This window comes from Oncorhynchus mykiss, chromosome 3, assembly GCF_013265735.2.
Source record: "Oncorhynchus mykiss isolate Arlee chromosome 3, USDA_OmykA_1.1, whole genome shotgun sequence".
Taxonomy (NCBI): domain Eukaryota; kingdom Metazoa; phylum Chordata; class Actinopteri; order Salmoniformes; family Salmonidae; genus Oncorhynchus; species Oncorhynchus mykiss.
In genome coordinates this window covers 43,004,595-43,148,773 of record NC_048567.1, presented here as the reverse complement: position 1 = coordinate 43,148,773, position 144,179 = coordinate 43,004,595, and the positions used below count along the sequence as shown (strand labels likewise).

Sequence of the window (144,179 nt, the reverse complement as noted above, 5' to 3'; positions counted from 1 at the left end):
GCAGAGAATTGTGAACAGGCGCACACTTTATTTCGGCAGGAGAGATATACAGACGGACGCAGCTGCGTCAAAAACCTCCAGCCAACAAGTCAAAGTGTAAAGCTCGCAAAACAGTCACAAAACATGAATGTTTAACAATTCAAGCAAGCTTCGTGAAAATACACGGAAATAACGCCAGCCTGGTGCGTTACAAAACACGTAACACACAAACGATATCACACAAAGACATGAGGGGGGACAGAGGAATAAATACATGCAGTGTGATTGGGGAATGTAAACCAGTTGTGCAAAACAAGACGATACAAATTGGTAAATGAACAATGGAGTGGCGATGGCTAGAAAGCCGGTGACGTCGACCGCCGAACGCCGCCCGAACAAGGAGAGGAGCCCACTTCGGCGGAAGTCGTGACACTGATGGCTGAAGATAGAAGTTGTTTTTCAGTCTCTCAGTCCCAGATTTGATACAGAGAGTTCTAATAAGACTTGAAGTGTGTAAATAAATAGTTTAAAGATGGCAACTGGGAAACTCTATCATACCATGTAGGCCTACTTATTGTTAATATTGTATGTGCTTGAATAGCTGTCATTGATTCACGACAACTGACAGGACAGCACTGCCCATTTTGAGGCTTCAGTGCACATCCCTATTACTACAGCATACCCGCCAGAACCATGTGAATTGGACTCCTGTTAGCGAAATGTTGTCCATTCTCTGTTTTAGATTAAATCGGTTGTGTAATGCCAGTCCCCATTGGATGTGAATGTGTGAAAGCCAGGTATAGCGAATGCTTTTCTGCAGTTACATACGATGGCTATTTCAAAGGTAGTGCTTAGAGGTCAGAGCACCAATTTCATACTCAATGACTGAGCTGCCTTTGTGTACTTCCCCTGCAGTTTTGACACATCTTCACTGAACATCTCATATCACAGTCATACAGAAGAGGCAGACTCTCCTCCTCAGCCGTGGTGAGCGGTGGGGTTGTGTGGCTTGATTGTGATTGCTCCGAATTGGTAGTCCTAAATTGAATTTTTTGATGAAAACAACTTATCTCCTAAGACACAGATGGAAGCGCTTACATACCCTGAAGTGTATCCATGTTCTCCTTTATCTTGTGTGTGGTTTTACACAGATCCGTTGGGTCCTAGTACAAATGCATGATTGTGGCTAGAAATCTCACATGAAAAAAATAAGTCACCTCGAATATTGTAAAGGCTGCTGTAGTCACCTGATTCGTGGAGGTGTGTACTCCCAATGTTGTTGACTTGTTGTGTCTGCAAGTTATTTAGCAGTTCTCCCCAGTTACACGTTTCATACTGGCAATAAAAACATTGAGTCATTGTTGAAATATTTAAATATTTAATGCATCAAATCAAACATTAAAATACCATTATAGAAGGTAAACGTAAAAATGTGTCATTATTAGTTCAGTTGGTATAGCCCAGATATATATATTACAGATGCGATCTATGAAAGCTATTCAAATGTAGTGTGCGCCTTCTACTTGGCATAAGAATGACCCACACGTGCAAGTCATCTTAAGAGGGTTTTCTGTTTTTGGTAACGTAAAAGTAATGCAACGAGTTACTTTCCACAGTACAAGTTACAGTACTTTTACAGTTTTTTCCAACTGCTTACACACGTTTTTAAAACTGTCTCCTTTTTTCAAATCTCTACACACAATTCCAAAAACTGCACCCACAAAATGCGAAATGCCTCCCATCTCCTTCAAAATGTAACACTGCATTCAAAATGGCATAAACACATGTCAGAATGAAGCATTTGCATCAAATGGCAAACACTGCTTTCATAATAGTACATTTTTGGATATACCATGTAAACACTGTTGTTCTAAATCTAACGCTCTTTGGTCTTTCATAGGCTATTATCTACATTTCAATACAATGTTCTACAGTAAAAGTAATCTGCTGAGAGGGGTAACAAGTATACTGTGAACACCAATGCAATGTAGAAACAGAAAATATTTATTAGGCCAAAATGGTTGTATACAGTAGCACACAACAAAACCATAACCATATGTAAACCAAAAGTATATTCTTAAGAATACAGTAAAGAACACAATTGTGTGTGTGGGGTCCCGGGGGGGGGGGGGGGCAGTCCAGGAATTTAACCAGGTAGGCTAGTTGAGAATAAGTCGAGAACAAGTTCTCATTTACAACTGCGACCTGGCCAAGATAAAGCATATCAGTGTGAACAGACAACAACACAGAGTTAAACATGGAGTAAACAATAAACAAGTCAATAACACAGTAGAAAAAAAAGAAAAAAAGTCTATATACATTGTGTCCAAAAGGCATGAGGAGGTAGGCGAATAATTACAATTTAGCAGATTAACACTGGAGTGATAAATGATCAGATGGTCATGTGCAGGTAGAGATACTGGTGTGCAGAAGAGCAGAAAGGTAAATAAATAAAAACAGTATGGGGATGAGGTAGGTAAATTGGGGGGGCTATTTACCGATGGACTATGTACAGCTGCAGCGATCAGTTAGCTGCTCAGATAGCAGATGTTTAAAGTTGGTGAGGAAGATAAGTCTCCAACTTCAGCGATTTTTGCAATTTGTTCCAGTCACAGGCAGCAGAGAACTGGAAGGAAAGGCGGCCAAATGAGGTGTTGGCTTTAGGGATGATCAGTGAGATACACCTGCTGGAGCGCGTGCTACGGGTGGGTGTTGCCATCGTGACCAGTGAACTGAGATAAGGCGGAGCTTTACCTAGCATGGACTTGTAGATGACCTGGAGCCAGTGGGTCTGGCGACGAATATGTAGCGAGGGCCAGCCGACTAGAGCATACAGGTCGCAGTGGTGGATGGTATAAGGTGCTTTAGTAACAAAACAGATGGCACAGTGATAAACTGCATCCAGTTTGCTGAGTAGAGTATTGGAGGCCCGAGAATTGAACCTTGTGGCACCCCCATAGAGACTGCCAGAGGACCGGACAACATGCCCTCCGATTTGACACACTGAACTCTGTCTGCAAAGTAGTTGGTGAACCAGGCAAGGCAGTCATTAGAAAAAACCGAGGCTACTGAGTCTGCCGATAAGAATATGGTGATTGACAGAGTCGAACGCCTTGGCCAGGTCGATGAAGACGGCTGCACAGTATTGTCTCTTAACGATGGCGGTTATGATATCATTTAGTACCTTGAGCGTGTCTGAGGTGGACCCGTGACCGGCTCGGAAACCAGATTGCACAGCGGAGAAGGTACGGTGGGATTCGAGATGGTCAGTGATCTGTTTGTTGACTTGGCTTTTGAAGACCTTAGGCAGGGCAGGATGGATATACTGTAGGTCTGTAACAGTTTGGGTCCAGTCTGTCTCCCCCTTTTAAGAGGGGGATGACTGCGGCGTCTTTCCAATCCTTGGGGATCTCAGACTATACGAAAGAGAGGTTGAACAGGCTGGTAATAGGGGTTACGACAATGGCGACGGATTGTTTCAGAAATAGAGGGTTCAGATTGTCAAGCCCAGCTGATTTGTACAGGTTTTGCAGCTCTTTCGGAACATCTGCTATCTGGATTTGAGTAAAGGAGAAGCTGGGGAGGCTTGAGCGAGTAGCTTGGGGGGGGGGGGGGGGGGCAAAGCTGTTGGCCAAGGTTGGAGTAGCCAGGAGGAAGGCATGGCCAGCCGTTGAGAAATGCTTGTTGAAGTTTTCGATTATCATGGATTTATCGGTGGTGACCCTGTAACCTAGACTCAGTGCAGTGGGCAGCGGTGCTCTTGTTCTCCATGGACTTTACAGTGTCCCAGAACTTTTTGGGGTTAGGATTTTTTTTTGTACCTTTATTTAACTAGGCAAGTCAGTTAAGAACAAATTCTTATTTTCAATGACGGCCTAGGAACAGTGGGTTAACTGCCTGTTCAGGGGCAGAACGACAGATTTGTACCTTGTCAGCTCGGGGGATTGAACTTGCAACCTTCCAGTTGCTAGTCCACCGCTCTAACCACTAGGCTATCCTGCCGCAAATTTCTGCTTGAAAAAGCTGGAATTTGACTGCGTGTATTGGTTCCTGACTTCCCTGAACAGTTGCATATCGCTGGGACTATTTGATGCTATTGCAGTCCGCCACAGGATGTTTTTGAGCTGGTCGAGGGCAGTCAGGTCTGGAGTGAACCAAGGGCTATATCTGTTCTTAGTTCTGCATTTTTTGAACGGAGCATGCTTATCTACGATGGTGAGGAAGTTACTTTTAAAGAATGACCAGGCTTCCTCAACTGACGGGATGAGGTCAATATCCTTCCAGGATACTCGGGTCAGGTTGATTAGAAAGGCCTGCTCGCAGAAGTGTTTTAGGGAGCCTTTGACAGTGATGAGGGGTGGTCGTTTGACTGCGGACCCGTAGCGGATACAGGCAATGAGGCAGTGATCGCTGAGATCCTTATTGAAGACAGCAGAGGTGTATTTGGAGGGCCAGTTGGTCAGGATAACGTCTATGAGGGTGCCCTTGTTTACAGATTTAAGGTTGTACCTGGTGGGTTCCTTGATGATTTGTGTGATATTGAGGGCATCTTGCTTAGATTGTAGGTCTGCTGGGGTGTTAAGCATATCCAAGTTTAGGTCACCTAACAGAACAAACTCTGAAGCTAGATGGGGGGCGATCAATTCACAAATGGTGTCCAGGGCACAGCTGGGAGCTGAGGGGGGTCGGTAGCAGGCGGCAACAGTGAGAGACTTATTTCTGGAGAGGTTAATTTTTAAAATTAGAAGTTTGAAATGTTTGGGTATGGACCGGGAAAGTATGACATTACTTTGCAGGCTATCTCTGCAGTAGACTGCAACTCCTCCCCCTTTGGCAGTTCTATCTTGACGGAAAATGTTATAGTTGGGTATGGAAATCTCAGAATTTTTGGTGACCTTCCTAAGCCAGGATTCAGACACGACAAAGACATCAGGGTTGGCAGAGTGTGCTAAAGCAGTGAGTAAAACAAACTTAGGGAGGAGGCTTCTGATGGTGACATGCATGAAACCAAGGCTCTTTCGATCACAGAAGTCAACAAATGAGGGTGCCTGGGGACATGCAGGGCCTGGGTTTACCTCCACATCACTCGCGGAACAGAGGAGGAGTAGGATGAGGGTGCAGCTAAAGGCTATCAAAACTAGTCGCCTAGAGCGTTGGGGATAAAGAATAAAAGGAGCAGATTTCTGGGCGTGGTAGAATATATTCAGGGCATAATGCGCAGACAGGGGTATGGTGGGGTGTGGGTACAGCGGAGGTAAGCCCAGGCACTGGGTGATGATAAGAGAGGTAGTGTCTCTGGACATGCTGGTTGTAATGGGTGAGGTCACCGCATGTGTGGGAGGTGGGACAAAGGAGGTATCATAGGTATGAAGAGTGGAACTAGGGGCTCCATTGTAAACTAAAACAATGATAACTAACCTGAACAACAGTATACAAGGCATATTGACATTTGAGAGAGACATACAGCGAGGCATAAAGTAATCACAGGTGTTGATTGGGAGAGCTAGCTAAAAGAGAGTCAGTCCGATGCTGGTAGACTAGCGAGTATTATCCAGGCTAAAAACAGGGCTGGTATCTGTGCGGAAGGTAAAAGCCGCTAGCAGTGGCTAACAATGACTAAATAGCTTGTAGCTAATTAGCTGGTAAGCTTCTGAAGGTTCTTGAATGTGTTCTAGAGTTTAAAATAATAGCGATTCCGTATCACATTGGGTGAGGCAGGTTACCGGAAGGTATAATCGAATTAAAATCGAAAAGAGATTGAAAAGAAATTGAAATATATATACAAAAAATACGAGAAAATATGAAAGTACACGAGAGGACAAACAAACGTCTTCACTGCTACGCCATCTTGGAATACAACCATCAGGGTTGGCGATCATACACTTTCCAGCGCCAGGCTGAGAAGAATTCCTCTAATGGATTTAGAAAAGGTGAATATGGGGGTAGGTGCAAAACTACAAATTGTGGATGTGTGGCAAACCAGTTTTGGACCAGAACAGCCCGGTGAAAACTAACATTGTCCCATAAAACCACAAATCTAGCATGCTCCTGATCTGGATCAGGGACAAGAATTGTAAAAATTGCATCCAGAAAAGTGAGCATATGGCCGGTGTTGTACGGACCCGGTGTGGCATTGTGATGGATAAGAGAACCCCATTTTGAGTGATGGCAGCACACATAGTTATATTACCCCCACGCTGTCCAGGGACATTGGTAATTGCCCTCTGTCCTATTACATTTCTTCCGCGGTGCCTGGTTTTGGTGAGGTTGAAGCCAACCTCATCCACATAAATAAATTCATGGCGAATTACATGGGCATCCAGCTCCAATACTCTCTGCAACAGACAAAAGGATATACAGATGAGTAAATATGGTATGTCTGAAGTACTGGAAGTAGTGTTGCATACATACCTCTACAAAGTCATGTCGCATATTCTTGACTCTGTCAGAGTTTCTCTCAAATGGTACCTTGTAAAGTTGTTTCATCGTCACTCGGTGCCGTTGGAGGATGCGTTGTATGGTCGACAGGCTTACAGCATTGATGTTGTTAAATATGGTGTCATTATTCAAGATATGCTCTCTTATCTCTCGAATCCTAATTGCATTGTTGACCAAAACCATATTTATAATTGCAGTCTCTTGTACATCTGTAAACAAGCGTCCTCGTCCTCCATGATGTCTTTGCCTTTCCACTCTGTACAGAATTCAAATACAGTATGGGTTCAGCATAGGAACTGTAAACAATGTACAAAAAAATGTAGTACAGCATGTTAACCAACTGTCACACCCTGACCATAGTTTGCTTTGTATGTTCTATGTTTTGTTTGGTCAGGGTGTGATCTGAGTGGGCATTCTATGTTGGATGTCTTGTTTGTCTGTTTCTGTGTTTGGGCATGATATGGTTCTCAATCAGAGGCAGGTGTTAGTCATTGTCTCTGATTGGGAACCATATTTAGGTAGCCTGTTTGGTGTTGGGTTTTGTGGGTGATTGTTCCTGTCTTTGTGTTTGTTGCACCAGATAGGGCTGTTTCGGTTTTCCACGTTTTCTTATTTTGTATTATACATTGTTCAAGTTATCATCTTTATTAAAGATGTTTATAGATAACCACGCTGCGTTTTGGTCCGCCTCTCCTTCCCAGGAAGAAGACCGTAACAGAAATCTCATTCATTCAATGCAGTGCAGTACAGTTTTTTTTTTGATTGCTTAAGCACGATTTTCAAAACAGGGCCTGTGTTTTCAAAACTCTACACACAATTAGCACAACCACACACCCAATTAGCAAAACACTACAGACCATTTGCTAAATTAAACACTCTTGTAAAAACTATACACTTCTTTTTAAAAACCACACTTTGTTACCATATGAAACACACGTTTCACATTACTATACTCTGTTTACACGAGTTACACTCTGCTGTGATAAACCTAAAACACTTTTAGCACTTCTACTTCCCTATGATTAGAGTAGGCTACTATCAACAAAGTACAAATATAATGTAAATTCACCAAACACTACACAAGACCAATGTTGCAGACTGAAGAAACGTATTTACTTCTCAACACGCCCAAAATGTTGACAAGGAGATTCATAATACTGTAACCAAACGTCACTTTACGTATTGTAAGTTCAAAAAAATAATAATAACTAGACATTGTCTCTTCGCCTAGCTGGATCTGGCCAGGGAATTTCATCAACATCGCAGGCAATGTTGTCATTAGCAAGACACCTTGGAAAGAAACGTCTTCAATGACGAATCCATCCTTGCATTGCTGCTACCTCCATCTGGTCACAGGCCACCTCCATGGCTTGGATGAGGGGTACCTCAGCCTGGAGACGGAGATCATATACCTTCCACCGCCATGCCGAGAAAAACTATTCTATAGGGTTGAGGAATGGAGAGTATGGTGGAAGATATAGGACGGTGAAATGTGGATGTTGCTGAAACCAGTTCTGAACCAGAGCAGAGCGGTGGAAAGACACATTGTCCCAGACAACAATGTATTGCATATGATCGATTTGATTTGCTGCTGTTATGTTGTGCAATTGGTCCAAGAATGTAAATATGAGTGCTGTGTTGTAAGGGCCCATGTGGGCATGGCGGTGGAGGACCCCATTCTGTATAATGGCTGCACAGACTGTTATATTATGCCCACGTTGACCTGGGACATTGACTATAGCCCTGTGGCCAATGATGTTTCTTCCCCTCCTTCGTGTTCTCCTCAGGTTGAACCCAGCCTCATTTACGTAAATGAACTCATGCTCGATCTCCTCTCCAGCCATTCGTAAAACTCTCTGAAAAACAGTGTCAGGCAAAATTGTGTAGTTCAGTGTAGATCTAGTATACATATTATAGTACAGTAAAAGATTATGAGACCGTATGCAAGATCACACTGCTAAAGTGAATACATAGCTCTGCATAATCATGCCGCAGTCGTTTCACCCTTTCGGAATTGCGCTCGAAAGGCACTCGATACAATTGCTTCATTTGAATATGTTTTGTTTTAGGATGCGTGCCAGTGTTGATGTTGAGACCTGATGGATATTGTTGAAAATGGCGTGGTTATTGACAATGTTAGCTTGGAGCTGCTTGAGTGTTATAGCATTGTTGGCAAAAACCATGTTTACCATCTCCCTCTCTTGCTGTTCTGTGAACATAGGAGGCCTTCCCCCTTGTCGTCCCTGACCCTCAATCCTATGTAGAAAAATAAAACAGTATACATTACTACAGTAATTTCACAGGAAAAGGTAACAGAAGTGCTGATAGTGCATAGAACACAGTACTGTAAGCAGTTACTGAAACCGTGCAGATGTTTTTGATATGATGATATTTTTACAATACCTATTTTCCAGTAGAAATGTTCTCATCACACTTGCCACTGTATATCGGCTTAGATTTGGCTGTACTCGCAGTCCAGCCTCCCTCAGCGTCAGGCCATGGTTGACAACGTGGTCAACCAGTGTTGCGCGGATCTCATTTGTCAGATTCGGTCCTCTTTGAGCACCTTCTTGTCTTCCTCTTCCTCCTCATCCTCCTCCTCGTTCTCCTCCTCGTCCTCCTCGTTCTCCTCGTCCTTCTCCTCGTTCCCCTCGTTCTCCTCGTCCTCCTCGTCGTCCTACTCCTCGTCCGCCTCCTCGTCTTACTCTTTCTCTGACTCTTTCCATTGTGCTTGAAGACCGATGAACTCACCTGCTGCTTTTTATAGTGCTTATACACCTGATTGGTGTGTCTACAATTGAGCAAACAAGTGTTTGCACACCTGATTACTGTTTTGAACCAATAGGTTGGACGGTGTGGTAATTTGACAGTCAGTGCTTTGGTATTGCAAGGACGTGACTTCATGATAGATTTTTGCGTGTAATGTATGTTAAGTGTGTTTAGTGTTTTGCAAATCACTGTGCGTAGAGTTTTGCAACAAGTCTAAGGTTGACAATGTGCTCATAGTTGTGCAAATATGGGCTAATGTTTTGCTTCTTGATTGTAAGGTTCTGCTAATAGTGTACTACTTTTAATTTTAGTGTGTAAGCAATCCAAAAAAACTGTAAATGGATGGCTTAGAGTTACAAATGTTTATGCAATACTATGCAGTCATACGTATTTTACAGTACATTACTGTAATGCTAAAATAGTCATTAGATAGTTGCATACCTGTTCTCATTTCTGAAGGTTCGAATTATGGATGCCACTATAAATCGACTCAAGTTGGGCTGGACTCTCAGTCCAGCCTCTCTCATGGTCAAACCGTGGTTGATCACATGATCAACAAGTGTTGCCCTAATCTCATCAGAGATGGCTCTCCTTCCTTCTCTTCTTTGCCCTCGTCCTCTTCTTCCTCTTCCTCCCACTCCTCTTGCTCTCTGTCCACTGTTGGCATGCATTGTTCAAAACAGGTAATCTGACCTTTGACCTATTTATAGGCCTATACTACAGTAAAGCAGTGATTGGTTAGTGATCAGTTAAGGTATTAGTGTTTGCACATGTGAGGAGTGTGTGTGACCTGGTGAATAAGTGTAGCATTTTGATTGGTTGTGTTTGGAAAAGGAAAGCAAGTCGCTTCCTGTTAGATTTTTGTGTTTTAGGTAGAGAATTGTGTGTAGTGTTTTGAAAAAGGTGTTTTATGCAATTGACAACTGAGTCAAAGGCTGAGAAATAGCTTATGGTTTTGGATATTTGGTGTGTAGTTTTGCACTTTGAGTGAGAGGTTTCAAAAATCGTATGACATGAAAAGATTTTGTGTGTAAGCAGTTGGAAAAAACTGTAATAGTAACATACCTCAACACTGCCTACCAGTCACAGCGAATTAGACCCATATCATATAAATTCTGGCGCTAATAAAAATATTATTCCTTTTTAGGGTTGTTTTTGTTACTTTGTTAGCTTCCATCCTGTGTGTGTGTGTGTGTGTGTGTGTGTGTATGTATAACTCACGTGCAGCCCTGGACATGATGGTGAACGCTGGGTGAGTCAGAGCCGTCAGCTCTTTGTGGGACTCCGAAGATAAACCGCTACTGTGTATTTTCTTTGTTGTATTTACTCTTTCCTCCTTTCCATGTCCTACCTCAATGGCTCATATATGATGTCCTGTTATATTTGTGCACTTCTGATCTCAAATGTTCCCACTCATCAGAGTTTATTTGGGGGAAACTCCAAACACCGAAGTGTACAAATGTTATCCTGGGTGGATAAAGACATCTTACAGCTTGTCTATGAGTGGACTGGCGTTCCAAGTGTGGGGTCTGGCATTCCAAATGACACCCTATTCCCTTTTTAGCGCACCACTTTTCACCAGAGCCCATAGGGATCTGGTCAAAAGTAGTGCACTATATATGGTATAAGGTGGCATTTCGGATGCAGACAAGCTACTAATTTCCTAGGTCGTAGACAGCAATCACAAAGGTCAGATGGTTCTCCAATAATTCCTATCACTTGACCACATGTAAACAGTAAGGGAATACAGGTATGAGAAATACTATATGAAAGTGATCATAATTTTTTTGTATTGGTCATTTGGTTACTGTTTGAGTTCATCTGTCAAAGATACTTTTTTTGCATACAAATTCACACTAAGAATTTGCCTATTGCACACAGTACCATAGGCTCCAGTTCAGAGCGCATAGCTCTCCACGGATTTCACTGGCGGCTGGTGTAACTGACAATTTTAGTTTAGTGAAGGTCACTGACGTCACATCCTCCCTATTGACACCGGGCGGGGTAATGATCATTGAGATTGATATTGCGCTATTTGTTCAGCATGACTGATCAGTTGCAGCAGAGTTGGATCAATGCCTGACACCGCTAGATGGCCATCGATAAATCCTCACCTTAATTAAAGTGAAGTCACTGCATGAATTATAACTAATCATAAGGGAACAATGAAGCTGACTGGTTAAAGGCCTGTGATATTATTCACAAAAGCAACTCACAGTAGTTGTGCTGATCTAGGATCAGTTTTGCCTACATCATAACGAATAAAAGGGGAACATGACCTTAGATCACTACTGGGGACACTGAATACATGCTCCTACTGTTTCTGACAATTTCGTTCATCCACTGGGAAAATGTTTGCATTTATCAATCACACCTAAACAAAGGTATAGACTACTCTGTGAAACAAAATAACAAAAACATAACTGGAGTGTCAAATAAGATTCTATAATGGTCAGTTGAAATGGAATTAACAGCATTTTAATAACATGAAATCTTATACAAATATGTTTATATACACTACCGTTCAAAAGTTTGGGGTCACTTAAAAATATCCTTGTTTTTGAAAAGAATGCACATTTATCAAATTGATCATAAATACAGTGTAGACATTGTTAATGTTGTAAATGACTATTGTAGTTGGAAACCGCAGATTTTTTATGGAATATCTACATTGTCGAACAGAGGCCCATTATCAGCAACCATCACGCCTGTCTTCCAATGGCATGTTGTGTTAGCTAATCCAAGTTTATCATTTTAAAAGGCTAATTGATCATTAGTAAACCCTTTTGCAATTAGGTTAGCACAGCTGAAAACTGTTGTCCTGATTAAAAAAGCAATACAACTGGCTTTCTTTAGACTAGTTGAGTATATGGAGCATCAGCATTTGTGGGTTCAATTACAGTCTCAAAATGGCCAGAATCAAAAACCTTTCTTCTGAAACTCGTCAGTCTATTCTTGTTCTGAGAAATGAAGGCTGTTCCATGTGAGACATTGCCAAGATCTCGTACAACGCTGTGTACTACTCCCTTCACAGAACAGCACAAACTGGCTCTAACCAGAATAGAAAGAGTGGGAGGCCCCGGTGAACAACTGAGTAAGAGGACAAGTACATTAGAATGTTTGAGAAACAGATGCCTCACAAGTCATCAACTGGCAGCTTCATTAAATGCGTAGTACCCGCAAAGCACTAGTCTCAACGTCAACAGTGAAGAGGCAACTCCGGGATGCTGGCTTTCTAGGCAGAGTTGCAAAGAAAAAGCCATATCTCAGACTGGCCAATAAAAAGTAAAGATTAAGATGGGCAAAAGAACACAGACATTGGACAGAGGAACTCTCAGGACTAAGATTGAATCCTACTACACCGGCTCTAACACTCGTTTGATGTGGCAGAGCTCGCAAACTATTACGTACTACAAAGAGAAACCCAGCCGCGAGCTGCGAAGTGACGCGAGCCTATCAGACAGGTTAAATGCCTTTTATGCTCGCTTCAAGGCAAGCAACACTGAAGCATGCATGAGAGCACCAGCTGTTCTGGATTACTGTGTGATCACTCTCTCCATAGCCAATGTGAGCAAGACCTTTAAACAGGTCAACATTTACAAGGCCCTGGAGCAAGATGGATTACCAGAATGTGTACTCAAAGCATGTGCGGACCAACTGGCAAGTGTCTTCACTGACATTTTCAACCTTTCCCTGACCGAGTCTGTAATACCTACATGTTTCAAGGAGACCACCATAGTCCCTGTGCCCAAGAAAGCAAGAGGTAACCTACCTAAATGACTACCGCACAGTAGCACACACGTTGGTAGCCATGAAAGTATGAAACCACACTGCCCTTTCCCACCTGGACAAAAGGAACACATATGTGGGAATACTGTTAATTAACTACAGCTCAGCGTTCAACACCATGGTGCCCACGAAGCTCATCACTAAGCTAAGGACCCTGGGACTAAACACCTCCCTCAGCAACTGGATACTGGACTTCCTGACGGGTCATCCCCAGGTGGTAAGGGTAGGCAACAACACATCTACCATGCTGATCCTCAACACTGGGGCCCCTCAGGGCAACGAAGAGACAGCCAATAGGGAGGAAGTCAGAGACCTGGCAGTGTGGTGCCAAGACAACAACCTCTCCCTCAATGTGAGCAAGACAAAGGAGCTGATCGTGGACTACAGGAAAAGGTGGGCCGAACAGGCCCCCATTAACATCGACAGGGCTGTAGTGGAACAGGTCAAGAGTTTCAAGAACCTTAGTGTCCACATCACCGATGAACTAGCATGGTCCAAACACACCAAGACAGTCGTGAAGAGGGCACAACACATTTTCCCCCTCAGGAGACTAAAAAGATTTGGCATGGGTCCCCAGATCCTCATCCTTCTACAGCTGCAGCATCAAGAGCATCCTGACCGGTTGCATCGCCGCCTGGTATGGCAACTGCTCGGCATCTGACCGTAAGGCACTACAGAGGGTAGTGCGTACAGCCCAGTACACCACTGGGACAAAGCTTCTTGCCATCCAGGACCTATATAATAGGTGGTGTCAGACAAAAGCTCAAAACATTTTCAGAGACTCCAGTCACCCAAGTCATAGACTGTTCTCTCTGCTACCGCACGGCAAGCAGTGCCGGAGCACCAAGTCTAGGCCCAAAAGGCTCCTTAACAGCTTCTACCCCCAAGCCATAAGACTGCTGAAAAATTTATCAAATGGCCACTGAACTACTTACATTGACACCCCCCCATTTGTTTTGTACACTGCTGCTACTCGCTGTTTATTATCTATGCATAGTCACTTCGCCCCTACCTAAATGTACAAATTACCTCAACTAACCTGTACCCCCGTACACTGACTCGGGTACCGGTACCCCCTGTATATAGCCTCGTTATTTTATTGTGTAACTTTTATTATTGTTTACCTTAATTTATTTGGTAAATATTTTCTTGAGTCTTCTTGAACTGCGCTGTTGGTTAAGGGCTTGTATGTAAGCACTTCACGGTAAGGTGTACAACACTTGTTGTATTCGGCACATGACAAATAAAGTTTGATTTGATTTGAAGTGCTTTGAAAGGCTGGTCATGGCTTTCATCAATACCATCATCCCAGAAATGCTAGACCCACTCCAATTCGCATACCGCCCCAACAAATCCACAGATCATGCATTCTCAATCGCACTCCACACTGCCCTTTCCCACCTTGACAAAAGGAACACCTATGTGAGAATTCTGTTCATTGACTACAGCTCATCTTTCAACAGCATAGTTCCCACAAAGCTCATCACTAAGCTAAGGACCATGGGACTAAACATCTTCCTCTGCAACAGCATACTAGACTTCCTGATGGGCCTCCCCCTGGTGGTAAGCGTAAGGCAATAACACATCTCCCACGCTGATTCTCAATACAGGGGCCTGTGAGGGGTGCGTATTTAGTCCCCTCCTGTACTTCCTGTTCACCCACGACTGTGTGGCCAAGCACAACTCCAACACCATCATTAAGTTTGCTGACGACACAACAGTGGTAGGCCTGATCACAGACAACGATGAGACAGCCTATAGCGAGGAGGTTTAGGGAGGAGGTTTTGTAGCTTAAACTGGGAATTTTATATTTTTGACTGATATTATGATTGTCTGTTTGTTTCATATATGCAAAGTAATTAAAACGCTGTCAGTTCCACTTTAAAGCAATAATAAATCCAACACTGCTAATAGAAAAACAAGGGAGGGCGAAAGTCATGTAAAGAATGATGTTTAAATCTAAATATTTCAGCCGCAAGGGATGAAATGAGATCAGTTATTATTCTACAGGTGTAATAATCCAAAGGGAAGTAGTGTCCAGAAGAAGAACCCAAAATGTATAAGTAGGCATTCGACATTGTCTTCCAAATGTTGGTCCTTAGAGGAAATTAAGTCCACAGAGGAAACTCCTTAACAATCAATAAAATGTCTCTGAATTGTTTTATTTTTTTTTATTTCACCTTTATTTAACCAGGTAGGCTAGTCGAGAACAAGTTCTCATTTACAACTGCAACCTGGCCAAGATAAAGCATAGCAGTGTGAACAGACAACACAGAGTTACACATGGAGTAAACAATAAACAGGTCAATAACACAGTAGAAAAAAAAGAAAAAGAAAGAGTCTATATACATTGTGTGCAAAAGGCATGAGGAGGTAGGCAAATAATTACAATTTAGCAGATTAACACTGGAGTGATAAATGATCAGATGGTCATGTGCAGGAAGATATACTGGTGTGCAAAAGAGCAGAAAGGTAAATAAATAAAAACAGTATGGGGATGAGGTAGATAAATTGGGTGGGCTATTTACCGATAGACTATGTACAGCTGCAGCGATCGGTTAGCTGCTCAGATAGCAGATGTTTAAAGTTGGTGAGGGAGATAAAAGTCTCCAACTTCAGCGATTTTTGCAATTCGTTCCAGTCACAGGCAGCAGAGAACTGGAAGGAAAGGCGGCCAAATGAGGTTTTGGCTTTAGGGATGATGAACCCTTTATAAAGCATGATATACTGTTATAGATACATTTATTTAGTGCTTATGAAGGCATTATGAAGGCATTATGAAGGCATCAGTAAACAAGTTGAGTGAGAAAACTATGCTTTTAACAGTATCCTACTTACCAAACATTTCTGACTACAACATGCAATCAGTCAAAATGGCTTCCCTCTTCCTGAAACACCCACTTGGTATGTAACTCAAACCAGGGCTGCGTTCAGTACGAAAAAAACGTACTGGTAATGTTCAATTAAACAGAAACGCTGCTGTACTGAATGACCAGATGAAAAACCGGGAGGGGTTGGGTTGTGGTTTTGGGAACGCTGTCAGCATTGCTTCAAGCCACACCCACCAAACAGAGCAGACATACCTCAAAGTCTGTTTTTGAACGTACAATAACTTTTTGGGAAAAGTGTTGTTCCTTACAAACCATTCCGCAAAGTAGCAAACGTTCAATCGAACTGAGAGCACACAAGGAAGTGACTATTGGTGTGGCTATGGAGTGACTGGGGCAGAGCCCACAGTCTATACAAAGCTCAAGGACAAATGGAACATTTCAATCACACAGTATGGGAGGAATATTCACATTTTTGCCATTAAACTTTTGAAAATCTGAATTCTAAATAGGGCTGCTATTCATTCACTCCAGGATAAAATTGAGATGGCAAACTTCATTCATGAAGTTTGCCATTTAATAATTTACATGTACTATTTACTAATGTGTAAATAGCATTCACTGTAGTGTTTTTGCAGACTTTACTGTCGTAGTCACTGTGGAATTTACTGTAGTATACAGTAGGATACAGTAGTATACTAAAGTATTTACAGTTAACTATGGTATAAATACTGTAGTAAAATAACTGTAATATATACTAAAGTAATTATTACATTTTTTGTGGAGTATACTGTAGAATTTACTGTAGTATTTTTGTTTTATTATCCTTGACATAGAAGGCGAGGCTTTCTCCATCAGGAAACCTAATAGATAAATACTAAAAGAGTACATTTTCAGCTCTTCTTCAAATTTCGTTGAGCTTATAAAGGCTTCATAATACCTTCAAATAAATGTATCTATAACAGTATATCATGCTTTATAAATGGTTCATAAACATGGTGTAACCGTGTGACATAACCCACTATGTCGAATATTATATAAACATGTGCTCTACACAGGGTGACATGTTGGGTTGAAGGTTTGGAATATGCTCTAAAGTGAAGTCATGTTAGTCACATTACACCTATTCTCATTCCCAGACACTTCCGCCCAAATTTGTGGAAGGTCTGTGGACCAACGCAGCAAACTTGGCCTTCATTAGTTAGGGTTGGGTTTATAATCAAATTTTGAGAAGATAAATTGTGTAAATGGCCAGGGTTTAGCCATAATTTATTTTCTTTATTGAGTTAATTAGTGATGATGACAAACACTATACTCAGTAAGGTCAGGCATTAATTATGCGAATCAAAGTATATGGCATTCATAATCACCACACGTGCGATTACTGCACTACAGAAAAACCCTCTAACCAAACAACAGTGCAGGGCATGTGCACTGAATTAAAGGTCAACTGCACTCAAAAAAGGTTCTCACATTTTTCACAAACCTCAAAAGTCATCCCCTGATGTGGTTTAAGCATGGTTGTGAACACCGGAAATAAATTTGTGAAAAAAAATGGAGGAAAACCTGAAAAAAATGGGGGAAATCCGAAAAGTCCGAAAAGTAGGCAAAAAAATAAAAACGGATTTTAAAAGGCCTCACCAATGATTGTTTTTTTGCTGTGCATTACTGCACTTTAGAGTGTGTATCATCCTGCAGCACAGCGTTTTGGGGAAAGTTAAGGTCAGGTCCAATATTGACTATGCATCCAAGAGAGAAAGAAGTTTGGCCATCCTAGAATGTAATATAATACATAAGATGTAGCAGATGCTTTTACTTACAGTCATGCATGAATACATTTTTAAGTGTTGGTGATCCCGGGAATCGAACCCACTATCCTGGCATTACAATGCTCTACCAAGATGCATGACAGGGTGAGAAATACTTTGTGAAGAATCCATTTAATATGATCTATAAGGCCTTTAATAAGCGATGCTTATGCCACCCTTTATAAAGCACAGGTTTATGTCATATTTGACATAGTGGGTTATGTCACATTTGACATTGGTGATTATTGTTACACCGTTATGCCACATTTATTAACCCTTTATAAAGCTTGACATTCAGTTATAGATGATCTGTAACACATGTATGCAGTGTTCATGAAGGCTTTATAAGCTGCATGTCATTTAAAGTTGGACCAAATTAGGTAGGTTGGTAGGACTGGGGTCTGAACAGGTAGTTCATCTCTTCTGCTCTCTTCTATAACCTGTAACAAAACACAACATATGTTATATACTTAACATGTAGGTTTCACACTTAGCTGGGACTGTCTGGGAGTGATCTGAGTGAGGGCCTAATTGGCCAAGCCTAATTAGGGGAATATGTACACTGAAAACTAGCTGTTATTGCCAGAGAGGTTAGAAACTATCATGGTTATTGGCAGGGTTGGGGAGAAGCGGATTACATGTAATCTGTTACATGTAAAGGATTGCAAAAAAACAGTAATCCGTTACATTACCAGCAAAAATATTGTAATCAGATTACAGATACTTTTGAAAAACTAGATGATTAGTTTGAGTATTATTTTTTAATTCAGAAAGGATGTTTGCGAAAGAAAATCTTTGACACTTCTGTTTGTTTTCTCAATGACATTCAAATCAGCATTGAACAAAGGCTTTTGTAGGCTACAGTCCAAGCTATGTCTTCCAATGGTGCGACTGCTGTCGGCATCCAAAGATCATCCAACTTGAATAAACGCTTGGAGGTAAGGATGACAACAGTGGTGTAGTCTATGGCGATACAGGATTCACTTATTATTGATATCTACATAGGACACATATGTGAATCACACTGCTGCTCTCTCATTTAACTATTTGCACCTTACGGATTGTGGTTGTTGTGGATGGCTGTTCACAAATCTAAATGTGTATTTGAACCCAATAATGGTTGAATTCAAAAAGTTTAAGCTGCCGGTCAATCATTGTTTTTGAAACCAGTGGACAGCCAGTGAAAAATGCGCTCTGCAACAGCTGCATAGTGCGGATCCCAGCCTATGGAATAAAAGTGGGGCTTTTATTGCTCAATCTAATTCATGCTGATAAAAAAAAAAAATCCGTAGGCCTAATGGACACATGCTCAAAATCATAGTTTTGATTGACTTACAAGGGCAATCGTTAGTTGCTGCATCCATTTTTGGACTTATAATTATATAAATCTACTGATTGTTGAAGAACATAATTAAGAAATGCCTCTTGAGTTTAGTTAAACTGTCAAACTCCATGATAAGCCAAATTATAAGCTTGTTTTTCTCCAATGTTTGTAAACATTGTAAAGGTAAACAAACGCTGTATAGCCTCAACATGGTTAAAACAATCATTTTGATATCATGGATGGTCAATCCTTGCAATCCTTACATAGCTCTGTCTATTCATCTGAGAGTGGTTACATTTCTCCAGGCCCATCCCTCAGCTTTTTACCAAAACAGCCTATAGTAAATGCAGCATGTGGCATTCATTTTTCACATGTAAATAGCACTTTTCAGTAGTGCCCAAAGCATGCCATTCCATGAGCGCAGCATTTACTTTTCAATTTGAATCAATGAGCCCAATCAGTCCTCCATGACAACAAAATCATAAACAACAGAGTAGGGCTGGCTAGTAAGTTCTCAGTTTTGGGGTTATGCTCAGGTAAAACAAGTTGGCTAATCTATACATGCATATTTCCAAATCCTAGTCTTGAAGATCAAGGGGTATAAGATTTATTGGAATGACTGGAATTCTGATACATTTTGGTTTTTAATGTAAAGATATAATTTAATTGCATGTGTAGTAGAAAGCAATGGGTTAGAAGAACCAACCCATAAAGTAAAATTTAACATCCATATATGGCCAGCTGTGTAAACTTTAACATTGATTTGTCCTGCAATAGATGTTGTTGAATTGGTATTATACATGTTTGTCTTCTTCTAATGCCTCTTAAGGGGAAAGTAATCTAAAAGTAACTGAATGTAATCAGATTACGTTACTGAGTTTGGGCAATCCAAAAATTACGTTACTGACTACAATTTTGGACAGGTATCTAGTAACTGTAACACATTACATTTAGAAAGTAACCTACCCAAACCTGGTTATTGGGCTATTAACTTATTTTAGGCAGGCCAAAACACTATCCTATCAAAACAGGCATAAATTTGTCCCCATAGGAGAACGCTTTTTAGTTCCAGGTAGAACCCTTTTTGGTTCCAGGTAGAATTATTTTGGGTTCCATGTAGAACCCTCTAAAGGGTTCTACATGGAACCCAATAGGGTTCTACCTGGAACCAAAAAGAGTTATTCAAAGGGTTCTCCTATGGAGACAGCCAAAGAACCCTTTTAGGTTCTACACTTTTTTTCCAAGAGAGTTTAGGCCTAAGGTAAGGGTAGCCTACAGACTTGGTTTTGAATTATATGAAATAGAAAACAAGCAATTGTTACAGGAAAATAACTTCTAAATAGGAGGATCACCAGCATAATATCATCTCTCATTTCATGATGTGTTACGTCTCTCGTCAGAATGAGAATCGGACCCAAGCGCAGCGTGGAAAGTGTTCATGATTTTTATTGACCAAAAAACACTCGAACAAAATAACAAAGTGAAAAAACGAACAGTTCTGTAAGGCAAATAAACTATACAGAAAACAACTACCCACAAAACACAGGTGGGAAAACGGCTGCCTAAGTATGATTCCCAATCAGAGACAACAATAGACAGCTGCCTCTGATTGAGAACCACACTCGGCCAAAAACAAAGAAATAGAAAACATAGAAATAAACAAACTATAATGCCCACCCTAGTCACACCCTGGCCTAGTGAAAAATAGAGAATAAAAGCCTCTCTATGGCCAGGGCGTGACATGGGCATATGTACGCTTGTAGCCTACATGGAGGGGTGTTAATGCTCAGCCAAAACAGGAGCTGGCTAAAATAATGTAGGCCTACAATACATAGATAAAAAAAGAGGATGTCCACTCACTATTTTGCTTCTCCCAAACTTGATCTTTTTATAAAGCTTCAGTGATTAAGATTTATTTCAAAGAAGTCATGAGCCAAATCCTTAATTGGTAGTTTTGGCTACACAAGTGAAAAAGGTGTGTGTGTGTGTGCTTGCACTTGCGCTTGAGTGTTTTTCTTGCAGCCAAGAAAGATAATGTTCTCTAACTTTGCTCCCTTGCAGTGATGTGTACAACACAGGCCTGGATGACAGCAGGACATGATGTAACCTTAGAAAGTGACAATGGTAGACATTGAGGCCTTTACTTTTCCATGATTCCATGGGTATTGCTGGAAAGGACAGTGACATGTGACACTACACAACAAATCACATGGTAATACGCCTTGACCCTTCTGTGCAGGAAATGGGGATATGGTTCAGTTTCCTGGACTTTAATTCAGTACTGCTTTGTTGAATATGTTGCTAAAGTTCCACGATAAAGACATGCAATATAGTAACAGATTGTAGTTTACTCTCTTCCAAATTCTTAAATTCTTTATTTGGGGCACACCAGGTGTTGCACATTCCAAAGCTTATTATTGCATAAGGTGATTGATTTAGAGGGAATTAGAACCTGAACCCTTTAGAATGTAATAGATGGTAATTTGATTGTGCAGGTATTCAGGATGTACAACAATACATCTCTCAATAGGTCCAGAGATATAATGTAAAGGGTATGTAAAAATCAATATTATGAAGAAAAATGCCATTTCAGTTCTCACTTCATGGGCCGTCTCTACAGTGAGTTTGGAAAAATGAGAAGCTTGAACAATGTCTCACGGTCTTTGCCTCCGATCCTGGACTGTTTTCCTCTGAGCAATGAGTGTTCTGATCACAGAAATGAAAAAAAGTGTGCTTCGTTCAAGGCCAACTGAAGTGGTTGTGACACTTGATTGCCATGTCGCAGGATTGCTTTTTAACAGAAAAACACATTGAATGTCAAGAGAAATAGAGGTCAGGGGGTTTTCAAATTTGCCACTTCTGCTGAGTGAAATGAAATTTGAACAAAGGACAAAAAACACAACAGAGTTCAATGCTGCACTGAGAAAGAACAATAGAACATGGCACCTCTCCTATAGGACCCTTTCATCCCTTTGTAGGTATTTGTGAACACACAAAACAAATTGTTATTAGTCATTTGAATCAGTAGTTTCTATGAAAGTATGTGATTCTTTGATCTGTATGCCATGTGAAGGTGTTTCTAAGTAATTCCTTACCATGTCACAAGAGAGCTTAAATATTAGCTAAGGAGAGGATTAATTTGTGTAAGGATGTATGCATTTACAGTATGGTATGAAAGGGGGTCAATATCCCGTGCAACTTCATCACTGAAAAAGACAAAGTCCACCGGTTAAAAAGTGCTTGAGTCAAAGTTGTTTCCAAGTCAAAAAAAAAATATAAAAAACATGGAAAACTGATTGGATTTGCATTTAACCTAAATTAAATGACATATGGGGGGGGGTCAATGCGTAAATGTTACAAGTACAATTATTTTATTTGCCTAACTGAAATGTTTTTTCAAAGGATCATGTTGACTTTTCTGTTGTTTTTATATAATAATTTATGCCAGTTAGGTTGAACCAGCATCACCTTGACAATTCAAATCCACGTGGAATTTTACACAATACCGTTCCAAGGGATCAGACACATACCAACAGAGCCAAAACAAATGTGATCTATTATCATTACAAATACGTATTTCATTAAACTCATATTTATTCAGATCTCAAGCATGGAAAAATAGTTACTGTTATTTTGATTTTTGTCAACTAATTGTGTGTGTAAATTATTGAAATATACCAATGTAGAGAGGGCTGGGTCTGTGAACTAGAATTCGGAGGCCAGCTCCACTTTGGCTGTATGAGGCGAGATGATGAATTGCCAATCAGCCAAATGCATCCGAATGTCAAACAAGCTTGTCTTTGATCCTCTGTAGACTATCAACAAAAGCAAATCAAATTGCTATTAAGTATGCCCCCCAGGTAGCGTCACATCTGTCAGTGTGTCAATAACAAACCCTTATACGAAGCAGGCTTGTGATTTCTCAAGGGACCACTACTATCTGGAAGCCATTTTGTTGCCTTTCTCTTGTATTGATGAGGATATCTAAATAGGAGGCTCTGTCATCAGGGATGGTTCAAACAATCTCTAGCAATAGTTGATGATCTTTATGTTACATTTTACTCTCCGTCTACTTTTTTTAAATTGAAAATTGTAAAAAATGTTGCACACTTTTTTCTGTTGCTGCATCATCATAAAGAACATCTATTTACGAAACCCATGCAGGAATGGAACACACCGCTGTGGTGATGCCAACTAATTTCTCCAACCAACTGAGCCATCTAGTTCACCAATCAACTCATACAGCAGAGGCCTGGTGTCTTTCGGCCTCCTTTCCTCCTGATTCTAGTACATGCATTGATATCAAAACTGGTCATGAGGAGAGGGGAACCCAGGGGGTTTGCGTGGACGCAAACCCATGTCAGCCACAAGATATTCTGCCGTTTTCCTATCCCTTCCCCAGTCACGTCCTACATTTTACATTCAGAGCTCATTATTTCATGAGCCATGTACAGTACCACTAAGTTTGAGATGCATCCCTAAACTTTCCACCTCTCCTGTCTACTTATTGTGTAAATGTCTTTAGCAAGTGTGTGTTGCGGAGCTGTTTTGTGAGACCATTGTTTAGTAGCCTACAATTCTAAGAGACAGGTGAAAAAGACAAAACATCTAAAATTAGATGAAGTGGTCAACAAAGCAACACAGCATATTATTTAATGCTGAGAAGTTCATGTGCCCTAGTATAACATTACGCAAATGCATAAACGCCCATAAGGAACATCAAGTAGACGCACATTTAAACACGTAGGCCTACACTTCTACTTCTACTACTCCTATGTAACTCAAGCTCGTCTAACAGCATTTCGTATTATTCTGTACGTAAATCCGATAAACTTCATTTAGTATAGTACATTACATTATGCATTGGTATGTATTCATTTGTGGATGTCCATCACCCATTTCCTCTAATACGTTACGAATTACAATTCATATTACATGTTACAGATTTTCAAAACGTACAATATGTTACAAATTCGCAAAATGTACTGTACGATACGAATTTGCAAAATGGGCATTAGAACTTAATGAGTTCTAGCTGGATGACTAATGCTAGCTAGCTTGCTAGCGTTAGCTAGGCTGGGGGTTAGGGTTAGGAATTAGGATTAAGTTTAGTAATTAGGTTAAAGCGTTAAGGTTGGAGTTAGGGGAAGAGTTATCTAAAAGGGTTAAGGTTAGGGTTATGGGAAGGGTTAGCTAACATGCTAAGTAGTTGCAAAGTAGATTAAAAAAGTAGCATCTAGTTGAAAAGTAGCTAATTAGCGAAAAGTTCTCCGTGATGAGATTCCAGCTCGCAACCTTTGGGTTGCTAGGCGTTCGCGTTATACACCCACCCATGCACCCTGGCCAACCACCCTACTTTCGTTATTGTCTTAAGTAACCATCAACCATCTCCAATCTCATAAAACATTTTAGAAAAAGGCTCAGTGTCGTTATCCTCACAAGGGGACGATGCCAGAGTGTTGATAACAGGCGTGCCAATAATTTTGGCGTGCCAATAACAGGCGAGCCAATAACTTTTTTAATCTAAATCCTTTCGCTGAGCAATGGAATCGTTTAATGGGGGTAGGGCCTATGAGGCTAGTGTGATGGGAAGGGTGCATGGGGAGGAACTTAATCAGATTTTTCTGCTTGCGTAAGTTACTTGATGTGGAATAGAGTTCCATGTAGCCATGGCTCTGTGTAATACTGTGCACCTCCCATATTTGTATTAAATTATTATTTAACCTTTATTTAACTAGGCAAGTCAGTTAAGAACAAATTCTTATTTACAATGGCGGCCTACCAAAAGACCTCCTGCGGGGACGGGGGCCTGGGATTATACAGTATAAATATAGAACAAAACACACATCACAACAAGAGAGACAAAACAATGCTACATAAGAGAGACCTAAGACAACGACATAGCAGCAACACATGACAACATAGCATGGTAGCAATACAACATAACAACAACATGGTAGCAGCACAACATGGTAGCAGGCCAAAACATGGTACAAACATTATTTGGCACAGACAGCAGCACAACGGGCAAGAAGGTAGAGACAGCAATACATCATGCAAAGCAGCCACAGCTGTCAGTAAGAGTGTCCATGATTGAGTCTTTGAATTTGGATTGGGATGAAACTTTCCAGTTTGAGTGTTTGTTGCAGCTCGTTCCAGTCGCTAGCGGCAGCAAAATGAAAAGAGGAGCGACCCAGGGCTGTGTGTGCTTTGGGGACCTTTAACAGAATGTTACTGGTAGAACTGGTGTTGTATGTGGAGGATGAGGGCTGCAGTAGATATCTCAGATAAGGGGGAGTGAGGCCTAAGAGGGTTTTATAAATAAGCATCAACCAGTGGGTCTTGCGACAGGTATACAGAGATGACCAACTTACAGAGGAGTACAGAGTGCAGTGATGTGTCCTGTAAGGAGCATTGGTGGAAAATCTGATGACCGAATAGTAAAGAACATCTAGCCGCTCAAGAGCACCCTTACCTGCCAATCTATAAATTATGTATCTGTAATCTAGCACGGTTAGAATGGTCATCTGAATCAGAGTTTGTTTGGCAGCTGAGGTGAAAGAGGAGCGATTGTGATAGACCAAGTCTAGATTTAACTTTAGCCTGCAGCTTTGATATGTGCTGAGAGAAGGAGAGTGCACCGTCTAGCCATACTCCCAAGTACTTGTATGAGGTGACTACCTCAAACTCTAAAACCTCAGAGGTAGTAATAACAAGAAGAGGGGCATTCTTCTTACCAAACCACATTACCTTTGTTTTGGAGGTGTTCAGAACAAGGTTAAGGGTAGAGAAAGCTTGTTGGACACAAAGAAAGCTTTGTTGTAGGGCATTTAACACAACATCCGGGGAGGGGCCAGCTGAGTATTAGACTGTATCATCTGCATATAAATGAATGAGAAAGCTTCCTACTGCCTGAACTGTTGATGTAAATTGAGAAGAGCGTGGGGCCTAGGATCAAGCCTTGGGGTACTCCCTTGGTGACAGGCAGTGGCTGAGACAGCAGATTTTCTGACTTTATACACTGCATTCTTTGAGAGAGGTAGTTAGCAAATCAGGCCAAAGACCCTTCCGAGACACCAATACTCCTTAGCCGGCCCACCAGAATTGAATGGTCTACCGTATCAAAAGCTTTGGCCAAGTCAATAAAAATAGCTGCACAATATTGCTTGTTGACATCATTGAGGACCTTTAAAGATGCAGTGACATATCCATAACCTGAGCGGAAACCAGATTGCATACCCGAGAAAATACTATAGACATCAAGAAAGCCAGTCAGTTGATATTGACAAGTTTTTCCAACACTTTTGATAAACAGGGCAAAATAGAAATAGGCCTATAACAGTTAGAGTCAGCTTGATCTCCCCCGTTAAATAAAGGAAAACTGTGGCTGCCTTCCAAGCAATGGGAACTTCCCCCAAAAGGAGAGAGAGGTTAAAAAGGTTGGAGAAAGTATAGGCGATGATAGGGGCAGCAACCTTAAAGATGAAAGGGTCTAAACCATCTGACCCACATGTTTTTTTCGGGTCAAGTTTAAGGAGCTCCTTTAGCACCTCGTACTCAGTGTCTGTCTGCTGGGAGAAACCTTGTAGCAGGGCAGTGGAAAAAGAGGGAGAAGTATCTGGGATAGTCCCATTAGAAAGGGTGGGAGATGAGGAAATGTTGGACGGGCAAGGAGGCATGGCTGAGTCAAATAGGAATCCCGACTTAATGAAGTGGTGAATAAAGAGCTCAGCCATGTGCTTCTTGTCAGTAACAACCACATCATCAACAATAAGGGACATGGGAAGCTGTGAGGAGGAGGGTTTATTCTCCAGGTCTTTAACCGTTTCCCAGAACTTCTTAGGGTTAGACTCACAGAGAGATAGAACTGCTCTTTAAAGTAACTAACTTTGGCTTTCCGGATAGCCTGAGTGGACTTATTTCTCATTTGCCTGAGTGATAGCCAGTCAGCCTGAGTATGCGTGTGCCGAGCCTTCCGCCAAATGCAATTCTTGAGGTGGAGTAACTCTGCAAAATAACAGTCGAACCAGGGCTGAACCTGTTTTTCATTATAATTTTCCTTATGGGGGCATGTTTGTTAACAATACCACTGAAAATATCAAAAAAGATGGTCCAAGCATCTTCGACAGAATGGAGCTGATTCTAGCTGATTCTATACCATTTTACAGAGGCCAGTTCATGAAGGAAGGCTTGCTCATTAAAGGTTCTTATCAAGCGTCTACGACAAATCAGGTCAGGTCGTTTCACTAAGCAGCCATTACAAACACAAGCTGTAAAACTGTGATCACTAACGTCATTACACAAACACCAGACTGATACCTATCAGGATTATTTGTGAGGATAACATCGAGGAGAGTAGCCTTTTCTGCGTGTTTAGAGTAATACGTTGTGGGATTGGTAATAATCTGAGAAAGATTTAGGGAGTCCTATTGTTTTGGGACTTGATCAGGTGGTTTAAGCATGTCCCCATTTAGGTCACCTAGCAGGACAAATTCAGAATTTGTGTAAGGGGCCCGGAGAGAGCTTAGAGCAGGTAGGGTACAGGCCGGTGCTGATGGAGGATGATAGCACCCAGCAACAGTCAACAAAAGCTATTTTAAAGTTGAAGGCTTAAAACCAGCATATCAAATTGTTTGAGGACAGATTTGGTGGAGACAACCGAGCAATGAAGGTGATCCTTGGTAAAGATTGCCACTCCCCCACCTTTGGAAGATCTGTCTTGCCAAAAAAGGTTATAACCAGAAAGATTAACATCAGCATTCAAAATACTCATCCTTAACCACGTCTCAGTAATGACCAACACATCTGGATTGGAGCTGTGTACTCACATTTTAAATGGATCCATTTTAGGTAATAAGCTTTGAGTGTCAACATGCAGAAAACCCAGGCTTTTACGAGAGCATAAATCAGTGAAGCAGATATCAGAACACAAGTCAGAATTGGGGCTAGCAACAGTAGATGGGCCAGGGTGTACATGTACATTTCCAGATATCATCAACAGTAATACAATCATGGCACAGCAGGACAGGGAGGACTCTGCATTGCTGATTTATAACATCTGAATGTGCATCAGACGTCAACAAGATCATATTGTACAGTAATTTCAGGTAAGATGAATACAAAGCCGGCGAGAGGTTGTTAGAATAGGATGGGAGGCCAAAAGTCCATGTAACCAATAGAGAGTCCTGAGTGAACAAACAGTCTGTCCAACGGTTGGGTAAAGACAGTTTGTAGTCAACAAAGTATGCAGGGGTCATGAGGCAAATGGCAAAATAGCAAAATGCGCAAGAAAAAAATCTAATATATAACAACTTGGGGCTAGCCATTGTAAATTCAGAGTCATTCGCGGCAACAGTGCATTTGTATAGTCTAGTCTGTTCTGGACTTGGGGACTGTGAAGAGACCACTGGTGGCATGTCTTGTGGAGTAGGCATGGGTTTCCGAGCTCGGTGCATTTAACATATCCATAATTCTTACAAAAACAAGTAGTGATGAAGTCAGTCTTTCCTTTACTTTGATCCATGAGAGATTGATATGCAGATTATTAATTTTAGCTCTATGTGTATACTTAAGTGCCAAGTCCCTCTTTGTGGCACCTGACCACACGACTGCAGAGATGGTTATCCTTCTGGAAGGTTCTCCCCTCTCCACAGAGGAACTCTGGAGCTCTGTCAGAGTGACCATCAGGTTCTTGATCATCTCCCTGACCTTCTCCCCCGATTGCTCAATTTGGACGGTTGGCCAGCTATAGGAAGAGTCTTGGTGGTTCTAAACTTCTTCCATTTAGGAATTATGGAGGCCACTGTGTTCTTGGGGACCTTCAATCCTGCAGAAATGTCTCTGCCTCAACACAATCATGTCTCTGAGCTCTATGGACAAATCCTTTGACCTCATGGCATGGTTTTTGCTCTGACATGCACTGTCAACTGTGGGACCTTATAGAGACAGCTGTATGCCTTTCCAAATCAATGGAATTTACAACCGGTAGAAACAACTCAAATTTGATCAATGGAAACAAGATGCACCTGAGCTCAATTGTCGAGTGTCACAGCAAAGGGTCTGAATACTTATGTAAATAAGGTATTTTTTATATATATATTATTTTATTCATGCTTAAAAAAATATACTAAAACCCATTCTCGCTTTGTCTTTATGGGGTATTGTGTGAAGATTGATGGGGAAAACATTTATTTAATCCATTTTCGAATAAAGCAGTCATGTAACATTGTGGAAAAAGTGAAGGGGTCTGAATACTTTCCGAATGCAATGTATTATCCAGATACTGACTGCAGTTGGTGGTCTATAGAAACTTCTCACAGAATGGGCTTTAGGTGAGGCAGTTGAACGTGTAGCCATATTACTTCAACAGTATTTAACATGAGATCCCTTCTAAAGCTTTCCTGGAATGTGGCTCTGAACATAAACATCTACACCTCCCCATTGGCATTTCTGTCTGTTCTGTAGATGTTATATGTATTGCTTCCACTATATCAAAGGTATTGTCTAAGTTAGTTTCAGAGATAATCAGAATATGAATGTCATCTGTTACTAGCAAGTTATCGATTTCATGAACGTTGTCTCTACAAATGAATGAATATATGACATTATTTTTGTGTCAAATCCCCAGATGGCAACCCATCCCTTATGGGAATAATTGACACACAAACAATAAATAAATAAATAAATAAACTTCAAATGACAATAACTCACTGTGATAATTCAGTGATAATTATTCTTCCGGTGTTTTCTGCAGTGTGCATCACATAAAGACAGAAAAAAATGTAAGATACAAATCTGTATATAATAGTAAATAAGGTTATGCAAACAATAATTATATCCATGGAGCAGTAAAGAATATACAAACAGTTGAAGTCGGAAATTTACATACACCTTAGCCAAGTACATTTAAACTCAGTTTTATAACAATTCCTGACATTTAATCCTAGTAAAAAATTCCCTGTCTTAGGTCAGTTAGGATCACCACTTTATTTTAAGAATGTGAAATGTCAGAATAATAGTAAAGAGAATGATTTATTTCAGCTTTTATCACTTGCATCACATTAAAAGTGGGTCAGAAGTTTACATACACTCAATTCGAATTTTGTAGCATTGCCTTCAAATTGTTTAACTTGGGTCAAACGTTTCGGGTAGCCTTCCACAAGCTTCCCACAATAAGTTGGGTGAATTTTGTCCCATTCCTCCTGACAGAGCTGATGTAACTGAGTCAGGTTTGTAGGCCTCCTTGCTCGCACACACTTTTTCAGTTCTGCCCACACATTTTCTATAGGGTTGAAGCCAGGGCTTTGTGATGGCCACTCCAAATCCTTGACTTTGTTGTCCTTAATACATTTTGCCACAACTTTGGAAGTATGCTTGGGGTCATTGTCCATTTGGAAGACCCAGCAAAGCACCCCCACAACATGATGCTGCCACCCTCATGCTTCACGGTTGGGATGGTGTTCTTCGGCTTGCAACCCTCCCCCTTTTTCCTCCAAACATAACAATGGTCATTGTGGCCAAATAGTTCTACTTTTGTTTCATCAGACCAGAGGACATTTCACCAAAAAGTGAGATCTTTGTCCCCATGTGCAGTTGCAAACCATAGTCTGGCTTTTTATGGTGGTTTTGGAGCAGTGGCTTCTTCCTTGCTGAGCAACCTTTCAGGTTATGTCGATATATGACTCGTTTTACTGTGGATATAGATACTTTTGTACCTGTTTCCTCCAGTATCTTCACAGGGTCCTATGCTGTTGTTCTGGGATTGTTTAGCACTTTTTGCACCAAAGTACGTTCATTTTTAGGAGATAGAATGCATCTCCTTCCTGAGCGGTATGACGGCTGCGTGGTCCCATGGTGTTTATACTTGCGTACTATTGTTTGTACAGAGGAACGTGGTAACTTTAGGCGTTTGGAAATTGCTCCCAAGGATGAACCAGACCTGTGGAGATCTACAATTTTGTTTCTGAGGTCTTGGCTGATTTCTTTAGATTTATCCCAATGATGTCAAGCAAAGAGGCACTGAGTTTGAACGTAGGCCTTGAAATACATCCAAAGGTACACCTCCAATTGACTCAAATGATGTCAATTAGCCCATCTGAAGCTTCTAAAGCCATGACATGAAAAATTCTTAAAATAAAGTGGTGATCCTAACTGACCTAAGAATTTTTGCTGGGATTAAATGTCAGGAATTGTGAAAAACTGAGTTGAAATGTATTTTGCTAAGGTGTATGTAATCTTCTGACTTCAATTGTACATTTGCTGCAGCACTACTGCAACTCAGTGACACAATGATAAGGATTATCTGAGCAGGGCTTGGGTCATTGATAAGTCATTGTCTCAATGCAGCCTTGAAATGCGTGGACAGAGATCAGGAGACAAGATTATTTGGATGGACTCCATCATTCCTGTGGAGCATCTTCTGCTTCCAGAAGGTATCAAAGTTATCTCTAAAAGTTATGCCAACAGAGCTACAGTAGTCTTTTAGCCAGGTGTTTAATGCCAGTAGCCTGCTGAATCTTTCACAGCTGCTGCCCAATGATGGTACTTCGCCTGAAATAATTGGCCACCTTTTTTAAAATTTTAGAGCTATAATCAGTTCTTTTAAAATCTATTTTCTGCAGTTCTGAGCAAGCCTTCCTGATGTCGTTTGACCCCCACATGGAGTATGACAGCATTAGCCCCCGGCATCTGTCGTAGAATGGTAGGAAGCAGCCTTGTAATGTCCTGTACTCGTGTCCAAGGTAGCACATGGTTTTTGCCCAAGAACCGAGACATTTCTCACCATAGAGCTGCCCATGACGACAGCTGGTGGAAAAGGCTGAAGAGGTGCGGCCTCTCTTTCACTTCGAGTGGCCTCGCAGACCCCCCGAGGATTGATGGGGTGTGAGGCCTGAATGACCCGAGCCAGCTGTTGAATCCATCGTGGCTGATGGAGGGGGCCAGGAGTCTCAGACACCCTCACGGTCCGATGAGGGGGGGGGGGGGGGGGGGGGTCTGAAACCGAGTTAAAAACCACAGAAGAGGGAGACAAAACAGAGGACAAAGGCACAGGTGCATCCGGATCCGATCCCCCAGGGATGAAGTCGCCGAAACCTTTGGAGGAAGGCACCGGAACCTACTGCATTTGCTACATCTTTATGTACATTGGCTTTTCACATCACCACAGATGATATTTATCTTTACCTACTGTACCTAATCATCAGAATGTAATTTGTACCTTTATATCTTTCCATCATCACCGTACCCTCCACAGCCACCAGCAGTGTTACTGAACACTGATGCTCACTCATACACCGTGACATAACCCTGCAGAGCTTTCTGCCTCTCTGTTTCACTACAGAGACGGGTGGACAGTGAGGGAGCACACTGGGATGACCAGGTGAGATATGAACACAAGGTCTCATGCCTTTGAGGCTGTGTCTGATTGAGGCCGCTTTGATGTGCTAGGCCATGACGGGTGGAGAGATAGACACCTCGGCGGCTGAGAAATTAGTGCCATCAGTGTCTCCGCAGCTGGATTAATGAGGGCCTGTGGTGCTGAGCCAAGCAAAGGCTGCTTATTTGTTTGAATTCCCATCTCCATTAAATAATAATAAGGGGAATTCATGGGCTCCAGCAGCGCACTCCGCCAGCAGCAGCGCCGGCGATGCCCGCCGTGGTGTCGAGGGGTTTTGTATTACGACAACAGAGCTCATCACACTTTGTAATCTCTGATGAAATTAAAATGGCCTGGACAGCAGCTGCAGCATTTTCTTACAATCACTACTCCCTGTCAGCCTACCCACCACAACATCTCCTTACTTGAAGGTCTCCTCTTCCAGATATTGTGTAAGATATTGTATAAGGCACAGTTTCTTAGTTCTGCATCTCTCCATGTGCCACAGATAATATAAAAGAAATTAAGCGGGTTAGTTTTTTCCCATTTGGACAAACACATAGGCTTACAGGTCTTGCGCCAACTATTCCCCCCATATCAGCCAGGTGATTCAGGTCAGCTGACACAGCGATTGTATTTGTCCTTATTGATTTGTACCTCTGACCAATCTCCATGAATTTTCACTTTGCCTCGCTCCACCGCACATAATAGAATTGAAGGGGGCAGAACGCACAGACACCGAAAAGCCATTTAAAAACAATTAGCATGTATCATTAGGCAGGAGGGAAAGAAAACACCTGAAGGAGAGATAGGGAGAGGGAGAGAGGGAAAAAAAGAGTAATGGTGGGGTGGTCCAAGGACATTAGTGTCACTTAGAGAGGGGAAGAGGTACAATGTAGGTGTCATGAAAAGAGTCCATTGCTGATGATCTCTGCAGTATGATAAGGAGCACCATTGTAACTGTAGTCCAGACATTATAATGAATCCGTCATAATGACTCCAGTAGATTTAATCAAATGTGAGAACAGGTGAATCTCTCAAAAGCACATTTCCGTAATTACAATTCAGCAACATCATTAACCCCCTGTGTACTTGGATAGCGATTGAAGCATAAGGGAAACATCCAGTGAACTAACAAATAGATGAAGCTGATTATAATTTTAGTGGTTCTCACCCAGTATTAATTCAAATGAGTTTTGATGCTTTCTCCTGCTTTGGAGCATCTTTAATAATTCTCGCCTTCGTTACATCAGTTATATTACAGGCCAGAGTATTGTTGTCACAATAAGTACATAAAAATAGTATGTGACATTTTGTGAGATTTATGTTAGTTTACCAGACATTAGTCAAACAATAATTAAGAAACTGTGAGTCCACTCAACCCCATTCAGACACAAATGCTTTACAGGTGGAAATATGAGTTTGTGCCCAGATTCTGTCTACTTCTAAACTGTTACGTCCTTATCTGCCACACTCAAAACAGTACAGATTAAAGGCACAGGTCATTTCCATGTAAAAGGACCCATGAGCGCCAACTTGTGAAGTACATAGGAGCATGTCAAATTGGGTGTCAAATGAAAGCTAAGAGTCCATTTTTGTATTAACTTCTTATGGCTGCAGGGGCAGTATTGAGGAGATTGGATGAAAGGTGCCCAGAGGTGCCCAAAGTAAATGACCTGTTCCTCAGTCCCAGTTGCTAATATATGCATATTATTATTAGTATTGGATAGAAAACACACTGTAGTTCTAAAACTGTTTGAATGATGTCTGTGAGTATAACAGAACTCATACGGCAGGCAAAAACCTGAGAATAAGTCCAAACAGGAAGTGAGAAATCTGAGGTTGGACGATTTTCAACCCAGCCCCTATTGAATACACAGTGGGACATTGGTTATGTTGCACTTCCTAAGGCTTCCACTAGATGTCAACCATCTTTAGAAACTTGTTTGAGGATTCTGCTGTGAAGTGGGGGCTCATAAGGGCTGTTTGAGCCAGGTGTCTGGTAGAGTGCCAGGTCACAAGAGAGTTAGCTCTCTATCCATTGCTTTTCTACAGACATAGGAATTCTCCAGTTGGAACGTTATTGACGTTTTATGTTAAACATCCTAAAGATTGATTCTATACTTAGTTTGACAAGTTTCTACACAGTAACGAAACTTTTTGACATTTCGTTTGCAACTAGGGAACGCGCTTCATGACTTTGGATTTGTTTACCAAACGTGCTAACAAAAGTAGCTCTTTGGACATAAATGATGGACATTATCGAACTAAATCAAACATTTAATGTGGAACTGGGATTCCTGGGAGTGCATTCTGATGAAGATCATCAAAGGTAAGTGAATATTTATAATGCTATTTCTGACTTCTGTTGACTACCCAATATGGCAGATATCTTTTTGGCTGCTTTGTTATCTGAAAGCTGTACTCAGATTATTGCACAGTTTGCTTTTTCTGTAAAGATTTTTTGAAATTTGACACAGTGGTTGCATTAAGGAGAAGTGTATCTATATTTCCATGTCTAACAATTGAATTTTCATCGACATTTATAATGAGTATTTCTGTAAAATGATGTGGCTCTCTGCAATATCACCGGATGTTTTTGGAACTGGTGAACGTAATGCGCCAATGTATACTGAGATTTGTTTATATAAATATACACTTTGTATTGTGTAACATGAAAGGTTAGTGATTCATTTTATCTCTATTTGTGCTTTTTTTGACTCCTCTGGCTGGAAAAAACAATCGTTTGTGGTGCTTTCGCTGTAAAGTCTATTTGAAATCAGACACTTTGGTGGGATTAACAACAAGATTACCTTTAAAATTGTATAAAATACATGTATGTTTGAGGAATTTTAATTATGAGATTTCTGTTTTTCTGAATTTGGCGCTCTGCACTTTCACTGGCTATTGTCATATCAATCCCGTCAAGCCCTAAGAAGTTTTAAGGCGCATATACATTTTTCAACTATTTTCCATCCTAAAAATGAGGAATAAGTGAAGGCTTTGATTTCTGGTCAAACATAAAAAATTGTATTAGAAATATATTAAAACATAATATGTTGAAGTAAAGTCCTCTGCCAACTAATATTAACAATTACTGTTTATTGAGTTGGAGAAAAAAATTCTGCCTTCTGAAAGTTTAAGAAACCTCTTAAATGTAACTAAATTAATCTAACATGTAATTTATGTAATCCCCAAAAGTGATGATGTATCACGAGAGGGCCATAAACAATAACAAGTAATGCTGCATACTCCAATTAGTGTTAAAATCAATTTCCGGCATTGTTTTAAATAAATTGCTGAGGTGTAGTCAAGTACACAGTGCAAATATGACAAGTATTTCCTGTTCAACAAAACTGTATGATCAAGGCTTGAAATTAATTATATGCTTTCTAAATATAGTATAATAAAATGATAATTAGAGTAACTATAAGATTTCACGTTACTTATGAAATACATATTTGTATGTTTAGTGGCTTCCTGAACTCGCATTTCATCTCATATTAATATTGTCCGTCTATGACAAATAGAACGTTGTTTTGCTTTAAAATCTATTAATTATTTTAGATTACTTTAATAAAGTTAGCTATAAAATCGACCTCTGAATGTGCTAGAGCGACAAAACAACTCCCTCCTGTCAGTGCATGTGATGTAGGGTTCAGCCAAGAGTTGATGGACAGTATGAAGAGTATATTAAATGGTAGGAGGGACATCCCATCTTCAAGTGGTGTCAGATTTCACATCCTACGTCAAACAGGTGGAAGAGATACACTCATGAGTCCTTGAGAGCCAGAGCGACCGCTTAATGCAAGCCATTTTGATCTACGCTGTCCACAGATCCATTTATAAGAAGAAATGTCAGTCGGAACCGATACCAGAACCATGCAGAACCACACTTTACATCTAAGAGGTTTTAAGAAACATTGCCATGTGCCTTGAAATTCCATTACCAAAAATCCACATATTTTTAAGATATTTTCTAATTTGTCTCTCATGAGGAGGTAGAATAATGAAAGTTCACAGAAGTAACAAGTAAAGGCAGACCTATCAATTAGTTATGGTGTTTTTACTGATATTAATTTTGTTTATTAAATATTAAGTGAATAAAACTCTAAATGTATGTGTAGTAGAGATCAGGGGCCTGTGATGAAATTCCGTTACCACAATTCCGTTACTGTATTTCAATAACCAAAATAGATTTTTTTTCAAAGTCAATGTGTCATGTCATGGCTAACAACCCATTTTTTTCTGCAGATATCGATGATTATTAATTCGGAGCAGATATTGGAAAACGTGAACACATAAAAAACTGAGGGAGTTTTACAGAAATTCTGTTAACAAACTTTCCATCTGCACAGCTCTTCCAGTAAATGTGTTTTTGTCAAATATTCTGTGTAAATTGTTAAAAGTAGTACTTGTGCATAGATGGTTTTGTTCGGCATACATTTTAAGTGAAAAATCGCAGTCTAAGCGCAATTCCATTAACGTGGAATTGCCACCCACACACGTAGGTGCGAACACACACACCTGTAGACATGTATTTAGCTCCTCTAACCTGAAGTCGGTCTTTCAAAGCTGTGGTCAAAGGGTATCAAGTTCAAGCGTTTTATTACTGGAAGTGCTTCTATGCTGTCTTTTCTTTCAATGGAGAGCAAAGTATAAGTCAGACAGGAACAGAATTGATCCTGTTGGATAGGTCAAAAGTGACCTGCAGGTTTGTCCTGTATCTTGAATGGTTTATACAAAATAAGTAAATGTTTTGATTGCACTTTTTTAAAACTTTTTTGTGATAAGAGCAGCATAGTCAATGATGATTTGAAGAGAATAACCGGATGGTCCTACTTAAATTAAATTTCTTAGATACAGTTGAGTAGCTGTTCTAAGTACTGTAAGAGGCTATTTCATCGTCTTCAACGCATGTTGATTTTCAAGGTCCTGACCAATGTAGACCTAGCTGCAGCTTGTGGTCCTTCTAGTCTGATATGTTCATTCTTAACTCAGTCTTTTATACACTTGGGTAAAAATTGGGGTTTTCGTTATACTGACAAGCTCTCTGAACTCCCTCAGGCGTGGCTACTTAGGGGCACTGCATCATCAAAAACGATGATCTCGTTAGAAAACTAAAATCACATTCCTATCTTAATAAAAATATTATCTTCAACCTTGATATTTCCAAAGTAAAGGATGCAAACCTGATATACACAGTGTGAAAGCTCTTCAAGTTATAATATCTTCATTATATCACTTTTATAAAAAAATTTATGACATCACAAAATAGACATTCATTTCCCATATTCCATCTCTCATCATTCCGCACATTTGGATGTTGAAATATATTGTCCCAGTGTTCACTGTTGGGTGTTAGGGTTTTTGGGTAGCAAAACCTTCTGTAACAAAGAGATTCCCTTCACAAATACTAGAGAGCAAAAGGAGTTGTCTGCTGCCAACAATTTACGATTGACGTGAGGTGTCATAAAAACCCCACACCAAACCCTCCTCCGTTCTGCGGGTGAAAGGGCTCTGTAGATGCTGATCCATTGCAACCTGATCTTTGGATCTCTCACAGGTGTCAAGACACTACATGTTTAAAGACAAAGTTTATGGGGGTGTGGTGAGATACCCAATAAGCTGGATAATTATCTTCTCATCACTCATCTTGAGAAAACATGTCCTAAAGACTTGGAAAACAATCAATTCGCCATCATTAACACAATGGAAAAATGTAATTATTTATTATTTAAATATTTGCAGTAGCATTGGCGACTGAAAAAAACAAATGTATACAATTTGGCAAACGATAATGCAGACACTAGGGACGTGGTGTGAGCATGCGGATCTGGGCAGATGAGATGTAGTCGTTGTTTGTGTGCGTCTGTAAGTTGTTGTTCGTATGTACTGTATAAGTTTGTATATGGAGTGAAAAATATCCATTAAAACCATTAAAAAATAATAATCATTTTAGAACACAACTTTTTTTTTTTTATAGTATCCCATTTCTACCTTAGCTTTATGTATGTACAGTACTTAGTATTTGTTGGACATCAAATGCTAGCTGAAACATTGTAACAGACCTAACAGCTTGCCTGCTTCTAGCATCCCAACATAAGACAGTATCGAGTTGTGTTGCACATAAGCAATGACTCATATCCCCATCTAAAGATTAACTGATGATACTGTGGGATACTTAACCTTTTTGTATCAGACGGGAGTCATATCGGAGTCATATCGGAGTCAGACGGGAGTCATATCAGACGGGAGTCATCCAAGGCTTGGGGAACATGTCAAACAATAAATCATATAGAACAATGAACAGTTTAGTGAATACTTGCAGACATGTGGTTACTGTATACCACACAGTGCAGTGTTTGAATAAAATAAGTATGTGTGGTATCCTTGACTTGCATTTCAGTTTGTTGAGGTTAATTATTCAGTACTTTCCAGGAACAATCCAACTTGTAGGTAGGCGGACCTGTACATTGCATTCGGAAAGTATTCCCTTTTTCCACCTTTTGTTACATTACAGCCTTATTCTAAAATGGATTAAGTAAAAAAAATTGTCCCAATCTACACACAATACACCATAATGCCAAAGAAAAAACAGTTTTTTTGCAAATGTATTAAAAATTAAAAACAGAAATACCTTCTTTACATAAGTATTCAGAACCTTTGCTATGAGACTCAAAATTGAGTTTCAATTGATCATCCTTGAGCTGTTTCTACAACTTCATTGAAGTCCACCTGTGGTAAACTCTATTGATTGGACTCATTTTGAAAGACACACGCCTGTCTATATAAGGTCCCACAGTTGACAGTGCATGTCAGAGCAAAAACCAAGCCATGAAGTCAAAGGAACTGTCCGTAGAGTTCAGAGACAGGATTGTGCCGAGGCACAGTTCTGGGGAAGTGTACCAAAAAATGTGTGCAGCACTGAAGGTCCCCAAGAACACAGTGGCCATCATTCCTAAACGGAAGAAATTTGGAACCACATAACAAAGGGGAATCCCTATTGCCTATTGAAAACCACAACCAGGGGAAGAACATCTTGGTTTCATGATATCAATTTGCATTTAATCTATTCAACCTGTTACTTTCCAACAGAACGTAAACCGTTTTCAATGTAAATCCTGCACATATACGATGACAGGGAAACGAAGTGTCCTTTAAATCATGAGTGCATTAACAGTCTAGGTCTTCTAACCCCTGATCGAGGGTGGGGGTGTTTTGACACAAAATGTATTTCTATCTTCCCGGCACTAACTGCATTCTCCCAGATGATTGTTGGGAGATAACAGAGGCGGGTCAGTCCAGCCTCCAGTCATGAGGAGCATCTGCTCATGAGATAGACTTGTTCCTAATGAACATTTAGTAGGAGAGGCAGAATTTGCTACCGCAACTACAGGGAACGTGTGCTTGGTCTGAAATTATTATGGGAGAGGGAATTCTCAGCAGACTTCTCATAGCTATGCAAATGAAACCAGATATATTGTTCTTATACTGACATTTGTTGTTTTACAGGGTCAGTTATAGTAGCTAAGTGCCTTCTTTTAGGGCACATCCACAGATTTTTCACCTTGTGGCTCGGGTATTCTAACCAGCAACCTTTCGGTCACTGGCCCAACGCACTAACCGTCTACCTGCCGCCCTACCTGGGGCTGAAAAACCTATAAAACAAAAAGGTGGAATGGTTTTGCACTCAAAAAGATAAAGCTTGCATAAAGCTTCTTTAATTATTATTACTTTTTAAAAATTATTTTCACTGCATCAGGGATAGCGTAATCAGACGTTTTGGTGCCTTCTTCAATGTGTAGGTACAATTTTCTTTTAATTCAAAAGCATTTGTCAAGAACAGTGCCTTCAGAATGTATTCACACCCCTTGACTTTTTCCCCCAAAAATGTGTTACTGCCTGACTTTAAAATTGATTAAATTGAGATTTTCTGTCATTTGCCCTGAGGTGCGTATTTTCAGAGCGGTGCCACCTGTACCGACCGGTCCCACGCACCAGTCCTCCACAGTCCTGTATGTCCTGTGCTCCCTGCACTCGCCCTGAGATGTGTCTTCAGCCCGGTACCACCAGTTTCGGCACCACGCATCAGGTCTCCAGTGCGCCTCCACAGTCCAGAGCTTCCGGCGACAATTCCCAGTCCAAAGCTTCCGGCGACAGTTCCCAGTCCAGAGCTTCTGGAAACAGTTCCCAGTCCAGGCCACAGTCCAGAACCTCCAAAGACGGCCCACAGTCCGGAACTTCCAACGACCGTCCACAGTCCGGAACCTCCAGCGAAGGTCCCCAAGCCCGGGGTCTCCGGCGACGGTCCCCAGTCCGGGATCTCCAGCCATGATCAGCAGTGACACAGCGTGACTAAGTCAGGGCGTGACTAGGGTGGGTACGCTAGTTTTTGTATTGTCTAGGGTTTTTTGTATGTCTAGGGTTTTTGTAGGTCTAGGTGATATGTATGTCTATGGTGGCCTGATATGGTTCCCAATCAGAGGCAGCTGTTTATCATTGTCTCTGATTGGGGATCAAATGTAGGTAGCCATTTCCCTTTGGTGTTTGTGGGATCTTGTCAATATGTAGTTGCCTGTCAGCACTGGTTTGTATAGCTTCACGTTTCGTTTTGTTATTTTGTTAGTTTGTTCAGTGTTCATTCTTTAAATAAATAAGAATGCACGCATACCACACTGCGCCTTGGTCCGATCCTTATAACGAACGTGATACCTACACACATTTTTTACTAATTAAATATAAAAAGCTGAAATTTCATTAAGTATTCAATCCCTTTGAAATGGCAAGCCTAAATAAGTTCAGAAGTAAAATGTGCTTAACAAGTCACATAATAAGTTGCATGGACTCACTGTGTGCAATAGTGGTGTTTAACAGGATTTGTGTACACCCCTTCATATTAGTGGATTTGCCAATTTCAGCCACACCCGTTGCTGATAGGTGTATTTTTATTTATTTTTTTAACTAGGCAAGTCAGTTAAGAACAAATTCTTATTTTCAATGACGGCCTAGGAACAGTGGGTTAACTGCCTGTTCAGGGGCAGAATGACAGATTTGTACCTTGTCAGCGCAGGGATTTGAACTTGCAATCTTCTGGTTACTAGTCCAACACTCTAACCACTAGGCTACCCTACCGCCCCAAAATCGAACACACAGCCATGCAATCTCCATAGACAAACATTGGAAATAGAATGGACCGTACTGAAGAACTCAGTGACAAATGTATGCCCTGCTAGAGCTTCCCTGGTCAACTGTAAGCAGTGTTATTGTGAAGTGGAAATGTTTAGGAGCAACAACGTCTCAGCCGTGAAGTGGTAGGCCACACAAGCTCACAGAATCGGTCCGCCGAGGGCTGTCCTTGGTTGTGACACTCACTACTGAGTTTCAAACAGGCCCTCGGCCTGTACCACTAGAGGGTGGAGTTAGCCATTTGAGAGAGTGGTTAATGTTCTATAAATCCAGAGGACGCAGGTGAACATAACAAACAAACCACTATTCATGATTCAACTCATTCGCAAAGAGGCAGGTGCGATTAAAACTCAGTCAGATCAAGAATATAAGTGTTCTGAGCTTTGATAAATGCTGGGTCAATATTTAGATGTTGAACCATAATAGACTTTCTTTATTGTGCACAAAATATATTGTTATTATAAAAAATTATAAATGTAGTTATTAATACAGAGATCCGGACCTTAGGTAGTTACTAGTGTATTATAGATGATTAGGAGCTTGTTTGTTGATACCGATATTGAAACTGTTTCTTTCATTAATTTAATCGTGATTCATTATTTATTCATCAACTAGAACATATTTAAAACACCGATTTATTCGATCTGGATAAATCAATTCTAAATTATTCAACTGTAATAGAGAGATCAGAAGTGAAAAAAATGGAAATGAACCTAATAGAGGTATTTCAGAAATGTTAATCCTTCTTGCGTACAATGTTTGAGAGAAGGTAAAATCCTGAAAAATATTCAGGGTCACGACCTTGCAAGTTGGCCATTTCAAGGGGCCCTGAATAGGGAAAGGTGGGTAAAACCTGATTACCTCAGAGGGATAAGAGTGTTTTGTATCTCCTCAGACTTATTTTATTTCCCTTCTCCAAGAATAAACAGCCTATATCTCTGGCAACTCGCCGCAATTGATTTTCCCTTCTTTCTCAAATCACTCCACCTTAGGCTTTGCCTCCAGCCTCGAGATGGGATTCAATCCATCCCTACGGCCCAAAATAGTTAATTCAGATTGAGCCGATAGGAATCTGGCTCGGGTAAAGGGGCGTGAGGAGGAGATTCAATGCCGAGCATAAGAAATGAGTCCCGCTTGGACATATGAATTGTGACCTGTGACTTATTATAATTGTGTCATCCGTTGTAGTTTGTTAGACCCGCTCAGAATTGTTCAACTCACAGTAGGCCAGTTGTTCAGTGTGATTTAAGTTGCTTTTATCTTTTATATTACAATGTCCATCAGAATGCAAATTGAAAGTGTGTTTGGATTCAGTATTTTCTTGTCTGAAACAGTCATTTGCAAATATAGTAGGATAAAAAATATTCTAGATACAAATAGCTAGCTGTTTTTCAGCGCATACAAGCCATCTGACAAAATTTTACTTTTACACCAATATCAGGGGTGTAGGAGCAACTTTTGGAAAATTTCTAGTTTTAAAGGTAGACCTGAAAGGTCAAAGTGAAATTAATCCATTTCCACTCTACGCAATTATCAAAAATAAAATATCATGACTTCCCTCTCTCCTGCATGAAATTAACACATGCAATACACCCTCTAGATTGAAGCTGCTATCATTTAACCAAAGATCATAATATCATATAGTATATGATAATTCAAATTGATTCACACTATGACAGAACGTTAGTCTATGACCTCTATCAGCAAAGAGTGGCACGTCTCACTATCTTACCTGTTGGTTTGTGGCCTGTCGTTCTCTCTGCCTGTTTTCCCGTCCATCTGTGGGTATCATCATGGCTGTATCTCTCCTGCATGAAGTTAGCACATGCAATACACACTGTAAAAAGTAACTGCCCAACTCATTAAAGAATTTGAGTAGTGGCTACTCAAACATATCTAACAGTCAGTAGAACTCAAATCATAAAAGTAGGACTAACTCATATGTCAATAAGATTTCTTATCACTTAATGTTTTAGAGTACTGTTAACAAATATGATGATATTGAGTAAATATAACCTCTGGTAGAGACACAGAAAACAACTACCCACAAAACACAGGTGGGAAAAGGCTACCTAAGTATGGTTCTCAATCAGAGAACGCCTTGACCAAACTGAAACAGAGACATAAAAAAGGAACTAAGGTCAGGACAGGACACAGTCAGACCAACGCCTCCTCTAGCCTTTTGGGGCCCCACCCTTGGCAGGGCATTGGGGCCCCACCCACTGTCATAGTGTCAGCCTGTCTGTTTGTTCATGGCTGTCACTCTCCTACCATGATCATGAGAGCTCCAAACAATGTCTTAACACCTTCATGACCCATAATCATTGTGATGAAGTTAAAGACAGCTAAGCTGAAAGCACTCAAAATTGCCAGCTAGTTTTCCAGGAGTGGTGTGTTGGCAGTTGCCAAGAACCTTACTTAGTCCTTTGCACTTTTTTTTACAGTGCCTATAGAAACTATACACCCCCCTTAGATTTCTTCACATTTTATTGTGTTACAAAGTGGGATTAAAAAGTATATAATGTGTCATTTTTTTGTCAACAATCTACACAAAACACTCTGTAATTGTCACAACTTCCACCGAAGGTAGTTCCTTTCCCTGTTTGGACTGAGCTCGGCGTTGCCGACCTACTAGCCATCACCGATCCTTTTTTTCCTTTTCTGTTTGTTTTGTCTTTGGTTCTTTCACAAATGGTTTCATTTGCCTTCATTTCTGTGTGTATAATTACCCCTGTTGCCTGCCTAGGTTTGTGCGGGATTATTCGTGTGATGTTGCTCGTTAAGGTTGTGCCTATTTTGTTTTCACGTATTTATACTGAGTGTGTATAAATTTAGGAGCGTTGTTTTTTCCTCCTTTCGTGAGTAACGGGTTTCTCTGTTGTCGAGGGCGTTTTATTTTGGTATTGTACCTTACCTGTACGTTTGTGGACTTGCCCATTAAAATACGCATCTTGGACATCTCTGCTCTCCTGCGCCTGACCCCTTCACATACCTCTAAACGCAATCTTGTCACAGTAATGTCAAGTGTAAGAAAAAAATGTGAACATTCTTTAAAGACTAATGAAATGTAAACACTAATATATCTTGATTAGATAAGTATTCACGCCCCAGAGTCAATACATGTTAGTAACACATTTGGTAGCGATTACAGCCGTGACACTTCTTGGGTAAGTCTCATAAGACCTATAAACACAAGTATTGTGCAATATTTGCCCATTATACTTTTCAAAATTCTTCAAGCTCTGTCAAGGTGTTGGGGATGGATCATGGCTAGACAGCAATTTTCAAGTCTTGCCATAGTTTTTCAAGCAGATTCAAGTTAAAATGTAACTTGGCCAGGAACATTCACTGTCTTCTTGGTAAACTACTCCAGTGTAGATATGATTGTGTTGTAGTTTATTGTTCTGCTGAAAGTTAAATTATTTTCTGTAAAGCAGGTTTTCCTCTAGGATTTTGCTTGAAAAACTCCCCAGTCTTTGCCGATGTCAAGCATACCCATTACATGATGCCACCACCACCATGCTTGAAAATAAAGAGGGAGTTACTCTGTGATGTTTTGGATTTGCCCCAAACATAAGGCTTTGCATTTATGTCAAAAAGTGTATTCCTTTGCCATGTTCTTTTGCAGCAACTTTAGTGCTTTGTTGCATACATATGCATGTTTTGGTATATTTTGATTCTTCTTTTCACTCTGTCATTTAGGTCATTATTGTGGAGTCACTACGATTTTGTTGATCCATCTTCAGTTTTTTCCTATCATAGCCATTGAACTCTTTAGCTGTTTTAAAATATACAGATGACCTCATGGTGACATCTCCACAGTTTCCTTGTTACACGGAGTGGAACAGGGGAACCCAAGAGCAGACTCAGACGAGGAGACTGGGATGAGGTAACCAAGGTATTTATTGAAGCACTGGGGGGAGATGGAGTGCAGGTCAGGGGAAGTTCGGGCGGGTTGCTGGAAACCAGGTGCGGAGGCTGAGGCCTCTTCACGACTGTCTTGGTATGTTTGGACCATGATAGTTAGTTGGTGATGTGGACACCAAGGAACTTGAAACTCTCGACCCGCTACACTACAGCCCCGTTGATGTTAATGGGGGCCTGTTCGGCCCGCCTTTTCCTGTAGTCCACAATCATCTCCTTTGTCTTGCTCACATTGAGGGAGAGGTTGTTGTCCTGGCACCACACTGCCAGTTCTATGACCTCCTCCCTATAGGCCATCTCATCGTTGTTGGTGATCTGGCCTACCACTGTTGTGTCGTCAGCAAACTTAATGATTGTGTTGGAGTTGTGTTTGGCCACGCAGTCGTGGGTGAACAGGGAATACAGGAGGGGACTAAGTACACACCCCTGAGGGGCCCCAGTGTTTTCAGGATCAGCATGGCAGACGTGTTGTTGCCTACTCTTACCACCTGGGGAGTTTAGGTTTTTGTTCAACCCCTTATCTAGCACACCTAACTAACTGGTTGGTCAGCCCTGCAATAGTGATTTGTAAAAAAAATTTAGACCAATAAATCATCAAATAATTAAATAATCTGTAGCTATTATGCTCATCTGTTATGTTAACTATTCAAGCGTTTGGATTCAAAAGAAATGTACACCTGTTTAGGCGAGGTGTTTGACAGCAGAGTAGATCACTTGAAAAAGAAAAGGGGAGCCGCACACTCCAGGAGCTCAGATGCAATAATTTAATAACCTAATAACCAACAAGCTGTCTTCATCAGCGTATAATTTTTTATTTTATTTTTTTATTTCACCTTTATTTAACCAGGTAGGCTAGTTGAGAACAAGTTCTCATTTGCAACTGCGACCTGGCCAAGATAAGGCATAGCAGTGTGAACAGACAACACAGAGTTACACATGGAGTAAACAATTAACAAGTCAATAACACAGTAGAAAAAAGGGGAGTCTATATATACATTGTGTGCAAAAGGCATGAGAAGGTAGGCAAATAATTACAATTATGCAGATTAACACTGGAGTGATAAAAGATCAGATGGTTATGTAAAGGTAGAGATAGAGATATTGGTGTGCAAAAGAGCAGAAAAATAAATAAATAAAAACAGTATGGGGATGAGGTAGGTGAAAATGGGTGGGCTATTTACCAATAGACTATGTACAGCTGCAGCGATCGGTTAGCTGCTCAGATAGCAGATGTTTGAAGTTGGTGAGGGAGATAAAAGTCTCCAATGTCAGCGATTTTTGCAATTCGTTCCAATCACAGGCAGCAGAGAACTGGAACGAAAGGCGGCCAAATGAGGTGTTGGCTTTAGGGATGATCAGTGAGATACACCTGCTGGAGCGCGTGCTACGGATGGGTGTTGCCATCGTAACCAGTGAACTGAGATAAGGCGGAGCTTTACCTAGCATGGACTTGTAGATGACCTGGAGCCAGTGGGTCTGGCGACGAATATGTAGCGAGGGCCAGCCGACTAGAGCATACAAGTCGCAGTGGTGGGTGGTATAAGGTGCTTTAGTGACAAAACGGATGGCACTGTGATAAACTGCATCCAGTTTGCTGAGTAGAGTGTTGGAAGCAATTTTGTAGATGACATCGCCGAAGTCGAGGATCGGTAGGATAGTCAGTTTTACTAGGGTAAGTTTGGCGGCGTGAGTGAAGGAGGCTTTGTTGCGGAATAGAAAGCCGACTCTTGATTTGATTTTCGATTGGAGATGTTTGATATGGGTCTGGAAGGAGAGTTTAGAGTCTAGCCAGACACCTAGGTACTTATAGATGTCCACATATTCAAGGTCGGAACCATCCAGGGTGGTGATGCTGGTCAGGCGTGCGGGTGCAGGCAGCGAACGGTTGAAAAGCATGCATTTGGTTTTACTAGCGTTTAAGAGCAGTTGGAGGCCACGGAAGGAGTGCTGTATGGCATTGAAGCTCGTTTGGAGGTTAGATAGCACAGTGTCCAAGGACGGGCCGGAAGTATATAGAATGGTGTCGTCTGCGTAGAGGTGGATCAGGGAATCGCCCGCAGCATGAGAAACATCATTGATATATACAGAGAAAAGAGTCGGCCCGAGAATTGAACCCTGTGGCACCCCCATAGAGACTGCCAGAGAACCGGACAGCATGCCCTCCGATTTGACACACTGAACTCTGTCTGCAAAGTAATTGGTGAACCAGGCAAGGCAGTCATCCGAAAAACCGAGGCTACTGAGTCTGCCGATAAGAATACGGTGATTGACAGAGTCGAAAGCCTTGGCAAGGTCTATGAAGACGGCTGCACAGTACTGTCTTTTATCGATGGCGGTTATGATATCGTTTAGTACCTTGAGCGTGGCTGAGGTACACCCGTGACCGGCTCGGAAACCAGATTGACAACCACTGCGGGTCACTAGTTTATATAGTGTCAAAGTGGGTCTTCAGTGGGTCATATGATTGAGTGTAGTCTGGCCCAGGTGTGGGAAGGTGAACGGAAAGGCTCTGGAGCAATGAACCGCCCTTGCTGTCTCTGCCTGGCCGGTTCCCCTCTTTCCACTGGGATTCTCTGCCTCTAACCCTATTACGGGGGCTGAGTCACTGGCTTACTGGGGCTCTCTCATACCGTCCCTGGAGGGGGTGCGTCACCTGAGTGGGTTGATTCACTGATGTGGTCATCCTGTCTGGGTTGGCGCCCCCCCTTGGGTTGTGCCATGGTGGAGATCTTTGTGGGCTATACTCAGCCTTGTCTCAGGATGGTAAGTTGGTGGTTGAAGATATCCCTCTAGTGGTGTGGGGGCTGTGCTTTGGCAAAGTGGGTGGGGTTATGTCCTTCCTGTTTTGTCCTGTCCTGGGGTGTCCTTCGATGGGGCCACAGTGTCTCCTGACCCCTCCTGTCTCAGCCTCCAGTATTTATGCTGCAGTAGTTTATGTGTCGGGGGGCTAGGGTCAGTTTGTTATATCTGGAGTACTTCTCCTGTCCTATTCGGTGTCCTGTGTGAATTTAAGTGTGCTTTCTCTAATTCTCTCTTTCTCTCTTTGTTTCTCTCTCTCGGAGGACCTGAGCCCTAGGATCATGCCCCAGGACTACCTGACATGAGGACTACTTGCTGTCCCCAGTCCACCTGGCCATGCTGCTGCTCCAGTTTCAACTGACCTGAGCCCTGAGACCATGCCCCAGGACTACCTAACATGATGACTCCTTGCTGTCCCCAGTCCACCTGGCCGTGCTGCTGCTCCAGTTTCAAATGTTCTGCCTTATTATTATTCGACCATACTGGTCATTTATGAACATTTGAACATCTTGGCCATGTTCTGTTATAATCTCCACCTGGCACAGCCAGAAGAGGACTGGCCACCCCACATAGCATGGTTCCTCTCTAGGTTTCTTCCTAGGTTTTGGCCTTTCTAGGGAGTTTTTCCTAGCCACCGTGCTTCTACACCTGCATTGCTTGCTGTTTGGGGTTTTAGGCTGGGTTTCTGTACTGCACTTTGAGATATCAGCTGATGTACGAAGGGCTATATAAATACATTTGATTTGATTTGATTTGACACACACAGGTGTCTGTAATCATGTCCGGGTGTGGCTTGATATTACTGGTTAATTTTCAGATATAAATAGAACATACAAAAAACATGAATGGATAGCATGTGATCATAGATACAATTTGGCTACATAGGCTTACAAACATTTACCATAAATAGCAAAATCACAATAATCACAAGAACGGCTTCAGATCAAAGTCTACGTTGAGACCGATGGGAGCAAGGGTCTTTAAATTAAAGATCCAGGCAGCCTCTCATTTTAACAAATTGTTGAGGTCACCCCCTTCCCTAGGGAGGGTGACATGTTCGATGCCGCACAAGTAATATAATAATATAACTTAAGGGACAAAATCGAATGGTTCGCTTCCAAAAAGTTGGCGGCAACTGTGTACGTCGAGTTTTTGCACCTAATGGTGCTACGATGCGCCAAGATTCGTACTTTTAATTTGCGCTTAGTTTTACCCACATAATTTTTACCACAAGGAAAAGTTATAAAATAAATAACTGCCTTAGTGGAGCACGTGATAACACTTTTGATTGGGATCTGTTTCCCTGTTTGGGGGTGTTTGAAGGATCTACATTGTAAGTGCCATTGCATTGAGCGCAGCAGTTACACTTGTAGTTTCCATCATGTAGAGGTGCAAATAGACGTTGTGCAGGGCTATTTTGGGGTGGTAAATCTGAATTTCCCAATTGATCTCTGAGATTTCTGCACCGCGAGAATACGACCAAGGGAGGGTCGTATTCATATTACCGATACAGTCATCGGATCTTAGAATGTGCCAATAATTGTGAACGATTGCCTTAATTTGTTCAGAGCACTTTGAATAGTGGTTGGCGAGGATGCAAGAATGCTTCTATTTGTGAGACTGTCCATGAAAGAGGTCATGTCCTGATTTGTTTTGGATTTTCTCAATGGCAGTATTAATCTGACCATTTTTGTACCCCCTCTCCTTGAATTTTCTTTGCGTCACAGCCATATTTCTGTCAATCTGATTTTTTTTTTAAATTATTTTGATAAAACAGAATTAGCTGTAGGGCAAACTCTTTTTCAAAGAAAGTGGGTGACAGCTATCCGCCCTCATCAAACTGTTACGATCATAAGGATTCCTGTGAAGATCATTGTACAGCACATTATCCTCAAACAAAATCAGAAGATCAAGGAAACTGATTTGACTATCCAAGCATTATAACACAGCCATAATAGAAGCAGACACAATGAAGTCCACCTGGAACGCACCCGTGTTGAATCTGCAACTTCCAACACGACCGCGGGCTAGCAATGTCAGTCAAACTAGCCAGTTGGGCCACGAGTTGAAAGGAGCTTGTTCAGAGGTGACGTTTAAATCTATGTTTTAAATTATTGTATTAATTTATGAGCTGCAAATGTTTTGCTCACTTATTATTTCTTAATGACCATTTTGCTTCCTATGGCAGGCAACAGAGGTCTGGTTGTCGGCCATGCTGGAAATATGATCTTGCATTATTGTGTCATTGTCAATACAGCACATCTACATCATGATATGAAATGTTGATTTTAACCTTCCGACCAACTAGTGGGACAGGTGGCGCCCCACTGTCTGATTCATATCACGTGATTTCTGATGATAGTTCTCGATTATATTGACTGATTGCTATTGTCTGGGGTGAAAGAGACCAGTACTCAGTAGTCAATGTGGGCAGAGAAGTGACACAGAGAAGTGACCTGTTCAAAATAAGTGTCCCTCAAAGAAAATGCCAACTTTTTTTATTGGGGGGTTATCTGCTTCTATCATTGGGGAGGACATGTCCCCCCCCCAGCTCCTACGCCCTTGGCTAATATACCTATACATTATAGGATTCATAAGATATCGTTAGCTTCCTATTGAGACACATGTTGGTTAAGGCATACGTCTCAATTATCTTGATGACTACCAGTGCCTCTTCCTCAGTCAGACCCCAGCTCAAACATGTGTGGCTAAACTGCCCGAAAACCAACTTTTTAAAAACAAGCCTCAATCATGTTGTTGCAACAATAACAACATTATTTGTTTACTTCTGTAACGAGTGGAGTGTCTCTTTAAAATGTAGAAGTAGAGTATAAGTGATTGGATACAAAGTATTTCCCTTGACAGTCATTTCCAGTTATTGTATACAGGCTAGAAATGGCAGTGCCATGAACTATAAAGGTTTTATAAATGCATAGTCTGATTTATGGTTCAGGGGTGAGTGTGCAACAGAGGTGTTAATGAGTTTACACGGCACTATGTGCAACCTAAACAGCAAGGCATCTGACAAATAAATGCTTTTAGATGCTCCGGAAATTACGACATCAATCTGAATGTGTTGAAGGTGAGAGAGACACTGCAAGGACACCGTTCTTTAACAACCTTTTCAACATAAAACACGAGTGTACTTCTACATGAAAAAAAACCTTGGCAGCTCCAGAATTTATAGCAAACCCAATTGAATTTCAGTTTACTCACAAGAATGCCTGGTGTTAGCCCACGATGTACTCTTAATGAGCCTACCGTCCAAGGATCTTATGTTATGTTCAGAAGTAAACTGGCTCTGGCAGCCAAAACAGCCAAATACTCCATCTAAAAGTAAATTGTTTAAAAATTACGATATGGTTCTAGAAAACATAAAGCCCTTTACTTTCATATCACATCAAAATAATTTCACAAAGCAAAAAATACACTTACATTGTTTTAACCGGCTTTATCACAGTTTCAGCCTACAGTATATTTTTTCAGTGACAACGCGTTTCTGGCGGCCTTCTTCCATTACACACAGGCGTTCGGAGCATGCTACATGCAGTGCCTTCAGAAAGTATTCACACCCCTTGACTCTTTCAAAATGTTGTTGTGTTACAGCCTGAATGTAAAATGAATTAAATGTAGATTGTTTTGTCAATGGTCTACAAACAATACTCCATTATGTTTTGTTTTTAAATGTAAATGTCTTAAGTCAATAAGTATTCAACTCCTGTATTATGGCAAGCCTCAATAAGTTAATGAGTAAAAGTGTGCTTAACAAGTCACAGAATAAGTTGCATGGACTCACTCTGTGCAATAATAGTGTTTAACGTGGTTTTTTAATGACTACCTCAACTCTGTACCCCACACATACAATTATCTGTAAGGTCCCTCAGTCGAGCAGTGAAGGGCACCTATTGGTACAGTTGATACATTTAAAAAATTGTGAAGTTGTTAATAAACTTTGGATGTTGTATCAATACACCCAGTACTATAAAGCTACGGAAGTCCTTCCTAACTCAGTTGACAAAGAGGAAGGAAACCGCTCAGGGATTTCATCAAGAGGCCAATGGTGACTTTAAAACAGTTACAAAGTTTAATGGCTGTGATAGGAGAAAACTGAGGATGGATCAACAACGTTGTAGTCACTCCACAATACTAACCTAATTCACTAACCTAAAGGGAAATAATCTCCAAAATATTGCTATTTGAAAAGAAAACTTGTTGGAATTTCAGTTTAATCAACCAGAAAAGACAGAACAAATATTACAACAAATGTTACGGTTAGACGCAAATATACTAATTGATCATCATTATTTTTGGAAATAAAAAAAACTGTATAATCTTTGTAAATTATATCATAAATAGGACTGGTGGAGTTATGTCACACATGCAGCTAACAAAAATATATGGAAATGTCTGCTCTATCCAAAATTACAACCAACTAATTGAAGCATTTCCGCCAATATCAAAGAGGCAAGTGGAAGGGGGAGAAAGAAAGGAACTTGTCTGTCGGCCCTGCATTAAAGACCAAAACTGAATTAAGGAAAATATGATAAATAATAAAGTATAGCAGTTTCATTTAAGGACCAAAAAATGTGCATCTGTGCCTTAAAGGTTGCAAGGTTCGATGTACCTATACTATGGCACATGGTTTCTGAACTGAAACACAAAACTACGCTGGATTCAAAACTTGGCATTTTTCAATTTAAATTATTATACAACATTTTTGCAACCAATAGAATGTTATGGGGGATACAACCATCCCAGCTCTGCAGATTTTGCTGGGAAGAGACAGAATCATAAGATCACTTGTTTCGGTACTGCCCATATGTAGCTCGTTTTTGTCGTAGGTTCAGGAATAATTGAATAATATCAACATTTACCTGGAGCTAACTCTGCAAATAGCACTGCTGGGTGATTTAAAAAGTTATAGTCAATCGAACAATAATATAATAATACTCTTTAATATACAATCTGTAGAAACTATGAGAATAGAAAGGTTCAGAACTTTTGTGAAACATTACAGCACAATTAAAAAATACAGTGCCTTGCGAAAGTATTCGGCCCCCTTGAACTTTGCGACCTTTTGCCACATTTCAGGCTTCAAACATAAAGATATAAAACTGCATTTTTTTGTGAAGAATCAACAACAAGTGGGACACAGTCATGAAGTGGAACGACATTTATTGGATATTTCAAACTTTTTTAACAAATCAAAAACTGAAAAATTGGGCGTGCAAAATTATTCAGCCCCCTTAAGTTAATACTTTGTAGCGCCACCTTTTGCTGCGATTACAGCTGTAAGTCGCTTGGGGTATGTCTCTATCAGTTTTGCACATCGAGAGACTGACATTTTTTCCCATTCCTCCTTGCAAAACACTTCGAGCTCAGTGAGGTTGGATGGAGAGCAATTCTCGATTGGATTCAGGTCTGGACTTTGACTTGGCCATTCTAACACCTGGATATGTTTATTTTTGAACCATTCCATTGTAGATTTTGCTTTATGTTTTGGATCATTGTCTTGTTGGAAGACAAATCTCCGTCCCAGTCTCAGGTCTTTTGCAGACTCCATCAGGTTTTCCTCCATAATGGTCCTGTATTTGGCTCCATCCATCTTCCCATCAATTTTAACCATCTTCCCTGTCCCTGCTGAAGAAAAGCAGGCCCAAACCATGATGCTGCCACCACCATGTTTGACAGTGGGGATGGTGTGTTCAGCTATGTTGCTTTTACGCCAAACATAACGTTTTGCATTGTTGCCAAAAAGTTCAATTTTATTTTCATCTGACCAGAGCACATTCTTCCACATGTTTGGTGTGTCTCCCAGGTGGCTTGTGGCAAACTTTAAACAACACTTTTTATGGATATCTTTAAGAAATGGCTTTCTTCTTGCCACTCTTCCATAAAGGCCAGATTTGTGCAATATACGACTGATTGTTGTCCTATGGACAGAGTCTCCCACCTCAGCTGTAGATCTCTGCAGTTCATCCAGAGTGATCATGGGCCTCTTGGCTGCATCTCTGATCAGTCTTCTCCTTGTATGAGCTGAAAGTTTAGAGGGACGGCCAGGTCTTGGTAGATTTGCAGTGGTCTGATACTCCTTCCATTTCAATATTATCGCTTGCACAGTGCTCCTTGGGATGTTTAAAGCTTGGGAAATCTTTTTGTATCCAAATCCGGCTTTAAACTTCTTCACAACAGTATCTCGGACCTGCCTGGTGTGTTCCTTGTTCTTCATGATGCTCTCTGCGCTTTTTACGGACCTATCACAGTGCAGGTGCATTTATACGGAGACTTGATTACACACAGGTGGATTGTATTTATCATCATTAGTCATTTAGGTCAACATTGGATCATTCAGAGATCCTCACTGAACTTCTGGAGAGAGTTTGCTGCACTGAAAGTAAAGGGGCTGAATAATTTTGCACGCCCAATTTTTCAGTTTTTGATTTGTTAAAAAAGTTTGAAATATCCAATAAATGTCGTTCCACTTCATGATTGTGTCCCACTTGTTGTTGATTCTTCACAAAAAAATACAGTTTTATATCTTTATGTTTGAAGCCTGAAATGTGGCAAAAGGTCGCAAAGTTCAAGGGGGCTGAATACTTTCGCAAGGCACTGTATATGACAGGTAGAAATCAAAACTGGATGGTGTTCAGAGATACGTAGACATACAGTGCCTTTGGAAAGTATTCAGACAACATGGTTTTTCCACATTTTGTTACGGTACAGCCTTATTCTAAAATGTATTAAATCATTTTTTTTCACTCATCAATCAACACACAATACCCAATAATGACAAAGCAAAAACAGGTTTGTAAGAACGTTTTGCAAATTGAAATATTTCATTTACATAAGTATCCAGACCCTTTACTCAGTAATTTGTTGAAGCACCTTTGGCAGCGATTACAGCCATGAGTATTTTTGGGTATGATTCTACAAGCTTGGCACACCTGTATTTGGTATCGTTAAGGACTGTGGAGTTTTTCACAGTAAAAAAAGTATGGAATGGAGCTAAGCACAGGCAAAATCCTAAAGGAAAACAGGTTCAATCTGCTTTCCACCAGACACTGGGAGAGGAATGCACCTTTCTGCAGGACAATATCCTAAAACACAATGCAACTGGAGTTGCTTACAAGGAAGACAGTGAATGTTTCTGACTTAAATCTGTTTGAAAATCTATGGCAAGATATGAAAATGGCTGTCAAGCAATGATCCACAACCAAGAATAATGGAAAAATGTTACACAATCCAGGTGTGGAAAGCTCTTGAAGACTTACTCAGAAATACTCACAGCTGCAATCACTGACAAAGTTGATTCTACCAAGTATTGACTCAGGGGTGTTGAATACTTACAGTTTGTAAATTAGGTATTTCTGTATTTCATTTTCAGTACATTTGCAAAAATGTCAAAAAACATGTTTTCACTTTGTCATTCTGGGGTATTGTGTGTTGATCGGTGAGAGAGAAAAAATCTCTTTAATCAATTTTGAATTCAACACACCAAAATGTGGAATAGGTCATGAAGTATGAATGGATATGAAGACACTGTATATTTTGCATTCTGATGGGGTACGACAGTTGAACTAAGCTCATTAGGAATTTATAAGTTATATTCTTCAATAATCAATGGGTATATTTAATTCATTTCTATGTCCAAAAATGTATACAGCAACTGCTGTTTGCCCCTTTAACTGTTAGTGGGGGGAAATGCTAAACTGACCCAAGATCAGCGTTTAGGGGAAACTTCACCCTACACCCCTGAAAGTAGACAGTATAATCATCACCACACACTCCACACTAAAGACCAAGGTCCAGGATGTATCCTTGAGAAAGCTTCACCCAAACTTTCTTGAAGGTCTTCAGTCTGATAAAGTGCATCCAGGCTTTTAAAAGGCTATCTGATGCCGACAGACCAGCCAACGTGCAGAGCTAATGCTATTTTCTCAGAGATGCACTCAGCCACTGCAGATCACAGTTGTGTTCCTTTCACAATGATGTGGGATAAAAACAGCGAAGCGTGGATGGGCAACATAATATAAAGTTTGCGGTTTCTTTCACAAACTTTAATTCTAATACTTTCCCATTGCCACACTGAAAGTTAAAAAGTATTTCAGACTGGTTGAAAAAAAGATCTGAGAGAATTCCTCAAAAACCTTTCCAGTACTTCACATCCCCCATAATCGTCAGTCGGAGAGCCAATGAACAGTGCTGTGAAGGATATTGGCACCCAGAGAATTATGGCAAAAAATAGCCATTGACTAATGTTAAGCTGTGCTTTCTCTATTCTTTCTATATTGATATACTGGCTAATGGTTGGTGCAACTTGGGAATGTTACCGTTTTAGTGCAATGCATTTAAAAAGCGTTTAAATTCACTCAATATAGAATGGACTAAAGCCTTACGGTGTTGTGAGGCTAACATGACATCTGAGCCATTTGGATGCCAATCTGTCAACCGAGCTATGACTGTAGCTACACTCAAATTGACATTATAGACTGCAATTCTAGCCTACAGGTGGGTTAAAAATAGACCTAAATGCATATTTCAACAAAACAAAAAATGTTAAAAGCTTGCCACCGCTGCATAAGTAAATACAGGTGCCTCCGGTCCAAATACAAACATGTTTTCACTCCGAGCAGACTTTCGCAACCACCCCAACCCACCATCTGTAGTGTCTTTGTTGAATTATACATACGGTGGGGTTTTGTACATGGAAAGACGGAAGTATGTGATGCTTTCTGCATCCCTCGTCCACACCCCTAACAGTAAGCTTCAAAGCTCAGTACTCTATGCTCCTGTCCTCCTGTGTCTCGTCACGTGGCTTCTCTGAACCGGTGACACATCTTTAACAATACCTACAAGACCTGCACCTTGACACTGCCATCCACAGAACCCTGTATAGCCACCTCCAAACCTGTCTCTGCTCCCGCGGTCTCTCTGACAGCACCAACAGCCCACGAATCACACCCTATTATCCAGGAGTCATCCTCAAAGGAGCGTTGGAGGTCAGATACGGGACTATTTACCACATCTGCCATACCTGCCATCTGGCTCAAAGGGTTTCCTTGTTGTTGTGACACATTGATCTGGCAGACAGTAGCCTTGAATAACAAATCATTTTGACAGGTATCTGGTGTTTGGTCTGCACAGACAGTACAGTGATTGGACTTTCACTCAAACTTTTGGGCCGTGACATTTACTCGAAGCTATCGATTTGTTTGCCAGGTGTGTCCTGTAGAAATAATTATTTTACAGAATCATCAAAAAAAATAGTCCCTGAAGTATTGTGTGTCTTTATTCACAAAGAAGATTTGATGTCATGAGATTTCTGTGAAATACAGAAGTGTCTTTGTGTACCAGATGTATACTTGTTCTTTGGTGACAGTGGGACACTGTGCCTAGAATATTTTTGCTTGCGATGCCAGAACAATACCTAGATTTAATAGGAATGGATTTACATGCAATCCTTTAAAAAAAAAACAATAAGACTGGATTCATTAATTAAACCTTGAGCTAACATAGGCAACTGTGATTTAACATTATGGCCTTTCTCTTGCATTTCAAAGATGATGGTACAAGAAAACACAAAAAAAAAAAGTTTTTTTTATTTTCTATTATCTTTTACCAGATCTAATGTGTTATATTCTGCTACATTAATTTAATATTTCCACAAACTTCAAAGTATTTCCTTTCAAATTGTATGAAGAATATGCATATCCTTGCTTCAGGTCCTGAGCTACAGACAGTTAGATTTGGGTATGTCATTTTCGGCTAATTTTTCTTTTAAAGGGCCGGATACGTATTAAGAGGTTTTTAAGCATTTACAATGGAAGGTAGTTTGGCACGGAGAAGATAAGAGTCAGCCTAATCTAAATGACCCTGTCATCGGATAATGCCCACAGCTTAGAAGATATGTGCATTTGGAATGGCACACTGAGGTCAACACGGCCATCTGTTTCTCGCACGTCTCAATTAAAGTATGTTTACCAACTGCAAGGAGCAGTACCGTAGCTCCTGCAGTTATTCAAAAATGACTTCTCTCCCACCCCCGATCCTCAGCTAAATCTATGAATGTCCTCATACAGATCTCCACCAAGGGTTAGCTTAGGTATTCAGCCCATAAGGTGTATGATGCAAAACATGTCTGAAATTATCAACATTATTTGAATATACACTTCATGAATTATGGTTGAATTTACATGATATCTTCCTTCCTGAAGCATCTTCAAGTCAGTGCATAAGACATTAGAGAGGCTGTAGAAAATGCAACGTAGTTCTCATGTAGGTATTTCTCATCGTGAAACGCCTCATAGTTATAACCCATATGACCTAATACGTCTTAAGTGGAAATAGTGAGCCCTGAAAACATGAAAGCAACATAAAAACAAGGAGGTAAATAAGAAGCTGTGCTTGGAGCGCTCCCTCGTTCCATCCCCCTGTCTTTCCCGTTAGCTCTTATCCAGAGGATGGGACAATCACTTTCTCCTCTGTCCTTCTCTTCCTCCTCTCCTCAGACTCCTATCACCCCCGACATCTCTCCTGTCTCCCTGATATCTCCTTCTGGATGCGATCCCAGCCACTTCTATTCAACCCTCAGACTTCAGCCTCTTTTTATCTCTCCTCTTTCTCCCCAGGCTCTTCGATCTATCCTGACTCTGCAGGGTCCAGCCTCTGTCCGTCCGATAAAAACCCACCCGACAACATTGACATCCCGCTTCCTTCATCCTTCCTCCTCCCTTTCTCCTTCAATCGTTGTTATGACATGTTTATTTCACCTGGGGAGAATGAAAATATAGACTTAGATCAGGCTAGAGAAAAGCACAGTGGAGTTCTCATTTCTGAGCTAATATCTGGTTTGAAGTTTAGTTTCTCAAGTAGAGCATTTCTGCACGTTGTGGGGATAGTTGCTGTCAATATCCAAATGAGCCTTCTGTTCCAATACTTCACATATCTATTGAGGTTATTTTGAATTCCACACATTGCAGCTAAACTTTGAATTGCAGCATACGTAAGATTGGTTAACTGAGTATACAGTAAGTGTATTGGTTAAAATTTCAACTTGAGTATAACTTAATATTTTATTGGTTGATCATGTAGTCCTACCATTTACATCCAAAGGTACATACATTTTATTGATTGAAATGTGGATTGTTATAGCACAATATTGCATATCGCAATATAACAATATAAACATGAACATGATAACTTTTTATTCTTAAATGGTACAAATACATTTAAAGAACCTTTAAAGAACATTATGCAGAGAGCAGGATTTACGGTGTTTGTTCTCTGAAGGGACCCATTTGTTTTCCTTTGTGTTATGTGTTGGTGCTGTGCCCTTTGGGCTCAGGGAAATTGGAAAATAGTTCAATTAGCACTAAGGTGCTGAAAAATAACCCTCTCTGCTTTTCTGCGTTTGACTTTTTTCCTGCATTAAATTAGAGATGAAAACTCCCTTTGGTGAAACCAGCCAAGAGTAGGTGTGGACTCCAAATGTATAGCTTTCTGGTGAATGGACAACCCACAGACGCACGCACGCACATGAACACACACACACACACAGAGTCTTGTACAGCTAACCTTGTGGGGACACACAATTCAGTCCCATTCAAAATCCTATTTTCCCTACCCCTAATCCTAAACCTAACCCGTACTCTTACCCTTCACCTTACCCTAACCCTAAACTTAACAAAAAACATAACCCTAAACCTAACCCTAGCTCCTAACTCTAACCCTAAAACTAATCCTAGCTCCTAACCCTTAACGTAATTGAAAAACCCTAACACTAATTCAAACTTTAAACCCCCTAGAAATAGCATTTGACCTCGTGGGGACTAATAAAATGTCCCCAATTTTTGTTGGTTTACTATGCTTATGGGGACTTATGGTCCACATACACACACACACACACACACTCACTCCATCAGGTTCAGACAGGTGACTACTTAAGTGTGTCTGGATGGAACAGTGGGTCCACCAAAATGGAGACAGTGAATCGTTTCCACCTTGATGTTTGTTATTACTGTGGTCATCTTCCAGGAAGCCTTTCGACCCTCTCCATATGATTGACAATCGTTCAAGTGAGGAGGCATCTGATTTCCGGCCCATCACAGTAGATGGACCCTGTATTGCTCTCCTGGTTTTCAGTTATGAACGCACAAGGACCTGCAATCACCCGGGTCTATATGTCATTAGCCATCAAATGACATCGGACATTGGATGTGTGACGCCGAGGGAGCGGCGGCTATTCAAGTCCCCCCCAATGGAAATGCCGTGTCCAATCGATCTGCCTTGTGTGACACATTGGTATTTAACCTACCCACAAACCTTTCCTGGACGCTGATTGCCCATTATATCAGACATGGGCTTTGATCTGGGCTCCAGGGCTCTGTCTCTGAACCTGCTCCCCACTCTGTCATACGCAGAAGATGTTGTGTGGACTCAAGACCTGTGAAGCCACTTATTTCCTGTCCTCACTCAGTGTGCGTATTCAGGCAAATGTGTCAGGGTAAAGAGAGGTCCTTCTCATAGTGCTTACAGGCTTATAGAACTCATGCATGGGTTTTTCCACTGTGATAATGGAAAACAATTTTACCTAGGCGGAACGAGACACTTTCTGTCTGAAGAGAGAGCGCCGTGCATTTTAGACCCAGAGTGATAATGTACTTTAGGATACATACTATCGTTCAAAAGCTATTTTCACATTGTTGTAATATTCAGCTAATTTGTCAGTGTAACTTTAGTTGAACCCATATTTGCACATCACAAAACAAGACACTGCACGCAAAAGTATGCAGTGGAATGAAATGGGTGCAATTATCTGTGTTTTGTTAGGGGATAGGCCTAGGGTCAGAGTTGTTGACACCGAACCTAAATTGGTTGAACCTGCATCAACAATGGGAATGTTTTGATTGTTCTGTTTGAAATAATAGTTGGTTTGAACTTACTTTTCGGGATACAGTGTATACAATCAATCACATACATAAAGTTGTTTCATATGAATTATATTAAAGACACACTATACTACAAACCAACACCAAAATAACATTTCCCATATAACACTTTCTAATTTCCTACCCCACACATCATTTATCCTTTGTCAACAAAACTCATCTGTTCCTTCTGTCACAGTTAATGTATACATCAGAGCCTTGCTTTGTCCCAGCTCGCACAAAACAATACCATATGAAAATTGCCCATTTAAGTGCCGGTCACCGAAATTGATTTTCTGTTTGCGAAATAAGGCTGTTTGAATAGGTAGGTTCCTTTTTTTCTAGCAGGAACCTATTACCTGTGCTCAAAGAAGAAACCTCTTCTCCATATAAATGAGGCTATCGTTTCCCAGCTCACTCTCTATTTGTCCTGCTACAGTGTTGGGGGAATCGGAATGCTCGTGTTTATTTTTCTAAATTCATTGGCCGATGAGGACCTAGGTGCCGACCAAGTGAAACTGAAGCACTTACGAGCCTTTCACAGGTGTAATTGGGGCCGTTACACTAACGCTAAAATGTAGAAATATCCTGAAACCCTGCCCTTTGGGGTAGTTTCAGTCTCCCTTGCCAGGTTTCCAGGTGTGTATGGTTGGTGAGCAAGACTTGGGAGTGAGATAGCCAAGGAAATTCTGGTAACGCTTTATATTTCAGCTAGGAATGAATAGGTTTATGTAAAGTGCTACCGAAATCCTGCCTTCCCTTCATCCTTTTCTTTGTAATTACTACAACCAGTTATGGGTCTCTTGAACAGCAATGATTTCCTTTCCAAACCATTTTCATTGGTGAAGAACAGGCTCATGCTCAAGTTAGCTCTGATTTGGTTTTCAGGACTAATGCATGAGAGCTGACAGTGAGTTTCTACTTTGAATTGTGGTGTAATTTGCCTGTGTCGAAGGTATCTTACATTAGAGCAGAATCTTTTTTTAACACCAAGTGGCGCACCAAGTCTTTTCCCCTTAGACAGGCAAAATAAGTGGAGATCAAGACCAACTATCTTGCCTAAGTGACTAATTAGGCACTTGTATTTGCTCTGAGTGGACATCACCAAAAGAACCCTGCGGTCTCCAATCTCCTCCAGCCTCCAGTTCACTTGCGTGTAAGTGGTCCGGTTCCATATTGTCTTTCGCCAAAGGGCTATGCATTCACGTACACACAGACACTGATAGTTTATGGTGGCTTTGATTCTCTTGAAGGACAGAAATAGCCCACAGGTAGGAAAAAGTTCTCCTCAAGCAGTCAGCAAAAAAATGGAATTCAACGGAGATGAACGTCCGACAAAAATAGCACAAACAGTTCCTTTTTTAAGCTGATGCAACTCGGAAGAAAATAGTTGGCTGGAGTTGTACTTTTGACAGAAAAAAATGACAATGATGTACCTCGTATACAGTTGAAGTTGGACATTTACATACACCTTAGACAAATACATTTAAACTCCGTTTTTCACAAGTCCTGACATTTAATCGTGGTGCAAATTCCCTGTCTTAGGTCAGTTAAGATCACCACTTTATTTTAAGAATGTGACATGTCAGAATAATAGTAGAGAGAATGATTTATGTCAGCTTGTATGTATTTCATCACATTCCCAGTGGGTCAGACGTTTCGGGTAGCCTTTCACAAGCTTCCCACAATAAGTTGGGTGAATTTGGGCCCATTCCTCCTGACAGAGCCTGTGTAACTGAGCCAGGTTTGTAGGCCTCCTTCCTCGCACACACTTTTTCAGCTCTGCCCACAAATTTTCTATGGGATTGAGGTCAGGGCTTTGTGATGGCCACTCCATTACCTTGACTTTGTTGTTCTTAAGCCATTTTGCCACAACTTTGGAAGTATGCTTGGGGTGGTTGTCCATTTGGAAGACCCATTTGCGACCAAGCTTCAACTTCCTGAGTGATGTTTTGAGATGTTGCTTCAACGTATCCACATAATTTTATTTTTCTCATGATGCCATGTATTTTGTGAACTGCACCAGTCCCTCCTGCAGCAAAGCACACCCACAACATGATGATGCCACCCCTGTGCTTCACTTTTCTCCAAAAAGTACGATCTTTGTCCCCATGTGCAGTTGCAAACCGTATTCTGGCTTTTTTTTAATGTGGTTTTGGAGCAGTGGCTTCTTCCTTGCTGAGCGGCCTTTCAGGTTATGTCGATATAGGACTCGTTTTACTGTGGATATAGATAATTTTGTCCTCGTTTCATCCAGCAGCTTCACAAGGTCCTTTGCTGTTGTTCTGGGATTGATTTGCACTTTTCGCACCAAAGTATGTTCATCTTTAGGAGACAGAACGCATCTCCTTCCGGAGTGGTATGGCGGATGCGTGGGCCCATGGTCTTTATACTTGCATACTATTGTTTGTACAGATTAACGTGGTACCTTCAGGCATTTGGAAATTGCTCCTAAGGATGAACCACACTTGTGGATGTCTACAATTTTGTTTCTGAGGTCTTGGCTGATTTCTTTTGATTTTCTCATGATGTCAAGCAGAGGCACTGAATTGGAAGGTAGGCCTTGAAATACATCCAAAGGTACACCTCCAATTGAATCAAATGATGTCAATTAGCCAATCAGAAGCTTCCAAAGCCATAACATTTTCTGTCATTTTCCAAGTTGTTTAAAGGCACAGTCAAAGTACTGTATGTACACTTCTGACCCACTGGAATTGTGATACAGTGAATTAGAAGTGAAATAATCTTGAAATAAAGTCTGTAAACAATTGCTGGAAAAATGACTTGTGTCATGCACAAAGTAATGTCCTAACCGACTTGCCAAAATTATAGTTTGTTAACAAGAAATTTGTGGAGTGGTTGAAAAGCGAATTTGAATGACTCCAACCGAAGTGTATGTAAACTTCCGACTTCAACTAAGTGCTCATGCATCTCAGTGTGTCTCTGGCCTAAGACCTCAGCCACACTGAGATTAATGAACACAGATTCAATTGTATATTCAAAAGTACAACTCATCTCTACTTTCTTCTGACAAGTTAGCACGAAAAGACGAACCGTTTGTGGGTTTCTTCATCTTCAGACAATAATCTTGGTTGTCCGGCAACAGATGACTCCCACTAGAAAAAAACATGGGCTCCCTCAAATTCTTCAACACGAAATCCCAATGTGACCATGGCCCAATGCTGGCATCACCACCTGTTCTCTGTTTGATATCACTTCCTGATGGAGTATTCTTGGAGACATAAGCCTTATCCTATTCTCCTGGTCTTGCAGTCTCTCAATGCATGTTATAAAACATTTCCGGGGTGCGAGGGTGTAGCAGCGCATTTCCCTAGATCATTTTGCACTCGACCTGTGAGACCTGTGACAAACCCAAAGTGTTTTGTACTCAGCAACATGTCACACATTTGGCAGTGCTTAGAGCTCAGACCGCAAGACAGAATGGGACAGGGCAATACATGCTAATGTGACATTTCTCAAGGATGCCTCGCAAATGACAACTCAATGGCTCCAATGAAAAGATTGACTTATGGGTAAAACTACAAGTGTAAAAACTTTGTTTTGCATGTCAGTCACATCCCACACTAAAACAAAGCATCGATTTCCATCAACTACATAAAAATATCTTAAGATCTTAAGATATATGCTAGATGTCCAGTGACATCGCACTGGACGAAATTTGAGACGCAGCAAACAAGAACCCAGTCAAAAATGGATATATTCCAGTCTTTTCGCTTTTTGTTCAACATAGGCTAGAGATCTTTATGACACTGTGGGGTGTTGACTGCGTTTGCTGCCCGTGCTGTTAAATTTCTGTTTGAAATCTCAATAAAAATGCTAATCATGAAAAAAAACGATAGCCCACTTAAGAAACAAATCTGAGCCTTTATTGGAATGTTGCGAGGCATTAAATAAACAAATCCCATCTTTTTTTTAATAATTTGGTATTTAATTTGAAAACAAATCTAGGCTAACAATACTGGTCCGACAGTCACGCTCTTTCAATTTCATTGTTATCATTTCATGAATCGTTTTATTTTCTTTCGCTAAGACATAGATGAGGGAAATCTGGCATGGTCGAAAGTGAAAGCGAAGGCATGTTAATGTAGAATTAAAGGGAGAATAGCAAGGACAGACAATGGGGGAATGATGAGGGAGAAACATTTCAGTTTTCTAACTTAAGAAAATACTGCGTATCAAAGCTGCATTGTGGGTTAAAACAGTCACTTGCTGATACTGGTATGCAATAAAAACTTTCCCCAATTTCCCAAGTTTTACATATAAAAAACCTTTACGAAATATAAACAAGCTCTTGCTGTGATACACAAAGTGAAGTGCATTTGAAGCAGAAAAATTAAATGGAACATAAAGACGACATTAATATGTTCTATAACCTTGGCATGATCAACGATATCTTCGAGTCGTCAGATATCGCTCGGACTCAAGTTCTTTAAACATAAATAATGTTTTATGACTTCTGATTTTATTATCATCAATGTTGTCATCATCATTACATCAACCACCACCATCCTTACCATCATCGTTTAGCTTTCTGCATGTTGCTTGACAGATCCGGAAATGATCTTTTATTGTTTTGGTTTAGAAACCATATTTCCCTCATTTTGGAAAACAAAAACAAAACAAAAAAAGGAACATTCACAATACATTTTCCAGCCGGACTGTTTCTTTTTTTCTCATAAAAAAAAACAAAAAAAAACTCTGTATCGCCTCTCGTTCTGTACATCCAGAGTGAACAAGCAATCAAAAAGCACAAACTCACCACCCCTGACCAACTGTCTCCCCTCCCAACCCAACCCAACCCTACCGACCCCACCCGGTCTAACCATTAGGATGTTGGAGGGCCACAGTTAAGACATGACTCCGAACACGGGGTTGTGGCGACAGATGCTAGGGCCAATCTCCTCATAGTCCTTTTTGGTGTGGCATACCTGGTAGAACTCAGGCTAGAAAAGAGAAAGCAATGTGTTGATATTTGGCATATTTGAATAAAAGACAAACAAATGAAAACATAAACAACCTTTGTGTGCGGTTTTGACGCTTGTTTTAGAATACTAGTTGTTCCTGTCAAAACCAGCACCTGGAACTCGACACAGAGGTTCCCTCCTTTTTTCATCTTAAAAACATGTTTCAGATGCGCATCTCAACCATACAAACCAAAAAAGGACATTTCATAAAACAGAAACAAATAAATGATGCCCTGGACAACCTAAGACTAAAAGTCTAATGCTGTGCTGTAAAATCTCGCGCTGATGACAACTCACTTCACAGACACATCATACAGTCCCAGAGTTCCTGTTCTAAAAAAAAGTGCCAATCGTTTGGCTCATCATGAGTCATGCAATGTTGTAACCTACCGAAACATTGTCAAAGGATGCTCCCCAGTACATTATGGGCGTTTCCTTTCCATATTCAATTAAAATAAGGACTTTATTTAAAAAATAAAACAAACTTTTGCATTTCAACTGAGTTACAGGGAAACTGGAAGATAGCATGCCCTTAAGTATGCTGACAATGCAAATCACTGAAATTCAGCTAAAGTGCTGACAGTAACCTTTCAGCACTACTACATTTTTAGGTAGGCAAGTCTTGCAGATGGCATAAAATAACATTTTCTGAATTACATTTCCAATCATTAAGTTGCTTTACTATGTGCCAAGTAAGAGGTTTCCTTATAACAGGAAATGTGTGCCATAGAACAACTAATACTAATTTCCACAATTTTAGTTTTAGTTCCGTTTCTCCCTACGGAACGGCGCAACGGATTTGTGAAACTTACAGTTGATGCTAACATGGATCCTCCGAACCACACTGCATATCTCTGCATATGATGAGTGATGACTTGCACATCGATTGGTTTGGGCTGAGAGGGCAAAAGCAAACAACACAAATAAAGATCTTACATTTCTCACCTCCTACATTAACCTAATGCTCTGCCAAAACTGTAGCTGGTTACAACGAAGAGAAAAAAAAACAGGAAAAAGAACAGGAGCAGCTCGTGGGGACCACTATTATTAGGCTAAAGAGACAACTCTAGTAAGATCACCATGACTAGAGACTGCTCTCACCTTGAGCTTGCCCCCGCTCAGCTCCTCGCTCATCTTCAGCCTGGCATCCACCGTCCTCTTCAGGTCCCTCTGCAGACGCCGCCCAAAGTCCCTGAACATGGTGGAGCCGCCCGACAATACAATGTTCTGGAGAAGAACACAGTGCGTCTAGTCAAGATTGGTTAACACATGCCCTAACACACAAAACAGGGTTCAACTCGAGCACACACACCACACACATACACACAATATTGAAAGGGCCCAGAGAACCGATAAGTCTGTACAAGTCAAACCCAAAGTGCTGATTGGATATTAATTGGATGTGGTTTTTAAACCAATATCCATGTAGTTCAGGGATATGATTACCTTGTAAAGGGGACGTCTGACATCAATGGGGCAGTTCTGGATAACCTCGTCCACAACTTCAGAGATGGGCTGGGTGAAGTCAGGATTGGCAAACTGGTGGATTGTGAGGAAGAAGAGTGTGAGAGAGAGTTTAAAAGTGTGTTCATGTTCTCTTTTTTTTTTTGGGGGGGGGGGGGGGATTTTTACCCCTTTTTCTCCCCAATTTCGTGGTGTCCAATTGTTGTAGTAGCTAGTATCTTGTCTCATCGCTACAACTCCTGTACGGGCTCGGGAGAGACAAAGGTTGAAAGTCATGCGTCCTCCGATACACAACCTAGCCGCACTGCTTCTTAACACAGCGCGCATCCAACCCGGAAGCCAGCTCCACCAATGTGTCGGAGGAAACACCGTGCACCTGGCAACCTTGGTTAGCGCGCACTGCGCCCGGCCCGCCACAGGAGTCGCTGGTGCGCGATGAGACAAGGACATCCCTACCGACCAAGCCCTCCCTAACCCGGACGACGCTAGGCCAATTGTGCGTCGCACCATGGACTTCCCGGTCGCGGCCGGTGGCAATATGTAACTTTTTGGTCGACCTGACCAAATTCACATAGCAATGTGAGTTATAGATCTATCATTCTACCTGAAAGCAAGCCTAAGAAGCAGTAGACCTGTCCTATTTCTATGCTTCCCGTTCTTAAGTTTATCTTTTACTTTTGGGTTTGTACACCAGATTCAAACAGCTGAAACCATATTTTTGGTTATGGAAAATATATTTCACAGCAGTTTAGATGGTACAATGATTCTCTACACTATTCTAGCTTATTTTGTCACATAAACTGAAATTAGGCAACCTACTAGAGTTTTAGCAACCAGGAAATGGCGGAGCAATTTCTGCATAGTGTAACCTTAAAATAACATCTTAACCATTTTAAAGACGTCTTTATCCATCATCCACTCTGGCCTCTGCAGCCCTTAACTGCACAACTCATCTTCTGGCTGTAGTTTGTATTTATAGGTAATCTGTGCTTTCAGTGTGGTAGTACCCTACTTATGATGGTCCTAACCACTCATTTTAAGCTACTCTAACCTAGAGACCTGGGGGTCAGAGTTCTGCTAACATTATGCTAATGTGGGATGGCACTGAAGAGGAACATCTCCCAATCATAGTATGCTAGGTAATTAGCATAGCGCAAACCTCTTGCTATGCAGCCGTTTAAATAGCAAAGTGCTCACTGCTAACCTCCGGGTGGAAGAAGATCTCAGGGCCGAGGAAGCGCTCGTAGCCTACGTCGACGGTGAACTCCTTCTTGCTGATGTTGTTTATGCCGGTGTACTGCTTGATCCACTTGGAGCCGTCCGTGTCGTACTTGCTGAACTCTTTCACTAGGTCCGGACACACGTAGCTGAACCGCTCCTGGTGTAAAAAGACATGGAAGACAAAGAGTGAGTGGATGCTTTACTACAGTGTAACTGGCGACATAGGATTTGAAAGGATACAGCTTTAATGTGAGGGTATTTTCATCCATATAGGGTGAAACCTTTAGAAATTACAGCCCTTTTTGTAACCCCCCCCATTTTAGGGGACCATAAGTATGGGGATAAATTCAGTTATTTGTGTATTTAAAGTAGTCAAAAGTGTATTACTTGGTCCCATAATCCTAGTACACAAACTTGGATGCATTTGCCGTTTGTGTTGGTTGTTTCTCAGAAATGAATGGTAAATAATGTATTGTGCCACTTTTAATGCAAATAAGAATATAATATTAAACACTTTCACATTAAAATGAGGATGCTATGGATAGTGGAGGATGCTATGGATAGTCCTGAATGAATCATGAATAATGTTCAGTGAGAAAGTCAGACGCAAAAATATCATACCCCAAGACATACTAACCTCTCACCATTACAATAGGGGAGTTTAGCATATGGGGAGGGGGTGATATTTATGCCTCTAACGTTCTCACTCATCATTATTCATGATTCATTCAGGACTGTCTGAAGTCATGGTAGCATAGAAGAGTTTAGAAACATATATTATTATTAACAATAAAAAGTGACTCCAAAATCCCACAATACACCATTATTTTCTATTGGGCACAAAATTATCTGAAACACAACCAAAACAAACAGCAAATGCATCCAACAAATGTGTAGTCACAAGCTTGATGTAGTCATTGGGTGCTATGAATCTCAGACCAAATACTTCACTTTTTACTACTTTAATACACATAAATGCATTTGTCACAATACTTTTGGTCCCCTAAAATGCAGGGAATATGTACAGAAAGTGATGTAATTTCTAAAAGGTTCACATGATATGGATGAAAATACTCTCAAATGAAAGCGGACAATCTGCACTTCAACCTCATAGTCATTGTATAATTTCAAATCCAAAGTGCTGGAGTACAGAGCCAAAACACACAAAAATGTGCCACTGTCCCAATAGTTTGGAGCTCACTGCATGTTACATCATGTAGGACCAGTGTGGTCTTACAGAGCAGAACTGAAAGTTTTAAAAAGTTCAATAGTTATTTATTGTTTTAAGTTTGAGTATTTATCTTGATGAGCAAATCAACTCAGGGAGGTAAAAACATATTGGTTAAATACTGAGACCAGTGACTCTTCTTCCTCGATTAAGCCGTTGCCGATTAAGGACCTGCATGATTTCAGCCTTGTTAAGACCCACATGAGTTTGGCCTTAATTACGTTCTAAATAATTTTGTCAAAAAACCCAGGACTCCACTTAATTCTCCATAACACACGTTGTGGTAGATATGAACGCAAATGATTGGATAGCTCTTTTCCAACACTGAATACAAATCAAGCTACCAATTGCAGTCAGTAGTCAAGTCTCCGTAGGATGAAAAGCCTGATAATTGTTTTTCACTGCGAGACAAACACTTATCTTCAACACAAGGGCCAACAAGGATTTTAGATGAGTCTTCCAATAAACATTTACTGCTTTGGATCAAAGGAAGCGAAGTGAATCACAATGGATTCTGGTAAAAACGAGCCGCAATTACAAGCATGGGTTTAATGGGAACAGCACACCCTAAGAAACACCAGGGGAGTCAAGCGGTCTATCTTGAATTGTAAACCGAACAAAACAATCAAAATCAGAACCACGTCCATGTATCCCACGTTTCAAACTTCTTCACAAAAGAGCAGTTTGAATATCAAGTGATGTTGTTCTTTGCGTTGAGGTATGAAACTTTCCGGTGGAATAAGGGTTCCACCTAGTGTTCAAGTCAACACACTACAGGCAAAGTGAACATTTCACATCCTCTTTAAGACCTCTTGGTTTAGTATTTTCTTTATTTACATTTCATAAAACATTGTGAGGTGTGCTAGCACTATTCATATACTCAGTCAACTTCCCAACTTTAAGTGCAAACAGTGACCAAATCTTAACTGTGTGAGTGGTGGCTGGTGGTTGATAGAGGAATGCTGTTGGGGCGCATACCTTCATACAGTCACAATATATTTAACCTTTCTTTTGACAGGGAGACAATGTTGAGACCAAGGTCTATTTTCCAGATGAGCCCTGTATAGCACCACAATACCCGTCAAAATACAATAAAACACATTAAACTACACATTCATATACACAATAAAATACACAACAATACACGAAAAGCAAAACACAATTCTATATATAAAAAAAATATTCTTCAGTAGAAAGGTCACGTTACACCCGTCTGAATTTACCTAGAGGCACCAATTCCTCCAACGGCATCCAAGGGTTTAAGAGTAGAGGCGGCTGCACTTTGATAAATAGTATCACCATAATAAACAGGTAGAAAGATTGACTGCAAAATCTGCTTCCTGCTGACTAAAGAGAGACAAGATCTGCTTCTGTAAAAAATAAATAATTTAAAACGTAGTTTTAAAAACTAAGGTATTTGTACACATGGACTCGATTATAGCACCATCCGAGGAGTAGTGCAGTAATATCTTACAATTACACAACATATACCCAATACACACACATATAGTAAAATAATGGAATTAAGAATATAAAAGTATATGGACGAGCAATGTCAACACAGCATAGAATAAGATACAGTAGAGTAGTATAGGATACAGTATATACATATGATAGGTAATGCAAGATATGTAGACATTATTAAAGTGACTAGTTTTCCATTTATTAAAGTGGCCGGAGATTCTAAATCTATGTTTATAGGCAGCAGCCTCTAATATGCTAGTGATGGCTATTTAACAGTCCGATGGCCTTGAGATAGCTGTTTTTCAGTCTCTCGGTCCCAACTTCGAAGCACCTGTACTGACCTCGCCTTCTGTATGATAGCGGGGTGAATAGACAGTGGCTTGAGTGGTTGTCCTTGATTATATTTTTTGGCCTTCCTGTGACATCAGGTGCTGTAGGTGTCCTGGAGGGCAGGTAGTTTGCCCCCAGTGATGCGTTGGACAGACCGCACCACCCTCTGGAGAACTCTCTGTAAGGAGTTTGTGCCGGTTTTAGCTGACAAGCCAAATTTCTTCAGCCTCCTGAGGTTGAAGAGGCGCTGTTGCGCCTTCTTCAAAACACTGTCTGTGTGAGTGGACCATTTCCGTTTGTCAGTGATCTGTACACCGGGGAACTTGAAGCTTTCCACCTTCTCCACTGCTATCCCGTCGATGTGGATAGGGTAGTATACTCCCTCTGCTGTTTCCTGAAGTCCATCTCCTTTGTTTTGTTGACATCGAGTGAGAGGTTATTTTCCTGGCACGACACTCCCAGAGCCCTTACCTCATCCCAGTAGGCTGTCTTGTCATTGTTGGTAATCAAGCCTACTACTGTTGTGTCATCTGCAAACTTGATGATTGAGTTGAAGGCATGCTTGGCCACACAGTCATGGGTGAACATGGAGTACAGGAGAGGACCGAGCACGCACCCTTGTGGGGCCGCAGTGTTGAGGATCAGCGAAGTGGAGGTATTTCCTACCTTCACCACCTGGGGGAGGCCAGTCAGGAAGTCCAGGACCCAGTTGCAGATGGTGGGGTTCAGTCCCAGGGCCTCAAACTTATTGATGAGCTTGGAGGGTACTATGGTGTTGAATGCTGAGCTACAGTGGTTCTTCCTTTAAAAGTTTTGAGCTTATGCCACAACCGTTAGTGGTAGATGGTGGCATTTGGTCATTGCACCACACTATCACAAGGGTGAGTTAGAACGCTAATCTATTACATATTCTCACAGACCAGATTTGTCCTTAGATATTAATTTAGAATCCTCCAAATTGAATTAGACATCCAGGGCCATCCAGATACCAATTTCGTGGTATCCAATTGTTTGTAGTTACTATCTTGTCTCATCGCTACAACTCCCGTACGGGCTCGGGAAAGACGAAGGTCAAAAGCCTCCGAAACACAACCCAACCAAGCCGCACTGCTTCTTAACACAGCGCGCATCCAACCCGAAAGACAGCCGCACCACTGTGTCGGAGGAAACACCGTGCACCTGGCGACCTGGTTAGCGTGCACTGCGCCCGGCCCGCCACAAGAGTCACTAGTGCGAGGAGGAGACAACGATATCCCTAATGGCCAGACCGTCCCTAACCCGGACAACGCTAGGCCAATTGTGCGTCGCCCCACGGAGTTATACCAATTACTATTGGATTATTCACCATGGCAACCACTTGTTAGTGTAACATTGAAAATTGTAACAGATTTTTTTCCCCCAATAATATATTTGTACCACTGTAGATGTTGTGTTTATTTACAGTAATGTATTATTTACTCTAAAGTTTTACATTTCTAACTCCAAACCTCATGCAACCGCAAAGTGCCTGATAAAGCACATAATGCGCAGTATGTTTTCATCAACATCTTTATGCTTTCGTTAATAAAATGTTAAAAATAACCTGTCATAATGCAGGTGTTTATTTCAACTGCCGTACATCTCAGCTACATAATCCCCAATCTTTTTTGAAATGTCTCCAATAGATTTTCCATTCCCCCTGAAAGCCTCAATCTGCTCACTTAAATGAATAGAGATCCTGGTCATGGTGCTACAGTATGTTGGCCTGTATGCCAATTAGTAAGTTATACTAAAACACCTACTGTACAGTAAACAGGACTCTTGGGTCTACAGCTCCATGTTATTTCAATAACTTAACTTCAAAGATGCCCTCTGGTGGTCAAATTAGCATTAACCAGCATTAATGGCAACAATGGCTGACACTTAAATAACGAGCCATAGAATTCTGTGGCACCATGCAAGCTGTGCCGCAGTATGACAACTTTTAAAGGAATAACCACTGTATAGTCAATGAACAGCATTCTTACATCATGAGTCGTTAATCATGAAACATACACCCCCATCCTTCTTCCCAGAGATATTTATTCCTATCTACACCATGAACTGAGAATTTAGCTGGTTGGACCGATTCGGGCAGTATATCCGAGAAAGTCATGTTTCCGTGACGCAGAGTATGTTACAATCCCTGATGTCTCTCTGGAAAGAGACCCATGCCCTGAGCTCGTCAACTTTATTATCCAGAGACGGAATATTAGCGAGTAATATACTTGGAAGTGGTGGGTGGTGTGTGCACCTCCTAAATTGGACTCAAGGAACACCCAGAGTACCTCTTCTTTGCCGGTGTTGTTTTGGGTCGGCTTCTGGAATCAGTTCAATTGCCCTGGGGGGTGCGAACAAAGGATCTGCATTGGGAAAGTCGTATTCCTGGTCGTGATGCTGGTAGTGCTGATGAGTTACCGCCGCTCTGATATCCAATAGTTCTTCCCGGCTGTATGTAATAACACAAAAGATTTTCTGGGCTAACAATGTAATAAATAATACATATTAATAAAAAACGAAATACTGCAAAGTTTCCTAAGAGCAAGAAGCGAGGCAGCCCTCTCTGTCGGCACCGTTTTCACAAAGTACCTTACCATGTAAATCTCTCACGGACAAGGTGACTTTTCTCAACAAAATGAATTGTGGAAAAATGACTGGAACCATTTCCTAGTTTGACTGCTAGGTTTTATGGGTATTATGACTCATACTGTGGTACTCTATTAAGCACGAGTTTTAAAATCTGTAAGGGCTTCCTGCACAACAGCAAAATCAGACTGTAGCCATGTCACAGCCAGGTCAGCAGTCGGGGTAATTGCGTACATAATAGGATAATCTGCATATAGATTAAATCTAAATTTTTTTTTAAAAAATTACTATAAATAGTGAAAAGAACAGGTCCTGGTATCGACCCCTGTGGAACACATTTACGTATTTCAAGAAATTCGTACTTAACCCAATCAATCACAATGGTCTGAGTTCTGCCACTAAGGTAATCATGAAACCATAAATAGGTGTCAGAGCTCAAGCCTATCGAGGACAACTTAATCAATATAAACAGTATCAAATGCTGTTGACAGATCCACAAACAAAGCAGCACATTTAATTGTAGTGTCTAAGACATTGACAATGACTGTTGACTGTTGACTGTTTCCAAAATGGTGTAGCAGTGCAGATGTGTTTGGTTCGTTCTCTCGTTGTACTTTTGTATTTTTTGTATATATACAGTGCCTTGCGAAAGTATTCGGCGACCTTTTGCCACATTTCAGGCTTCAAACATAAAGATATAAAACTGTATTTTTGTTTGTGAAGAAACAACAACAAGTGGGACACAATCATGAAGTGGAACGACATTTATTGGATATTTCAAACTTTTTTAACAAATCAAAAACTGAAAAATTGGGCGTGCAAAATTATTCATCCCCCTTAAGTTAATACTTTGTAGCGCCACCTTTTGCTGCGATTACAGCTGTAAGTCGCTTGGGGTATGTCTCTATCAGTTTTGCACATCGAGAGACTGACATTTTTTCCCATTCCTCCTTGCAAAACAGCTCGAGCTCAAGTGAGGTTGGATGGAGAGCATTTGTGAACAGCAGTTTTCAGTTCTTTCCACAGATTCTCGATTGGATTCAGGTCTGGACTTTGACTTGGCCATTCTAACACCTGGATATGTTTATTTTTGAACCATTCCATTGTAAATTTTGCTTTATGTTTTGGATCATTGTCTTGTTGGAAGACAAATCTCCGTCCCAGTCTCAGGTCTTTTGCAGACTCCATCAGGTTTTCTTCCAGAATGGTCCTGTATTTGGCTCCATCCATCTTCCCATCAATTTTAACCATCTTCCCTGTCCCTGCTGAAGAAAAGCAGGCCCAAACCATGATGCTGCCACCACCATGTTTGACAGTGGGAATGGTGTGTTCAGGGTGATGAGCTGTGTTGCTTTTACGCCAAACATAACGTTTTGCATTGTTGCCAAAAAGTTCAATTTTGGTTTCATCTGACCAGAGCCACTCTTCCATAAAGGCCAGATTTGTGCAATATACGACTGATTGTTGTCCTATGGACAGAGTCTCCCACCTCAGCTGTAGATCTCTGCAGTTCATCCAGAGTGATCATGGGCCTCTTGGCTGCATCTCTGATCAGTCTTCTCCTTGTATGAGCTGAAAGTTTAGAGGGACGGCCAGGTCTTGGTAGATTTGCAGTGGTCTGATACTCCTTCCATTTCAATATTATCGCTTGCACAGTGCTCCTTGGGATGTTTAAAGCTTGGGAAATATTTTTGTATCCAAATCCGGCTTTAAACTTCTTCACAACAGTATCTCGGACCTGCCTGGTGTGTTCCTTGTTCTTCATGATGCTCTCTGCGCTTTTAACGGACCTCTGAGACTATCACAGTGCAGGTGCATTTATACGGAGACTTGATTACACACAGGTGGATTGTATTTATCATCATTAGTCATTTAGGTCAACATTGGATCATTCAGAGATCCTCACTGAACTTCTGGAGAGAGTTTGCTGCACTGAAAGTAAAGGGGCTGAATAATTCTGCACGCCAAATTTTCAGTTTTTGATTTGTTAAAAAAGTTTGAAATATCCAATAAATGTCGTTCCACTTCATGATTGTGTCCCACTTGTTGTTGATTCTTCACAAAAAAATACAGTTATATATCTTTATGTTTGAAGCCTGAAATGTGGCAAAAGGTCGCAAAGTTCAAGGGGGCCGAATACTTTCGCAAGGCACTGTATATTAAAATTTTATTTTCAATCTATTCTCCATTTTAGTTAAATTATACCTTCCGGTAACCTGCCTCGCCCAATGTGATACGGAACCGATATTATTTTTAATTTTTAGACCTTATAGAAAGAACCACCTAGCCATCAGAAGCTAACCAGCTAATTAGCTACAAGCTATTTAGTCATTGTTAGCCACTGCTATCGGCCTTTACCTTCTGCACAGATACCAGCCCTTTTTTATTTGTACTTTTTAGCCTGGATAATACTTGCCAGCCTACCAGTAACGGACTGTCTCTCCACTACAACGCCGGATTTCTGCCGTAATCCCTGGACCATTACTCCTGATCTTTACAGCTAGTTAGCACCCACTGAGATACCCAGTACCGAAGCTATCCCTGAGGCCCAACTCCCGGCCTACTCAGTTGTTCACCCGGATTCCAACACGGCTAGAACACACTACTCCACCGGATCCTTGCCGTAAGCTTTGGACCTTGGCACCGGATCACTGCTGCTACCGAGTGGCTATAGTGGCTAATGCCCCTGCCCCGAAGCTAGCATCAGTTAGCCGTGAGCCAGGCACATCTCCTGGCTAGAAAACTAAATTACTACAACACCTCTTTCGCCATCTGGCTTGGATCCTTAGTCAACATGGCGCCCCGCCCCGCGCCATTTTACCTGTTGTTGTTTTAGCTGATTAGCTGTTGTTGTCTCACCCGTTGTTGTCTTAGCTAGCTCTCCAAATCAACACCCGTGATTACTTTATGCCTCGCTGTATTTCTCTCGCATATGTCAATATGCCTTATACTGTTGTTTAGGTTAATTATCATTGTTTAGGTTTACAATGGAGCCCCTAATTCCACTCATTATACCTGTGATACCTGCTTTGTCCCACCTTCCACACATGCGGTGACCTCACCCATTATAACCAGCTTATCCAGAGATACGGCCTCTTATCATCACTCAGTGCCTGGGCTTACCTCCGACAGCAGATGTTCTGAAAGAGCTGCAAAACCTGGACCCGTACAAATCAGTTGGGCCAGACAATCTGGACCCTCCCTTTCTAAAACTATCCGCCGCCATTGTTGCAACCCCTATTACCAGCCTCTTCAACCTCTCTTTTGGTTCGTCTGAGATCCCTAAAGATTGGAAAGCTGCCGCGGTCATCCCCCTCTTCAAAGGGGGTGACACCCTAGACCCACACTGTTACAGACCTATATCCATCCTAACCTGCCTATCTAAAAAATCATTCGAAAGCCAAATTAATAAACAGATCACTGACCATTTCGAATTCCACCGTACCTTCTCCGCCGCGCAATCCGGTTTCCCGAGCCGGTCACGGGTGCACCTCAGCCATGCTCAAGGTACTAAACAATATCATAACCGCCATCGATAAAAGACAGTACTGTGCAGCCGTCTTCATCGACCTGGCCAAGGATTTCGACTCTGACAATCACCGTATTCTTATCGGCAGACTCAATAGCCTTGGTTTTTCTAATGACTACCTTGCCTGGTTCACCAACTACTTTGCAGACAGAGTTCAGTGTGTCAAATCGGAGGGCATGTTCTCCGGACCTCTGGCAGTCTATGGGGGTACCACAAGGTTCAATTCCTGGGCCGACTCTTTTCTCTGTATATATCCATGATGTCGCTCTTGCTGCGGGCGATTCCCTGATCCACCTCTACGCAGACGACACCATTCTGTATATATCTGGCCCTTCATTGGACACTGTGCTAACTAACCTCCAAACGAACTTCAATGCCATAAAACACTCCTTCCGTGGCCTCCAACTGCTCTTAAATGCTATCAAAACCAAATGCATGCTTTTCAACCGTTCGCTGCCCGCACCCTGCCGTCCGACTAGCATCACCACCCTGGACGGTTCTGACCTAGAATATGTGGACAACTATAAATACCTAGGTGTCTGGCTAGACTGTAAACTCTCCTTCCAGACTCATATTAAACACCTCCAATCCAAAATCAACTCTAGAATCGGCTTTCTATTTCGCAACAAAGCCTCCTTCACTCATGCTGCCAAAAATACCCTCGTAAAACTGACTATCCTATCCTACCAATCCTCGAATTCGGCGATGTCATCTACAAAATAGCCTCCAATACTCTATTCAGCAAACTGGATGCAGTCTATCACAGTGCAATCCGTTTTGTTACCAAATCACCTTATACCACCCACCCTGCGACCTGTATGCTCTAGTCGGCTGGCCCTCGCTACATATTCGTCGCCAGACCCACTGGCTCCAGGTCATCTATAAGTCTATGCTAGGTAAAACTCTGCCTTATCTCAGTTGACTGGTCACGATAACAACACCCACCCATAAGCACATGTGCTTGCAGGTAACATGATCATCTGATCACTGATCATCCCCAAAGCAACATCTCATTTGGCCGCCTTTCCTTCCAGTTCTCTGCTGCCAGTGACTGGAACGAACTGCAAAAATCGCTGAAGTTGGAGACTTTTATTTCCCTCACCAACCTTAAACATCAACTATCTGAGCAGCTAACCGATCACTGCAGCTGTACATAGTCCATCTGTAAATAGCCCACCCAATCTACCTACCTCATCCCCATTCTGTTTTTATTTTATTTTATTTTATTTACTTTTCTGCTCTTTTGCACACCAGTATCTCTACTTGCACATCGTCATCTGCTCATTTATCGCTCCTATGGCCTATTTATTGCCTACCTCCTCATGCCTTTTGCACACACTGTACATAGACTTTCTTTTTTTCTACTGTGTCATTGACTTGTTTATTGTGTTATTGGCTTGTTTATTGTTTACTGCATGTGTAACTCTGTGTTGTTGTCTGTGTCACACTGCTTTGCTTTATCTTGGCCAGGTCGCAGTTGCAAATGAGAACTTGTTCTCAACAATTTAAAAAAAGATCATTAGCAACTAAAGTGGTGCTGTAATAACGCTATGCCCAGGCCTAAACCCTGATTGGTTTACACTCAAAAAACATTTCTCAGAAAGAAAAAAAGAGTAAAGTTGTACATTTACAAAGGATTCACAAAGCTTAGCTTGCCAAGGAAGCCTTGAAATGAGGTGATAATGATTAAGATCACTACTATCCCCACCCTTATGAAGTGGCAGCACAAGAACTGATTTCCATACTTTTGGAATATTTCCTGATAACAATATTAAATAAAACATGTGGGTTATTGAGAAAAACATGATGGGAGCTGCACACTTAAGCAGACCGGGATCCAATTGGCCAGGCCCTGTGGATTTTTTGTTGTCTATTGCTAGAAAAGCATCCAGGACTTATTTTTCTGTAAATAGCCTAAAAGAAAAGCAAATCCCCCCCTATCAGCATCCAGCCCAATATCATTGTGAATAGGCTTAAAAATTATTTCAAAGATAAATACAATGGTGATTAAATGCATCAATGATGGCATTTTTTTTGTAAGGGGGCTTGTGTCTGAATTAATTTGTTGTGGCAGAGAGGAGGAAGTAGAACCCTTCAGGGAGTAGACAGTTTTCCAGAATTTAGCTGGGTTCCCATTACAATCCAAAAGAGGCAACAAAATAATCAGGTTTAGCCTTACTAAATTTGTCTTACCCAATGATTCATCAGTTGCTTAAAAACTTGCCAATCTGGGCCTAAGCCTGTGTTCATAGCCCAGACCCAAGCATCATCTCTTTTATGAATGACTTCTGATAATTCCGGAGTGTACCAGGTATTGGATCTACCTTTAATCCTTAATTTTTTGAAGGGAGCATGGTAATCCACAATAGTACTAAACACATCTGCAAAAATATTGAAAGCTAAAATCAGGTTCAGGAATGGAATGGATAAAATACAATCAAGGTCACTAAAATAAAGATCATGTAAAAATGCATGTTCACTGAAGTTAAAGTTCCACTTTGTTATGACACGAGGCTTAGATTTTTGTATTCTCACATCTCGAACACAAACAAGTGGGCAATGGTCACTAATATCTTGGGTGAAGACACCAGTAGAAATATATTTATCTGGTGTATTCGTTAAAATAAGATCAATCAGAGTTGACTTTGAAGGATCTTCAGGGTTGGTCCATGTAGGATTAGTCACCAGCTGGGTTAGGCTTAGATCATTACATGCGTCTTTTACACAATTTAGGTCACCCAGGATAATAACTTCTGATTTAGTAAAAGACGACAACAAACTAGTTAACTCCTTGAGACCCCTATGGCAGACAAAAGCTTAAAGATGGTAGCTCACATTCTTTGGCAAGGGACATAGATTTCAGTAAAAAGACAAATTATTTTTAATAAGAATGGCCACACCACCACCTCTACTATGATTATCAGCTCTGAACACATTATAACCCTCAATATTATATCAGATTCCAGAATGTCCCCAGAGATCCAAGTTTCAGTCAATACCAGAATGTATAGCCCAGATCTTAATGTAATCCAGTTTAGGAAGTAAGCTCCAAATGTTCAGATGCATCAAACCAAGTCCTTTATGATGTTTAAAGTCACACGGAGTCTCCAACTCAAACAAGCTACTTCCAGTAGGCGGTTGCAGACCCTATCTGACGGTTGATATGGATATAGTTGGTATGGCTTAGGGCTGGGCAGTATACCATATTTTACGATATACCGTTATCGATGCATGGACGGACTGGTTTTTTGTTTTTACTTTACCTTCTATAACGGTAGTTGAATGTTTGGTTTGTTAAATGTGATATGCCGTGTGTAATGTCCAATTTTGTAGTTTACTTTGCTACTTGAGTCATCGCTCTCCATGCCACTTTCCACACAGCCCGAGCCCCGCCCCGTCACTCAAGGAGCACATTTGTTGTTCCTCGACCACCAGACACTTGCATTCAGTCTGCACGGTCAATGCAGCACATGCAACAATGTTGATGACAATGATGCCATTTTCACTTTGCTTCTTAATAAAAACTCACTAGCGTTCTATAATTACACTAATCGTTTGTGTTTCTTACATCTGCAAACAGCTAGTTTCTATTTTCTTAGCAAATTGGGCCTGAATGTTGTTAGTCGCTAATAAATGTACCGAGGCAACGCAAACGTAATTAGCTATACAGCCTGATAATACCAGCGTTGACGTAGACCTAAATCAGCATGTTGTTTGGGCAACAGTATCTTCTAAATCAAAGAGGAAGACGCAAATCAAGAACGTTAGCTACATGAAGTAGCGAAGAAAAACATTCAATATAGCCAAATATTATAGGGTGCCCTAGGAAACACTGTAGAAATCAGCATATCAACACTTCGGTTCCTAACCTGTCACAATAACTCCTCCCTGGCATTTTCATTTGTTGTCATGTCAAACAACACTGTATACAAAGTGCCCACTATTATATAATAACTATAGAATTAGAATAATCCTTCTATTTCCATGATTCAAATAGTTCACACAAGTGTTTTTGCTCTAAATTGCAAGTCAAATTGCAACACTTAGTTTAAAAAAAAGGTCTAGATTGTTTGCCCATATCATTAAGGCAGTGTGGAAATGATCTCAAATGAGTGCTGTAAATGCAGAAATTGCTGGAAATTAATTTTGGTACAAGTTGAATTGAACAGTATAAAACAGAATGGAGAAAGACCTGTTGAAATCACTTAGAATGTATGTCTTGCCACCCTACGGTAACACACTACTCAAAGCACATGTAGAACTTTCATTAAAAAAACATAAAATACTGTCCAATTATTTTTTTAAATTAAATACCGTGATATGATATTTTGACCATATCGCCCAGCCCTAGTATGGCTATAAGATTGCATGGAACTGCCCCATTTGGTCTATCCCTAATAGTAATAGAAATTGGAATTACTTTTTAGGCCCTGTGGCCACAGCCAATGTCATTATGAGGAACTCTCAGAGTAACCAATTATGGAATGTTATAAACTGACTTACATGAGCTTTGGTTGCTATTGTGCAACAGCCCAAGCCCTCTACATGATTTAAAAACCAATAAATGGGACTAGTAGACTAGTGCCAGAAAGAGAAAACAGTGAGACTTCTGCCAGAGTGGTCGGTCCGGGACCAGAGTGACAGGTATTGTGATGCAGTAGCGTGACTTGTATGGAACTTTTGACCTGTTGTAGTCAAGCCAAGCTAGTATGCTAATACCATATAGAATGTGTTGTAAATCGTCCCCGAAACCGTTCTTGTGAAAGCGAAACATACAGCCTACGGAACTGCAACAGGGTATGTAATTTCTGTGTGAAAATGCCCTAAGACAACACAGGATAATTTCAATTAGGAATTCAACATTCTGGGAAAACTTGCCTCAGAGAACCAGGGATACAGTTAGGGTTGAAAATGTGGTCTAGGATTGGCTCCTTGACTATACTATGAACCGGTACAGTGGTTAGTAATAGGATGAGTGGTGGATGATCGGAAATGGAGTTCGCTGCAACCTACCTTGACTGCCTTGGCTGTCTCCAGGGACTGCTCTGGGGGGATGCCCACCTCCCGCTCCCTCAGAAGCTGCTGGGTGAAGTAGGTGATGTCACGACCAGCGATGGGAATGTGCTTTATACAGCTGCCGATGACGTAGCCCTCAGCCTATAGCAACACAAAGACAGACGAGTCAGAGTTCACAATGCTTGGAGTAAGGTGATGTCACAGCATATAAGAATGAATAGGTCAAAGTAGATGCATAAATGTTTAAATTATTCTACTGTTTTATTTTCACATTGTCCTTTTCAGCATGGTTTCCAGCAAATATGGTGGATGTGTAACAAGGCCAGGCCAGTACAGCTTAAATTTGGCTCAGTAGTGTGAAACTGGTATGAGGGAATATACTGTATACTTTTACCAAACTTGAATGACCATGAATAAGCAGTGGCTTGTACATCCTGCAGGGCAGTTTAAAACCAAAATGGTGACTAAATCACCATTGCACAACTTGTGTTCTTGCCAGGAAATTCCTTCTTTACCTAAGTCTGTGTGTCAAAAGTATACAGTGGCCAACTTTCATAGTTTCCTCTCCATCATCTGCACTGATTGAAAATAAATGGACAAGAAAAAAAACATACCCCTGGCTTTTACCAATCCAGTCTTTTTTAAGATCAGTTCAGAAAATACAAAAGGAGACAAGCAAATGAGGCCACTGAAAAGTATTGAGACGCATGAACCTCAACTTGAACGATTAAAGGTCTGGCTGAGGTGAGGGAGCCTTTCACTACAACCAGGGTTGTGTTCAGTATGGCACACAGAATCCAAACACTTTGTAATGGAACAAACAAACCAGTTCAGATTGTACCTCCCCACTACAAAAAGTTATCTCCCTATACTGTGTTTGTAATATATCTGTATTTTCTGTCATGTGTGAGAAGGCTGTCCTTAGGTCAGCTGATGTGCCACTCACCACAGGGATAACGTGGGTGACTCCGTCTCCACTGTCGATGACCGTCCCCGTCAGTGTCCTCTCCCCTACCTGTCTGGATGTCCAGGAGGCCGCCAGTGCCAGGACAGCCTTGGGGGGGGGGGGGACAGAGAAAACAGCATCAATGTGACACCATTGTAAAACAACACTGTCGTGTCCTACATCAGCAAGTCCGCAATGTCATTGACCACATCCTTTACCACAACATTAAACAGCAGAGGCAGTCACGGAGTCTGTGTTTTATACAGTTTAACAGCATTACAGCTGTGTGTGTGTGTGCTAGATAAAATTGTGTTCCCAGAGATTAAGCTTTACCTGCACTGCGATATAGAGCCCTGGGACGTTGAAGGACTCAAACATGATCTCTGCTGTGTACTCTCTGTTCTCTGGTGTGTTCAGAGGAGGCTCTGTCTGCAAGAGGACACCACAGTACTGGGAGTTAAGACTTCCACACACAGACACACTAATCCAACCCGCATCAGGTTTAATAACAACCACATGGACACTCAATTAGGGCTGGCACAATTACCGAAAAACCGACGGTTATGACCTTTTAATTATTTTAGCGTGTGGAATGAACAGCTGATTGAAGACCGGATGGCCGGGCATTCGTGCGGTAGAGTCCGTTTCAGCGTTAACATGGACTCGTTCACAACGTTTTTATTTATTTAACCTTTATTTAACCAGGGGGGCTAATTGAGAACAAGCTTTCATTTACCACTGCGACCTGGCCAAGACAAAGCAAAGCAGTTCGACACATATAACAAGACAGAGTTACACATGGGAAAAACAAACATACAGTCAATAATACAGTAGAAAAAGTCTATATAAAGTGTGTGCAAATGAGGTAGGATAAGGGAGGGAAGGCAATAAATAGGCCATGGTAGCGAAGTAATTACAAAATAGCAATTAAACACTGGAATGGTAGATGTGCAGAAGTTGAATATACAAGTAGAGATAGTGGGGGTGCAAAGGAGAAAGATAAATAAATACCATATGGGGATGAGGTAGTTGGATGGGCTATTTACAGATGGGCTATGTACAGGTGCAGTGATCTGTGAGCTGCTCTGACAGCTGGTGCTTAAAGCTAGTGAGGGAGATATGAGTCTCCAGCGTCAGTGAGTTTTGCAGTTCGTTCCAGTCATTGGCAGCAGAGAACTGGAAGGAAAGGAAGCCAAAGGAAGAATTGGCTTTGGGGGTGACCAGTGAGATATATCCGCTGGAGCTCGTGCTACGGGTGGGTGCTGCTATGGTGACCAGTGAGCTGAGATAAGGAGGGGCTTTACCTAGCAGAGACTTGTAGATGACCTCGAGCCAGTGGGTTTGGTGACGAGTATGAAGCGAGGGTCAGCCAATGAGCATACAGATCGCAGTGGTGGGTAGTATGGGGCTTTGGTGACAAAACGGATGGCACTGTGATAGACTGCATCCAATTTGTTGAGTAGAGTGTTGGAGGCTATTTTGTAAATGACATCGCCGAAGTCGGGGCTTCCTATTTTCGCAGAAAAGCATCCTTCACTCATGCTGATGGTCGGTTTTACGAGGCTATGCTTGGCAGCATGAGTGAAGGATGCTTTTCTGCGAAAATAGGAAGCCGATTCTAGATTTAACTTTGGATTAAATAAATACATAATTTTTGGTATTATTTTCATGCTGAAGATTCAAGAAAAACGTTGCATTTTTGAAAATATTCCATCTAATTCGCTTTATTTTTGTAATACATTACACTTGACCGTTCTTGAATAAGTACCTTCATTTCTTTTCATTTTTCCTCTATTCACCTATTTTAGGTGAATAAACGTCATCCAAAATTCCATGACCGTCACCTCAATTATATGCAAAACTCCTCGCTTTGAACCTGCAGAACAGGTCTTAGTTACAATGCATTTTAAGAGCCTCACAATGCATGTATAACTGTCAGGGTTAAGTTAAGAAGTCCTTTTGAAATAGGCTCTATTTTCAACCTTTTAAGGAATAGTCAACTTTGTGTTAATGGATCACAAACACTGGCTTTAAATGCACCCCATTTCACAGAGAATGAGATAAAGCTCATTATGTAAAGATTTTGGCCGACTGTTTAAAACATTTCGTTTCAGTTCCCTTCACTAGAGGATCCATTTCATATGGTTCACAGTGCCGATATAGTCGTACTTCCTCAAGACTCTTGACATTTATGACATCACTTTTTTAAACCACGGGTGCACAACTTAGGCCCTTGAGTTCCACAGTACAGATGGTTTTTGTTTCTCCCATGACGTTGGAAAGAGAGCCTACCCTCTATCCATCAATATGGTTTCTTCCTATTCCGTAAATATCCCATTTGGCCCATGGGCCTCTTACCAACAGGAAGTAGTGGTCCTCAGGCTCTGCCCTCAGGTACTTGAAGATGACCTGCTCCATGAACCTCTCCATTAGGTCCCAGTCCTCCACGATGCCGTGACGGATCGGCCACTGGTGGGCGAGAGGTCAAAGGTCAGTCACACAGGCAAACACAAAGGCAAGTAAATTACTAAGTGACACCAAGTATACCAACATACACTTTAGTGCATGGTTGAATGAAACTTCAAGTACACCAACTTACATTTAGGACATGACCTAGTGACAAACCAGGTACACTGAACGAAAATATAAAACGCAACATGTAGTTGAGTTGGTCCCATGTTTCATGAGCTGAAATAAAAGATCTCAGAAATGTTTCATACGCACAAAAAGCGAATTTCTCAAAAATGTTGTGCACAAATTTGTTTACATCCCTGTTAGTGAGCATTTCTCCTTTGCAAAGATAAATCATTCCACTTGATACTTGTGACATATTAAGAAGCTGATTAAAAACAGCATGATCATTACACAGGTGCACAGTGTGCTGGGGACAATAAAAGGCTACTCTATAACGTGTAGTTGTTACAACGCCACCAATGTCTCAAGTTCAGTGAGCGTGCAATTGGCATGCTGACTGCAAAAATGTCCACCAGAGCTGTTGATAGAAAATGCAATGTTCATTTCTCTACCATAAGTCGCCTCCAACGTTGTTTTAGAGAATCTGGCAGTATGTTCAACCAGCCTCAGAACTGCAGACCACATGTATGGCATCGTGTGGGCCAGCAGTTTGCTGATGTGAACAGATGTGCCCCATGGTGGCAGTGGGGTTATGCATGGGCAGGCATAAGCTACGGACAACAAACACAATCGCATTTTATGTATGGCAATTTGAATGCACAGAGATACAGTGACGAGATCCTGAGGCCCACTGTTGTGCCATTCATCCATCGCCATCACCTCATGTTTCAGCATGATAATGCATGGCCCCATGTCTCAACGATCTGTACACAATTACTGGAGGCTGAAAATGTCTCAGTTCTTCCATGACCTGCATACTCACCAAACATGTCTCCCAATGAGCATGTTTGTGATGCTCTGGATCGACGTGTAGAACAGCGGGTTCCAGTTAACACCAATATCCAGCAACTTCGCACAGCCATTGAAGAGGAGTCTCACAGGCCGCGGGACACACCTTACATGACAACTTCCAATTGGTGGGCTTGTGCATTGTATTGGTCAAATTACTTTTAGGCTGTCATGTTTTGCTGTCATGGTTGGCATTGGGCAGGTTTGTTTGTGGTTTATGTGAGCTTTGATATACTGTATTGGGTGGGCCTTTTCAAGTCAACAGGTTCGGTACCTTTGTGGCGTAATTGGGCTTGTCTATCCCCTCGTCGCCAATGAAGAAGTCCAGGTCGTCCACCCCCTTGACCGTCCTTGATCCAACCTTGGCTGACTCTTTGATTGCAATACCTGGGAGGGAGCATGTGAAAGAGAGAGCGAGAGAGCGCGAGAGAGACCGTGCGACAAAGAGAGAGAGAGAATCGATTAGACTAAGGCTGTGTTTGATGAAAGAGCTTTGTTAGGGATACTATGTGTGTTCTCTAAAGAGAAACACCAAGTGCAAGAGTGAACTATGCCCTCACTGTTCACTATCCGGACTTGTATTCCCAACGCAAGGCCCCAAAGGGTTCCACTTTGAAACCGTGTTAGCTCTCTGCTTGACCAGCTTTAAAATTACTTTGGCCTAGGCAACACAACATTAAAAAAACAAAATCACCACTGGCTGAGTTCAAGTTCAACAGTTAGGCCTACCCTCTATGCGAGGCGAATCGTCTGGACAGATATACTCACATGACGGAACAATAAACTGTGGCTCTGTGTTCCCTGCATACCCCAGCTTTGTGTATCTGGAAGAGAGAGAAAAGGTAGGAACAGCATTAGATTTAACAGCCACGGTAGACATAACACATGCTCACTGTGCACATTTATGTTGTATGAGTGCCAGTTTGTAAAAAAGAAAATAAAAATATATATATTTGCAAGCCTAGACTCTATTTTGGTTAGCTTCAATACAACCTCTGTTCTTCCATGGATCAGAGCCAACAACTGCAGCTCGACTCTGAATAGCCTACCCTTCAATAGGAAGAGTGTAAAAGGGCATTTGGAATCAAAGCGGCTATTCATACATTTCCCAAAATCCAACACGCGTATAAATCTTAGCATAGCGTCATCCTACAACTGGTTTGAGTGCCAGCAGTGTTGCATTTGAAGTGCACTTGCAGTAGGCTAAAGTCTTCCACAGATCGATAATGAAGCCTAGAGTGCTCAACCCAAAAATGTACAGAAACTGTCAAAATCATTCAAATGGGCATATTAGTTTGAAAGTTGCCAGTCGGCAGAAATCTCTGTGAAAACTTGGGGTGGGCATTTAGGCTAGCATGGCACACACTTCCCACACATACCTGGAAACCTATCTAATGGTCTTTTTTTGTGGTCAAAACAATTTCCCAAATTTTTCCAAGGGTTATGTCTATACGTGGGAACATAACCTAGCTTAAATACTACATCAAATACTAGTACAATTCATGAGCCTTTCTATGATCCTTTGTGTAGTGGTGTTTTGCTAGGCACATGCTAGCCAGATGTCGGCGGCTGTGGCTCTGTTCTCCCGTCGTTTCCTGGACAGGGACCGTGGGAATGATAGAGGACACTGTTAAAGAGTGCCAAAGCACAGTGTGCATCAAAGACTACAGTAGGCAAGTAACTCCTAGTCATAACAGTGCAGTCTTTCAGTTCATGTACTTAGGAGGCAGTAGCAGTCTCTAAAGTGCATGAACCAAACATAAGGACATAGCCTAGTTGATACACACACTAGCTAGAAATATGGTAGGGCTGTCCCGGACTAAAAAAAGTCTTAGTTGACTGAGAGTCGTACTGTTCTTTCGACCAATCGATAAAACACACACATGACTCAAGAAAGAACACGATGTTCACACTGTGTTCAAAACAATGACGGCGAGTTCCTGTGTGACTGGTGCACGTTGTCTCGCTCTCCTCTCTACAGCAGCGAAAAGGCATCACAACACAGAAAATGTTTATTGCGCTGTCCGTGCTGAAGCTGCAACATCATTTACGCCATGTAATTTGTTAATTGTTTCTGACTGAAAAGCTATGTTTACGAAATCCCTAATTTTTTGGGGGAAAAAAATAGCCTATTCCCCAAACTCTTGCTCTCTTTACGTGAAAAATGTAAGCAGCGCATGCATGTGACCAATAGGGCCTGGCCTATAACCTATCATAATCACATCAATAAATTGTTTATAACAATTATAACTCCGAACAAGTGACAGCAAAATGGATGAGGCGGACGTGAAAAAGAACCTCGAAATGGTTACTCAGGAGGGAAAGGGGAAGTCATCTATGGAAGTTGTAGGAAAAGTACTGGAGATCAATAAATCCAACACACCTATAAAAGGATGGTATAGGAGGATTGTGTGTGCCAAACAGTTGCTGTTAGATTACAATATTTCAATTTCGAACAGTGTACACACTAAATAAGTATACCAGAGACTATTCTAAAATTAAAATAAAACAATCAAAAAATAAAGTAGGGCTTGACGGTATACCGTATTTTATGATATACCGGTATTGATGCAGGGACCGGTTTGGGTTTTTAAATTACCGTCTATAGCGTTATTTGAATGTTAGGTTTGTTAAATGTGATACGCCATGTCTAATGTCAATTTTTATAGTTTACTTCGCTTACCTGAGTCTCTCTCCGCTCTTTCTCGCCGTGCCACTTTCCACACAGACCTAGCCACACCCTGTCGCTCAAGGAGAGCATTTGATGTTCCTCAACCACGAGACGCTTGCGTTCAGTGTGCATGGTCAATGCAGCACATGCAACAATGTTGATGTCAACAACGCTGTTTTCACTTTGCTTCTTAATATGAACCAACTGGCGTTCTATAATGACACTATTAGTTTGTGTTTCTTACATCAGCAAACGAGCTAGTTTGTATTTTCTTAGCAAGTTGCCCTAAATCTTGTGAGATTGTTGTTTGTTAGCTGCTAATTGTTAGCTGCTAATAGCTAGCTAATAAATGTACTGAGTAAGAGCAAACGTAGCTACCTAATACAGACTGATAATACCAGTGATTGTGTAGACTCACTGACATTTTCAAGCTCTCCTTGTCCGAGTCTGTAATACCAACATGTTTTAAACAGACCACCATAGTCCCTGTGCCCAAGAACACGAAGATAACCTGCCTAAATGACTACCGACTTGTAGCACTCACATCTATAGCCATGAAGTACCTTGAAAGGCTGGTCATGGCTCACATCAACACCATCATCCCAGAAACCCTAGACCCAAACCAATTTGCCACCCCAACAGATCCACAGATGATGCAATCTCCATTGCACCCCACACTGCAATTCCCCACCAGGACAGAAGGAACACCTATGTGAGAATGCTATTCACCGACTACAGCTCAGTGTACAACACCATAGTGCCTTCAAAGCTCATCACTAAGCTAAGGACCCTGGGACTAAACACATCCCTCTGCAACTGGATCCTGGACTTCCTGACAGGCCGCCCGCAGGTGGTAAGGGTAGGTAACAATACATCCACAACACTGATTCTCAACACAGGGGCCCCTCAGGGGTTCGTGCTCAGTTCCCTCCTGTACTCCCTGTTCACTCATGACTGCACGGCCAGGCACGACTCTAACACCATCATTACATTTTCCGATGACACAACAATGGTAAACCTGATCACCAACAACAATGAGACAGCCTATAGGGAGGTCAGAGACCTGGCCACGTGGTGCCAGGACAACAAGACAATGATTGTGGACTACAGGAAAAAGAGGACCGAGCACACTCCCATTCTCATCGATGGGGCTGCAGTGGAGCAGGTTGGGAGCTTCAAGTTCTCTTGGTGCCCACATCACCAACAAACTAACATGGTCCAAGCACACCAAGACAGTCTTGAAGAGGGCACGACATACCTATTCTCACTCAGGAGACTGAAAAGATTTGGCATGGGTCCTCAGATCCCCAAAAGGTTCTACAGCTGCACCATCGAAAGAGCATCCTGGCTGGTTGCATCACTGCCTGGTATGGCAACTGCTCGGCCTCCGACCGCAAGGCACTACAGCGGGTAGTGAGAATGGCCCAGTACATCACTGGGGCCAAGCTTCCTGCCATCCAGGACCTCTATACCAGGCGGTGTCAGAGAAAGGCCCTAAAAATTGTCAAAGATTCCAGCCACCCTAGTCCATAGACTGTGCTCTCTGCTACCGCAAGGCAAGCGGTACCGGAGCGCCAAGTCTAGGTCCAAGAGGTGTCTAAACAGCTTCTACCCCCAAGCCATAAGACTCCTTAACATCTATTGAAATGGCTACCCAGACTATTTGCAGTGCCCCCCCCCCCCCCCCCCCCCCTTTACACCATTGCTACTCTGTTGTTATCTATGCATAGTCACTTTAATGAATCTATCTACATACTACCTCAAATAACCGGTGCCCCCGCACATTGACTTTATATCGGTAACCCCCCCGGTATATAGTCTCGCTATTGTTATTTCACTGCTGCTCTTTAATTACTTGTTAATTTGATCTCTTATTCTTATCTGTATTCTTTGAAACTGCATTGTTGGTTAGGGGCTCGTAAGTAAGCATTTCACTCTAACGTCTACACCTGCTGTATGCATGTGACCAACACAATTTGATAATTGGCAAGTCAAATCGCAATTGCAACATTTGGTTAAAAATAAGTCCTAGACGATTTACCCATATCGTGCAGCCCTTGGTGGCAGTGTAGAAATTCTCTTAATTGAGCAGTGGTGTAAAGTACTTATAAAGTAAAAGTAAAAAATACTTTCAAGTACAACTTACGTAGTTTTTTTTGGTATCTGTACTTTACTATTTTTTGACAACTTTTACTTCACTACATTCATAAAGAAAATACTGAAAGTATTCGTTACATTTTGAATGCTTAGCAGGACAGTATAATGGTCCAAATCACGCACTTGTCAAGAGAATATCCCTGATCATCTACTACCTCTGATCTGGAGGACTCACTAACAAATGCTTTGTTTGTAAATTATGTCTGTCTGAGTGTGCCCCTGGCTATCAGTAAATAAAAAGAAAATGGTGCCATCTGGTTTGCTTAATATAAGGAATTTGAAATGATTTAGACTTTCACCTTTGATACTTAAGTACATTTTCTCAATTGCATTTACTTTTGATACTTAAGTATATTTAAAACCAAATACTTTTAGACTTTTACTCAAGTAGTATTTTACTGGGTGACTTTCGCTTGAGTCATTTTCTATTAAAGGTATCTTTACTTTTACCCACCACTGCAATTGAGTGCAGGAAATGCAGAAATTATAAAAGTGCTGAAACTTGTTTTGGTGGTTGAAGTTGAATTGAACATTATAAAACAATCAGAATGGAGAAACATTCTAAGTGATTTCAATGAGTCTATGTGTTGCCACCCTAGGATAACGCACTACTCATAAAGAAAACGTAGAACTTTTATTATTCAAAAACTAAAAATACTGTCAAATACGTCATACCGTCGATTTAAAAAAAAAAAGAATACTGTGATATATTTTTTCCATATCGCCCAGCCCTAATATAAAGCCTTTATTACAGCAGACTAGAAACAGTTGCATGCATTTGTGAATTGCGGTTTATTTATTGTTAAGGCAAATTATTCAAAATTCCCTTTGTCATTTCATTTGAAAACTAAAATGCTTGATTGCATTTCAAAGCATGAATGTCTCGTATGCTGTGTGATGGCATGAACAAATGATACAGTAGCCTATTTACTGAAATATAGGCGTAAATAAATTAAGACTAAACAGGACGCGCTCTTAGGCCTACAGCTCGGTGGATATACAAGGCTACTAAACAAAGCCTACTAATGACAACGACATTACATATTATTACGATGGTCATAATAATTGTAATAACAGTAAGAAGGAGATCAAGAAAAGAGGGTATAGGAGCAAGAGCTGTGTGCATATTATGTGTGACAAAGAGGTGCTGTATTATTTTTCTGCCTGTTTGGAACAGTGTAAACACTAAATAAATAAGTAATACCACTCTGTTCTAACAAAATATTTTTGTAAAGCCTTTATTACAGCAGAGCGAAGATTAAAAACAGCCAAATCTGTGAAATTGCTTTGTCCGACATTTTACTGTTGCATGAGGCTTGGTGCTCACAGAATCAGTAGGCTATTAAAAAAACACTCAAACAGAAAACAGAAGCAAGATCTGTCTAACTTCTGTAGATACTGTTTATGTGGATGATTTATAAAGCCAGGTACATTTAACAGTTAGGCTATTGATTACAGACCTAATTAAGTTGGGGTTTCCTCTCTACTAAATTTGCTAAAACAATTAGGCTAAGGCAAGGGCTGTTTCCTCATCTCTGCTGCTGCTGCCTCCGCTGCATTGTTCTCAATCCCAATATGCTGGTTAAGTTTACTATTATGCACATAGCAACATAGGGAAAGGCACCAATTATACGACGCACTGTAAATTACATTTAAGAACCGAGGACAGCAACCCTATCCATCGAGGGAGAAAGTGCATTTGTAATAAAATTGATTTTAGTGTGCACCATTATTTTTACATTAAATTTCAGTATCACATGTCTTAGAGTGATGGACTGTGCCATCCCTGTGGCCTCTGCAATGGATTAGTCCATTGAGACAGGTGCAAATCAGACAGATGTCTTGTGCACCAATAAAAATATATATATTTTGCGACTGCTCGATTAAAGAAATCTCGGTCGACCAACAGTCTATCGACCAAACAAATGACCAGTCGACTAAAATGTGGTCAGCTCTAGGATATAGCCTAGTCTAGTTGAGAAAATACCTTAAGGATATAGGCCTAGCTTAGTTGACACTACAATAAGGATGAGACATTGTCTGAGGTGCTTTTCAATTCCATAGTTTCAATGAATAGGCTATAGCCTAGCTAGAAAGTGGGCTAGGCCTAGTTGCTTATAAAAGCCTAACTATGAGGGAAGAAGGAGAATTCTACTATGTGCACTTGGAACGTGGAAGACACAAAAACATAGGCTTAGGGCTTCATTCCACTGAACAGCCCTACCTGCCTCAACAAGCCTGTTACACCACACTCCTAGCAGTGGACACAAGCACAAACAGAGGAGTGTTTCAATTCCAAATCAACCCCCTAGCCCAGGGTTCCCAACTGGGGGCCCACAGGCCAAATTTGGCCCACGGGTGGGGTTTTTTGGTGCCCCAAGTGTTCTGAGCAAACTAGTATTCTTATTTAGCGTTGTCATTGTTGGACATAAAATACTAAATTAAAAACACTAGGAAATCAGCTCCAAGGGATTTTAATTTTGGAAATCTTTACCCAACTATTCCAACGAAAAATATAGAGACATGATCGTATACAAATGTAAGCAATGACTATGTTTTAGTCAAATATATCTGTTTGGGATTCTTGCATTCTACAAACTATTTGTAATTAAAAATAAATCAGCCCAGGGCTGAATCTACTTGCTGATCCCTGCCCTAGCCCTTCGTCACTATATCTTAAAGGATTGGATAGGTGAGATAGGTAGGCTGTCCATTGTCCTTCCTCTCGAACTCCCCCACTCTATAGTGGGGATATTCTGACATACTGCTTACACCCAATCTTCTAAAAATCTAGGCCCACTTTCTATGAAAGAGATAAAAGGTAGGGGATAGAGATCGATTCGGGATTGGGCAGTGGGCCTGGACTGGGTAGCTCTCTCTGAAATGCTAACTAGGCCTATCCACTAGGCTACACTGTGAATCAAGGCCAAATGCAGGCTAAATTTAGACAATGATTAGGCCTAAATATATACGAAATAAAAACTGTTTGCTGTGGATGATAAGCAAAGGACGGCTCCACCCTAGTCGCAGGTACTAGTCTCAGTTGCAAGCCTGGCCTGCAACACCTAGCCTACATATGAAGCATTTGTTTTGACCAAGAATGGACCCCTGCAAAAAATATAAATATAAATAAATAATACACAGTGGCCTACATAAAATAGTGGCTCTTTCACATAGGCCCGAACACAACTTTTACAGAGGAGTGGACAAACTAGTCCTACAATAACAATGAAATTGAACAGTTGAGCTCTAAGAATAGCATCCCACTTGTGCATGAGGTAAAAGGATGTGGAGTTCAATTCACACATTTTGGCTATCTGAGCGTGACTCATGAGCTGTGTGGTGGTGTACTCGATTTGACTTCTGCTGGTTTGGTACTTTAGCATCTTGGCCTTCTCAGCATTTTCAAACATCTGCTTTACAAAGGAGTTAGCCTCATTCTCCATCCTCAGCTGTAGTTTCCTGTCCTCTTCCCCAGCGAGGACCAGATGCACTAGTCTAATAGCCCAAAGGGAGGGGGGAAGATAAGTGGAGAGGTATGCAGGGCAACATACGGAGTAACGAGTTTAAGTCTTTACATGCAAGTGCTGCAGCACAGTCGCATCTCAGTTAGGCAATAACCCTAACTATAGTATTAAACATAAATCCCTGTCATTTCAAATAATCTACATCTAGGCCAAGGATACATCAAATGCATACATTGGATATTGCTCCTTAGATTAAATCATGTACATTGATAAACAATAAGTAGGCCTAACAATGAACACAAGTAACAGATGCTGAGCATTGCATTAGCAATAATTATTCAAAGACTGAGGACCGAACAAAAACATTCTTGTGTTACTGAATAAGATTCATCAAAGTGATTATTTGCTAAAACGAGGCAACTAGAATGTTGTGGTGTATTGCACAGTTCGATAATGAGGGATAAGCCTAAACCCAACTGTTCCTAATTCACTGGCTTTGAATACATCTTGGGACAGGCAATTAAGTAAAGTAAAGCAGAAGTATGCACAATCAATGAAAAGCGTAGAACTGTGAGGTGACCCTTAAGTGAAAATTCCCTTGCTTATTTACGAATTCGAATCAGTCTTTGTTATTCAGAAAAATAATTCATGTGTAGTTTCATTTGAGATATTTAAGGATCAGACTAGGGCTAAAGTTAAAGAAATTAGAGAAGTTTGCTAATCAAAAAAACATGTTCAGATGCCGAAAACGACCATATATGGACTAAAAAGCGTGAATGAGGAAGTCGACAATATAGGAAGTCGCTCTGCGCATACTCAGAGTCGGGATGACTTGTAGTGAGCACTGTAAAATTACTTATGGACTGCATCGCTAGTAGCTACCATTAAATAGTACAAAAAAACATGCAAAGCCCATTTATAAATGTCCACTCAAAGTAAGTCAAATATGAAACAGTTCTATTAGAACCCCAGCAATGGGGTTAGTATTTCTTTTGTATTGAAAAAGCCTTTCCGACAGAAAAACATTTTCTGATATCAAGCAATTAGCAAGCTTATAGACATCTAGCTAACGCGTTAGCCAACTAGCGAACACAAAAACCGCATAGTCAATTACAATGAAACAGTCGTGCAATAACGACCTAACAAAACAACTAAAACACATTTGTTTCGCAATGCATCGGCATGAAAGGTTACATTGATTATATTTAGCAAGCTAACTAGCAACACACCCAGTTGCTGACAGCGATGGGCTCTGTATCGGTGACACCCAAAATCTCGATGCTCTGTATGCACCGCGTTCTAGTTTGAATAGCTTACCCTGTACCACAGTCGACAACACACGCCGGTAATCGTCCTGCCATCTCGTGTACTTCTGGTAATCACAAATGTTTGTTTTGAATTGAAAGCAGTCTGTGTCGGGTGGAGGATCTTGCAAACCGTCCACAGGAGTACGGAATCCAGAACCCGCACAGTACAGTTTTTACTTCCGCACTCGGTCTTGGACAGGCAGGTCGTCACTAGGTAACACAGCCACAAAGTCAAAACCCCAGCCTCTTTCTACAATTTCTCAATTTAAAATCTGATTTTAAACCTTAACCACACCGCCAACATTATGCCTAGCCCTATGCTTTAAATAAGAACAAAAAGCAACAACAAAAATATATATATTTTCCGATATAGCCAATTGTACTTTGTGGCTGCGTTATCTAGTGGAAACAGGCAGGGAGAGGCAAGATGGCTGACGCCGGGGAGCGCTTGAGCAATGCAGGCAGTGTGGTGGTTCACAGTGGCCCCTGTGTTCGAAGGTAAAATAGAGACATACGTGTACATGCATATAAAATATGATTTGCACATGTCAAATATGAGTTTCACCTGTATTATCAGTTTTGTAGTCGCACACAACACTTGCAAGCACGTAAGTGATGTGTGAATAAATACAACACTTGCAAACATAACTTGCTTGATACATTATGTGAATACATTGAATAAGATTTGCAAGCATGCCACTCAATTTGAGAATTAATGCAACTACTTTACTAAACTTGCTACTGGGGAATCTTCATCTATGAATCAAAACTACATTTGCTCATGTCGAATCTGCTTGCTCCGAGTTTAGCGTCTAACCTCAGTTCTATTTTGTCCCTGACTTCTGCTGATGAAGTTTAGCCCAGGAAGTCACTGCATTGCCGCTGCATTGCTTAGGGTTTTTTAGGCTGGGTATCTGTAAACCACTTTGTGACTGTCCTGATTAACTTGAGACAACAGTCATGCATGGTTATATATCCGTATTTTACAAATGTGAACGTTTAGCCGATCAGGAGTGGACTACATTTTAATAAAAATGATTCGCTAGGATGAAATCTACCACTTTTTCGAATGAATACTCCTTGTCGGAACCACAACGTTTTCTATGTATTTATGATAAATATTATCTTTTGTCAATAACAGCTTTTACACATTCTGGGCACATGCTTGACTGAAAAAAAATATTCAAACGTGTCTTTAGATTATGGAGGTGATGCTGTTGCCCATTTTTCCAGTAAAATATTCACTGTCCCCCCTACCTCTCAGACTCATGTTTGCAGACTTCCTGATTAACCTGATCCTGTGGGTGGAGGGCTTCTTGGCAGCCATCCCCTTCAGCACGCTTGTGGCCATCTTGGCTTTGTGGTTTGGCATGTCTGGGCCCTTCACCTTTGTGGGTGCCTAGCCTACTTCGGCTTCAAGATGCCTGTGAGTTTAACCTATCAATCACGCTATCTGTATGGATAACTCTTTCAGGTCATCTTACATCATGTGCATTTCCCCCCTAAGGTTGCAATCTCTTTCAAACTGGCATAAATCAGAGAAAACATAGCATACTAAGAAGGGTTTGTCTTGATGTGTTTCTATGCTACTCTCTGTGCTCCAGGCACACAACAAAAAAAACTCTTTTTTTTTTTGCATACAGTACCAGTCAAAAGTTTGGACACCTACTAATTCAAAGGTTTTTCCTTTAGTAAAAAGAAACTCAGGAAAAAAAGAAACGTCCTCTCACTGTCAACTGTGTTTATTTTCAGCAAACTTAATGTGTAAATATTTGTAGGAACATAACAAGATTCAATAACTGAGACAAACTGAACAAGTTCCACAGACAAGTGACTAACAGAAATGGAATAATGTGTCCCTGAACAAAGGGGGGGGTAAAAATCAAAAGTAACAGTCACTATCTGGTGTGGCCACCAGCTGCATTAAATACTGCAGTGCATCTCATCCTCATGGACTGCACCAGATTTGCCAGTTCTTGCTGTGAGATGTTACCCCACTCTTCCACAAAGGCACCTGCAAGTTCCCGGACATTTCTGGGGGGAATGGCCCAAGCCCTCCGATCCAACAGGTCCCAGACGTGCTCAATGGGATTGAGGTCGAAGCTCTTCGATGGCCATGGCAGAACACTGACATTCCTGTCTTACAGGAAATCACGCACAGAACGAGCAGTATGGCTGGTGACAATGTCATGCTGGAGGGTCATGTCAGGATGAGCCTGCAGGAAGGGTACCACATGAGGGAGGAGGATGTATTCCCAATAAAGCACAGCATTGAGATTGCCTGCAATGACAAGCTCAGTCCGATGATGCTGTGACACACCGCCCCAGACCATGACGGACCCTCAACCTCCAAATCGATCCCACTCCAGAGTACAGGCCTCGGTGTAACGCTTATTCCTTTGACGATAAACGAATCCGACCATCACCCCTGGTGAGACAAAACCACGACTCGTCAGTGAAAAGCACTTCTTGCCAGTCCTGTCTGGTCCAATGACGGTGGGTTTGTGCACATAGGCAACGTTGTTGCCGGTGATGTCTGGTGAGGACCTGCCTTACAACAGGCCTACAACCCTCAGTCCAGCCTTTCTCAGCCTATTGCGGACCGTTTGTGCACTGATGACGGATTGTGCATTCCTGGTGTAACTCGGGCAGTTGTTGCCATCCTGTACCTGTCCCGCAGGTGTGATGTTCGGATGTACCGATCCTGTGCAGATGTTGTTACACTTGGTCTGCCACTGCAACACAGTACGGACATTGCAATCTATTGCCCTGGCAGGATCTGCGGTCCTTCCTTGCAACATGCCTAAGGCACGTTCACGAAGATGAGCAGGGACCCTGGGTATCTTTCATTTGGTATTTTTCAGAGTCAGTAGAAAGGCCTCCTTACTGTCCTAAGTTTTCATAACTGTGACCTTAATTGCCTACCGTCTGTAAGCTGTTAGTGTCTTAACGACCATTCCACAGGTGCATGTTAATTAATTGTTTATGGTTCATTGAACAAGCATGGGAAACTGTGTTTAAACCCTTTACAATGAAGATCTGTGAAGTTATTGTGATTTTTACGAATTATCTTTGAAAGACAGGGTCCTGAAAAAGGGATGTTTCTTTTTTTGCTGAGTTTATTTTCTATATTGGCTATTGGTTGAGATGCATGGCCTGTTCTAGCTTGGTATGTCAGGAAATTGGAAATGTGAATTGGGCCAAGTCGGAGGTAATAAAACATTTAGTTTAATATCTCTTATGTTTAATATATTCAAATGAATTACACTACCATTCAAAAGTTTGGGGTCACATAGAAATGTCCTAGTTTTTGAAAGAAAATAACATCAAATTGATCAAATGCAGTGTAGACATTATTAATGGCCTTCTAGGCAGAGTTGCAAAGAAAAGTGTTTTGCAGGTACTATTTAATGACGCTGCCAGTTGAGGACTTGTAATTTTGTATTAGGTTCCCCATCAGCTAACACCATAACGCTAGCTAATCTTCCTGGGGTCCAACACCAATTAACAAAACATTACAAACAACCTTAATCAAGACTTCAAACATTCAACAAGTAGACAATACAGATAATTAAAATACCTGACAGGAAACACATTTAACATTCTTGTGAGGCGTCTGTTTCTCAAACTAGACACTAATGTGCTTGTCCTTTTGCTCAGTTGTGCACTGGGGCCTCCCACTCCTCGTTCTATTCTGGTTAGAGCCAGTTTGCGCAGTTCAGTGAAGGGAGTAGTACACAGCGTTGTACGAGATCTTCAGTTTCTTGGCAATTTCTCGCATGGAATAGCCTTCCTTTCTCAGAACAAGAATAGACTGACGTGTTTCAGAAGAAAGTGTTTGTTTCTGGCACTCCGTGCAATAATATTAAGCTATATCTATTTACATTAGGCTATAGCCTACAAATAGCTATATCACGTAGTCGTAGGCCTATTAGGCTACAAGCCTACTGCAAATTGTTGTTTGTTCCTGAACTGGCCGAATGTCAGAGCTATCCTTCAGCACCACAAGTTGGTTCAACTTAAATATCATTGCACGATCCTGGCAGTCCATTCAGCACCACGGAGGGCGTTCCAACTCAATAAAATAACACTCACCAAGATCTGTTGCTTATGCCTAGTTCAAGTTCAAAACGAAAATTGGATATCAACTTGTTTTCTCGTTTGTGGTCTCCAAAATTGTGCATCGAATAACAAAAGACAAATAATGACTAAATGTATCCTATTTTATTTTTGTACCTTGAAGTACACACCCTTTAATATAACATTCAAGCACAGATAGAACAATGAGAGATGGAGTGCCATGCCTGTGGGAGAGAGCGTGCACAGAACTTATCACAGTGCCTAACGTGTCGGGCAGAGGGTCCATGAGAAACCCAGCAGGTGATCGGTCTGGGGGAAGCCCTGGCGGTGATGAAAGATCTACCATGACAATTTTCAAAACATTTTTTCCAGTGTTAATGTTTCTGAAAGTTAAGCACACAATAGCCTACAGTTACAGTAGAAGTCAATGTGACAGTAATCAATATGTTCCATTATAGGCCATAGCAAGACGCGTTGTCACAGCTCAGGGATATCACTCGCAGATGTGTTTAGATCGACCAGTGGCCTGTTTGTTTGTCTTCATTGAGTTTAGAACAAAATTACAAGCGTCGTTCAGTTGTGGCTTGTTAGCTCCGACAAAGACTTACTCATGTACGTGTTCATGTATGTGTCTAATAAACCCATATTCCATATCACGAAGGACTCAGTGTATTATTGTACCACAGTAAAACTTCAAATGAGGTTAATAGAGAGCATAAAAGCTTTGAAGAAATACCAGCAAAACATAGCCAGTAAAATATTCTAGGTTAACTACAGTGCGTTGGATCAAGCTGCATCTCCAATAGTCTTTCACTATCTCTCAGCTTTGTTTGACAGTACAGTCTGTCACCACTATAGGTCATATCAAGGTGGATTGTCACAGCCTTGATATCAATCGTAGATGTGTGTAGAATGGTGCATTGCCATTATCTGTTATGATTAATACATATGTCAAGTATTTCCAATGCAGGTTTAGTGATAGACTTCTCATATTTGGCAAAGTCACTTTCTCCAGATCTATAATGTTTTTGTGTTGATTTATATCTAAGGGATGGTCATTCAATTCTGGTGTTATATTTTACATGTAGCTTGTAAACTGCTCTGTGTTCATTTAACATTGTTGTTTTGCAAGATCTTGCAAGACATTGATTTATGGAGCGATTTCGGTGCCAACAGAAATTGTATTTGAATTCGATACTTTAGAATTTGTATTCAAATATTGAATTTCATATTTTGGAATTTGTAATGCACAAATGTAATCATTGAATTCATCAATTGACCTTGTATTTCATGATTTGAAATTGAATTGAGTGAATATTGCATTCAGTTTAAATGAAGATGCATTTTATGCATATTCTAAAAGGATAGTCTATTAAATAGGCTACATCTTTTGGTACAAACTTTGAGGAAATGATGATGTAATTTACTTTTTTATTTTAGGTGGTTGTGCCTTAACATCTAATAAAATATAATTTTGCAGTAGTATGAGATACACACAACATCTCAGTCACTGACCTTTGGCCTAATGTATACACACACATGCTCAAATCAAAGTTTATATGTCACGTGAGCCGAATACAACCGGTGAAGACCTAACAGTGAAATGCTTACTTACAGGCTCTAACCAATAGTGCAAAAAAGGTGTTATATGAACAATAGGTAAGTAAAGAAATAAAACAACAACAAAAAGACAGTCTATATACAGTAGCGAGGCTATAAATGTAGTGAGGCTACATACAGACACCAGTTAGTCAGGCTGATTTAAGGTAGTGTGTACATGCAGATATGGTTAAAGTGACTGCATATATGATGAACAGAGAGCTCTGGGCCAGGAATGAGTTTTACAGTGCTAGCTACATAATTAAGCCGTTGCATTTTAATACACACATGCATTAGACAGTTTGAAATTTGCCAATGGATTAATCTAATTTGTCAATATATACTTGACTTCCTTCCAATTTGCCTATGTTGCCATATACCTATTTGTATTGTGTTGTTTTCATCCCACTTAATTTTCATATAATTCCATAATTTTCTTCAAATCAGAGCTTAAAAATTGAGCTTTTGTTTTATAGACCTTTCCAAAATTGTCATCAGATACAATGGGTCATCATTATCATCATTATCATCAGACAGATGCAGTATGTCAAATAGCACTTGCACCTGAGGATCTCTAAAAGATCTGTCTGGTTCCCACTGTCCTTGTTTTTCTGACAAATCTGAGAAAAAGGGCATGGATTATGGATTTCTAAAAAGCTTGCAATATCACAATGGTCCTCTTCTCAGGCGTGTGCACTAGTCTATTGCAATTATTTTATTCAAAATAACTCTTGATATATGGTGTATTATTCCTTCAACAAATTCAATTCATCTATTGTGTTGAATATGGTAGCATTATAGTATTGCTTCAACAATTGTATTAATTCATTGTATCAAATTTGATAAATTAATGTTGACACATGCCTCCAATGACATGTAGATTTAGATTGACTGACTGTTATTTTTATTTTTTTAAATACTCTGATATATAGTATTTCCTTCAATATATGGATAGATTTTTATTAATGTATATATTTTGTATACTGTACATGTCGATAAAATATACATCCCATATCAATTTTTTGATTCTGTGTAGGCCTACATGTCAAATGTAGATTTTCTACCAACCCCAGCTGCACTCTTGCTGCTTCTTGTTGAGTCTAAAATATTCTACATAGCCCCAAATTAAGACTACATATCCCAAAAGTCTCTGCGTCTTATTTAAATGACTAAGCAGAGTCACCTGAGCAGGAATCATAAGGATAGTTAATGTTTACAACAAAACCAGTTTGTTTAGATATGTGTTATCATCGCACACTGGACATGTATTACCGATGATCAAGCTATTGTATTTTCCTGCAAAGACGAGGAATGAACGACCACGACAAATAGAAGGAAACCTACTTATCATCTAGCTAGCTAGGTAACGTTAAATACGAATGATTTGTTGATGGTAACGTTAACTAGCTACTCTGTAGCTAACGTTAGCTGTAAACTTCGAGAAAGCTGGCTAGTTCACGCGTTGGCTAATAATGGCTCTAGTACTGCAGTTCCCAAATTGCAAAAATAACTTGTTACATTAATTTTAAACGAATCCAGGTAAACTAACAACTAACGTTAGCTAAATTAGATAACTGCTGTCTAATCGGCATGATGTTGCAGCTAGTTAATAAACTCGTGAGTCCTTGCGAGCATAGGAAGAAATGGTTTATCTTACTAGTAAGTTAGCAAGCCAACTACCCCCTCTTTCGCTCTTGTTTGTCCTATGAATGATGAATCGAGCTAGTGAGCTGCTTAGAAAGATCTGATTATCAAATGAAGGGCACCTCCGCAAGCACTACCTCTTAACTAACGTTATAGTGTTACGTGTCAAACTCCTCTCACCCCTTTGACAAATGTATGTTGTGCATGCCTCCTTGAGCGTGATTATTCGATTTAGCTACTAAAATACCAGGATTTTTTTTCTGACCTTCATCGGGAATTTACTCCACAGTTCTTTGATGTTGCTGTGGATGAAGGGCTACCGCTACCGCTACTAACGTTATTTAACGTTAGTTAAATAATGCAAATCTGAAACACCCTATGCAAAGAATCAATCATAGTTGTAACGTTAGCGTACATGATTCCTCCCTAGTAGACAAGCATAGCTAAGGCAACACTGAGCAAACATTAGAACAATGAATGCGTTCATTCATGAGCAGCTCCCTGTCTGCTAATCCAGTGGTTCACAACCTTTTTTGGTTACTGTACCACCAACTGTTTTTTTTCTCTGCCCAGAGTACCCCTGAAGTACCCCATCATATCGTGTGCATTTTACCAGTAGGGCTATGGTCTCATTAGTCTTCTCAAGTCCCCTTGTGGATAGGCCATGTTTCAAAGGGACCTAGCTCTGAACCTTAGGCACCTCTGATTTCACCTCCAAGATCTGGTGCATTTTCCAACTAAAACGGTTTCATAATGGACAAGTTCAGGTTGGTCCCTGTTTTGGCCTGTTTGCATCCTAGTAAGTACACCCATGAGAGAGCTATATGTGTTTACTCAGGTTGTGCAAAAATGAGCATTTAGTTAAATCTAGCAGGAATGATGTAGGCATATGTGTTTTTATTAGGAGAGCATAGCATACTTCATCAATGACTTTACAGACTAATCCGTGAATAGTCCCGTCGTACCCGTCTGTGTGGAGGCCTACCTCTTTTCTGCTGATTGATTTCTTATTTTTCAAATGGTCTTTGCTGTGATAATGAACATTGTCAGGTTCTTATTTGGTTTCCCTGTTTCATTGCATGTGAAGTATGGTGCCTGTGAAGCCCCGTGTTGGTGTTCCTCTTTCCTGAACCGGTCTGCACAGCAACTCCTAGAGCCAACGTGCCTTTCCTGGGGTCGACCTGGTAAGATCCTAAAGAGTTCTTATAAAGTAATTGTAAACTCTAATATTTGTGGGTAAACCAGTTGAAAGGTGTACAGATGTTAGAATGTGTTCAAACTAGTTTGTAACGTCACAAATAAGTTTTGGTTGAGGCAGCTCTGAAGAAAACCCACATTCTTGTATCCTGTAAAAACACTGTCACTAAACAGTTAGGCATAGCCTATATCATCTTTGTCTGGGTTTCAGATATCTATCTATATGGATTTTGACCCAAACAGTAACGTTCAGTGTTGTATAACAATATGAAGTATAGTAGATTGCAGTTGATGGGTTTTGTGTACTCCCTACAGGATTGTTGGACAGTGTTTCTCATTATCCACTGACACGGTTTCAGATTCCTGCCTGTTCTGAGTCAGAAAGTCCAAAACTCTGAAGAATCCTGTATTAGGATTTCCAGGTACTGTCACTGTGTCACATCTGAAGAACATCTCCCAGACATCTGTTTTTGGTATTTGTTTATGAACCGTTTTGAAATGTGTGTGTGTAATAACATGTTTGTGTGTTTGCCCAGATGGTGTGGGTGTTCATCATGAACCGGATGGGTTCTCAGGGCAGCACGGTGGCCCAGCAGAGACGCATGGCCCTGGGGGTGGTCATCCTCCTGCTGGTGGACGTCATCTGGGTGGCTTCCTCTGAGCTCACCTCAGTAAGACACTAGCACTTCCTGTAGACCAGGGACGCACATCTCCCCTGGTTTCGTGGGCCACATTCCTACTTGTATTTGCTTTTATAGCTTGGAACTGATTGGCAGGTGCAATCTACAGACAATTACAGTGTACAGTGAGAAATGAAAACCAGCACCATTGCAGAAATGGGTGGCCTGGGATAGGCACCCTTTATTTAGGAAAATATGCTCAATCTTAAGACTAGTGCTCAATTACACGACAGTGCTTGACCACTAACCCCTGCCCCATAGGCACTTGTGTAGATCTGAAAGGATTGACTAGGAATATGGTAGTAGCTCCACCTTGCCTACTAGTGGGGTCACGTTTTCGCCATGTTGCTCATAATATCTATCCAGACATTTTTAATACCCCCCCGCCTGTACTAGAAATAGCCACATCTCAATAGTTTCAAAGTGACTTCACCCTAATTATTTTTTTCTTGAATCTGCACTGGATCAGTTTGAAGTGCCAGACATTTGAACAGTAAGTCATACTTTTTTCACCTCTATTTCCCCCCAGTACATATTCAAGCGGCAGGAGTACAACAAGCCCTTCTTCAGCACGTTCACCAAGACCTCCATGTTTGTGCTGTACCTGCTGGGGTTCCTGCTGTGGAGGCCATGGAGGCAGCAGTGCACGGGCAGTCTCCGGGGACGACACGCTGCCTTTGTACGTATAGCACTGACGTCCCACAACCACATGGGGGCAACGAAACATTGTTGTTTTCCTCTAAAGATAAATTGTTGCTTAGCGCATGCAGTATGTTTGTAGTGGTTGTTGATACTAAGGTAATGTTGATTTGCTATGATGAAACAGCCCAATCTAACCTACAGTATTTTCCCACAGTTTGCTGATGCCGAGGCCTACTTTACCCCCTGTATCAACGACACCAGTTTGAATGACCATACCCTAGTGAGTATAATTGATTTGCTTTTTTTGTATTCTCCCTGACTCACATTTAGATTTTACTGTTGGCTGGCTGAATATACTGTAATGAATGTGATGATAAGAAATGCTTTTAGTTGAGTGCATTAGTTGAAGACTTTCTGTCTTGCTTCAGAGTGAACCCCTGTACGTTCCTGTGAAGTTTCAGGACCTTCCCACAGAACAGACAAACTGTGCCAATGGAGACTGTGATTCCAGTGAGTATTAAAATATATATTATTTTATATATAGAAATAAAACCTTTATCAGACTAACCAACAGACTAAGAATGTAGATAAAATATTTGATGAAGATCTATAAATAATCATATTGCCTTATTCAGCTGGTAAACCAAGCCTAAAATATATTTTCTTAAATTTCTTTATTTACCTAGGCAAGTCAGTTAAGAACAAATTCTTATTTATAATGACAGCCTACCCCGGCCAAACCCTAACCCGGATGATGCTGGGCCAATTGTACGCCGCCCTATGGGACTCCCAATCACGGCCGGTTGTAATACAGCCTGGAATCGAACCAGGGTGTCTGTAGTGATGCCTCTAGCCCTGAGATGCAGTGGCTTAGATCGCAGCGGTTGTTTAATGAAACCTTCAATAATACATTTTTCATCATGTTAGTGAGTAGGAATCCTGTGGATTGTCTTGGTGATTGAGATTATCTTTTCCATGTTCAATCATTTAGGCTACTTGTTTCACCCTATGGGCAATCTTTGTTCTCTTCATCAGAGTGCTTAGATGTGGTTAAATTCATGATTGACAGACAGAATATGATAATCCTGACCACAGTGAGGATAAGGTGCCTCACATAACTTGAATTTCTTTATTGATATCCATGGTTTTTAGATATAACATAGGCCCTCTCGACAGGCTACAACCAGGGTGGGACATTTACTTTTTGTTCCACCAGACACTGTGTCATGTAGATTTATACATCTACCAGCCAAAATATTTTTTTTGCCATAATTACACCATAAATGTATTGCAAATAACTGAAGAGCGTGTTATGTAACATTTCTAAAACAATAAATGTATTACTAGTAAGAAGTAATGTGGTATATTGCTAATTACATTTTTGTGTTTTAAAATAACTGATAAAATAGTAAAAAAGTAAAACAGTTCTACAACTGAACATCAATCAAGAATAAACAAAGTGCCTGCCCTGCCACAAAATGCTGAGTGATACGGCTTATTTATTATTATTAGTTCAGGGCTGTAACGCTGACATTTTTTACAAGGACTACATGAGTTGATATTTAGGAGCAAAACAAATATGTTCAGCTGCCCCTCTGTGTCTGTCTGTTAGAGATAAGAATCTCTGTATCTGCACTAGCAGCAGAGAGTTGCAGCAAATTCAAACTAATATTGAAAAACAACCTAGTGTGTGACAAAACGATGTGACTAACCAAGAAACACGAGTACAAAATCACACTTTAGTAGCCTTTCAGGTCAATTTCACCAGCTTCTACATTTGGGGTTTGGAATGAAAAAAACTGTTCCCAAATGCTGTGTATGACCACCTGCCAATGTGGCTTGTGAAACAGACATTCTTACCCGCCAATGCCAAAATCGACCTCATTTGGCGGGTGTTCATTTCCCACGCTGGCTACAAACATGAATGGTTCTGTGATTTGACTTGCAACCGGTGCCCACCTGCCTCCCTCCCTCGTTGTATTGGCTCCTCATCTTGTCGTAACAATTTAACCAAACATTTAGAAATCTAGAGTCCCTTGTATATGAATTGCAAAGCCATAGCAACAATGATTTATATCATAAGCAAACATTCTAAACTCTAGATTTTTCTCTGAAAAAAAAAACATTATTTGAAGAGGGACAATGTACAGTACAACAATCTCAGTACACATAAGTACACACTCCGTACACATTTGTTGAACCAGATTTAGCCAACAGCTAATTTCTGTCTGCAGTCCTCGGGCAGGTGAACATACAAACAAGAAAAATATTATATATACGAACATGCAAACATTAAAAAAAGAAATACAAATGTTTTATAAAAAAGGAGATCGGGACATACAGATGAGTTTCCACACAGAAGCCAAGACATTGCACATAATAATCATTGAACACATTGTTATTGGCTAAGGTTGATCTTTACATGTAAAGACCTTGGCAAATAATGGGGTTGTAGAATGGGACTGTTAAAGGGAAGCTTCACCAATAGACACTATTTGGGATGTTTTTCCAGCCTCTACATAATTATGAGTGATGAGAGGGTGCTTCAGACATAATTATGCACTATAGCTGGACTTTTTTTTTTTTTGCGCCGGGAGAGTTCAACCAATGACGTCATTGATTGATTAAGCCTGCTATCTGATCTAAAATTGAATGGAGTCATGTTTTGTTGCAATAATTGTGGTCTTTGTGTTTTTCCAATTGCATGATCATGCTAGCAGTGAGTAGATATGGTTGTCCTTGTTCGTGATTGGGAGTTCCATTATATGCGTTATTGTTTTTACCATCGAGGACCACTTTGGAAACAAGCGTTTTAATTAATGCTTTCAAGTGATATCCTCTGGGTCCACATTGTACATTTTGTTGTGCATGTCTGTTACCCAAAATAAATTCAATTCAATAGGGCGGAGCACAATTGGCTCAGCGGCTTCCGGGTTTGGCCGTGTAGGCCATCATTGTAAATAAGAATTTGTTCTTAACTGACATGCCTAGTTAAATAAATAGAGCCATTGGACTATCTGCCAGGACATTACAGGATTTTTAGGTTGACTCATTTTGCCTGGCTTTGTAAAGAGACTAAATACAGCCTGACGGGAGCCCAATGAACTGTTCCCGACCCTCGAAGGCAGGCTCTTCAAAACAGGGGATGTACTAGTTTACAGGTTCACTGGAGCTATGGTGAGCTCCAAAAGTTTTAGAACAGTGATACATTTTTTGTTGAAATGATACAATGACTATGAAGTTAAAGTGCAAACTGTCAGCTTTAATTTGAGGGTATTTTCATCATCCATATCGGGTGAGCCGTTTAGAAATTGCAGCACATTTTGTGTATATTACCCCATTTTAGGGGCCGAAAAGTGTTGGAACAAATACACTTATGTGTATTAAAGTAGGTCAAAGTTTAGTATTTGGTCCCATATTCCTAGCACGCAATGATTACAGCAAGTTTGGGACTACAAACTTGTTGGATGCATTTGTTGTTTGTTGTGGTTGTGTTTCAGATTATTTTGTACCCAATAGATATGAATTGTAAAATCATTTATTGAGTCACTTTCATTGTAAATATGAACAGAATGTTTCTAAACACTTCTACATTAATGTGTATGCTATTATGATTACGGATAGTCCTGAATGAATTGTGAATGAGTGAGAAAGTTAGACCCCCCCCCCCCCACACACTGATTAAAGGTTAGCCTTGGGAGTATATTTCTGCATTTAACTTTCTCACTCATTGTTATTCACGATTCATTAAGGATTATCATAATCATGGCAGCAATCACATTAATGTAGAAGTGATTAGAAACATTCTTATTTACCATCAAAGTTTTTGTGAAAAAACTATCGGTAGAGTTGAAAATGTGATGGAAACACATTGAACATTAGATTTTTGTTCGGTACATAAAAAGTTAATTTTGTGTGCACTACATCATCGTGCACAAATTTTTATCCACTAGTCTGTTTGGTGTAAACGCACCATTGGTGGTAAAATGCGCATATTTTCTTAATGCAGATTATTTTTTCATGAAAATCTGTCGCCAATTGGAGGAAACCGAGCTAATGGCAGCTACTGATGATTCCTCTTTCCAAGAAGAGCTGGACAATGTTTATTTTTTCTTTAGGAACATGCAACCCTATTTATTTGAGTCGGAATACACTGAAGACAAGTTGACACAGCAGGGATAAATAATAATTACGAGTCCGGCAAGCAGCGGTGGCAGCTTAGACCAGCTGGACCAGGACTCAGGAGGGCAAGTAACAAACGAGTAAGTTGTTTTGCTGTCAGTAGCCAGGTAGCAACATAACCATTCATTTGACACGTGGCAGTGTTGTTCAGTACAATACAATTTAATAATCGATTCGGCAATAAGTGGGCTTGCTAGTATCACTACAAGCCAAGCTAGCTGTGTTTGCTATACCTAAAATGTACTGTAGTCTAACGTTATAGCTAGTTAACCAACTGGCCTAGTTAGCCTCAGTGCCTGTCATTTAAGAGCAAAACTTGAGAAGGGTTTTGATGATGATGCCAGAGAGTAAAGAAATGACTTTGGCTTTATGACTCATATTAGTCTTGGAGTAACGATACCTGTGTGTTCTAGCTAGCTAGAGTGTGTCTGTGGGATGTCTCATTCTTCACCATGCTGCTACAGTAGGATGACAAACAGTACACAGAGATTGCGTATGAATGTCTAATAGTGGTTTTTGCCTTTCTCTCACAGACGATACTGCTTGGACACAAAGAAGTTGACTCTCAAGAGGAGATGTGAAAGGTCCGATAACAACAATCGTCCCTTGTATCAAAGTGACTCCGAACACCTCACTGCACCACCCAAACACACCATATGCAAGTATTCCCTTTTTAGAACTAGTGTTATAAGCGTTAATGGTATCTTTCTTCTACTGTATGCCATACATTCACATAACTGTTCCTGCATACTGCTGTGTAAACTCATCTGTCTCCAGAGCAAATAAACGCTGTCTTGATTACAAGCCATGTCTACTTATATGCTATATTGACAGACTAATCTACTGTTTTATTGAAACATGTTTACTTGCCAACAAATTATTTTACATGATTAACCAACTCACTGCATCATTTGTTTTAGCAATATGATTGTAGCTAGTTTATCCAAATACATTATATGAATATCACAATGAATTGATCCTGAAGTTGAAGTCAACACATTATTGGTTTCAGATGCCGCTGGAATAATTTAGTCACTTGTCAGTACACACAAAATATTATGTACAACAGCTAGCAATCTCTATACCGCAATGCAGTTGTGAGCATTCAAGGCATTCTATATTATACTACATCAGTCTAACTGAATATGGATGTTGTGTTGGTTGAATGTTCCAGGCAGGTTCCAGAATGTTCTTCAACTGGTTGAACCTCTTGTGTTTTGGGTAATGGCAGCTGGTTAGCAGGCGTTGGCGATGTTCTTCACCACCCACTGCTTTGACCTGAAGACTGATCATGAGGATGTATAAAACATGAAGACTGATCATGAGGATGTGTAGCCATACACTAAATCATGTTCATCTGTACACAAAAAATGGTACAGTAGACTGGTATGTGTTTGGTTACACTCAGAGTCAATAATGGGGCATTGAAATGGGCTGTTAGCAAAGATGTGAGACGTTTGAGGGGGACTTGACTAGTTGTGTATGATCACCTACAGTGTGAATAGGCTAGGAGAGTATACTAACAGCCCCTCTCCCCCATGCCAAAGAACTGACTGCAAAGGTGTAAAATGTTTGAGGAGGTCTTGTAGACCGTTTAGTATATTTAAGCAATAAGGCCAAGGGGGTGTGATACAGTTCCTTGCGAAAGTATTCGGCCCCCTTGAACTTTGCGACCTTTTGCCACATTTCAGGCTTCAAACATAAAGATATAAAACTGTATTTTTTTGTGAAGAATCAACAACAAGTGGGACACAATCATGAAGTGGAACGACATTTATTGGATATTTCAAACTTTTTTAACAAATCAAAAACTGAAAAATTGGGCGTGCAAAATTATTCAGCCCCCTTAAGTTAATACTTTGTAGCGCCACCTTTTGCTGCGATTACAGCTGTAAGTCGCTTGGGGTATGTCTCTATCAGTTTTGCACATCGAGAGACTGAATTTTTTTCCCATTCCTCCTTGCAAAACAGCTCGAGCTCAGTGAGGTTGGATGGAGAGCATTTGTGAACAGCAGTTTTCAGTTCTTTCCACAGATTCTCGATTGGATTCAGGTCTGGACTTTGACTTGGCCATTCTAACACCTGGATATGTTTATTTTTTAACCATTCCATTGTAGATTTTGCTTTATGTTTTGGATCATTGTCTTGTTGGAAGACAAATCTCCGTCCCAGTCTCAGGTCTTTTGCAGACTCCATCAGGTTTTCCTCCAGAATGGTCCTGTATTTGGCTCCATCCATCTTCCCATCAATTTTAACCATCTTCCCTGTCCCTGCTGAAGAAAAGCAGGCCCAAACCATGATGCTGCCACCACCATGTTTGACAGTGGGGATGGTGTGTTCAGCTGTGTTGCTTTTACGCCAAACATAACGTTTTGCATTGTTGCCAAAAAGTTCAATTTTGGTTTCATCTGACCAGAGCACCTTCTTCCACATGTTTGGTGTGTCTCCCATGTGGCTTGTGGCAAACTTTAAACAACACTTTTTATGGATATCTTTAAGAAATGTCTTTCTTCTTGCCACTCTTCCATAAAGGCCATATTTGTGCAATATACGACTGATTGTTGTCCTATGGACAGTCTCCCACCTCAGCTGTAGATCTCTGCAGTTCATCCAGAGTGATCATGGGCCTCTTGGCTGCATCTCTGATCAGTCTTCTCCTTGTATGAGCTGAAAGTTTAGAGGGACGGCCAGGTCTTGGTAGATTTGCAGTGGTCTGACACTCCTTCCATTTCAATATTATCGTTTGCACAGTGCTCCTTGGGATGTTTAAAGCTTGGGAAATCTTTTTGTATCCAAATCCGGCTTTAAACTTCTTCACAACAGTATCTCGGACCTGCCTGGTGTGTTCCTTGTTCTTCATGATGCTCTCTGCGCTTTTAACAGACCTCTGAGACTATCACAGTGCAGGTGCATTTATACGGAGACTTGATTACACACAGGTGGATTGTATTTATCATCATTAGTCATTTAGGTCAACATTGGATCATTCAGAGATCCTCACTGAACTTCTGGAGAGAGTTTGCTGCACTGAAAGTAAAGGGGCTGAATAATTTTGCACGCCCAATTTTTCAGTTTTTGATTTGTTAAAAAAGTTTGAAATATCCAATAAATGTTGTTCCACTTCATGATTGTGTCCCACTTGTTGTTGATTCTTCACAACAAAAATACAGTTTTATATCTTTATGTTTGAAGCCTGAAATGTGGCAAAAGGTCGCAAAGTTCAAGGGGGCCGAATACTTTCGCAAGGCACTGTATATGGCTAATTTACCACGGTTAAGGGCTGTTCTTAAGCACGACGCAACACGGAATGCTACGACACAGCCCTTAGCCATGGTATATTGGCCATACATCACAAGCCCCCGAGGTGCCTTATTGCTATTTTTAAACTGGTTACCAACATAATGCTGGGCTTGAACCACCCATTTTATAATGGCTATTTTGTTTGAGGGTATTGTGCTTTCATAAATACCTTTGGCTGTCCTGGCTTGTTTCAAAATCAGATGAGGTTGAGCTTATTCTAGGTTGAAAGCTTTCATCAAATGGGTCTACGGGCTCTGTACTACTAAAACTGGTGTCAAGGTCATTAGCAGCAGCAGAAGGATTAGTCTGTAGGACACACAGTAGTCAGTGATTAGCCAACATCTTACTACTTTGTTCCCATCAATCAGGGCTGGTCCTTGCTGTTCTGCCACCCAAGGCGAAACCGAAAAACGCAGGCCCCCTGCAAAAATAGAATAGTCCCAGTAACAAAATGACATTGAAGTTATGTTCGATTTAGGTTCAGAATGAAAGGTGAAAAATTATTTTTTGAATGTTTAAAATACATGTTTTTCCAGAAGTTAAAAAAATACATTTTTTTCTGGTTGTTGAAATCAGGCACATTTTTTGTTGTTCTGAAATTACATTTTTGGCCCAAATCAAGGTTGGTCCAGACCAGACAAAATTTGAACCAAACATAGACGTCTGTGATTGGTTCATGTTTGGTCCGGACCGGACCAGTGGATGTGGAAATCGAGGCCGGTCCGAACTGAACAAAAATAAACATCTAAAAGGCATCGGTCCATGCTTACGAGCCTACAGTTTATGAATGCCCATCCATGTGGTAAGCCTACCTTCCAAGATGTTGGCTTGTGCTTACTGGGGTGTAGTTTACCATGTCTGCCCACAATGTAATTTTATGAATGCCCATCCATGTGGTAGGCCGACTGTCTGTAGTATTGGCTTTATTGGTCCTGATTCCTGTGAATAATCAATTGGCCTAATTAAGCTCTTAATATCAGCTACCCAACTTTATCAGGAGTTATCGTGAGCCTATTTGCAATGTGTTTACACAGTGGGAAATGCAGAAGTATTTTCTTTTTCGCTATGCTCAGCTTGTCAAAAATGTAGATTAAAACTTGAGACCACTGATCATGACAATGGGGTAAAACTCCTGGACAACAGTTGTGATTGTCCATTCCAGATTGTCCATTTTACTTTGACCTGTCCTCTTTTTTAGGATATGTTAACATTACAGCACATTTTCTTTTGATTGAGCGCCATTTAGGTTAGGCTATTTGATCGGAGAAACCTGCATGATGTTAAAGGTGTCCATCTCATTACATTTTATCTCCAGCCTGTAGGCTACAGAAAAAGTCTACATACTCTATCTACCACGTCCTATCTGCTACATGATTTATGTTAGATTATTTTTTGGACGGAACGTTGGTGGAGCACCGCTGCGACCTCTCCTAACTGCCCCTTTGACAAAGTGGGCACTGCTTATCACAGGGAGGCATCAGCGCTCACCTAAAAAGCCCATATGCCATTGGTTGAGAGAGAGTTTTTGTTGTTTTGGGGCAGAATTATGTGAGGCTTTATGTGTTGGTGTGTCTAGCTCAGAAAATGCCACCCTCGTCGGTCTGCCGCCATGGGCGGTGCCATCAATTCACACTCAAACAAGGTACTATATCCACCCACCCCCTCATGCATACTGTCCTTCAAACACAAAACCCACCAGTCAGTCACCCACACCACCCCCTTACTGATACTGCCTTTTCTCAAATTTAGTCTTCAAGCCTTCAATCAACTATGCCTCCACAATAGAGACAACTACAGTAGAAGTTGTAGCCCATTTGTAAACACACCAGCTGTGACAAGACACAGACTATGTTTATGCCTAGCTCCAGTATATTTATTTCTTCATCATTGAGTCATGGAAAAATGTATTTAATGTAAATATTCCGGTGGCCATTTGATTAATTGTTCAGCAGTCTTATGGCTTGGGGGTAGAAGCTGTTAAGGAGCGTTGGTCCTAGACTTGGCGCTCCGGTACCGTTTTCCGTGCGATTTTAGGTGATAGATGTTCATGGTACTGAGCTTGATGTTGATGCCACTGCATGTGTTGATGGGATCGGACTCTAAATAGAACACAATGTTAGTCTTATTATCCTCTGCGGCAGTTGGCTAGCGAGCTAATGTAACCTAAGGTTAACTTGCAAGGTTACAAGTCACATCACCAGATAGCAGCTGGTTAATTACATTCATATTATTTGGAATGTCTTGCCAGTGTATTATGAAAGCTAGCTAGATGTTGGTTTAGATAAACACATGTAGTTCGTTAGCCAGTTAACGTTACCTCAGCTTGACTTATTTTATACTGCGCCAATGTTGGCTGATGCCTTCCTCTTTGAAGTGAAGAATAGCATCACTTTTCAAAGTTTGATGACATGGCAACCCCATCAATTGAGATGACGGGTCTGTTTCGAAGTCCTCTTGCTGAAAGTGCTGGCAAAATTAAATTATTCAGCCCCCTTAAGTTAATACTTTGTAGCGGCACCTTTTGCTGCGATTACAGCTGTAAGTCGCTTGGGGTATGTCTCTATCAGTTTTGCACATCGAGAGACTGACATTTTTTCCCATTCCTCCTTGCAAAACAGCTCGAGCTCAGTGAGGTTGGATGGAGAGCATTTGTGAACAGCAGTTTTCAGTTCTTTCCACAGATTCTCGATTGGATTCAGGTCTGGACTTTGACTTGGCCATTCTAACACCTGGATATGTTTATTTTTGAACCATTCCATTGTAGATTTTGCTTTATGTTTTGGATCATTGTCTTGTTGGAAGACAAATCTCCGTCCTAGTCTCAGGTCTTTTGCAGACTCCATCAGGTTTTCTTCCAGAATGGTCCTGTATTTGGCTCCATCCATCTTCCCATCAATTTTAACCATCTTCCCTGTCCCTGCTGAAGAAAAGCAGGCCCAAACCATGATTCTGCCACCACCATGCTTGACAGTGGGGATGGTGTGTTCAGCTGTGTTGCTTTTACACCAAACATAACGTTTTGCATTGTTGCCAAAAAGTTCAATTTTTGTTTCATCTGACCAGAGCACCTTCTTCCACATGTTTGGTGTGTCTCCCAGGTGGCTTGTGGCAAACTTTAAACGACACTTTTTATGGATATCTTTAAGAAATGGCTTTCTTCTTGCCACTCTTCCATAAAGGCCAGATTTGTGCAATATACGACTGATTGTTGTCCTATGGACAGAGTCTCCCACCTCAGCTGTAGATCTCTGCAGTTCAGAGTGATCATGGGCCTCTTGGCTGCATCTCTGATCAGTCTTCTCCTTGTATGAGCTGAAAGTTTAGAGGGACGGCCAGGTCTTGGTAGATTTGCAGTGGTCTGATACTCCTTCCATTTCAATATTATCGCTTGCACAGTGCTCCTTGGGATGTTTAAAGCTTGGGAAATCTTTTTGTATCCAAATCCGGCTTTAAACTTCTTCACAACAGTATCTCGGACCTGCCTGGTGTGTTCCTTGTTCTTCATGATGCTCTCTGCGCTTTTAACGGACCTCTGAGACTATCACAGTGCAGGTGCATTTATACGGAGACTTGATTACACACAGGTGGATTGTATTTATCATCATTAGTCATTTAGGTCAACATTGGATCATTCAGAGATCCTCACTGAACTTCTGGAGAGAGTTTGCTGCACTGAAAGTAACGGGGCTGAATAATTTTGCACGCCCAATTTTTCAGTTTTTGATTTGTTAAAAAATTTGAAATATCCAATAAATGTCGTTCCACTTCATGATTGTGTCCCACTTGTTGTTGATTCTTCACAAAAAAATACAGTTTTATATCTTTATGTTTGAAGCCTGAAACGTGGCAAAAGGTCGCAAAGTTCAAGGGGGCCGAATACTTTCGCAATGCACTGTACCTTTTAAGGCGCCCACATATTAGGTTCGGTTTGCTCCTAGCAGAACTCGGCTAGGCGACGCTAACGTCTGTCTCGCATACTCCATTAAAATACCTTCGCTTGAAAATATAGAAAAAAGTGGCAATATTACCGTTTGTCCCTCTTGAGATGCCATAGCAACAAAATAGCCAGTATACACTTCATCAGAATTAATCTAAAAACGAATCAAGAAATCTAAGTAATTTTGATTATTTTTTGCCTAAGAGGTCGTCTTTGCGTAATTTTACATCTAACCGAGATTTTTGGTGTAGTGTTTCTGATGAGCTGTGAGATATGATGGCCCTCAAGTTTGACCCATGAGTGAGTTGAAAGAAAAGGTTGTCTCACGAGAACTGGGTCTGACCTTTTGAGTGACCCTCTGGCTTCGTTTTCTCGATTGTTTCTCATTATGAAACGATTACATATTTCTCTGTCGATCGTTATAGAATGATTATAGTACATTTTGGAGATTACGTACATTTTTGCTTCCAGGGTCCTACACTTTCAAGTGTCCAATCAAAGCTACCCAATTCAATCCCGTGCTATTTTTGTGCCAAAAGCCCAGTATACGGCACCGGATGCTTTTTAGAAAACGTCTGTGCTAAATACTCATTGCTTTTTTTACATAAGTAGAATAAAAGCATGCGTTAGATGAAGGGTTCATTGTCTCGTTCATTTCATTTGTCACGCTGTGATCCATCTAGCTACCACTTTATTAACTTCTTATACAAAGACACAAAGGCCTAAAACACTGATCTCTCTCGCTCTCTCTGCACCCCTCTATCCTCTCAGCCTCTAAAAAACAGCGGGTGCGCTTCAGCAACATCATGGAGGTGCGCCAGCTCCCATCTACACAGGCCCTGGAAGCCAAGCTGTCCCGTATGTCCTTCCCCGCCGTCAAGGACCAGGAGTCCATGCTCCGCACAGTGGGCAAGCTCACCGTCACCGACGTGGCCAAGATCAGCTTCTTCTTCTGCTTTGTGGTGAGTAAAAATGTTATAGTGTGGGAACTTGTTTTGTTAGTGTCTGTAGACTTATTAACTTGGTAGACTCTCAAACTTTAGTATACTAGCTGGGCACCTCCGTATTAAGTTGGAGGAAGAAAAGTCAGTATCTTAAATACATCTTTGGAGTATATACATTTGAGATTTGGTTCAATTGCTTAAGGCAATAAAGGCTATTTTTCAATTATTTGTTTTTACGTCTGTCAACTTAATCTAAGTAGTTAAACTTGTCACATTGCTGTTAAGTGTCAGTAGTAGGTGAGTTAACTACACAGTTTATTATTATCATTGATGAGTTATTGCTGCTAGTACTACTAATTTTGCTGCAGTGTGTTTGCTGAAGAATACCCCCAGGGTCGTTCCATGTCATTTCAGCAAGTCATGACACCCACCATCTCAGATTGTTCTGAAATCTTTTCTGTAGTTAGAAACAAATAAGATTAGCATTCCTGCAACATTATTTTGTTGAAATAAAATTGGATCTCTGAGAAATTAAGTTACACTGAACAAAAATATAAACGCAACATGTAAAGTGTTTGTCCCATGTTTCATGAGCTGAAATAAAACATCCCAGACATTTTCTAAATGTACAAAAAATGTGTTTCTCTCAAATTTTGCACACAAGTTTGTTTACATCCCTTTTAGTGAGCATTTCTCCTTTGCCAAGATAATCCATCCACCTGACAGGTGTGGCATACCAAGAAGTTGATTAAACAGCATGATCATTACAGAGATGCACCTTGTGCTGGGAACAATCAAAGGCCACTCTAAAATGTGCACAATGCCACAGATGCCTCAAGTTTTGAGGGAGCGTGCAATTGACATGCGGACTGCAGGAATGTCCACCAGAGCTGTTGCCAGAGAATTGAATGTTCATTTCTCTACCGTAAGCCATCTCTGTCATTTTAGAACATTTCGCAGTATGTCCAACCGGCCTCACAACCACAGACCACATGTAACCACGCCAGCCCAGAACCTCCACATCTGGCTTCTTCACATACGGCATCGTCTAAGACCAGCCACCCAGACAGCTGATGAAACTGTGGGTTTGCACAACTGATTAATTTCTGCACAAACTGTCATAAACCGTCTCTGGGAAGCTCATCTGCATGCTCGTTATCCTCACCAGGGTCTTTACCTGACTGCAGTTCGGCATCATAACCGACTTGAGTTGGGAAATGCTCACCTTCGATGGCTACTGACACGCTGGAGAAGTGTGCTCTTCACAGATGAATCCTGGTGTCAACTGTATCGGGCAGATGGCAGACAGCGTGTATGGCCTCTTGTGGGCGAGTGGTTTGCTGACGTGCCCCATGGTGGCGGAGGGGGTATGGTATAAGCTAAGGACATTGAAACCATTGTATTTTGTCGATGGCAATTTGAATGGACAGAGACACCGTGACGAGATCCTGAGGCACATTGTCGCGCCATTCATCCGCTGCCATCACCTATGTTTCAGCATGATAATGCACGGCCACATGTTGCAAGGATCTGTACACAATTCTTGGAAGCTGAAAATGTCTCAGGTTTCCACGGCCTGCATTACTCACCATACATGTCATCCATGCTTTGGTTTTGTTTACCTACCCTCTGTTTCAAATGCAAACTTTTTTGCATTTGTGGCACAAATCCAATGCAATTCTTTAAAAACAAACACCCGGAACAGTGCCACCTAGTTGTCAGACCTGGTAACACCAGGATGCAGGATAGGACATAAACCTAACAACTTCAGTGCCATTTCTCTGAACAGGGGAAAAAAACATCACCAAACTCACTGGGAATACATTACATAGGATGAAAAAATAATCCTCTGAGCCGCAGCTCCATACTACTTGTCAGACATAGGTAACTGACACTACATTTGTGACCAAAAATATTGGTACCCTTGCACTTTTTTTTCAATTTTCACAAATAAATTAAAATTGACCAAAGTATTTGGTCTCCACAATTCTTTATTTCACTGTGAAAATTGCAGAACCTTTGTTTTTGATTCAGAACTTAATATATCAATTTAAATCAGAAAATAAACAAATGGCATTGACCAAATTATTGACACCCTAGACGTAATATTTTGTCACACAGCCTTTGGTTAAAATAACTGCAATCAAGCTTTTCCTATAGCCATCGATGAACTTCCTGCACCTCTGTAATGACAATTTGGCCCACTTCTCCCAGGGTGCTTTCTCCCAACTACTGTTTTCAGATTTCTCCACAAGTTATTGGCCACTTCAGAACAGTCCAGCGTTTTGTCTTGAACCATTCCTGGGTGCTTTTTAAAGTGTTTTGGGGGTCTGCTGAAAGACCCGTGACCTTCGACAAAGACCCATCTTTTTGACACTGGGTCTGACATTGCGCTCCAAAATGCCTTGTATGCACACGTTCAAGGCACCTAGTGCCAGAGGCAGAAAAGCAACCCCAAAACATCACTGAACCTCCTCCATGTTTGACTGTAGGGAAGGTGTTTTCTTTGAAGGCTTACATTTTTAAAATTTGGTAAAAAATTCTTTGTGAACATAGAGATGGTGTGCTTTACTAAAATGCTCTGATTTGGTCTCATCTGTCCACCGCACATTCTCCCAGAAGGATTTTGGCATGTTCAGGTGTGTTTTGGCAAGTTGCAGTCGGGATTTCTTATGTGTGTCTCTCTCTCAGCAGTGGGGTCCTTCTGGGTCTCCTACCATATAACCCCCTTTCATTCAGTTGCCGTCGAATGGTGCGAGTTAACTCTCTTAACTTTGGTCTGAATGTCTTGAATCTGTGTGGCAGTTGATCGAGGTGCTTTCTCCACTAATCCTTCTCTTCCTTCGAGTTTCCTCTTGCAACCATGTCCAGGGAGGTTGGTTACAGAGGCATGGGCCTTAAACATATTGATAACATTATGTACGGTGGAAACAGGAACATCAAGGTTTCTGGAGATTTGAGATTGTCTAGGCCATTGGCAAGTAACAGAAAGGTTGCTGGATCGAATCCCAGAGCTAACAAGGTAAAACAAATCTGTCGTTCTGCCCCACTGTTCCCCGGTAGGCTGTTATTGTAAATAAGAATTTGTCCCTAAGTGTCTTGCCTAGTTAAATACAATTAAAAAACACTTTAAAAATATATTATTGTCTGACCTCTTCAGATAATTCTCTTTTTCTTTTTTCCATGCTCATTGCGGTACACACAGTGACACAGAACAGGGAGAATGAGTCGTTTTCTCTATTAAAACTGTTTGAATTAGTGTGTTTTTATATTGTAGGCACCCCAGGTGAGTTTAATTCCAAAGTAAAGAAGAATCACCTGCTTGAAATCAAATTATTTGTAACTACTTCAAGGCGGTGCCAATAATATTGTCTAGGTCATATTAGGACTTCTTTGTGGAATAAGCTAAGATGTTGTAAATTATTCTTGTTTTGTTCAACTGCAAACCGAAGACATGATATGTGGATACCAAAATATTTTTTCAATAGTTTTCTGGAAGACATGGTATGGTGCATTATTTTAAAATATTACAAGGGTGCCAATATTTTTGGCCATGACTGTATATACTCGTTGTTAGGGTGGGATTGGGGTGGGGGATCCGTGGGTGGCTTTTTACCATTTATTTTGGAATCATCATGTCTTACTCATTGCTATAATTTTTTGGAGGTCCAAATCGGATGTTATTTTAATGTATAGAATATTATATGAATCCTAACATTTAAAGTGGCCAATTTGGGTGCGACCAGTTTGCTTAATTTCTCAGAGATCAAATTATATTTCAACAAAATGTTACAGTAATGCTAGTTTTATCTGTTTTTAACTACAGAAACGATTTAAGAACAATCTGAGATGGCGGGTGTCTAACCTCTTTCTTGTGCTTTTTGAGGTGGAATACCCCCCCCCCCCAACAAGTCATGGCTTTGGGGTTTGCCCTTCATGAATAGTGTAAATTAGTGTAAAATAACACATTATGCATGCAGAATCCTGAACTCGTTTATCTTACAAACTTTGCGCTTGTAAACAAATCTTTGTATCATCACTCATTTCCCACATGAGCAATGACTCAGAGCTGAGGGAAGACTACACACATGAGTAATCGTCAATCTACCGTATTTGGTACACATTAGAAGTGTGTCATGCTGACCCGTATCCCCCTCCTGCTCTCCCTCAGTGGTTCCTAGCCAACCTCTCTTACCAAGAGGCCCTGTCTGACACTCCGGTTGCCATAGTGAACGTTCTGTCCTCCACTTCAGGTGAGTCCGTACACTAAATATGACTTTACTCAGCTAATTTTACATGTAGGATCTTACAATGGGGAAAAAAAACAAAAAAAACATGGATGTTTAAAATAAATAAAAAATGTCATTATTGTTCCCTTGTAAAAACTTTGTTGCAAAGAAATATTACGGTGTTACCTTGTACAGGTTGTTGGTATTCTCGCTGGTATTTGTCTCGCCAGGTCTCTTCACCCTCATCCTGGCGGCCGTATTTCCCAGTAACAGCAGTGACCGCTTTACTCTGTCCAAGCTTTTAGCTGTGGCTCTGTGGTAAGCCATGACATCAGCTGAATAATTGTAGTTACTCTGGCTTCTTACTACTATCTGTAGTTACATTGTTTGTCTGGTCCCTTTCCCCATAGCATGGGAGGAGTGGCCCTGGTCAGTTTTTCCAGCATGGACAGCCCTGACGGGAAAGGTGCTACAGGTATCAATGGAGATAAACATCCTTCCTCAAAACCTTTTTTTGTTTTTGTTTGTCTTTTTTCCTTCCTCCTGTTACTTTTCTATCCCTCTTCATATTGTGTGTATTTGTCATGTCTTGTACTGTACTTGATTTGTGTCCTAGAAATGTGCTATATAAATACAATGTATTATTTAAGCATGAAATCATCTCTAGACGTGCAAGCCATGCCACGATGTCACGTTTGCTTGCATTGCAGAAAAAAACATTTTGAGAGTAACCATGAGAAAGGGGATGTAATTAGCATAACATAACATGATGAAGTCGTGTCATGTTCAGGCTCCCTGTGGTCGGTGGCTGGGGCTGCGCTGTACGCGGTCTACATCGTCATGATCAAGAGGAAGGTGGACCGGGAGGACAAGCTGGATATCCCTATGTTCTTTGGTAAGTAGATCATAGTTAGGTCTTAAACATCTTACTAGAGTCAGGTGTGGCAGCTTGGTCTGTTACTGATTTTCAGATGCTCTTTTCACTGATATAACTCCATATAATGATCCTGAATTGTGTATAAAGTAATTATATTCAATTAAATGTTTGTAATATATAACATTTTCACCTGCAAATAGCACTACACGTCAACACATCAGTATTAATAAAGTTGTCATCTTCTCTTATTTGTGTCTCTTAGGATTTGTGGGGTTGTTCAACCTGCTCCTCCTATGGCCAGGCTTCCTTGTGCTTCACTACACAGGCTTTGAGGCCTTTGAGCTGCCCAGCAAGCTAGTGTGGACCTACATCCTCATCAACGGCCTCATCGGCACTGTGCTCTCCGAGTTCCTCTGGCTCTGGTGCGTCTCGGTTGATGAATGAATGGATTGATTGGTTTGATTGATTGAATGACCGCATATGTACTCCTTGTCCACTCTGCTATTCACACTGCAGAAACACACTGTGCAGAAACATGTATCTTGAATCGGAAAATGCTACATATGTGCGTAACTTGGACTTGCACGTAAATTATGCATTGATGTGAATGGGAGATATGCACCAGAATGTAAGTTACCCACACATATCTCGGGTTAAGATTGGTCCCTCTATCTATAGTAGTGGTCACCAGTCAAGATCACTTTCACAGTCAAAAAGCAAGCTGAGATCTACCGCTCATATTAAAAAAATAGATAATGTAACGTTACCAAAATAAAAACTGTTCTGTAGTATTGAGGTTTGTGCAGTAAGCTTTTTATTTGACTGGACTCTGTAAAAAAAAAAAATAATAACACACATGGTCAAATCATGACGTCAGTGATCTTCAGGTCGGAAAGTCGGAGTTCTTGAAAGATGCCAGAGTTTCTGACTTGGAATTCCGAGTTGGATGACCGTTCAAAACTATTTTGTCCAGTCGGATCTAGTTTTTTTCAGAGTTCAGTTGTCTTGAATGTTGGAAGTCGGAGATTTTGAAGTTCCCAGTTGTTTTGAACACGGCATTAGGCTCAGCGGGCGGGGGGGGAGCAGCAGAGGGTCCGCCTCTCACGGTCCCTGCTCTCTACTTCCTTTCCTCTGGTGAGACTGACCAGAGAGAGGGGACACTGTCTTCCACCTGATGGTGAAACTCAAGTCAGACCGCATCTGCGTTGTGCACAAATTCATGTTGTGAAATATTCCTCAATATTAAAATAGACATGACACGCTGATAATAATATTTAAAAAACGCGGGCCTATCGATACACTTGGCTCTTCATTCATTGCAGCTGCAGCATGAGTGGAAGTATGGAGAAGCATGTTATGTAATGATGTTGAATAAAAAGTGTTGATGGGACTGAATAAAAACCTAGACATGAACGCACTCCTAAAAACAGCAGCTTTTTGCTGTATTCATGAACAGTCTTTCTCTGGTCATGGTTTTGAAAGTTATGAAATCTCAGTAGGCTGGTATCCAATTTTGGTCGTGGAAGCTGTAGGCACGGTGATTTGAGCAATCCGATTGGCCAGCGCAGTAGGAGATCGACCTGTTGGTGACCACGGGGCTATAGTGTGATATGCAGAGTTATGCCAAGTGATACATTTTTATTTATTCCGTAAGAGGAGTATTTTTGCATTTGATTCAATTGTAACCTTGTTTGTTCAATATAATGTTGTGTGTTCTCTCCATAGGGGCTGCTTCCTCACCTCCTCCCTCATAGGCACTCTGGCCCTCAGCCTCACCATCCCACTGTCCATCATAGCAGACATATGCATGCAGAAGGTAAGAGGGGGCACTATTATTACTGCATGTCTGTTGCCATCACACCCTTGAGCATGGCTGCTCTACCAAAGGTTGTGTGTCAGTTTATAGGTCAAATAAAGTGGAATTGGTTTGTGATGGATGCTTTGTCACATGGCACTTAGCGTAATGAATTTTATGACAGGGTATCATCTAGCAAGGTTATGAGTGAGCATTGTCTGTCTGCCTGTGGGGATCTAACTTTGAAGCCTTAGAAGCTATTCCCTTAGTAGACTGCATGGGATATAGCATAATTTGAAGTTTAAAAATAGCATGTTTTTTTGTGTGCCAATAGTTAGAAAACTCTCATGCTTCTGATGTTGGATATCCAGTCTGTTGAGATGTCAAGTCAACAACTCTCATTTCATAAATACATGACATGCTAGCTAGTAACACTGAAGTTCAAGTACAATGCACTCATCTTGTAAGAAGCCACCCTTCTGAGATGGTGGTGATTGTTATAAATGTAGCTTTATTGCAAGTATTGGAATTATTTGACCCACTGTTAGGCAGCTGGCACTTGCTGTACATCTATAGGTGTACTATATAAGCAGCTATCACATTCTTTACTGCTATATTTCGGTCCCCAGGTGAGTTTCTCCTGGCTGTTTTTCGCTGGAGCGGTTCCCGTCTTCCTCTCCTTCTTCATCGCCACTCTGTTATGCCACTACAACAACTGGGACCCCGTCATGGTGGGGCTACGAAGAGTGTTTGCCTTCATATGCCGCTCGAAACATCGGATTCAAAGGTACTGGGAAAAACACTTGCTACTCTTTGTATTGTTGCCTACTGTTTATTTGGCCAATGCTTTGTAAGGTTTGACTTTCACAGTAATTATGTACACGCACACACACACACTGACACACACACTTAAATTTGCCCAAATTGAAATGTGCCCCGTTGAATCCAGGACAATGGATAGTGTTGGTTGCCTTTATGCTTGCTGGGATTGTATTTAAATTATTTTGCGTTTATGGCGCTAATTTGATATATTGTGATTGCACTCAATTCTTATCTGAATGCTAGTTGTTCCCATTCAGGTAGTGATTATGATCATGGTCATGGCCTCTTCCCTCAGATTGCCAGAGGACAGTGAACAGTGTGAAAGCCTTATTCCCTTACACACTGTCTCCCATGACAATGAAAGCTTCTGCTCGTGATCCACCAGCCAGTCACAGGGTAAGGAGACACAAATTACAGTTTTCTATGTCCTGTTACAATCTGAGGTTACCTACATTCTATTCCACATCAAGTAACTGATGCAAGAAGTAAAATTTGATTTGAAAAAAAGATAAAAAAAACACCTTATGGAACAGTGGGGACTGTGAAGCAACACAAACATAGGCACAGTAATAAATAATAAACCTGGCTCCCTTAAATTCTGCTCGCAAACATGCATTCTTTGGACAATAAAATGGACAAGTTATTGGGAAGATTAAACTACCAACGGGACATTAAAAACTGTAACATCTTGTGCATCAAGGAGTCGTGGCTGAATGACAGCAATATCAACATACAGCTGTCTGGTTATACGATGTACCGGCAGGATAGAACAGCACCGTCTGGTCTATGTATTTTTGTAAACATCAGCTGGTGCACGATATCGAAAGGAAGTCTTGAGCTATTGCTCGCCTGAGGTAGAGTTTCTCATGATAAGCTGCAGACCACATTATCTACCGAGAGAGTTCTCATCTATATTCTTTGTAGCTGTTTACATACCACCACAGTCAGAAGCTGGCACTAAGATAGCATTGAATGAGCTGTGTTCCGCCATAAGCAAACAAGAAAATGCTCACCCAGAGGCGGTGCTCCTAGTAGCCGGGGACATTAATGCAGGGAAACTTAAATCAGTTTTACCTAACTTCTATCAACATGTTAAATGTGCAACCAGAGAGAAAAGAGCTGGACCACCTATTCTCCACACACAGAAATGCATACAAAGCTCTCCCTCGCCCTGCATTTGGCAAATCTGACCATAATTCTGTCCTCCTGATTACAAGCAAAAATGAAGCACCAGTGACTAGATCAATAAAAAAGTGGTCAGATGAAGCAGATGCTAAGCTACAGGACAGTTTTGCTGGCACAGACTGGAATATGTTCCAGGATTCCTCCAGTGGCATTTTGTTTTTTGTTACCTTTATTTAACTAGGCAAGTCAGTTAAGAACAAATTCTAATTTTCAATGACGGCCTAGGAACAGTGGGTTAACTGCCTGTTCAGGGGCAGAACGACAGATTTGTACCTTGTTAGCTCGGGGATTTGAACTTGCAACCTTCCGGTAACTAGTCCAACGCTCTAACCACTAGGCTACCCTGTGGAGTACACCACATCTGTCATTGGCTTCAATAGGTGCATTGATGACGTCGTCCCCCCAGTGACCGTACGTAAGTACCCCAACCAGACACCATGGATAACAGACAGCATCCACGCTGAGCTAAAGGCTAGAGCTGCTGCTTTCAAGGATTGGGACCCTAACCTGGAAGCTTATAAAAAACCCTGCTATGCCCTCTGACCAACAATGAGACCGCCTATAGGGAGGAGGTTAGAGACCTGGCTGTGTGGTGCCAGGACAACAACGTCTCCCTCAATCTGATCAAGACAAAGGAGATGATTGTGGACTGAGCACGCCCCCATTCTCATCGACGGAGCTGCAGTGGAGCAGGTTGAGAGCTTCAAGTTCTCTTGGTGTCCACATCACCAACAAACTAACATGGTCCAAGCACACCATGACAGTTGTGAAGCGGGCACGACAAAACCTATTGCCCCTCAGGAGATTGAAAAGATTTGGCATGGGTCCTCAGATCCTCAAAAGGTTCTACAGCTGCACCATTGAGAGCATCCTGGCTGGTTGCATCACTGCCTGGTTTGGCAACTGCTCGGCCTCCGACCGCAAGGCACTACAGAGGGTGGTGCGAACGGCCGAGTACATCACTGTGGCCAAGCCTCCTGCCATCCAGGACCTCTATACCAGGCGGTGTCAGAGGAAGGCCCTAAAAATTGTCAGACTCCAGCCACCCTAGTCATAGACTGTTCTCTCTGCTACCGCACGGCAAGTGGTACCGGAGCTCCAAGTCTAGGTCCAAGAGACCTCTAAACAGCTTCTACCCCCAAGCCATAAGACTCCTGAACATCTAGTCAAATGGCTACCCAGACTATTCACATTGCCACACCCCCCTCCCCTCTCCACACCACTGTCACTCTCTTGTCATCTATGCATAGTCACTTTAATTAACTCTACCTACATGTACATACTACTTTAACCGGTTAGTTAAAGTAGTATGTACATGTAGGTAGAGTTAATTAAAGTGACTATGCATAGATGACAAGAGAGTGGCAGTGGTGTGGAGAGGGGAGGGGGGCCGGCAATGTGAATAGTCTGGGTAGTGAATAGTCCGCCTCCGCACATTGACTCTGTACCGGCACTCCCCTGTATATATTGTTATTTTTTTTACTGCTGTTCTTTAATTACTTGTTACTTTTATCTCTTGTTCTTATCTGTATTTTTTTTAAACTACACTGTCGGTTAGGGGCTCGTAAGTAAGCATTTCACTGTAAGTTCTACACCCGTTGTATTCGGCGCATGTGACTAACATTTAATTTGATAAGACACATCTCCTCTATTTGTCCAATGATATTTGCCACTTATCATCTGGAAAACACTGGATTCACTCACTTCCTATAATGTAATTTGTTTTGTCTTTGAACATCTGTCGTGCATTTATCTACTTCAATGTTTAGACAGTATTGAGTGAGAGAGGAAGGACAGGAAGGACAAGTAAATATTTTAGATAAGATCATCGCCCACCTACTCCAAGGGATCTGGATTTCACCATGTGAAAAGATGTAATTAGTTTTCCCTTTTTAGGGTTTTCAATACATTTTAAATTAAGACATGGTGTCTCGTAGATGTGCTGTTGGTGAATGCTGTAATTAAAGCTAACCATTGAGTACTTATTCTGAGCTTCGAGACTATCGAGAATTTGTCTGATAAATACCCTCCCCCTTTTGCCAAGGTAGACATGCAGCTAGTATTCTGCTGGATTTATGCTGATGATTATGTAGCAAGGTTATTTTTTTCTCAACGCAACCAGCTGGAGGCTGTCAGTGGTTTTCATAGCAACAATGATGACTAAAGCTGTGTTTGAATACTCATACTAACCGTTCTATTTGTGACGTAAATTGAGTATGTAGTATGCTTATTGGTTTGTTAAATTGTTAACTTCTCTAGCCTTACGAAGCACGTAGCATATCATTACAGCAGTTGCTTTTATGTACCGGTATGTTAGCTAGATACCGTCCTAACGTTAGTTAGCTACTAATATATAGAACTTACCAGTATATTAACTATATGCTATCTAACTACCCAGCGTTTATTGACTTGATTATTCACGTCATTCTTAGCTTAGCTAAGTGGTATAGTTGTGTGTTCTCAATGGATATTGTTAATGAAGTTGTATGCTAACAAGCTAAGCTAACAAGAAGTTGCATAGCAACAGCATCAACTTCCGGTAGATAGGCAACACAGCTTTAGTCACAATGCGTTTGAGACCCTCCCTGGGGCATCTAACGACCTGATATCGGCAAGATAAAAAATATGACAGTGTGAACAACAGGCACATGAAATGGATGTCTTTCAGATATCCCTTTTTATATCAGAATAAGTCAGTGAGACCTGCAAACATCTGTCTCCAATAGAAAAACAAGGTGTACGCTCACCTTTTTCTGTCTCTCACCAGATCGTGAATACAGTGCGGAGCGGCATGCTGAAGTGACAATCTTGAAGCAACCAATCAGAGACTTTGAACTACGTCCAGTGCCTCTTATTCAAACGATTTATTCTCTGCAGTGTGGAGTTGACGTTCCATCTCTACAAGATGAACTCTTTTTACTTTGTACAGTGTTGATGCGACTCGTCGTTGACTGAGATTGTGTGTTTTGCTGTGTTGGATGTGTAAAAAGAAAAACTTGATGGTACTGAAGGTGCCGGCCTTTTATCAATGATTCATTATGGCCACTTCAATTGGTACACGTTTAAATAAAGGGACAGAGTGGTTTCATAAGGAGAAGAGCAAGGTTGTTATTCCAGCGGCAGCAATTTCTAACAATTAAAGGGTCGCTGCTTGTTTACAGGAGTAGGTTTGGGAGCAGGCTAAATTAATTATCGTTAATGTAGAAATAGTATGGGTGGAACAAGTTGGTCATGGATTTGACTTACACATCTGATGTAGAGATCTGGGCGTATTCACAAATGGTCACAGAGTTAAAGGATTAGTTTTGCCTTTTAGATCATAATGAATAAGGATGTATCGACAGGGAGGACCTGTCCCTTGATCAGCACTCTGAGACACAGAGTAGCATTTCCTGTGAACAAGCAGTCTCAGATAAGGAGATGGCACTACAGCCAATGAACTACCGCATTTGATTTCTCCCCCATATTCTACATCTCTCCATCTCTGGCCCCTGGCAGCCAGGTAATGCTGGATCATGAAGGCAAACTGTGATGAAGCCTTTTGTATGTGTTAGAATGGGAACTGACATTAACCCCTCGACTAAGCTAAGCTGCTCTACAGAAGTTAGAATGCTGTTGCCTTTCCAACCGAAAACAGTAACCATCTCAAAACAGGTGTAAATACTGTACTACGCCATGAAATTCGAATGATGTATTCTTACTTTCGTTTGTATTTTGAAAAATGACTACTACAAAGACCCTCTGAGTATCTAGCCTTCATGTTCTCCGAAGAATTGTTTACTCCAATGTTTTTTGTTCTTCAAAGTCTTGACTGTTATGACACTAAAAAGGATTTAAGACAGACCAAGTACATGGATTTTCCAGAAGCACTATTTTTCATTCAATTAGATTCCCATAGTCTTAAAGAGAAAATGTTATTGCATCTGAGATTAGTCATAACACTACGGGGTGTGTTGCAGAGCCACGAATGGGGACCTGATTTGATTAAATATCTTTCACTTGTTGAAAACTGACAATTCTATGCTATAATAGTTTCTATGTCCAACAATTGTATTTTAGACACATTTTGTTTGATCAGCACATGAAATGCAAATCAATCACCCTCTCACCCTTATTCTATTGATGATTTTATTTGACTTAAACACATGTTTGATCAGTTAAAGTGAACTGTCTCTTCTGTAACCCTTGATGTACACCATGACAAAGGGCATGTTATCATGTTATTCCACCAGCTGTCAACCTGTGTACAGAACTTTATGGAGTGTTTGCCCAGCACCCATTGTGGAAGACATTTTATGACTTGAGCTAACTGCAGGAAGTAATAACTTGCCCTGTAAAGTGAAAAAAACTTCAGCCCCTCAAGTGCAGGTTTTACCTTTGTCCAACTCAGTTGTTACTTTCACAATGTAAAAAAATAAATAAGAATCTACCCTAGCCAGTAGCTTTTATTACCATCAGCTATGATTCTTGCACAAAGGAAACCAGCTGTGAGATGTATTTGGATGTTTAATACATGTGGTTCCTGTAGCCTATTTTTACTTGCGAAAAACCCAGGCACTCTGGAACTATACATCCTATGAAAGTTGATCATTTGTTTCCTATCTAAACATTTATCAGATTTTCCCCCATATCATCCATGTTGAAGTCTCTTATTGATAGGCGAGGTGCCAGATACATAAGTGCATTGTATATATATAACGCTTTTCAAAAATGTATTTTTTTCATCGGTTCTTACGAAATGTGCGTATATTGTAAGAAGGTTGTTTTTTCTTTCTCAGGTACTTTGGTGGAAGGATGACTTTTTCCTCTGTCCAATCAGATTTTGTTTTGGTAATTTCGTGTCCTTTATTAATGGGTCTCTTTTTTAAAAGATGTATACAGATTTATCTAAGTGTGATCATCGTAGTTTACCCTATCACAGGCTCTTTTAAGAGTCTTTGGTGAAATTGCGTAAGTCCTTTTTCCAATGTTATGCAGCACTATTAAAACTAAAGATTTTCATTCTTGTCTCAAATATTGTTTTTTTTAGTAGGTATGACACCAGTGCTATTTTTCCAAATCCGATTGTAAGATTTTTTTTTAAATTGTGATTCTTCCCTTACGAAAAAGTACTATAGGATTACTATAAAATAGTATTATGCATACAGTGGGGCAAAATAAGTATTTAGTCAGTCACCAATTGTGCAAGTTCTCCCACTTAAAAAGATGAGGCCTGTAATTTTCATCATAGGTACACTTCAACTTATGACAGACAAAATGAGGGGAAGAAAATCACGTAGGATTTTTTATGAATTTATTTGCAAATTATGGTGGAAAATAAGTATTTGGTCACCTACAAACAAGCCAGATTTCTGGCTCTCACAGACCTGTAACTTCTTATTTAAGAGGCTCCTCTGTCCTCCACTCGTTACCTGTATTAATGGCACCTGTTTGAACTTGTTATCAGTATAAAAGACACCTGTCCACAACCTCAAACAGTCACACTCCAAACTCCACTATGGCCAAGACCAAAGAGCTGTCAAAGGACACCAGAAACAAAATTGTAGACCTTCACAAGGCTGGGAAGACTGAATCTGCAATAGGTAAGCAGCTTGGTTTGAAGAAATCAACTGTGGGAGCAATTATTAGGAAATGGAAGACATACAAGACCACTGTTAATCTCCCTCGTTCTGGGGCTCCACGCAAGATCTCACCCCGTGGGGTCAAAATGATCACAAGAACTGTGATCAAAAATCCCAGAACCACACGGGGGGACCTAGTAAATGACCTGCAGAGAGCTGGGACCAAAGTAACAAAGCCTACCATCAGTAACACACTACGCCGCCAGGGACTCAAATCCTGCAGTGCCAGACGTGTCCCCCTGCTTAAGCCAGTACATGTCCAGGCCCGTCTGAAGTTTGCTAGAGAGCATTTGGATGATCCAGAAGAAGATTTGGAGAATGTCATATGGTCAGATGAAACCAAAATATAACTTTTTGGTAAAAACTCAACTCGTCGTGTTTGGAGGACAAAGAATGCTGAGTTGCATCCAAAGAACACCACACCTACTGTGAAGCATGGGGGTGGAAACATCATGCTTTGGGGCTGTTTATCTGCAAAGGGACCAGGACGACTGATCCGTGTAAAGGAAAGAATGAATGGGGCCAATGGGGTATTGTGAGATTTTGAGTGAAAACCTCCCATCAGCAAGGGCATTGAAGATGAAATGTGGCTAGGTCTTTCAGCATGACAATTATTCCAAACACACCGCCCGGGCAACGAAGGAGTGGCTTCGTAAGAAGCATTTCAAGGTCCTGGAGTGGCCTAGCCAATCTCCAGATCTCAACCCCATAGAAAATCTTTGGAGGGAGTTGAAAGTCAGTGTTGCCCAGCAACAGCCCCAAAACATCACTCCTCTAGAGGAGATCTGCATGGAGGAATGGGCCAAAATACCAGCAACAGTGTGTGAAAACCTTGTGAAGACTTACAGAAAACGTTTCACCTCTGTCATTGCCAACAAAGGGTATATAACAAAGTATTGAGAAAAACTTTTGTTATTGACCAAATAATTATTTTCCACCATAATTTGCAAATAAACTCATTTAAAATCCTACAATATGATTTTCTGGATTTGTTTCCCTAATTTTGTCTGTCATAGTTGGTGTACCTATGATGAAAATTACAGGCCTATAATCCTATATGGCACTCTATGAATTAAACCACTTATAAGAAAAATAATGATTGCACTATAATATGCATTAAACATTTACATTAAATTAAGCAAAACTGCACATGCATACAATATTTTTCTGCTTGCTGTATTGTTACAATGTTAATACACCTGCTTTTGTATTCAAATTGTGACTAGTTTGCATCCCCGCTGTACAGCTCAAGTCACCCTACCATGCTGTCTCGTAGGGTTGTGACGGCTATGTCTTGGAGTGCTGCTTTTGGGGTTTGGATGAAGGGTGTAGATCCACCAGCCATGATGTCTGGGAATACACAGTATGACAGACAGTTAAAGAGATTTAATACAGATTCATTCAACCACCACCTTCCAACTTCTAATCATATTTTTTACTCTCAATCTCTACTCCTCATATTTCTGATCATCATGCTTAAACCAAACACACTCACGGTTAGAAACTGTGTTTCTTCTCTCACCAATGTGATTTTTGGAGATGGGTGTGGTTCCACTAGCCATGATGTCTGGGAACACACAATATGACAGACAGTTCGAGAAAGTGAATAGGGATTCATTCAACCACCACCTTTCATCTTTCCTACTCCCAATCTCTACTCCTCATTCTGGTCATCATGCATAAACCAAACACACAGACACCCTTTGAAGTTGTGTGCCTCATTCTCTCCCTCTTTAGGTTTTTCACCTCGTGGAGCAAACCTGGCAACTCTGAAAATATAGAACATAATGTGCTATCATTACACTTGCATGTAATATGCATTCAACTATCAATTGGTAGACACTACAACTGCATCTACTCACAGATACAACTGAACCTAATCACAGTATCACAGTTTGCAAACGACACAACAGTGGTAGGCCTGATCAACGACGAGACAGCCTATAAGGCGGAAGTCAGAGACCTGGCCGGGTGGTGCCAGAATAACAACCTATCCCTCAACGTCACCAAGACTAAGGAGATGATTGTGGACTACAGGAAAATGAGGACCGAGCACTCCCCCATTCTCATCGACGGGGCTGTAGTGGAGCAGGTTGAGAGCTTCAAATTCCTTGGTGTCCACATCAACAACAAACTAGATTGGTCCAAACACAAAGACAGTCGTGAAAAGGGCACGACAAAGCCTATTCCCCCTCATGAAACTAAAAACATTTGGCATGGGTCCTGAGATCCTCAAAAGGTTCTACAGCTGCAACATCGAGAGCATGTTGCATCTCTGCCTGGTACAACAATGGCTCGGCCACTGCCGTACAAGGCACTTCAGAGGGCAGTGTGTACGGCCCAGTACGTCACTGGGGCTAAGCTGCCTGCCATCCAGGACCTCTACACCAGGCGGTGTCAGAGGAAGGCCCTAAAAATTGTCAAAGACTACCCCAGCCACAGACTGTTCTCTCTACTACCGCATGGCAAGCGGTACCGGAGTGCCAAGTGTAAGACAAAAAGGCTTCTCAACAGTCTTTACCCCCAAGCCATAATACTCCTGAACAGGTAATCAAATGGCTACCCGTACTATTTGCAATGTGTGCCCCCACCCCCCAACCCTCTTTTTACTCTGCTGCTACTCTCTGTTCATCATATATGCATAGTCACTTTAACCATATGTACATACTACATCAATCAGCCTGACTAACCGGTGTCTGTAGGTAGCCTCGCTACTTTTATAGCCTCACTACTGTATATAGCCTGCCTTTTTATTTTTTTTATTTTTATTTTTTACCTACCTATTTTTCACCAAATACCTTTTTTGCACTATTGGTTAGAGCCTGTAAGTAAGCATTTCACTGTAAGGTCTACACCTGTTGTATTCAGCGCACATGACAAATCAACTTTGATTTGACATCTATGGATACAGTGCCTTGCGAAAGTATTCGGCCCCCTTGAACTTTGCGACCTTTTGCCACATTTCAGGCTTCAAACATAAAGATATAAAACTGTATTTTTTTGTGAAGAATCAACAACAAGTGGGACACAATCATGAAGTGGAACGACATTTATTGGATATTTCAAACTTTTTTTAACAAATCAAAAACTGAAAAATTGGCCGTGCAAAATTATTCAGCCCCTTTACTTTCAGTGCAGCAAACTCTCTCCAGAAGTTCAGTGAGGATCTCTGAATGATCCAATGTTGACCTAAATGACTAATGATGATAAATACAATCCACCTGTGTGTAATCAAGTCTCCGTATAAATGCACCTGCACTGTGATATTCTCAGAGGTCCGTTAAAAGCGCAGAGAGCATCATGAAGAACAAGGAACACACCAGGCAGGTCCGAGATACTGTTGTGAAGAAGTTTAAAGCCGGATTTGGATACAAAAAGATTTCCCAAGCTTTAAACATCCCAAGGAGCACTGTGCAAGCGATAATATTGAAATGGAAGGAGTATCAGACCACTGCAAATCTACCAAGACCTGGCCGTCCCTCTAAACTTTCAGCTCATACAAGGAGAAGACTGATCAGAGATGCAGCCAAGAGGCCCATGATCACTCTGGATGATCTGCAGAGATCTACAGCTGAGGTGGGAGACTCTGTCCATAGGACAACAATCAGTCGTATATTGCACAATCTGGCCTTTATGGAAGAGTGGCAAGAAGAAAGCCATTTCTTAAAGATATCCATAAAAAGTGTTGTTTAAAGTTTGCCACAAGCCACCTGGGAGACACACCAAACATGTGGAAGAAGGTGCTCTGGTCAGATGAAACCAAAATTGAACTTTTTGGCAACAATGCAAAACGTTATGTTTGGCGTAAAAGCAACACAGCTCATCACCCTGAACACACCATCCCCACTGTCAAACATGGTGGTGGCAGCATCATGGTTTGGGCCTGCTTTTCTTCAGCAGGGACAGGAAGATGGTTAAAATTGATGGGAAGATGGATGGAGCCAAATACAGGACCATTCTGGAAGAAAACCTGATGGAGTCTGCAAAAGACCTGAGACTGGGACGGAGATTTGTCTTCCAACAAGACAATGATCCAAAACATAAAGCAAAATCTACAATGGAATGGTTCAAAAATAAACATATCCAGGTGTTAGAATGGCCAAGTCAAAGTCCAGACCTGAATCCAATCGAGAATCTGTGGAAAGAACTGAAAACTGCTGTTCACAAATGCTCTCCATCCAACCTCACTGAGCTCGAGCTGTTTTGCAAGGAGGAATGGGAAAACATTTCAGTCTCTCGATGTGCAAAACTGATAGAGACATACCCCAAGCGACTTACAGCTGTAATCGCAGCAAAAGGTGGCGCTACAAAGTATTAACTTAAAGGGGCTGAATAATTTTGCACTGACAATTTTTCAGTTTTTGACTTGTTAAAAAAGTTTGAAATATCCAATAAATGTCGTTCCACTTCATGATTGTGTCCCACTTGTTGTTGATTGTTCACAAAAAAATACAGTTTTATATCTTTATGTTTGAAGCCTGAAATGTGGAAAAAGGTCGCAAAGTTCAAGGGGGCCGAATACTTTCGCAAGGCACTGTATATACCAAACTAAACCTGGACTTGCATGCAGGGTGAGAATATTCTGTGGGAGCATCCACAGGAATGCTTACCTTCAATCACAGAGAGAGATTGTCTGAGTGCTGCATTTTCTCTTTTGAGCTCACTTATTTGAAAGTTTTCATGGTTAGCTATATTTGCATATTCTGTTTTGCAACTAAGGTGAGGTCCTCACTCTCTGTGTCACTTTGAGGTCTGGCCTGGAAGGACAAAGATTCTTTGTAAAGCTTACACATTTAGACATGAATAGGCAACATATAGATATTTTAAAGACCAGCAATTTACACTATTTGTGGTGTTTTTTAGTCTCAATGATTGGAGATGTTTCAGACAATTATTAACCACAGAAATATATTTTTTAAATGTATTTGGTTGTGTTGAAGAGAAATCAGATTTTTATGACACAAAGTGTTATGCTAATATTAGTGATTAGTATTAAGTAGATGAGACAGGGTTAAATTCACCTTTAATGCTTCAACTTTATGCATCAGCAGCTAGTAAGCTAGCAGCTAGTAAGCCGGTGGATCGGCCTGCCGAACAGCTAACTAGCCAGTGGTTAGCATGCTACCTACACATACTAGTGTACTTAAGTGATAACTAGCTCCTTAGCTAGCTAACGTTAGCTACATTAGTTGTTATTGTTATAACCAATGTCTTGGCGGTATAACTTTTGATAACATTAACGATTAATAACATTAACCATATATTAATGTATATTAATTGATAACATTAACCATAAATTGTTAGCTAGCTACGTTATACTGTGTCATTATCTGGGTAATGTTAGCTAGCTAGTTAGCTTACCATCCAGAGCCATGACAAACGCGGGATATCTCTTCCCCGCACGCTGCCAATTAACAATACATTCTTTCAAATTGTATTGGAAATTTTCCAGTACATATGTGTCCATTATACATTTCAGAGAAGTCAGCAGGATGTGTGCACTCCATATGTGTGTCTGGGTTATTAGACACCATTAGACATGCACCTGTCTGGGTACTGGACATGACTGTTTATTTCTGTACCAGTGCTATGGCCTAATATTTACTGTTGCTGTGGTTACACCTATTGGGAACTTTCCAGAACATGTGTGGTCAGCAGAATAAGTGCACTCTGTATGTGTAAATAGGTCATTAGGCACCATTAGACATGCACCTGTCTTGGGAGTGAACATGTCTATTTATTTTTTGTTTAATTGCTATGGCTCTAAAGCTTCCATGCCCTAATGTGAAACCAAACTAAAATTAGCACAAGGCTAAAAGATAACGGTGGCTAAATGTCAGAGGGGATGATTCATTAACATAAAGAGGAGTTACTATGTGTGTGACATAAGGATGAAACCTGTATAAAAAGTGTGTGCCAAGGCTAGAAAGGCAGTTGTTTCCATGAACCAGCTCGGCTTATATTACTCTGTAATAACAGTCCATTTGAACTCACAGGCTCCGGTATTTGAAAAATATTATTGACTGAATATTTCCACGACGATTGTCGCACGTCCCATCAAACTCTTCAATATTTTCCACTGGAACAATTTCTGATGTCCCATCTTTTTTTTAAATCCACAATTTTTGGTGACATTTTGCTTCTGCTGCAAAGTGCAAACTGTGAGTAAACCGTTTTTTTTTGTTTGCTCGCGCCTAGTTTTTTTTATTTAGCCCATGCGCACAATTTAGTTATGTAGAGCTTGGCGCCTTTTATGCTCTGCCGGCACGTTCTTTTTATTGCTAGCTACGGAATCCGTTTCATTAGCAGTTGACATAATGCAAGCAGTTTTCAACAATTAGTTAATTTGCTTACCCTTGTAAGAAATGCCTCCAGTCCGAGTGATAAGGGGACCATATAAAAAAATGGATGCGTGATGAAAACTTTTCTTTGACAGACCAGGTCAAGCAGGAATATTAAGGTATTGTTGTTGTTATATTGCCTTAGCTAGGTGTGATCTCTAGAAAACTAGATTTATTTTTTATGTAGCTACAACCATATTACTGCTTGGGGTGTTCAATTGCTTAGCTATGCTGTTACTGGTATGTATACACTAGCTGTATATCTGCTAGCTAGATACAGTAACTAGTTAACTTGTTAGCTAGATGGTACATTGTCAGTGTTTGTATTCAGTGTCTAGTTTCCAGCTAACGTTAGCTACTTACAAACCCCAATCAACATGGCTCTGATTATTTAGAGTTTAATGAGGATTTAGTCGCGTGTCAGGTACTTTGGCGACACTACCCTGTGTAGGGTGCCGTCTTTCGGATGGGACGTTAAACGGGTGTCCTGACTCAAAGGTCATTAAAGATCCCATGGCACTTATCGTAAGATGAGTTAAATTTCCTATCCGGCCCTCAAACCATCACAGTCACCGGCGCCGATGAGCTGACTCCGGCGCCGACAGAGATGGCCTCGCTTCGCGTTCCTAGGAAACTATGCATTTTAAATATATATATTTTTTACCCCTTTTTCTCCCCATTTTCGTGGTATCCAATTGTTGTAGTAGCTACTATCTTGTCTCATTGCTACAACTCCCGTACGGGCTCCTCCGATACACAACCCAACCAGCCGTACTGCTTCTTAACACAGCGCGCCTCCAACCCGGACGACGCTAGGCCAATTGTGCGTCGCCCCACGGACCTCCCGGTCGCGGCCGGTTACGACAGAGCCTGGGCGCGAACCCAGGGACTCTGATGGCACAGCTGGCGCTGCAGTACAGCGCCCTTAATCACTGCGCCACCCGGGAGGCCCAGTTTTTTGTTTTTTTACGTGTTATTACGTGTTATTTCTTACATTGGTACCCCAGGTCCGTGGGTACCCCAGGTCATCCCCAGGCCATCACTTATTATATTGTATTGTACATGTGGTTAACATGTTCAGTGGAATAGATTTTTTAAAACAATTTTTAAATACATTAACATGACTGTTTTTTACTAAGATAAATATTGGTTGGCTTTCTTTTTTTGCTTGCAGGAAATGTTTTTTCTTGGATAATATTCATCACTTCAATTAGAATACTATAACAAACCCGACAGGAATAGCCTGTAGGAATTCTTTCAATAACGTCAGTGGAATTATATGGAAAATAATACAGGAACGCTATTTAAATTAAGAATACTATAGAGATGCTGCATAACATTTATACTATTGAAATCTTATTGGATATTTTGAAGTCATTATAGGTCAAAAATACATACTATAGAGACTCCTATAATCATTCTACATTATTTGCATAGCTTATAGTATGCTATGATATTATTTTGCTAACTATAGGGTATTATAAAAAACGTACAGTTTCTTATAGGAATGCTATAGTGCTTTTTTAAGATACCTTTTTTTTGCCATCTACTTTACTATTTTTATCTTAACATCTAAACCTATTTCAATAACATCACAAAACAAGTTAAAGCTGGTTAAAAGCTGAAAAAGCCATGAAATTCAAATTAGCACCACAGACCTAACTGTGCACTACCAAGACTTTCCAGCACACAGCTTCAAAACCTGCCACTTTTCTGTAGCTATGTTGGTCTACTGTGCTTCAAACAACATGTACTCACCACAGGGCCGAGTGGTACACTACGAAGCAAGCTAGATTTACTTATAAAGCTAACCAGCTTCAGTTAGCTAAACATTCCAGCTCAGGCCTCATCCATACTACGCAGGTGGATATTGCTCGTCTGCCTGCTGGTAACCCTAGCAAGCTTGTACCTGCACGTGCTTCTCGCACATGGCGAGTCAAACGCCAAACTCTTCTTTGAGACAATGCTGGAACATCAATCCATAGGCGGGTGAGTGTCACATTTTAATTTGTGCTGAAGTCAAAATAAAAGTTATTTTGGGAGTTCAGCGGGCTTTGATGTGAAATAGGCTTTTAGAAGTGCCGTCTTTATTTGATTATTTATCGTTAATGTCGTCTTTGGTGTGCTTATCAATACACAAGCAGCTTTTTTCCCACTCCGAACTATATGCAATCATTGTATTTAGTTATCCAAAAGTTTTACTGTGTGTGAAGTTTCAAATGTATTCTGTCATTACTACATTTGTAATGTGATAGGTGTTTTAACATTACTATTTTTTAACACAAAAACATTCAAGAAAATATTTTATCAGTCGTCTTCCTCAAATGAAGGGGATGATGACGCAATCTTTGCGAGAGGGAGGGAGTCTGATTTCATTTTTCCTCAATTCTAGGCTCAGACACTTCATTCAGGATCGTTCTGAAGGATTTGTTACCATAGAAATGTACCTGGCTTAAAGGTGAGCCACTTTCGTGGTACTGGTTATCCTGAGTTGAACTCAGAGTTGACCAAAGTTCTCCTCAAACATGATTTGTAGTGTAGGGCTCAGGTTACCTAGGATTTGTTAGCTAAGGTTGGCTCACACTTTATAATTTTGTTCTGTATCTCTGTTATTGGTCAAAGAACTACCTACAAAAGACCCAAGGCTAAACGACTTCTGGTTTACAGTTCAGACGTTGTGTTGTATTCAGTGAATCCTCTTCCGCTCCGCTCCCTGATTAGGTTGGAAGATAGCAGTATGTTCATGGTCGTTCATTTGGCCAGATAGTGTTTTTAATTCGGCCTGAGAAGGCCAAAGGCCAAATCAGGGGAGCAGATCTCCACCTAACACCATCTCTTAAGTTGTATACATTTTTCAGACTTCTCTATGGCCTACACAATTGAATTGTACAATGGTTTTCCATCCTGAAAGACTAATATAATTGTTTCTTTATTTAACTAGGCAAGTCAGTTAAGAACAAATTCTTATTTTCAATTATGGCCTTGGAACAGTGGGTTAACTGCTTTGTTCAGGGGCAGAACAGCAGATTTTTACATTGGGGATTTGATCTTGCAACCTTCCGGCTACTAGTCCAACACTCTAACCACTAGGCTACCTGCCTCCCCAAATAATAGTGATAGTATGAGTGTTGTTTTTAGTATAGTATGTACAGTGTAATCTATTGTACATCATTGCATTGACCCACAATAAGCTATTATCAATTTATGTCCAAGAAATCCTGCCAAAAACATTTGAGAGACCTTTTAAGACCAACTTACGAGTCAGAAACTGGTACAGAGGAAAAACAATAGATCAACTCTTGTAGTGTATGATCTTTGGTGTTTATGACAACACTAATTAGAAACCACATTCCTGTTTATAGAATGTATATTTCTACTAGCTACAAAAGATGAACACAGAAGGTAGCAGTGAAATTACGTCAGCAGATTGTCTTGAATATATGGCTTCCAAATACATTTCTGGTTTGGATCCAATCTGTCTAGTCATTGAAGATAATTGCAGTTACATGGACAAATTCCATATCCAAATTCAGCTGGCATGAATTGTAGTAATGGAATTGGACCATAATTGTGAAAGGCTCATGAGAGGATAAAGCTCTCACCTATCCTCATAAGCTGACATTGGGAAATGTCATACCTGTCTCTCTGTGTTCTGCCCATTGTACTATTGTACATTACTTGCAGAGATACATTTCTTTCGTGATTCATCATGCACTCAGTTCAGCTGTTTTGTCAAACGCACGTCAGCATCTCGTCTTATACAACATTCAAATATCAGTTTTACAGAGACATTTACAATCAGGGCAATTACAGAACATAATGATAGATCATTAGGAAAATATAAAAGGGATGAAAATGAAGAGGTAGGGTAATTATTGTAAACAAACCAAATTGATTTAGCTAGCTTCGCTGTTGAGAGTGCACCTGTCTGACAACGCTTTGTCATGCAGATAGGCCTGGGTTATCATGCTTTATCTGCCTGAGAGCTTTTGAGGATACCGAGATTGGCACTCAACCAATCAAGTCTGCTCTAATCAGATTTGTAAAACCTGCTTTATAACTTTACCCACCTCAAATTGTTGTGGAATATGCTTATGTGAAATCAGAGCGAATTGCAGGCCAAGTTTTCATAGAATGGATACAG

General features: G+C 40.9%; 2 protein-coding genes across 6 annotated transcripts; one reads left to right on the top strand and one right to left on the bottom strand.

Moving 5' to 3' along the window:
• Window positions 1-65,013: 65,013 nt before the first annotated feature.
• On the bottom strand, window positions 65,014-97,172 carry LOC110519989 (actin-related protein 3). The gene is made up of 12 exons (XM_036974135.1): window positions 96,971-97,172; window positions 88,127-88,182; window positions 87,633-87,745; window positions 86,294-86,404; window positions 84,269-84,364; window positions 83,936-84,043; window positions 82,987-83,130; window positions 68,802-68,975; window positions 67,580-67,672; window positions 67,235-67,360; window positions 66,946-67,029; window positions 65,014-66,112 (listed from the first exon to the last, which is right to left on the bottom strand). The coding sequence occupies exons 1-12, from the start codon at window positions 97,012-97,014 to the stop codon at window positions 66,017-66,019; spliced, it is 1,245 nt and encodes a 414-aa protein (XP_036830030.1). The 5' UTR covers window positions 97,015-97,172; the 3' UTR covers window positions 65,014-66,016.
• A 187-nt stretch (window positions 97,173-97,359) lies between these two features.
• On the top strand, window positions 97,360-133,074 carry LOC110519985 (solute carrier family 35 member F5). Of its 5 annotated transcripts, none has more exons than XM_036974134.1 (17): window positions 97,360-97,458; window positions 105,371-105,467; window positions 105,840-105,902; window positions 106,017-106,151; window positions 106,690-106,839; window positions 107,017-107,082; window positions 107,231-107,312; window positions 118,993-119,183; window positions 123,337-123,418; window positions 123,625-123,712; window positions 123,805-123,869; window positions 124,185-124,289; window positions 124,534-124,693; window positions 125,997-126,087; window positions 126,696-126,853; window positions 127,184-127,284; window positions 130,841-133,074. In XM_036974134.1, exons 4-16 carry the CDS (start codon window positions 106,017-106,019, stop codon window positions 127,263-127,265), a joined length of 1,455 nt encoding a protein of 484 aa, XP_036830029.1. In that variant the 5' UTR covers window positions 97,360-97,458; window positions 105,371-105,467; window positions 105,840-105,902; the 3' UTR covers window positions 127,266-127,284; window positions 130,841-133,074. The 5 variants fall into 5 exon arrangements, with proteins under 5 accessions (XP_036830029.1, XP_036830027.1, XP_036830026.1 ...); XM_036974132.1 differs by having other exon boundaries at window positions 105,796-105,902; XM_036974131.1 differs by lacking the exon at window positions 97,360-97,458 and adding an exon at window positions 98,364-98,386 and having other exon boundaries at window positions 105,796-105,902.
• The last annotated feature ends 11,105 nt before the right edge of the window (window positions 133,075-144,179 follow it).

Excerpts from the sequence above, each read along its gene's own strand:
- LOC110519989 (XM_036974135.1), bottom strand. The coding sequence starts at position 97,014 with ATGGCAGGACGATTACCGGCGTGTGTTGTCGACTGTGGTACAGG. Across the intron at positions 67,673-68,801 it reads AGATCTTCTTCCACCCGGAG|TTTGCCAATCCTGACTTCAC; the intron begins GTTAGCAGTGAG and ends ACAATCCACCAG. Across the intron at positions 67,361-67,579 it reads TCAGACGTCCCCTTTACAAG|AACATTGTATTGTCGGGCGG; the intron begins GTAATCATATCC and ends GTTCTTCTCCAG.
- LOC110519985 (XM_036974134.1), top strand. The coding sequence starts at position 106,017 with ATGGTGTGGGTGTTCATCATGAACCGGATGGGTTCTCAGGGCAGCACG. Across the intron at positions 107,083-107,230 it reads GTTTGAATGACCATACCCTA|AGTGAACCCCTGTACGTTCC; the intron begins GTGAGTATAATT and ends GTCTTGCTTCAG. Across the intron at positions 123,713-123,804 it reads CTTTTAGCTGTGGCTCTGTG|CATGGGAGGAGTGGCCCTGG; the intron begins GTAAGCCATGAC and ends CTTTCCCCATAG.